The sequence below is a fragment of the Cupressus sempervirens genome, chromosome 9, assembly GCF_028749045.1.
Source record: "Cupressus sempervirens isolate cs-2001-9-10 chromosome 9, ASM2874904v1, whole genome shotgun sequence".
In the NCBI taxonomy this organism is placed as follows: domain Eukaryota; kingdom Viridiplantae; phylum Streptophyta; class Pinopsida; order Cupressales; family Cupressaceae; genus Cupressus; species Cupressus sempervirens.
The window spans coordinates 354,338,973-354,483,151 of NC_143126.1; the positions used below are offsets into that span (position 1 = coordinate 354,338,973).

The window sequence follows — 144,179 nt, forward strand, 5'->3', positions numbered from 1 at the left end:
ATGATGCTAAAGCTTCCACTTCTCAACAATAGGAACAAGATGAATCTAACCATGAAGAAATAAATAAAGGACAAATTAGACAAAACATTTCTCACTTAATTGCTAGAGATCAAAGTACAAACTCTCTTGAATATGAATGGGAAATCTTGTCAGACACATCTTGTGAATTAGGGGTGGATGTCATTCACACCTATGCAACCCAACTGAATGTATCAGAAGTGTCTATTATAGGGTCAGACGAGTTTGGCTTGCAAACTGCTTGAGTGGATCATGTTGGTCCCTTTAAGTCTATTCCTGATCTAGAATCCTTTGCAACATTCACTATAGGCTCAACTTTGTATGTCATCGAAGATGATTCTTTTTGTATTAACAAACTTGAAGCTTCCACATCTCTCTCCTTACTTCATCCTGATCTCATCGATTGGTTGATTCAACATCAAAGACCCAAAATACCATTTTTTTCAAAATGACTATGAGATCACTCACTATCTAAATGCCATTGAACTTATCACTTCTTCCACCAGTGAACCCATAGTTAACATGAGAAAATCATATATCAAGTACCTCAATCACAAAATCAAAAGAAAAAACAAGCGGTCAAATTGCAAAAACTTGAAAAAAAGAAAGAAAGTAAAAACAAAGATGTATCCAATGGTGAAAACCTCCATGAGGTACCTATGGATGAGGTATTTGGTAGTCTACCAAGTTATTTTCAAGACAGATCTATAATTCTCATCAAACTTACATATCTTATCAACTTGGGGACAAAGGAATCTCCTAAAAGTATCCATGTGGCTCAATCATTTTCAACTAAAGAAAAGGAGAGTTTTGCCAAATTCTTTCAAGAGAAGAAGATCAATTTTGCATGGATGTACTCAGATATGCCAAGACTTGGCACAGATCTTACCATGCATCATTTATCTGTCTCTCCTAGTGTAAAACCTATTAAACAAAAACTAAGAAATATGCATCCACATGTAGCCCTCTTGGTAAATGTAGAGTTGGAAAAAATCTTGAGTGCAAACTTTATTAGATCTATTGATTATGCGGAGTGGATTTCCAACATTGTGCCTATGTCTAAACATGATAAATCCATTCGAATCTATACTAATTTCAAAGATCTAAACAAAGCATGCCCTAAGGATGACTTTCCACTACCAAACATAGACATGATAGTGGATATGATGGCATGTTATGAAATTTACTCCCTAATGGATGGTTTTTCAACGTATAACCAAATTAAGATTGCTCCAGCTGATCAACAAAAGACAACCTTTACATGTGCTTGGGGCACCTTCTACTGGAATGTTTGGGCTCAAAAATGCTGGTGCTACCTATCAAAAAGAAATGACAACCATCTTCCATGATATGACGCATAAAAATATGGAAGACTATGTTGATGATATACTGGCTAAATCTAGAAAATAAGACACATCTTGAAGACCTTAGTCTAATATTAGTATGAAACAATTTCAACTTAGGTTGAACCCAAAAAATTATCTTTCGTGTCACATCTAGAAAATTTCTAGGCTACATTATATCAACAAAAGACATTGAGGTCAATCCTTAAAAAGTCCAAGCTATCATGGAAATGTCTCCTCCAAGAAATATCAGTCAACTTAGAAGTATGCAAGGATGTTTGCAATCCATTAGAAGATTCATTTCTTAGTTGGTTGATAAAGCTATCTTTTAACAAGAATTTTCATAAAGGCTCTACTCATATCTAGAATGAAGATTGTCAATAAAGTCTAGACCAAATCAAAGGGTACTTGGCTAAACCTCCAATTTTGATGCCACTCATTCCAAGAAAACTTTTGATTTTGTATATCTCAACTACAACTTCTTCTCTACAAGCATTATTAGCACAAAGTGATGAGATTGGTAAAGAATGTGCTATATATTACATTAGTCAAACTTTGGTGGCTTACAAAATGAACTACAATATTATTGAGAAAGCCTACCTTGTTGTGGTCTTTGCTTCTCAAGAACTCTAACATTACATGTTGGCACATACAGTTCACCTGATTGCTAAAATTGATCCTCTGAAATATTTGTTAAGAAAAGCTACACTTACTGGTCATCTAGCTAAATGGATGATGATTTTTTCAGAATTTGGCATTCAGTATGTCAAATGTAAAGCTATCAAGGGGTAGGCCATAGCTGATCAATTGGCTAATTTTCCACTATAGGATACAACACCTATGAAAATTGAGTTTCCATATGCCTCAATTATGTACATCAATAAGAGAACTTGGAAAATGTTCTTTGATGGTTCTCACACATAGAATGGGGTAGGAGCAGGCATCTTGTTTACTTCGCCTCATGGTTACACAATCCCTAAATCATACAAATTTTTATTCCCTTGCACTAACAATATTGCAGAATATGAGGCATTAACAAATGGGATCAAAATGGCTTTTGAATGAAGAATTACTAAACTATGCATCTATGGGGATTCCCAACTTTTCATTAATCAAGTGAATAATGAATACCAAACTAAAGATGACAAGTTGATACCTTACAAGAAGTTGATCAATGTTCTAAAGAACAATTTCACTTTTGTGACAGCAAATTCCTAGAGCAAAAAATAAGATTGTTGATGCTATGGCTACTCTAGCATCTATTCTCCAATTGCAAGAAAATGAATCGCAATTTGAGTTCCTAGTGGAATAACTACATCATCCCACCTATGATTCCTTAGATAACTAGGTGATTTGCACTATTGTAGGTCATGATTCCTCCCACTATGTCTTCCTAGTGGAATAACTACATCTTCTCTTACCTACATGATCAAGTTATTCCTAAAACCCTCATGCACAACCAAAAATTCCAACTCCTCCACAATGCTTCACATTACACTTTGGTTTCTAGTGACTTGTATAGGAAGGGTCTAGATAGAATGTTTCTTAGGTGTTTAGAGCTAGATGAGTTCAAAAAGGCACTAGTTGAAGTCCACGACAACATTTCTGAGGCACATTCCAATGGCCTTGCACTTGCTCAAAAATTTCTTAGGGCAAGTTATTACTAGCCAACCATGCAAGTTGACCCTGTTTGTTATGCTAAATCCTATAAGAAATGTCAAATTCATGGTAATTTGATTAATGCTCCTGGTCATGAGTTGATTCGCTCTGTGACATATTGGCCATTTTAACAATGGGCCTTTGACTTGGGAAGCAAAATTCATATAAGTTCATCTAGTGGCAATAAGTTCATCATCATAGCAATTGAATATTTCACCAAATGGGTTGAGGTTATGCCACTATATGTTGCTAGAGGAAAACATGTTGGCTTGTTTATACTAAATCACATCATTTGTCACTACGACATTCCTTCCTCAATTGTTACTAATAATAGAGGACAATTCAAGAATAAGGAACTCAAATAGTTGTGCAAGAAATTTAGAATTAAAAAACATTGGTCCTCCATCTACAACCCTCAAGGGAATGGCCAAGATGAGGCCTCCAACAAAACATTGTTGAAAATCTTACACTAAACAATTCACAAGTCAGGGAAAGATTGAAAAGTATAGATTAATCTGGCGTTATGGGCCTACAAAACTATGATATGTACTACTATAGGGGTCACACCCTTTTCTTTAGTCTATGGCTCTTAGGTTGTCCTCCTATTAGAAGTTGAGCTCCCCTCCTTGTGAGTCTCCTTAAATGGGTTGATAACTGATGAAGACCATAGAGCTATGTGAGTACAAGAACTTGAAACTCTTAAACACCACAAGGCTACTTTTGATTACATGAGGGCTTACTAGAAGTGCATGTCTACTACCTATAACAAGAAAGTTCATCCTCAAGAGTTCCAAGTAGGTGAACTTGTGCTTAAATAGAATCCAAAAAATTAGTAGCATAAAGAGCAAAAAGGAAAATTTGAACCTAATTGGTTAGGCATGTACATTATCACAACAATATTTGGGTCTAGTGCTTATCAATTATCTACTCTCAAAGGGGAATAACTTGCACAGCCTATCAATATCCTACATTTGAAGAAGTTCTATGCTTAGAGGCTAGCAGCTCAACTATCTTGTACATATCTATTGATTTTGAAAAAATCCTAAAAAATAGAAAATGTCCTAAAAAATGATCATCTTAATGAAAACCTAGCAATAAGCACTTTGGTGTATCACCAAAAAAATCAAAAACTTCAAAAATACAAAAATAAAAATTAAAAAAATTGAAAAATTGAAAAAAGTCCTCAAATTTTTTTGCCAAGTGGTGAAAACCTGGAAATAGGTGCTACTTGAGGCCCTTGCACCTATGTCTATCAATCTCAATCACCCACTCTACAACATATTTCCTAGCTTGGAATTATTTCTTGTCCTTGTCTTGGGGGCACAACTACTTAACCTATTGAGGTTTCCTTGTGCATTAGGGTTTCCTTGAAAACTCACAAAATAGTATTTCTCAACACTACCCCCCAACTTGACATCAAGTGTTTCTCAACACTTTTCAGATAGTTTACCTACAACAATGTTGTGATATTTCTCACTATCAAAATCAAGTCTTGAATAAGTGGCCAAGTGACTTACACACACACACACACACTTTTAAACATTTAAATTACTAAGCTATAATGACCTTTATCTTCTTTGTGTGTTGTCTGTGGTGATTTCTTTGCACTATGTTCCCTCCCTAATGGTCTTTCGAGGATGTCATAAACTAGAAGACTGGGGGCATGGGGCATGTTTTCTTTCTTTCTACTTGTGGGTATACTTTGTTCATCTACAATGTTTAAATCATTCATTCTTGTCCTATTTGACACTTTGACTCACAAAAGTATCATCCTTGACTATTTTTGCAAGACCACACTAGGGGGTTATCCTAGTGCTTATGCCTTGATACAGGTTTAATCTTACTATATCAAACCTAGGGAATCTAGTCATGTAGCCACCTTAACTTACATTTCTTTGATGCTTAGATTAGATTTCCACATTCCTATCTAATATTGATCATATTCATATCCTCATAGTTATACTAGTGATGGTTGTATGATCTCATGATGTCCCTAATAAATGCTCAATGATGAAATAAGAGTCTAAATGTTGTGTTTCTTGTTGGTAAACCACTTTCCGTATTAGCTTGCATTATAGGTTCATTCTCTAGCTTAGTCTTGCATTTCTGCATACGGGCATAGCTCTCTCTTCACCTTTCGGCAGACATATCAGCTAAGTGCTTTCATATCTTTCTTTGATTTCTTCTTGACCATGTCTTTTCATCTTCCTGATCTTTTGCCTCACCTCTTTGCTATCCTATCATCATAAGGGGTTAATCTAAAATTCACATTTGATCTATCCAAGTGTTACATGTTTCAAAAATGTAAGTCTATATCATGCACATGAGAGCTAAACATCATAAATTAGAGAGATCCATGAACACATTAACATGAGCATAAAAGAAACACATACATGGACAAGAAATTGAAACATCACATGAAAACTTAAAATGTTGAAACATCCATCAAAATGAGACAAATACACAAGGATATGGATCAAATCCAATATCTCATATATATCAAAATGTGTCACTATACATATACAATGTGAGATCCAAAATTTGGATATCCATCTCAAAATACATGGAGTACAATCAGAAAACTGTCAAAATTTTCAACCTAGGCCTAAGACTAACTCCCACCCTCTATAGTTGGTGGTGACCTTGGTGGAGGAGTTTGTCTCCTATCTGGCGTCTATACTACACCCTTTGATCTACCAACTCTCTCTAAGCACATAGGTTCCCATCGGTCCATGGAGACTACATCAATGTATACCCCATGATAGTAAGTTTTCCTAGTTTTTTGTTGCTCCATCTCTTGTTAGGACTCTCCTAAATCATCTTTGAGAGATTGCTCTTTTTTGTTAGCCTCTGCCTATGCATCCACTAGTTGTTGGTCTCGCACAACAATGGTCACTCGAGCCACCTACAACTCTACCTCTAGGGCCTGGATCTTGACATCACAATCACCATCCCCCTTGGCTAGTTTCTCTACCTATACCTCCACCCACTCTGCTCTCCTATGTCTCAATGGACACTCCTCCTTCTCCTCTACATCCTTTACCTCCCTTGCGGCCTGCACCTACATCTATCTCCTCTAGAATCTCCATTTGTCTCCCCCCTTCACCTCCACCTCCACCATCATCTCCTTCATCTCCTCCATGTCCTACTACTGAGGGTAGAGCATCTAGCTATGTGAACTGAGGGAATGGATGCCTATGCATCTTGTACAAGTATGTTAAGTATGCCCTTGCATCTGCTACATCTAGATGATAATCCCAAAGTGTTTGTACCAAAGATGCTATCTCCCAAATAATTGTTTGATAATCTAGCATGGGAAACCAACCGCATGCCTCATCTATATGGAACCGAGCATAAGTCATCATCTCTACTAAGACCACTTATCACTCTGCAAAGTGTTTCCATACTGCATATAGTCTAGCTCCCAGGAGTCGAGCCATCTATGACACTCTTAGTATGGTCTCCACATGAATGTTGTCATCTCATCTAGAATCCATCAATAATATGTGATATTTCCACTATGGGTTTGTATTGATATCTAAAGATGTAGGGTTGGCTACACTCTCATGGTTGAACCCATGGTCGAATGACAACAATGTGCTCCCATGCCCATATTTGTGCTAGCAAAAGACATGCCCAAGAGTGACCCCCATGATATACCACCTCATGTAGTTCGTGATACATATCTACGAGTATGGCTGGTCTTGATGCCATCTTATGAGGTCGTGCAATTAGGTTTGCCACCAATCTACCCCATCCTAGTGGGAATCCCTTCTTGCTCCTATCAATCACCAAAGCCTGAGCAACTAGCAGACATAGGAAACATGGAAGTGGGCAATCATCACCATACTCATCAATGAGTCACTCCCAACTCAAATGGTAGTCTAAAATGGAGACATCACGAAACATCTCCTGCATCACTTCTCTCCCATTTGTCAAGGTCTAATCATAATATACCCGTGACATATAACCAAACCTTACATCAATATACCTCGCATCAATATCAAAACCTAAAAACATAAAAGAGAAATCAAACATAGAACTCACTATGGCAGGGTACTTGAAGGATGCAATACACATCCTCTAAAGTGATAGCCAAGTCTCTAGTAGGTAGGTGAAAGGTGTTGTGTTCACTATGCCATTGCTCAAATAGTGCAGTCAATAACCCATGGTTTGCCTATATGTGGGGCATCTACATGACACACCTCAATCCCATGCTCGATATGGTGTCCTTCTCACCATCAGTAAGACACCCTAAAACCCACAAGCCCATAACTTTGGGGGCCCTGATAAGTAATGTGGGAAACACAATCTACAACACAGGATAGGAAAACATCAGTAAACATCAAAAACATGATAAAAAATGCAAAATCCAACTCAAACCACTCAAAAATATATATTGTGGGACATTTCTTGCTATATGCAGGTGACACAATATGCTAATCAAATCTTGTGCTACATTTTTTAATATACTTGGGCGATACATTTTTCTTGGGCAACATTTTGCACTAGCTCGCAAGATATTTGGGTATGGCTCATACGAGAAACTTTAAACAAGCAGTGTGATACAATTTTGAATGAGAAGTATTGTGTGATATTTTTTAAAGTGCCCATGTGATACTTTTTAAAATATTACGTGATATTTCGTATTTAACCCCTAAAACATGCAAAAAAAGGTCATAAATGCTCAAAAAAGTGGTAAAATTTTGAAAACATACCCGCACCTCATAGTGGGCTGGCCGGTTGTGCTCAAAATGGTCTTGGTGAATTAGAATGTTCACGAAAGCCATGATGCTCTCTCTAGACCACTCACAAGCTCTCAAAAATTACAAAAGACAAATGATTTGAAAATGACACTTGGACCCCTTTTATAGCCTTCCAACCTCATTTTGGCTTATTTTTTCAAACTCCTCAGAGTTTCACAAAAATCGCACCCCTAGCTAATTTTGACATCCTAGATCCATTTTTCGGATTGAAATTGAAATCTGAGTTCATCTTGATAGTCAAAATTGCATTTTAAAATTCTACCTTCTTCTATGTAGTTAGTTGACCTTTTGAGGTCTAATATCCAAATCTTCATTAGGGCATCATCATTTCTTCATGTCTTCATCATATCTACACTTTATATCTTCTTCAATTCATATTTTCATTTCTAAAATCACCTTTCTACTCTATTTGAGATGATTTTTATGCTTTATCCTTCATGGTCAACTCCGGTCAAGCTATTCTCTCATTTCCTTATGGTCACTCTTTGGTTCTAATCATGTATCTGTCATCATAGATTTTGTTATATCTCAATTTACTCATATCTATCTTGCTTATGCATCCCCCTTACCTCATTTTGATTTTGATCCTGAGGGGGCATAAATACTCTATCATCACTTGTTATAACTATCAATTTCTTAGGTGCATAGGTTTGATGTTTTCATTTTTTCTCAATCTATCTTCTTTTCTTGGTGTCAACATTCTTCTTGAGTGTTGACATCATCTCTTTCCTAAGTGTTCAACACTACCACTATCAGGTTGTGCATTCAAGATTTGTTATCTCTTTCTGCATTTTGTTCTTTAGAATCAGATATCTCTATCTATTGTTGCCTAGTTGGCTTCTATATTCTTTGGCATAATGTGTTTCTGGATCGATCACACATTAGTCAAAGAGGAGAAAATGCAATCACCTAAAAATGGTCACCTAGACTAATTGCCCCCTTCTTAGCATTTTAACTAAATTAATTCATCATTTGCTTAGACCAAATTGCTAAAATCAATTAATGCGATTATAACCTAGACTTTGACTATATTGTCCTAAGTCCACTATTTGATTAAAAGAACATGTCCCTTTTTAATTAAATAAAATACCCCTTTCTTCTAACCCACTCAATGTGCACACATAAAGTCTTATTTCTAATTTGCAAATTAAAGAAAAAGACTCTTTTGTCTCACATGCAAAGTCAACTCTTTGTTTATTGGTTGACTTGTGTGTGCACATGGATCAACCAAATTTTCAAACTCCACCCTTGATCTTCCATCATCTTGATCTTGATCTCCACCATCCATATGACTTTAAAAGAGAGAGAGCTTCCCCCCTCAAAGGATCCATAGTCTTGAGTATTGTTATGTTGTAGGTTTATCATTCAAATTCTTGAGAGAATTTGTGAAGAAATTTCATTTATTATCTACATTCTCTCATACCATAGCATTTTAGCTTAAAGAATCATGTTGCATATTAGTTTAGTTTCTATTTTGTAACGATCTATCTCACATAGCATAACTAGGTTGGTTTGTAACACTCTCATTCTTGTTAGCATAGCTGCATTTTGCATATTCATACTAGTTTTAGTCTACATTTGCATTGCATTCTTGAGGCATTCTTTGTGGACATTTGCATTCTTGCATCTTGTCTCTAAGAGAACCTCTCATTGCATGGTTTACAAGAAAGAAGAGTATCTATAAGGCTCAGCTAAGAGCCTTCTTATGCTTGAGATATACTCTCTTACACTCCATGGATAGGGAGCTCTAAGCTGGCATCCAAGCATTCTAAACTCATGGAATCACTTGGATAGAAAGTTTTAGAGTGTGACACAAATATAGTGTACAACACCAAGATTTAACATGGAAACTCAATTTGGAAAAACCACCAATTGCAACTAGTTACTAGTTTTCACTCTTATGAAGTGAGTCCTGTTAGAGAGCCAACCTTGTTAAAGATTACAAAACACATTGTTAGGTGTGACCTTGTTAAAGGATTTAGTTCACCTTGTTAGGAGTGGCCTTATTAGAGGTCTTTAGATGCTTCAATCTAGAAATTCCACCTTGTTAGAGGATTTACAAAAATATCTATTAAGCTATTTTTGTTAAGAGTTTTAATTCATTATTACAATTGTTAGAGATTAACAATGAGTTGACTTGATTGTTGATGCAACTATCTTTGTTGATTTAGATCTTAGTTTTGGCTTGTATACTTGATCCTCTTTGATTAAATTAATCTTTGCAGCTTGGTTAACTAGGATATTCTACTTATCCTTCTTATTCACTTCCTTTATTCATCTTCTTATCTTCTACACATTCTCACATTCAATCATCAACTTGACCCTATACTTATATCATTTACCTTGTCAAGTTGGCTTGAACACACTTTTAAATAATCAAATTTCATCCCTCAAGTTGGCTAGAACCAACAAATTAGTTCATCAGACTTAGTATGCTAAAACAAGAAAATCCTTTGTTAGCCAACCCAGCTCAGTCGATACCAACATTGAAATGATTTTCTTGTGGTAACTGAGTGAGCTTAGTAAAGACTGTATCTTCGCTAACTTCCTTTGGTAATAGAGTGAGCTCGATTAACATTGGTTCTAAGCCAACTTTCCTTTGTTAACCGAGTGAGCTCGATTAACACTGGATTTATGCTAACTTTCCTTTGATGCCTAAGTGAGCTTGATAGATACTAACTTTTCTCGTCATACACTAGAGATTGTCTTCAATGCTTGAGTGAGCTCGGTAGACATTGATTTCTTGGTAATACTTGACATTATGTGTAACATCAAAGTCAATATATAATTGAATAATTATTTTCAACAATCTCCCTCTTTGACATTGATGGCAACACAACATGTCATATTACAATGAAATTTTAGAGAAAAATAAAAGTAAGGATAATATCCTTAGTTTTGTTTTAACTCTCATCCATGAGAACTCCCTCTATTAGTGTGAGCTCTCTCTTACATCAATCTATCCCTCTAGAATGATTCTTTGAATGATTCTAACTATAGTTTCACTAATATATTAGCAAACTTTGACATCACAATCAGTCTCCCTCTTTCACATCTCAAATGCAAAATTTCAATAGTATGATAGCAATACACTCTCCCACTTTGACTATATATGAAATTTTAATGGTAATTTTGATCATTCCTTAAAATATGTGTATTTGGGAAATTGATGGTGAAAAATATATGGAATTATTTCCAAATTGATCAAGGTTATCATTCTTTAGGTTACATTTATTTATATTTTAGCATATCTATTGGAGTGTGATTCAACCATTTAAAAAAATCTATTTCATTTATTGTTGAGGATCATAAATCCAATGGTAAAGTGGTTTATTTTAGAAATTAAATATATTCATTATGTGTTTATGCAATGGGTATTATAGCCTTTCATACTTTTAGGTGAAAATGTATATAAATTTAGTACCCATTTAGATTCATTAGAGATTATTATGAGGGATCTATACCTTGTAGAATTTCAGAGGGAAATGTATCAAAGGTTACCTTGCTATTGATAGTAAGACTTGTTCTTCAGAAAAGGGCTATAGAGTCATACGTTTGTTTATGTTAAGAAGGATAACCTATTAGCCAATGCTCCTCAAATTATTTGCACTATCATTTAGCCTATGGATTGGTCACAGAGCTATAATATAATCTTTAAGATATATTCCACAATTTTTAATTGAGCATGTGTCTCTTACTCTTTATACATTCATCAATTGGCTTATGATAGGATATCCTCCCCATGATTCATCCCAAAACAATTTTTTATATCTCAACCTTTATATTCACATGATCTAGTATTATGTTGCTTGATTTGGATATAAAGTTCCATATCCTTGATCCTCTAGGGAATTTTGTAACTCTTAGAGCCTCATCTTCATTGAGGTTAGAAAAATGTTTCCCTCTTAAAATCATCACCCATTTGAAGTGTTTCTCATAATGAATTTTCTAAAATAATTTTCTTCCTAAAGCTTGATTTTGGTAAAATTGGTTTTTGATTCTCATCCCCTTGTATTAACCTAGATTGTATATTATTTTCCCATACCACTAAATAAAATTTATTTTTAGTGCTAGTTCCTTGCCAAAAGAATTTTCTTATATCATTGACTAGATCCATATAACCAACAACTGGTAATGATATGGAGAACACAAGATAAATTGGGATTTCTATAGGAATAGATTTTACTATAATGATTTTTCCTGCCTAGGAGAGAGACATTTGGACTTCAAGGACTCCATCCTTATGTCTAGTTTCTCTCCAATGGGTTTCTATGCTAGGGTAGATCTCAATGATTTGTCTACTGGGATTCTCAAGTACGTGCAGTGAAGCTTACCTTCTTTGAATCCCAAAGAGTTTAGTATTTGTTATTAGATCCTTTTTTTGACAAAGAAAAAGACAATTTGTGATTTTTCTGTATTTGTAGCTTGTCCCATGGCCTTGGCATAGTTTGAAAGAAACCTTTTCAACTATACATATTGATTTATGGTTCCTTTCCCAAAAACCATTGTGCCATCAAAAATTTGTTGATGTGTCACTAGTCTTAATGAGGAGGCAATTTCTACACCTTTTCATATTTCTTGGTTCTCAAGACTACTCAACTTCCTACAAAGAGCTTCCATCATGATGATTAAGAGAAAGGAGGATAATAAATCACCTTGCTTGATACATTTGGAGATATTAAAGAACCCATTAGGAGAGTCATTGATCAAAATTTAGAAAATAAGTATTGAAATTTAGTAGATAATTAGATTTATCCAAGATCTAGAAAAGTTGGATTGTTCCATGCAGTTAGCTAAAAATCTCTAGTCCACCTTGTCATAAGCCTTGTTGACATTAGTTTAATTATCATGATTGGTTGTTTCTTTTTCTAGATAGGGTCTATAGCTTCTTAAGCTATGATTACTCTATCAAATATGATCATCATGACGAAAAACCCATATTCTCTTCTCTTGTAATCTTAATTATGATCTCTTTCAATCTATTATACAACATTTTTGGGAGTATTTTATAGATGGTATTGCAGAGGGAAATTGGTTTGAATTCATCTAAGCAAGTTTTTCTCTCCTTCTTTGGAATAAGGGAAACACATGTGTTGTTTATTTCGCAAAGGAATCTACCTGAGCATATTGCTACTTCTAATGTATCTATCAACTCTACACCAAGAGTAGCCCAACAATTTTGGCAAATGTTTGGTAGAAAACCATCTGGACCTAGTACTTTGTTAGGGGGAATTTGATGAAGTGCATTGTGAATTTATTCCTCTGAAAATTTATCTATTACCATCTAATTATGCTCTATACTAACTAGTCTAGGAATTCCTCCAACATCACCCTCTAAGATGTGTGATGTGATCCTTTAAAGTTGTTAAGGAGATTTGCATTGAAGTTCACAATTTATACTTGGATACCTTTATGATCTTGTAATGTTTGTTCCCTACTATTTTGATTTTGTGTATTTTATTGGTACTTCTTTTCTTAGTGCTATTGTAACAAAAAAAAAAAATTATTGTCCCTTGTATCCAACCAAGTTTTCCTCAATTGTTTTAGATTAAGGTAAAAACAAGTTTTGAAGGGACCCAAAGCCCTTTATAAAAGTACAAGATCAACATTAAGCACCACCAGGTTTTACAAGGAGCTGAAACCTAAAGTTTATCAAAAAACACAAAAAATCAAGTTTTACATGGACCTGAAATTGCAAGTTTAAACCAAATACACTTAGGTTTTACAGGGACATGTAACCTAAAGTTTAAACAAAAGCTGAAAAAAATAAAAACAAAACTAACAAAACCACATGGACCAATAACCACGACCAACACCTACATTGGCTCTTTAATGATCTTCTCTACCTCCTTTCCTGCTTGTGTAGGTTTTTGGATAATATCAACTATGGAAAAACTAGGAACCTCAGGTGCTTTAGTAATCTTTTTCCTCATACTTTACCTCATTCTCTTACTTGGCCCTCTTGGACTTCTCACCCCAACTATATATGGAGACATGATCTCGTCATTTCTTTTCTTGCCTAGATTGGCCACTGCAACACACAAGCTAGAGGTAACCTACTCCATTCTTTGACCACTATCCTTTATTAATTGATGGAGTTCCAGCTCATACTCCTTAAGTTTGTCAGGGATGTTTCCAACTTGTCTTTCTAGATGGGCTCTCATAGCACGTTCATGGTCCAATTCTTTCTAAATAATCCCAACTTTTTTCTTGAGCACCATGATCTCATTGTAGAGCCATGCATCACCTTGAAGGGACACCTCCACTTTAAGCTTGACAGTATGAAGGAAAGATAACTTTGCTTGATGAGATTCATCCCTACACCCTTCATGAACTCTATTCATCGTGTCAATAGTAGTATCCTTATTTTCTATGTTGACATGGATCTCAGTGTTTGCATCATGTTTCTCATTGAGCTCCTCTTTATTCTCCTTACTTAGGTTGTGCTCCTTCATGACAAGGACTTTACCCTCATTATTCTTTCCAATATCCATGTCCATTTTCTCCTCACTATAATTCCTTTTAGAAGGAGAAAGGTGACCACTTTGTTTCCCCTCTTCATCCCCTAAAGCTTCAGACCTTGCATTAGACTCAGTTTTCCTATTTTTAGTACCCTCCACATGATCTTTTCCAATTGGCATTCCTTTTCTCCCAGAATAACTTTCCAGGTTCGAGCTAAGGTCCCCCATTTCCATTTTACTATCATCCTTAACATAATTCTCAAAATCCATAACTTTCTCCACATTTTTCTTTTTAATCTCCTGCTTATTACCCTTTTTGGTACTCTTGTTGTCACTAGTGCCTTCCTCACTTTTAACTTTTTTCTTTGAGTGAGGTTCATTACTAGTCACTTTTCACTTCTTCTACATGGTCAGAGAGGGTGTATCAACTTTTCTTTTACAATAATTTTCAATAAGTAAGCCCTCGTGGAACACAAGACGTGACTCCTTCTTCCGATGGGCTTGGAGGCTTTGAATCAAAGAGTATTTCAAATAAAATAGGAAACATATTATGTCCTTATACCTAAAATGATTTAGGAACACAAAATGAAACTTGTGGACTCTCTTAGCTCTACCATCAAGGATAAGATATTAATGAATGCACGATAAAACATCCCTCCAGATAACCTTTATCTAGCTTTGGTCGTAGAAATCACCATTCTTCTCAATCTTTTTCTCCTCTTCATTAGTTTTAGGGAATTTCTTGAAGGCCACATTCAAAATACTTGTCTCCTTGTTGAATTAAAGACCCTCTATTAGAAGACCCATAAACTCAGCGATAAATTCCTCCGATAGCTTCAGAGTGACCCCATGTAGCATAACCCTATATTCAATCCAATTTTTGAAGAAATACTCTATAATGTGGGACTTATACCCATGAAGTTTCTCAATAGCCATGACTTTCCCTTTTTTAAGGATATCCCATACATCTAAATTTTCCTTCCATTCTTTATAGTCATTCAGCTCTTTCTTTCTTGGTTTCCCCTCCCATTTTGTATTCGGCTCTCCACCTGCAACTAGTCTAATAAACAGTAACCAAAAAGAAAAGTAATGTGTAATTAATTTCCAAGAAATCTTTAACCTTACATGTGTGCTAAGTATAATCCATAATTATACAAAGGTACCACCTTGGGATAATCAAAAAAATTGCTATAAACTTATCACTTCCCTTAATAAATTCCTCAACCTTGCGTAATCTTTTCTTTGCTATCATGTGTCATATCATAATTAACAATTTTCATCAACTCCACTTCCTTGCTTAGGTCATCTTGCCAACTCAACTTTTTTTCCCTATAGATTGCTTGATTTGCAGTGCAATCAGTGGCTTTGTTTCCCTCCCAAAAAATATGAGAAATACAAGCATTATCAAATTTATTCATAAGGTATTTTATTTCCAATATACTTTCCTCAATACTCCAAGTTATTGGACTCTTATTATTCAGCATGTTAATAATATTAAGAGAGTCTCCTTCCAACCATAGATTTTGAAAACTAGATTCCACTGTCATCCTCGTAGTGAATAAAGCAACTATTGCCTCTACTTTATGACTAGCAGAATTGCCTATAGGTATAGAAATAACATCCACAACCCTGCTATAATGGTCTCTCAAAACACCTCCACATCCAACTTTTCCCAGATTCCCTTTTGCTGAAACATCAAAATTACCTTTAATCTATCCCATTAGTGGAGATCTCCACTTTACATTTTATTTCTAATCCTCCTATTTTATTTTAGTACCTTCAGCATTCATTGGATTACTTATTTGAGTCTCATCAAACATTTTTCTTTGAGATTTGAAGTTCTCTTTGATAGCTCTGATAATATTTTGACCCAAAACCCAATTAGGAGTCTCCTTATTTCTAAAAAAGTCTATTGTTCCTCTCCTTTCAAATACCCCACCAGAGATGAGGGAGAGAAATCTTCCAAGGAAAATCAATATCTTCATCCTTAGTTGGCCATGTCCAACTCTGAAAACATAGATCAATGTTATTATGTTGAACCCAAACTAAATTCCAATAGATAAGGAGATGATCCCATACATTCTAGCAAAAACAATAGTTAAAAAAAAGGTGATTTCTATCTTCAAGGTCCATCTTACAGAGACAAAATTTGTTGACCAAGTAAACCCCTCTCCTTTGCAAATTATCCAGAGTTAAAATTTGGTTTTGAAACATAGTCCAAAAAAAGATATCAATTTTAGGAATAAGCCCTTTAATCCATGCTTTAGCCCACATAGGGTAATTTCTTTGTCCTTTGATTTGAAAATAGAAGAGACCTTGAAACATCCTCTTGGTTCACTCCCACAAACTAAAATGTCCTCTCTTTGAGGATAAAGGCTAACAACATTCAAGACCAATTGGATGTTGAAAAAATCATGATTAATCTCAGCAATATTAACCCATTTACTGTAAATCTAGTAATTCTCCATGAAATCACCATAAACCTATTTACATCTATCAACAAAAGTCCTATCCTCAAAATCCTCAATCAACGGGTTCACCAAAAGCCATTCATCATCCCAAAACCTAATCTTGCTTCCATTACCTACTTTCCATTTACAACCTTTATCTAAAATGTGTTTAGCTCCCTAGACTGCATTTCAAATAGGATAAGAAGAAGGAACAATAGGGTAAGAAAGAAAATTAGAAAAAGAGGGCGCGTCATAAAGGTACTTATGTTTCTAGATAGTACTCCATTCCTTGTTATCATGATAGACTCTCCATCCTTGTTTAGCTAATAATGCTTTATTCATACTTCTAATGGATCTTATACCCAAACCACCTTTCAACTTAGGTTTACAAATATTTTCCCAAGCAATTAAAGCCATTCTCTTCTTTTCCTCAGTTCCAGACCAAAGGAAATTCTTTTGAATTTTATCAATTGCATCAACAAATTTAGCTAGAATCCTAAAGAGGCTCAAAGCATAAGTAGGAATACTTTGAAGACATGCTTTGTGTAGAGTAACTTTAGCAGCTTGACTCAACATATTACCTCTCCACCCTGCTAGCTTCTTATTGAATGTCTTAACACGATGCACCCAAAAACTTTCCAAAGGACTTGCCCCAAGGGTAAACCAAGATAAGTATAGAAAAAATATCCTAAAGAGCAACCAAGAATATTTGCAATCTTTCCTTGTCTAAAAGCTGGAGTGTTAATAAAAAATAAAGAGCTCTTGTTCCAAATTAGCTAACTAGCAGAGGAGTAAAGATTAAGAGCCTTTTAAAGATTTCTCACCTCCCTAACATCATCTTTTCCAAGGAAGATGGTATCATCCACAAATTGTTCATGAGAACATACAAGAGGATGAGACAAAGGTTTCAACCCTTGAATATCCCCTTTTAAAACCAACTTCCCAATATATATGCCCAAACAATCAGCCATAATAGTAAAGATAATTGGAGATCAGGGATCACCCTGCCTTAGGCCCCTAGAGGGTTAAAAAATTCAGTAGATCTTCCATTGACCAGCATAATAATCAATGTAGTAGAAACCATCTACATAATAAGCTTAATCACAATGATACTAAAGCCAAAAGACATTAAGATCTTGTGGAGGAAAGACCATTCAACTCTATCATAGGCTTTGGCTATATCAACTTTCATAATAAATTCCTAATTGTTAGAAAGAGATAAGGAATGAATATTTTCATACACAAAAATGATAGAGTTAAGGATTTATCTACCAAGAATAAAATCATTTTGTTTTTCTAAAATCAAGGAAGGAAGAATGTTCAAGAATCTCAAAGTAAGGACTTTTGAGATTATTTTATAAATCGAGCTGCATAGACTAATAGGTCTAAACTGGTCCAGAGAATCGACTCCAATCTTCTTTGGAATCAAACAAAGGAAGGTAGAGTTAACTTCCTTCAGCATTCTTTTTGTCCCAAAGAATTCTTTGACATTGTCATAAACATCTTTGCTAGCCAGTTTCCACTCTTTCTAAAAGAAAAACATAGGGAAACCATCTGACCTTGGGGATTTATCTCCTTCAAGCGAGCAAATAACTTTATAGATTTCCTCTCCCTTAGGAATAACACACAACAATTTATTCTGCTCCTTGGTGACTAAAGAGGGAATAACATATAACAAATCAACCTGTTTAGTTTGATCAATATTAGGGTCTGAAGATAACAAGGATGAAAAAAAGGAAACCAATTCATCAGAGATTTCCTTTTCATTAGTGATTTGATGTCTTCTTTTAATGGGACTAGAAATACAATTTTTTGGCTCTATGTTTCAGAGTTGACAAATGGAATTTTTTTGTATTCCTATCTCCTTCTTTGAGCCAAATGGATCTAGACCTCTGTCTCCAATAGATTTCTTCTTTAGAAATTATGTCCTGGTACTCCACTAATTTCTCATCTTCTTCCTTCACCAGATCCATCGAGTAACCATCCTGCTGGATTCTATCTTGGATAACTGTTAGATCATCTTTAATATCTACTTTCAAAGACATTCCCAAAGTATCTTTTATTCCATTCTTTGACTCTCTTTTTTAAAATTTTGAGTTTAGAAACCACATGGAATAAAGTCGTTCCTTCAATGTTAATGTTCTACCATTCCACAAGTCAATCCTCAATCTATGGATGTTGCATCCAAATTTTCTCAAATTTGAATAGGAAATTCTTCTTGGCTTGAATAGCCTCTGCCATAAATAAAACAGGAAAATGATTGGAAGTAATCTTTTGGATAGCCTTAAGGTTACACACAAAATCGTTAGTCTAGTCTAAAGATATTAAAACTCTATCCAAACAAGCTTGGATGCATTCATTTTCCACTCTTTTATTGCTCCATGTGAACTCAACTCCTTGAAGATCTAAGTCCATTAATCCCTCCTTGTTTATAAAGTCCAATAAATCCAGTCTTCCAGTTGACTAGCATTTCCACCTTTTTCTTCATGTTCATAAAGAGGAACATTAAAATCTCCCAAAAATAACTATCTGCCATATTAATCAACACTCTTTATCTTAGATAAAGAGTCCCAATTTTTTTTTCTAGCTTTCTTGTTATTTGGCACATACACATTAACTATATACCAATAGTTATTATGGACATAACTCTTTAGCTTGACAACCATTAAATGTTTATTAACATCCAACAAAGTACTAGAGAACAAAGACTATTTCCACAAAATCATTGTTCCTCTAGAAGCACCTTTAGAACTACTTTCCATGATATAATAATTATTAAAAGATTTAAGCTTTTTGGCTTTATCTTTTTCTATTTTAGTTTCCTGAAGCATTAAGATATCAGGTTTGTGCTCTCTAACAAAATTTCAAACAATATCAAGTTTATGAATAATATTCATCCCTCTAATATTCTAGGTGATCACTTTCATTATAAGTTTTTAGGAGTAAAATCCAAAATGGTTTCTTGTTTCCCATCAACAATATTTTGTAAGCTTTCACTTTCTCTTGTCTTCCTAGTTGTTTTTCTACCAGGTTTCTCTGGAGTTCCAACATTTGGTTTCAATTTGAGAGAACCAATTTCCATTTTACTTCTTCGGGTTTCAACTCTTATAGATATAGGGATAGGGTTAGATTTTTTCTCTATTTTCTTCCTTTGACCTTGTTTCTATTTAGATTCTTTCTTATTAGTGATTAGATCCATATAGTTTGGCTCTAGAACATTTTCAAGAATCATAAACTCTTGACACAAGGGTCTAAAAATTTTCATTCTGTGACTATTCTAACATTTCAAACTCATCAAGTTGACCACTTCTTTCCTCAAGGATTTCTCCTTCCTCAACCTCCTCTAAATCTTCAATACCTCCCAATTCAAGATCTTTATTTTGATAGATTACCATCTGGTTCATAGGATCTTCACACTCCTCTTTATCCTTGAGCCTAGAGTCTTCATTTTTCTGGGATTTCTCCTTTGCTTCCAACAACATCTCCTTGTTTTGATTATCTTGGACTATTTTAATTTCAACCACCTTTTCAGGGATAGCTTTAGGTTTTCACACCCTTTTTTGCTTGCTCTTTAGCGAATTTATCCTCATATTCTCTAAGAATCTCTTTTTCCCTTTCTAAAAAGTTCATCATTCATCCCTTCATGGCATTAACCTGCTAGAGGTTGCCATTATGGCAACAGGGTAACTGTGGGAGGGAAACTAGCCCAACCCCACACACAAAACAATTGGTCCCCTGGGATGACTAGATGAAGGCCTAGAGCAAGAGACAGAGTGAAGACAGGGAGTACATGCATTTTTGGATAGTGGGATGGCCGAGCGCCTCTCGGGACGAAGTCATATGATGTGGAAGTATCACGTACGGTTCTATGAGAAGGGAGTGGCTACCCACTAGAGCTTTTCTTGACTATAGTTTCTTGGGGTTAGGAAGGTGGCTTCGCCTGCCTTTAGGGCCTGACTAGCTATAGTTGAGTTTATCGACAGCTTTGGGGCTCTCCTATAATCTCATTATCGCTTCGCCGCCCACCAAGCTATGAGGTTTTCTTGACAGGCGAAGAAAGGGAAATAGAAGATCAGGAGGGATCAGACGATGATATTTAAGACAAATTATCCGATTTTGAATCTGGGTCCAATTCGTCCTTGTATTACAACCTTCTTGAGATCTTTAATGCTTTTTACTTTTTTTTTTTGAGAAATTATTTTTGAAATTATCCTAATTCCAGTCTAAGAGGTTGTATTTTATATTTTAAGTTTAAGCCACTAAACAAAAGAGTTTGGGATCCTTTTGTCATGCTCTCCTTCTACCATTAATCTATTAACTTAGAAAACTACTTATCTTTCATCCTCATGTTTTCAAATTTGAAATGACAAAGCATTGGTTTGTCTTCTGCAATGTCCCATTTCTAGGTCCATCATGATTGATGTTTTTAAATCAATCGTAATATTCATAATGGTCATTTTAGTTATTAAATGATGTTTTTAATTTGGATTTAGGACCCAAGGATATATATATATATATATATATATATATATATATATATATATATATATATATATATATATATATATATATATATATATATATAAGTTATTAAATTTTATTATTAGAGGGGATATTACATCTTCCCCCAATATATCTAACTAAATTGAAAAGTGGTTTGACCCTAACATAGGAGGGATTGAAGTTTTAAAGTCAAATGAGAACTTTTTCACCTCGCCTTTGTAATAGGATCTATCTAATTTCTCTAAAATGTTGCAAAAACCTTCTTCCCTATTGTTCTAGGTGAAGGTCCCATTCTCCATTTCAACTCAAAAAGATTATCTATGGAAATTCAATTCATAAAGTCAATTTTTGATTGTGATTCCCTCTAAATCCCCGCTCTCTTGTCTAAGAGGTGAACAATTGCATTAAAATCACCCCAAATACTGATGCCCTTATCTAACCAAGCTCTAAATTTGACACTAATTTCCTCCCATAAACTTACTTTTTCTTTCTTGAAGTTGGACCATAAATATATAAGATGGAAATTTCTAAAGTGGAATTAAGACTTTTTATTTCTTCTCCCATCCAATTAGGTCTTCTCTCCCATTTGATGAAAACCATTCATCATAGAATCTATTTGGTAAATGATCCCAAAGTAGATATTATTTATGGATATTAATTATGATTATGTATTAAGCTCGAGTAGACTTGAACCCAAGACCTCCCATATGACAAACTCACAATTTACCATTGTGTTGTAGATATGTAGATACAAATTTAAACTATAATATTAATTTATGATAATGTTCAAAATAAATTCTACTAAGATGTCATTTTTTTCTTAAAGCTATATGTTTTATAAAAGTTATATAAGAGAATATTATTAACTATATCTAAGAAATAATATATTTGTTGGAATCATCATTGTCGTTACACCAACAACTCAAGCTGTCAATGAACATCACAATAGCTAGAGACAAGGATCTATGGGAGGCGGTTAAGCACATGTTAGAAATCAATCGGTCTATGTTGAACAATACCTCCACATATAGGGGATAGAGGTACCAACCCCCCAACAATCCCCCCCTCAGCACGACCCAAAAGATTTGAACCCATAAACCAACGCTCTGATACCACTTCTTGGAATCACCATGTTTGTTACACCAAAAGCTTGAGCTGTTAATGAATGTCACAACAACTAGAGACAAGGATCTATGGTTAAGAAAATGTCACAAATCCATCATTCTATGTTGAACAATACCTTTACCTAGAGGGGATGGAGGCACCAACCTCCCAACAATATTAATGCGAATAAATAGGACTATGAAAATAGAAAAATAATTTAAAAAGTTTTATAATATATATTTCATAGATAAAAATAACAAATTATTATATATTATAAAAGGATAAGTAATAATTTAGGTGTAACATCAAAATATATTATGATCAAATAATAATAAAAAATAATTAAACTATAATAATGTCAATTGTTAAATTAATTAATGTCATTTAAATTTTTTTTTTAAAATATTATTTTCAATATAATCTTATCAATATTTAGATAATTTTTAGAATGCGATCACGAGAACAAAAACCAATCATATTTGAGATAAATAGTTTATATAATATATAAAATTCATAAATAAATCTAATAATTTTAAAAACATATCAATTAGAAAAAAAAATTGATTATAATAAGTAATTGTATACAAGTGAATTTTTTTTTATTGGTAACATTATTATTTATTGAAGCGTTGGGATCAATCTGGGGGACCCCATCCCCTTGGTAGAACATTGCAATTTTATAATCCAATGATTAGACATTAACACCTCATTACATTGTATATACCACACAACACATCACATCTTATCGAGAAATTTCTTGTAGTTAGTCAACAATCCCTTATCACTCTAATCCTTATCTCTCCATAGCTTCTCCTTATCACTCCAAGGCAATGAACTGCCACCACCTTATATCTCCCAACACTAATGACCAATACTCCATCTTAGCAAGGCACAAAAGTGTGCAAAACATCCCAATGAAGCAGTTCGGATGGCAGACAAAGGCAACACCTCCAAGAATCACACAGGTGGACAGGTAGGCAATGGGTCCACCACACAAGGACGAGGCCACCAATGCACAAACAATGGGTACACCTGTCAAAGCACACCAACTGACATCGTCAACGGAAGGAAACACAGAGATCAACACCCTCAGATAACGCATGAAACAGGCAAACCACCAGGAATCAAACCAAATACCTCTTACTATTGAGGCTCCTGACATAACTGTCATGCTGCAGGACCCGTATACAAGTAAATATTACTACTAATATAAATATCTTAAATAAATCTATCTAAAGAAATGTTGATAGATACTACAATATGATTAAAATTTAATTTACTACACTAAAAACTATTTATATTGTATCTCTATTTATCTTGTTTACTAATTTAAGCTTTTAATTTTAATTTTTAAAAACATTGATGATTTATAATTCTAATTATTATAATTTTAACAAATATTTGTTATAGATAAATTATTTCTATAAATATATTCTATTTATAATAAGATTAAATTTTTTGACATATAGATGGTTGTCAAAAATTAACACATCAACTAACAAACTCGCACCATCCTTATACACCATCCTTATACAGATACATACAATATACTATACTGCCTATTACAAGTAAATAAAGTAAATAAAGTTGGATGTCGGAAGAAATGAAAAATTGGAAACTTGGATGGAGAGGCAATTGAGACAGTTATGCTCCCGTTACTGTACGTTACCTGCTATTCCGATCCTGCACTTATAAAGAAAAAGGCTCTCCCAGCGTGTATAGAATTATTAAATTTCAGAGTTTTTGGCGATGGAGTGCGGTATTATGGTGATGTTTGTGCTTCGTCCCACATGTGCAGTGCTGTTGGTTATCTCCCTCATTATCTTAGGTTTCAATCTTTCCCCCTTTCCCTTCCCTCAGCAATGACAGAGTAGCCAATAAATTTTCCTGTGTATATTGTAGGATGGATTGGCGCGTGGAAGTTAGTCCTGGTACATGTTCCCCTTGTGCAGGAGCTCACAAAGACAAAGGGGAAGAGCACAAGAAAAGCTCCACAGCCACAGCCACGGCCACAGCCCCGCCTTCCTCGCTTTGTCCTTCCCCCTTCTAAACGAGGTGCGCCTACTATCCTTTTCTTTTTCTGCTTCTGTTTGTGATTAGAAATACAAGGTACACTCACTTTCTTTCTCTTTATCTGGAATTAATTTGATACAACGACGATCAGCGATCGGAGTCGCACTTCTTCTAATATTCTGGCTTCACCCGTCCGTCTAGCATTAATGAAAGTTCAGTAGACGAATAAACAAACTCTACATTAAGTATCACGCTAATAAATACAGTAAAGAGGTACCTTTCAATTTTACCTGAAAAATTGGCTGAGTATAAATTTGGATATACTACGCCTCTGTTATGTGATTCAAGAATTTACTATCAGGTCTGCTAGAATTAGACTTAAACAAACTCAATGACGAACTGTGCCTTGCCAGGGGTTGAATCTACAAAGGCAGCCTTAATCCGGGGATTCATGGCCCTATACTTTCGTGTTCCCCTGAAATTATAAGTGGCGTTGATCCAACAATGGCACTTACGAACTCTATGTCTCCGTCCTTGAGAAACTTTATCGAATTCCTGGGTGGTACATAAAAGTACGGACAAAACCTGTAATCAAGCGGAATAATATGTTTTGTTTTGGTTGCAGTTAGGACCCGTGTGATGAAATTAGAAAAACACGAAAGTTACACAACAGTACCACACAAATTGAATCTTTATTCATTCAATGAGATTACATAAACACGATCAAGGATCGGCTGATCAAAATGATCAGAGACAAGTTGACAACTCAACCGAGGCATTGAAAATTTGCAGGGTTTGTAGTTTAAGACAAGTTTTCTCTCATCCTTAAAAATAAACTAAGGAAAATTAAACCAAGAAACAATTTCTCTTTTGGCATGACTTTATCTTGCAACGAACAATTTGTTTGGTTATCTAAGGATGTATGCTTTTTGGGTTCTTCACAAGAGTATTTCTCTGACTCTGCTCATAGACCTTCTTTAATTCCACATACATTCTTTTGATTTCACATCTTATGATTTACTTTCTTTTGAATTTATATATATCCAAAAATACACTCGTATTTTCATAAATTTTCAATACACACACTTCTCAAATGGTTTTCCTATATCATTTATATCTTAAGCGTACCCTTTCATAAGAGTTGTGGACTCTTTTCAAAGAGTCATCCTATGAAAAACAGATTTATCATTTATTTATATAACCCTTAACAATATTTTCTTTTATTGCTTCCTTTAACCAACTGCTTGTTTATATAGCATCACACCCTTTCATTTCTAATTACTGTTGTAGTAGACATTGCTGTTCTGTATCTTAACTACTATTAGGTGCCATGATCAAGTTGACTCATATTATTATTTGTCATTTTAAACAAATCTCTGTTTAATGGTTGGTTTATGAGCTTTATTAACAATCGTTATCTTAATGAAAACCCTCCCTTGTGATCGCTATCCCCTGTTGGCTAAGTATTCAAACATGTTAACCGCTGCCCAAACATGTACCATTATCTTTATTTACCGATATTAACGAAGTTGCTTTATGCAATTCTTCATTGTTTCTTTCAAATTGCACATCTTTTATTAAAATGCACTTATTTAATAAAATAGCTTTTTGCCTCCTTTTCAAATCATGTCTTAACTTAATCATGAATGGTTGCTTTCTTCATCAGGCTTGCTTCTCAATTTGCTGACTTGGCTTTTGACCAACCAATCACTGTTCTTGTTTATCAAAACAATTCAAAATAGAATCAAAATTGCTGGTTTCCGTAACACAATAAATTCTATTCATGAAACATTTTCACACTCCATGTGCTATGTATTGATAAGGCCCACTTATAAATCAAAGCATCACCTTAATGTTTTAATACTTTATTGCTCCACTCTCATTGCTGCTCCTATGCTTATTAAAAGAAACCGTCGCTGTAATACTTATATAACAGTTGCTTATTAATTTCTTTTTCATGAGTGATATAGACTTGTGCATAAATTGAACAAGAAATCAAGGAGCCTCTCACAACCAAGATGTTAATGTTTTGCCTAGAAATAAAGATAAATAGCAATAAACAAAATAAAAAATACTACACAACAATTTATCTTTGTAAAACCCTCCAACTTGAGGGGGAAAATCCAGCCACACCTAAAATAAATCTCTTTTATTAAATAATCGAGGTCCGAGAACAAGGCTTTCAATTGAATAATAAACTCATTGTACAAAGCAATGATATATTTCTTGAAATGGTCTCTTCATATCATAACCGAAAGATTTTTCATTTTCCAAATGCATGACTCTTCATATATCCAAATGCACTTCTCTTCATATTTCCAAATTTGAGTATATGAAAGAGCACCATGCAGATAATCAAGAGATCTTCTGCAGCTACAAAAATCAACATTCCCTCTTAGCAAAGGAGATATTATTTGCAGATTTCATGTCATCATGACAAACACAATAGACCCATGTGTGTTAACAACAAAACTTTATCATAGATTTTCTCAACATGATATTGTCATCTTAGCATGATGTTCATCATGGCTAATCCTAGAGGGTGAAGGAAGACAAGAATTAAGTCATGGAATCCCTCACATGACATCCACCATGGCTACTCCCAGAGGATGGATCCACCATGGCTACTCCTAGAGGGTGGAACAAGAGATTTCACCTCAAACTTCTCGCAGAGAAGAATGCATTAACAAGGGATTGCACCTCGGACTTCTCACCCATGAAGAATAACTCATTAACAAGGGATTGCACCTCAAACTTTTCCCTCTTTGAGAAGAACTCATTAACAAGGGATTGCACATTATAAAACAACCATGGTTAAGACAAATTAGGACTCATTATGGAATAGCACATTGTTTCAAAACAACAACAGAACCATAATTGCAAACAAAGAAAACAGTCTGCAGATCTATATTATTTCCAAATTGACAAACATTAGCAAAAAATTGCATTTTGTGCTGATAGATAATACTGCCAGTATTGGACAGCACTGTGATCAATGCAACTGTGTCCTTCATAACAAATAATTTCCCATTCTAGTTTCTTGGCTATATGCTGTGCGAGGAGCTACCATTGATAGGTTCTGGGTGTCAGTTCAAGCATTGTAAGCAAGCTATACATTAATTAAGAATTTTGTAGAAAGACTGCCAAGGCTTGTGCAGATATTCCGATATTCTCCAGCATGAGTCGTATCAATATGACTTCACAAAATTAGCAACAATGAATATAGTTTCTTATATGCTGAACTTCACACTGTTTGGCAACCAGGACAACCACAATCACATCACCAAGAATGCGCAATATTATAGATACTGAGAAGACAACCAAGAAAACTTCCAAAAAGGAAAAATATCCATCATCTATGGTGGTCAATACACATATCTCTGCTGTGAGACTTTGAATTGGTTACCAGAAAATAGGAGAAGGCTTTTCATTATTTAGGATGCCGACACACAAGAATAAACTGCCCTGACTCTTCTGTATTCTTGAATCATTCATCTTCATACAGAAGGCTCTTCAGATTCTCAATTTGTTCAGCTTATGGAAGTGGACTCTTTAAAGTCTTGTGCAATTGCTTTTAATACAGCTGTGAAAAAAGTATGAACAAAACACTCAAACTTGTTGTACTTAGCTGGAAATACTATAAGAGTTTGCCAAAATGATACACAACAACCCAATTAGTCAGAATATCTAACATCCAGGTTCAAAGTCCCTCTATCTGCCAATTATATGTTTGCTAAACACATCCAGCAGATGAAAGGTAGGGCAAAGAGTAGGAATTCACGCCAACACCAGGAAACACATAGCTCAGAAGAAATTAGAAAATAGCTTCCTAAAAAAAGAGGCCAAGCAGCTCCTAAATGACTACACAAATTGAATCACCAATCTGGAATTTCAGAGCATTTATAGATGGCATTATTCTACCCAGACAATGATATCTAAACACAAAAGAATACTCATCATAATGAACTAACATATATAGGTTGCCTACAAAAATACTCATTACAATCTGCAATTGATACTCGAACTGATAAACGAGAGAAACTCCCTTATTGCTGTTATCCAACCAGCTCTGATGCCATGCTAATGTTTTGCCCATAAGTAAAGATAAATAGAAATAAATAAAATAAAGAACAGTAAGATACAGATAGACACACCAATTTATTGTGGGAAAACCCTCTGACTTGAGGGAAAAAACCAGCCATACTGAAAATATATCTCTTCTATTAAATAATCAAGTTTTGGGTACAAGGCTTCAACTGAATAATAAACTCATCATACAAAGCAGTGATATGTATCTTAAAATGAAAGGCTCTTCATATCATAACTAGAAGTTTTCTTTTTCCAAATGCACCACTCTTCATATTTTCCAAACACATGTCTCCTCATATTTCCAAACACGAGTATATGAAAGAGCACCATGCAGGTAATTAAGATATCTCCTGCAGCTACAAACATCAACACAAGATAGCTGATAGGTCTCCTTCCAATCCTCAACCTGGGCTTATGAACAAGGTCAGAAATGCATCATTACAAACTTCCTTAAGGAAACCTTTGATTTTGATCAAGTCACATAGTTTGTGCCATTATGAAGGGGAGGCAACCATTATTCTAGACTTGCATAAACTTGTCTGAAAAGATGATGTGATCTATCGTAAATTTTTGTGATGGCCTTCATACCTTTATGCATAGTTTGTAGACTTGGACTTAAAGAGTACTTGGGAAGTCCCAAATTTTCAACTTGGCAAAAACTCAATAATACTCAACAACTTAGAAAGTACTTTAACTTAAAATCTCTTTAAGAAACATACTACTTTTGCAAAATTCAAATAAAAAATATAATAAATTAAAAATTGACTCAAAAGAGAAAATACATGGTTTATAGTTAAATTTGTGAAAACTCACCCAACAATAAATATGTTGAGTATTAGGAAACTCAAAGAGTACTCTTAGAAGTAGCAAACTATGCCTTATGTAATGTTTGGCATCAATATTATGCCTTTCTAACCATCACACCTGCAATATGTATATTTATAATCAACTGTTGAATAATGTGAGGATATGATTACATTATAGTTTGCATATCCAACTTGATACTAACAAGCATTTCCTTCTATTGATTGACATTTTTGTCCAACCTTTCTTTCCCTCACAATTATTCATTGGTGGACCTAGTGATGCATGTTTTATGACCCACCAAATAGTAGAACAAAATACTGAGATATTTTATCCCCCCTTGAACAAAGTCTTTTGTATGCTAAGATTGCAAGATCATACAATGACTCCAAGGTTCCTTCTATGTTATGTCTTGACTGTGGATAAGCTTGGCAGTTGGTGTGATTTGTTGATGATTACAAGGGGGCTTATGTGTATTTGCTTAGGTTCATTTCAAGTCATGGTAGATGTGGGAGCTATCAAAATGGTTTGCAATGTACTTTTTTGGGATTTTTACAGAATATCAGAAATGAAAGGAGATAGGGTTCAGAGATTCTACTCTAATCCTAAGGGTAGTGACAACAACAAATGATACTCTAGTGGACAAAATTTTCAATTAACAAGCTTTGCTTTGTCAAGTTATACTGCAATTACACTTGAACTTGTGTAATCTTCAAGGGTTATGCCAAAGATTTTCATATCACCACATGCACCATCATGGAGACCAATGTATGAAGTTGAACATACACATGAAAGGGGTTCAAACTAACTTTGCACAACGATTTACAATCACTAAAATATCAAAAGTATGAACCAAAAGAATTCATCAAAACACCATCATGTTCTCCATTGCAATCACTTCACTAAAGTTAGTCTAAATGAGGGAATTAAGAGAACAAGCAAGCACTAAAACACATCAAGTATTCACCAAACTTCAATGAAAACTTTATTGTCTCAATAACTCATAACACCAATCTTAGAAATCCTCCCTTACAAATGAGAAGTGAGGCCTTTATATAGGTCCATGAATACAATGGGTGGCCTGGATGAAAATAACTGATGACCCAGATTGTGCCACATCAGCCTTGATTAGGGTTAGGGCAAAGAAAAGGAATTTACATTAATGCTAGATGGAATCCATTTTTTGAAATGCGAAATAAATGCCTACTATGCATTCTCGCTCAAGAGGAGAGTGAAATGCAATAAATGACCGCTACGTACACACACTCTATGCATTAAATGCATCTATCCTTGACTCCGATGCATAAAGGCATGGAATCGATCCAACACTGTTTGTAACTCTTCTGTGCTAATGCTTGGTGACGATTCCTGCTTGAACATTAGAATTGTAACTGCCCGTTCAGCCTTTCCTAAACTTTCCTCCCAATCCGGTAACAAGTTTCGAGTGGTGTGCATGGTATTTGAGAAGATGGAGAAGTTCTCAAAATCATCTCTCTTTAAAACATATAGTTGAAAGAACTCCAACTTGCCTTTCAAGTTGTCCACCGTTATTTCATTCTCTACCAATCTTTGTGACAACAAGGATGCAATTGTATTGGAGACCCCTTGCATGATGTTGTTACCTACCTTTCTCCATCGAGAAGATTCCTTGGTGAAGCTCTCAAATGTTTCCTTGGCCATGATCATTGCATTGACCACTAGAGGAATTCATAGACATCCCTTTCACTGATAACACAACCATCGATCAATGCCTGCTTGGGGGTCTCCATCATATTCTATATATTAGAGATCACTTCATCCTGGCAAATGTGCTCATCTTCCAATGATTCATCCATGCATTGGATGCCAAAGAGTGCAGCTAATGCCCTACCATGAACTTGCACCAATTCTTTTGCATCCTTGAGGGCTTCTTCTTGAATTCCTTCCACCCAAACCTTTGCACCTTGGGCAGTCTGCTTAATCCTATCAAACCTATAGGTGGTACAAAAGACGAATCTTCTCTCACTGGACGAGGCAAATTTTTTATGAATTGACTTAAGGTCATCTTCTAGCTTTTTCATCCTTTCTTTCAAAGCTCAAGTGGAATCATCAAAGTCCTCTTTTATTTGTTCATGGGAGGCATGACCAAGATTGATTTTTTGTGACATGGTACTCATCTGGACTGGTTTGATCCTTGGTCTTATCAACCGTAGGAGTTGCAATTTGCAAAATCCTAGATCGTGATTCGCCCCTTACAACCTTAGTCGACCTTTTAGCTTTTCCCTTTTCTTCAAATTGTTTGGCTCAGTGCAAAATTTCTTCCAATTCAATTGCTAGGTCAGCTTCTTTATCTTAACTTTTCTTAATTTACTGCTTTAACCATTTTGGAATAGGTATATTATGGTCTTCCTATATCATTAGTTGATCTTTCCCTTGAACCGTTTAAATGTTGATTTCGTCTTCGTCACTTGGACTATCCACTGTTGCTTTAGGAGCTTCAACCTTTATGGTTGGAATCTTTGTTGCTGCTGCAAGAACTTCTTCCTCTTTTGGATAAGCCTCAACCTCTGTCATTTCTCACTCCAAGATTGCAACAAGACTTTCTTTTGTAGCCATATCTTGATCTTTACTTTTTTTTTTGCAGATTTCTCATATGCATTTTGATGAGGAGGCAAGTTGCGTTGATGGTCATTCACCTTATAATAGGCCTCTAAGCCTATTTTCTACATAAGGGTCACTAACAAGCCTATGGAGTCTATCAACCCTTCGACTTCACTTGTTCAACATGTTACAATGTTCCTACAACCTTCACAAGTCATGGATCCAAATGATCCACCTCTAAAGCTCTTTGATCAATGGATTCAAGCCTTCAAAACAACAACATTTTAGGATTTTTCCCACTTCCACTCTTCACCATCACTTCGACCATATAGATTGGCTTGCTATGGTTTAAAAAACACAAACTTGACAGATTTCAAGGATTCAATCTCTCCCAAATACTCAATCTCACCTATTTGGGCTACTAGGTCAATGAGCACCAGTTAGGCCTCCTTATTTAGTTTCCGAGCTATAACACTTACACAACTAAGTTGCTGATTCGTGTTTTGGTTCAGGTACAGATATGGGGTTCGGGTATGTGGGTACGACAATTTTTCCCCCCCTTGCAGATTTAGGTTTGTCCATATATGTATGTATTTATGTTCAAACATTAAAATTACAAATACGAAAATAAGAGTTATACTCCTAAATCCATATTGGCCAATAAACTTATAAATAATTGTATTACTAATATAGTTTCAGATTACATGCATTACAAATTGACATCAATCAGAACATGATCAACAAACATAACTATTGGCTGGGCTATACAAATCTATCAACAATAATATACTCAGATCTTCAAATAAAAAAATCAATCCCTGACCTTCAAATGAATTGAAGTAGGTTGTTGTTCACTACTGTCATAAACTAAGGGCATTACATAGACCAATTTTAACTTGAATAATATTAGCAAGCTGTTGCAAGACACTATCTAAAGTTGATACAAGGAGCATGCTGATAAACAAATAACAAATACATACATAAACTGACCTACTGCCTTGGGGTACTTGCTGGGTGCCCATGTTCGTTGTGTGTTCTTCTATGAAGGACCCATAGAGAACCCATGAAGTGCCCTAGAAGAACTGGTACCAAAACTGTACTAGTACCAGTACTCGGTCCTAAACAGTAGTACCCGGTAACTATGTTACACAACAAAGGTTCTTCCCAAACAAACTTCAAATCTGAGCACCCATTTGGATTCTCCACCAAACCAGTAAGGGCCTGTTTGGCAGCGAGAATTAGATTGGAATAGGCATATGTTAATTCTTAAAATTTCTAATCCTCAGTTTGGGTGCACCAAATCAGAATTCAGCATAGGAATACGTATTCCCATTTTGGCCTAAAATGAGCTTTTGCAACTCCACCTAAATAGGTGGAATCAGAATACGTATTCCTATTCCAATTTTACTTTTTCATATTTGATGAAAATTTCAAGTCCATGGCCATGAGCACAACCACTGAGAGCCCCATAGTCATGGAAAATGGCCAATTTTGAAAAGTGGTGTTGCTCTTGCGCATATCATTACTGGATCAGAGGCATCATTTTGAATACTGAGATCGCATGCTAAAAGCTCAAGTCCGTGTAGGGATATGAAGCATTTTATGACCTCGCTAACGAGGGAAATCATGAGGAATTTGAACATCCCCTGCCTTTTCCCCTTCATGGATACTCTTGGACTCATACGCAATGAAATCGTGAAAAAATCTCAAAATGTGATTGTATGGTTTTAGATCACTCTATCGACATTATTTGTTTGCTATTCAAACTCTAATTTCAATTTTGTCTAACCAAATAGAGAATAGGAATTCATATTCCTATTTTCTATTCTAGAATAACTATTCCAGAATAATAATTCCTATTCCTGCAGCCAGACAGAACCTAAGTGTCATGATGAGGTCTTTGCATCTGATTAGGGTTGCCCTTATAAGATGATTATTAGGTCTATAAGGCTAATACATAGAGATGCTGATAGCCCCTTGGTTTAGAATGCTTCTCCATACAGTTTGATCTTGCCAACACTTCCAATAGTTGGAGTACATACCAATCAATCTTTTGTAAGTGTTCAAATCCCTCACTTCTTTCTTTCATTCAATATATTCTACTCTGTTCAAATTTGCCTATTATATTGAGATGCTAGGTGCTAGGGCTTGCTATCAAATATAGCCATTAAGAGTGGCAACAAAAAGGATTTCAAGTCATTATAGTACACGTTTGGACCTTGCAATCCCCTAGGCTTCAAAGTTTTTGAACCGTAGGTGTAGGTCCAAAATCCATGATTTGTTTGATAAAAAAATGCTTATTGCTCCTTTCCCTTATTACTCCTTTCCCTTATTACTTTATAGACTGAAAATTCATGCAATTGCAAGTTAATTCAATACTTTAACAGGATCTAGGATTAATAGTTGCCAACCAATACAAAAACATGAAAGTACAGACTGAGAATCACAAATTTCTGCAAAAATCCTTATTGTATTATTCTCCAACTTGCCAAAATCCTTCCCCACAATTGTAATGTCCCTTATCTGAACATTAGTTTATAAACCTAACTTTGCATGTATTTTTCTTTTTTTTTTTCCCCCAAGATAGTCCCTTTTTCAAGTTTTTACTCTCTCTCTCTCTCTCTCTCTCTCTCTCTCTCTCTCTGTGTGTGTGTATATATATATATATATATATATATATATATATATATTCAATAGTAAGAGTCGCATCTTTCCATAATATAAAAAATTATATTAATTATTAAATTAACAATAATATATATTATATCAATATATAGATTATATTATATAAGTTAATTATATATTACATATATTATATCTATATTAATGATTTTATCATTCTTAATAGTGATATAAATATTATTTATTTTATTAATTGAATACATAATAGTATTAAAATAGTTGATATTTATAGTTATTTATTATTTATATTTATTATAATATGTATTATGGGACTTATATAGAATAGTATATATTAATTATCTATAATTGATTATAATTATAATTATATTATTAATATTTATTAAGGTCTTGTTAAAATGGGGACATGACAAGTCCGCCCCTCTCGATTTTGCTTGTCCTCAAGCAATAAATATGACCCTAAATGATCTATAGCTCAAACTCCTTCCTTCCCTACATATGTATAAAACACTTGCAAAGTTTGCATATTAGTAATCAATGAAAGAACATATGAATGAAGACACAAAGTAGACACATTAATGTAGGAAGATGGAATGCAAACGCGAGGTAGACACATAAATGCAAGAAGACACAAAGAAGACACGAAGCAAACATATTAATGCATGAAGACATGATGTAGACACATAATATACGTGGTTAGAATCCTACTTACAATTTGAAATAAGAAAAGTTGAGGAAATGTTTTACCACTTCGATTGTGAATGTCGTGCTCCTTTCCCTTGTCTCGAAAATAAAAGTTCTTTAAGATGCATATTTTTAACAACTCGAAAATAAAAGTTCTTTAAGATGCATATTTTTAACAACCTTTCTATAGCTAGTACTATAATAGGGAGCATAATTCCATAGTGGATGGTAGATTTACTGCTACTCGAGTTTGGACATGCTTAGCTTAGGGCTCCCTCAGATTTTTATTCATATTGGGATTCTCTTGCCCCAATGCGACCGATCTACTCCTCCCCTTGTGCACACTCCCTACCCACTAGGAACATGTTTGATTTCATTATGGATGGAAGGTTTATTGCTGCTCGAGTTTGGACACGCTCAGCTTGGGGCTCCCTCAGATCTTAAAATCCATATTGGGATTCTTTTGCCCCAATGCGACTGATTTACTCCTCCCCCTGACATGGTTAATTTCATTATGGATAGAAGGTTTACTGCTGTTCGAGTTTTGACACACTCAACTTGGGGCTCCCTCAGATCTTAAAATCCATATTGGGATTCTTTTGCCCCAACGCGACTGATTTACTCCTCCCTCTGTGCACACTCCCTACCCACTATGGACATGTTTAGTTTCCTTATGGATGGAAGGTTTACTGCTGCTCGAGTTTGGACACACTCAACTTGGGGCTCCCTCAGATCTTAAATCCATATTGAGATTCCTATGCCCTAATGTGACCGATTTACTTCTCACTCTGTGCACACTCCCTATCCATTATATATTAATATAAGAGGTCTTATCAAGTTATTCACAACTTATTAATAACATTATATTAAACACCTCTCGTAAATACACAATAATGATAATATTTAAATTAACCAGTAAGATAATCCCTCTCCTCAAAAAATACAATTATCCTATTCTTGTTAAAATAACATTCTTATCATTCTATGTTATATTCCTAATATTAAGAACTCATTCCATATTAGTATTATCATAGACATTAATATATTGATACACCTTCAACTCAATAAATCATACTTACCTCAGAGGTGCATACACCTTCAACTCAATAAATCATACTTACCTCAGAGGCGCATACACCTTCAACTCAATAAATTATACTTACCTCAGAGGTGCATAGGTCTTATTCTTCTCTGTTGTTACTCTTCACTCTCTTTCTTTTCGTGAATTGTCCCTTGTTAAATTGATCACAATATAGTCTCTATCGCACTATTTAGAAGTGCCACTATATTTCTTTTATACTTCTTGTACATGTCAGAATTATAATGACATTATAGAATTTGTGAAGTGTGGGTCTCCACTTCTCCAATCTTCCCAACTCTTGTCTCAATTGACATATGTATGGCCCGAACTTTAACTTGTAACATAACAAAGTGTTTGTTTGGAAAATAATACCAATTCCCTTCATTTCCACATACCAATATTCCTTCAAAAGTAACGACTCCAGTCTTTCATGATATCAGAAATCCATGCATTTAATTCAATACAAGTTCACAATTCCTAATGTGATATAGTTCTTGCTATGATGCTTGCCTTCAGAACTTATAATTTATGAAATGATAGATTAAGTCATCATGTGAAGTCACACATGACATTTTCAAGACTCACCACTATTGATTTTGTTGACAAGACTTTTTATTGAGGCTTTCCTTCTCAGCTCTGCTTGCAACCATTTTCCCCAATCTTCCTTCTGATAAATGACATTGTTCTGAATTTGAGAAGACTGCACCCAATATTCTTTGTGTTTGATAATTGAAGATTGACTGATATGTTATGTATTGGTGTAAACCAAAGACGCAGAACCCATCTGATGGAAGAAGACATAGGGTCATGCTTGTGTCATTTTCTCATACTAGATTGTGTAAGGTGTGAGATAAATTTGGTTTGGGCGTCAGACTGTATTTTGTCTTCATGACAATGGTGCAGTAACAAGTGAAGTTGGAACTCAACCATAGGGATAATCAACATTACTATTAACTCTTTTAATTGTGTAGCATCCTAATGATAGTAAGTGTTGGTGAATCATGGTAGCGACTTCTTGCAGAAGTCACAAATAACTTTATCATGATCACCAATGATCATCTCTTCTCTCAAAGGTTTCCAATGTAGTCATTCAATGAGGTATCGTGCCAAAATATTGGGGTAGATAAAAAATTCAGCTTTGTCAAAAGATCATTATCTGACTTCTTAGAAACTACATTAGAAAGTTTCCTTGACCTCTTATTAAAATTTGATCAGATCTTTTTGTAAGCCTGCTCTAATATCATGTTGAGGAGTATCAGGTTGATATTGTGCAGCCTATTGTTGATGGAACGCTGGACATTATGAGAGATTGCAAGAAATCAAAAATTGTGAAGAGAGTAATCCACATGTCTGCCATCATCGCAGCTTATCCTGTTCATGAAGACGGTCAACTAAAGGAGGTGCTTGATGAATCTTGTTGGACTCCTCTTAATTACATCAAGGGAAAAGACGGCTTTGCTGGAGTAAGTATTGAAGTTTTTCCCTTTGCTCAACTGAAGCTGAATACAAAGGTTGTACCAATGCAGCTAAGGAAGCCTTATGGCTTAGAAGACTTCTTGAAGATTTGGGTCTACCTCAACAAGCACCTACCCCTCTACATTGTGACAATCAAAGTGCTATTGCCTTGGCAAAGAATCCAGTTTTTCATGCAAGGACCAAACATATTTCACTTCAACATCACTTCATTCGAGAACAAGTTGAAGACAAGCAAGTTACTCTTCTTTATTGTAAAGGTGAACATCAAGTGGCTGATATTTTGACAAAACCACTTTCTAAAGAGATTTCAATTTCATTGTAAAAATTTTGGTTTACAACTCTTTGATGTAAACTCCCCAAGTAAAGATTAAGGGGGGGTGTTAGAAAGGTTAATCTTCCCTTGGATGTATTTAATTGGGATATTCCAAGGATCCCTAAATGTAGTTTGTCCTATTGTACACATGTGGAGGACATGTCATTATTTGTCCTCTATTCCACATGTGAGGACAACTCATTTTTATAATTCCTTTATTAAGGAATTTAGTTTATCCTCCTTAAGAGGATTGTGACACTTTGCACACACCTATTATGAATGTGGCATTCATAGAAATGGGAGTTACACATGCGAACACATGCAACTCCTTTCTCATCTCTTTAAAAAAGATGCTCCTCTCTCTTTCTTTTTTACACATCACTTTGATGTTATTGTATTGAGCTATTTTGCTCCAACACTCTCTCTTCTCTAGGCATTTTCCTTCATTCATAATACTCACAAGGGGTTTTCTTTGCTTTCCCCTTATAAATCCTTGTCTCCATTGTTGAACTATCTTGGTGTATGCTCTTGGATTTTGCTTATCTCATGGTAACATTGTTTCACACTTAACTTACTTGGATTGTTTTCGTTCCTTGCTCTATCTTATCGTTTCTTACACTACTTGAAATTAGGATCCTCAATAGACATCCTTGAATCTTTAACACCTATTCTCTGGAACTGGATTTCTTGCACTATAAGAACCCTTTTGCTAAACACATCTGCCACTTTGTTGGCTTGCCCTTTCTAATGTTTGATGATGAATGTATAGGCTTCAAGGCTCTCTACCCACTTCATGTGCTTGCAATTGAGCCTTTCCTATCCATTCAGTAAACTCAAAGCGTGATTGTCAGTATAAACAATAAATTCCTTAGGAAGCAAATAATGCCTCCATTTCTTGAGGGCTTGAACCATAGTGTACAGTTCCAGGTCATTGGAAGAATATTTTCCCTTTGCTTCATTGAGTTTCTCATTGAAGAAAGCCACTGTTCCCCCCTCTTGTCTCAACATTGCACCAATCGCCAATCCACTAGCATTACACTCTATGGTGAAAACCTTGTTAAAATCAGGTAACACCAAAATAGGGCACTAATCAAACTTTTGCTTCAACTGCTCAAAACTTTTATCTGCTTCCTCTATCCATGCAAACTTCACCTTTCCACCACCCTTTATGATCTCAAGAATTGGAGTAGATTTGTGGCTAAAGTTCTTAATAAACTTGCAAAATGTGGCCATGCGATGAAAACTCCTGACCTCTCTTGCATTCTCAGGTGTTGGCAAATTCAAGATAGCCTCTACCTTTGATGGATCCATTTTCAAATTTCCTTTTGATATCACAAAGCCTAGGTAAAGTAACTTCTGCTTCATAAACACACTGTTATTCAAATTGATTTGTAATTTTTGCTCATGCAATCTCTTGATCACCATCTACAAATTCTTGAGATGTTCTTCCTTGCGTCTATTGTACATCAATATATCATCAAAATGGAATTACAAGCCATTCGTAAAGACCCTCATTGGTCTTGAATGTAGTTTTCTATTCATCCCCTCTCTTATCGTAATTTGATGACATCTACTCTAAGGTCTATTTTGGAGAAACAGGTGAGCTCACCCAAACAATCCATCAAATCCTCCATCCTAGGGATAGGAAACCTATATCTAATGGTTATCCTATTAATTGCCCTAGAATCAATACACAACTTCCAAGTTCCATCCTTCTTGGGTGCCAAAACAATAGGCATTGCACATGGGCTAAGACTCTTTCCAATTAGACCCTTATCCAATAGATCTTGCACTTATTTTGGTGAAAAATCTCTTTGACATGAGGTAAAGAATTAGGAACATCCCTAACAATAGCATCTTCATACTTCTCTAATAATTCTCCGACATCCTTAGGGCCACATTACACACTTTCATCTTCTTCTCTTCTTTGGGCTTCATGACCAAAGTGAAGCCTATTCCTTCTTCTTTTATAGTCTTTGCAAATTCTTTTTCTCCTACCACCATTACACTTCCTGCTAACTATTTACTGGTCTCTTCCTCAATCAAGGATTGGATTTTATAAACTTTCTCATCTTTTTGAAAAGAATAAGTGTTCTTCTTCGCATTTATTTGTGCCTTCCTATCAAATTGCCATGGTCTGCCAAGGAGAAGATGACAAGTATCCATAGGCAAGATGTCACATATTATTTTGTCTTTATAACCCCCAATATAGAACTCTACCCAAGCTTGCTCGTTTACCACTACATGTTGCTCCTTATTCAACCAAGAGACTATAGGGGCTATTATGAGGTATAGCCTCTAGTTTTAACTTATTAGCAACTTCCTTAGATACTATGTTATCAGTAGAACTAGAATCAATGATTACTTTATAGACTTTACCTTGTATTTTGTAGTTGATCCTGATTAATGCTCTCCTCTAAGGTGGATCAGTCTTCTCTACCTTGACTAGTTCTTTGATCAGTGTCCTTATCATCAGGGTCTCTCCTTCTTCTGAAGCCAAGTTCATCTCAGGAGAAGTCACACTTCTTGCATTTTCTTGGACTAGTGTAGTCCTCCTCTCACCACCATGGGAATTGAGGCTTTCTTTGGACATCTAGATGAAGGTTGCCCTAATTGGTTACAATTGAAGCATTTCATGTTAGCAAACCTGGATCCTTTACCTAATCTATTTGCTTGACCTCTACCATTAGATCTCCCTCCATAGCCTCCTCTGCTATTGGAGTCTCGTGCTTGCCCTCCTTGATTGGATTCCCCAAAAGATCTTTGGTTGATCTCCCACCAAAACTACCTTTGTTATTCTTCCCTCTTCCTTTACTACTTTGTTATTGTCTTCTCTTTGTTTCTCCTCTACCTTTAGAGCCAATTGATAACATTTATGTACTGTGTTTGGGCACGAAAGGTTTAACTCCTCCTAGATGTTCATTCTAAGGCCATTATATGCCTGGCCACCTTTACACATTCCTCCTCTGCAGTCTTAGATCTTGTACACAACTTCTAAAACTCTTCAGTATATGCATTCATATCCATTTCCTTTGCCTTAGGTTTTGTCTTTTTCTATGTAGTTGTATCTCCGGAGTTGTACCTCATATTCCTGAGGTACATAAGTCTCATTAATCTTGGAGACTATCCCCTTCTAAGAATAAATTACATTCTTCCCTAACTTTTTCTTGTCTGTTTGGACAAAGTTCCAACATGTGAGGGTTGCTCCCCTCAATTTTGATTTGGCAATCTTTACCTATTGTCCTTTAGGTGTGCCTTCACATTCAAAGAAGTTCTCTAGGACTTCCTACCAATCCATCACAACATATGCATCCATTATCCCACTAAATGTGGCTACCATTGCTTTTCCTTCAATGGCCCTAACTCCCATGGACATAAGGACATTAAGGATTGTCCTCTATTCTAGAAGAACCTATTCTTCATCATCTTACCTAGGGGTTTTCTGTTCATCTCCATCTCCTTCTCTAACAAAGTTCTTCTCCATTGCCTTTATCTGGTCCTTCAATTTTTCCAACTCCTCTTCAAACCAATTGTTGTTTGGTTCTTGCTCTTGCAATTTCTTTGCAAATTCCGCATTGGTCACCATGATGGATATCTCTCCTAATTCTTGAAATGACATAAAACCCTACTTTCTCCTACTCCCAAAGATTAACTTGCTCTGATACCAATTTGATGAGGCAAGTTGCGTTGATGGTCTTTCACCTTACAATAGGCCTCTCAACCTATTTTCTACAAAATAGTCATTAACAAGCTCGTGGAGTCTATCAACCATTCTACTTCACTTGTTCAACATGATACAATGTTCCTACAACCTTTACAAGTCATGGATCCAAATGATCCACCTCTCAAGCTCTTTGACCAATAGATTCAAGTATTCAAAGCAACAACATTTCAGGGGTTTGCCCCCTTCTATTCTTCACCATCACTTCAACCATGAGGAATGGCTTCCTATGGCCAAAAGAACACAAACTTGACAGGTTTAAATGATTGAACCTCACCCAAATACTTGATCTCACCTATTTGGGCTACTAGGTCAATGAAGCCCCAATTAGGCCTCCTTACTCAGTTTCTAGGCTATAACACTTGCACAACAAAGGTTCTTCCCAATTAAACTTCAGATTTGAGTACCCATTTGGATTCTCCACCAAACCATTAAGTTTTATGACAAGGTCTCTATATCTAATTAGGTTTTCCCTTATAATAAGTTGACTATTAGGCCTATAAGGCTAATGCACAAAGATGTTGATAGCGCCTTGTTTTAGAATGCTTCTCCATACAGTTTGATTTTGCCAACACTTCCAATAGTTGGAGTACATACAAATCAACCTTTTGTAAGTCATCAAACCCCTTCTTTCATTCAACCTATTCTACTCTGTTTATTCAATATTGGCTGTCACATGGAGATGCCAGGCGCTAGGGCTTGCTATGAAAAATAGCCCTTAGGAGTGGCCATAGAAAGGACTTTAGGGCATTATAGTACATTTTTGGACCTTGCAATCCTACAGGTGTCAAAAATTTTGAACTGTGGATGTAGGTCTAAAATCCATGATTTGTTGCCAAATTCTAGCTAGTAAGGGTTTTAGACAAGCAATAGAAAAGCAATTAGCGCTCCTTTCCCTTATTACTTCAAAGACTTGTAATTCATGCAATTGCAAGTTAATTCCATGCTTTAACAGGATCTAAGACTAATCATTGCCTACCAATCCAAAAGCATGAAAAGTATAGATTGAGAATCACAAATTTTTGAAAAAATCCTTATTGTATTATTCTCCAACTTGCCAAAATCCTTCCCCACCATTGTTTGACCCATTATAAGTGTTTTTGAACCTTTCCCGAATGGTTCACAACTAATTTTGAATTAGTTGCTCGTTAACAACAAAATTGCACAATATGACAACATTTCAAAAATGTTGCCAATGTTGTCATTGACAACTTTTCAACAATTTGACAATTTTTTAATTTTGCAACACCTTAAAATGACTATAATGAACATAAATTAACATTAGATGCAATGATCAAGGGGTAATATCCTCATTTTGACCCTAATTGATCACATATGAGTAACTGTCCCTAAGTGGTCGTAAAGTACAATTTGATGCCAACTATGGCTTGTAAGAACTCAAACCGTCTACATAATTGGTCTACATGATCCATGTTTCCTTATTACATTTGACCTACCCTACTTGGAAACCCATAGGTTTGGGTCTTCAATATATGCTTAAGGTGCTCCTGCATCACATTTATACTCAACTTATCCTAGACTAGTCTTGCCAATTTTTCTTCTAGCTCAAATCTCCACTTCTTGTCTTTTAAAAGTTTCTATCTCTTTACTCTAGGAGTGCGACTCGGTGAAGAGGGAACATTTCTAGACTTTCACTTCTTCTGTTGAGTTTCTTGGATGTTTGGCCTACTCTTTGGATGCCTTTCTTGAGCTAGTTCTTTCCCTTCCCTGTGTTTTTCTCTTTTTGATGGAGTTTCTCTTTCTTCAATATTTCCTTCGAATATTTTCCTTGGTTGTTCATCCTTAAGTGGTTGATGATCCATTAATTGATATGTGAATCCATTCTCACGCACAACAAGTTTGCTGAGTTGACGATCAATCCACCACTTTGTGAAATCCAACACTGGCTTAGACAATATTTTAAGATTTGTAATCTCCTTCCTTTTCCATTCATATGGATGAACTACCCTTTTTGGACTGAATCCCTTTTGCACTATATTTAGGTCTTCCTCCATTTGATAAAGTACTTGGAATATGTTGCATGCCCTAATTATCTTTAGAGGCAATCTCGGTTACATTCTCTTTCTAATTTTATTCTCATCTGCAACATTTGCCAAAAGTACTCAAGGTACACTTTTCCTTAGTACTTTGATCTTGCCACTAATTTGATCTTGTTGTAAAGATCAAAATCACATCTGTTTGGATAAAGTAGCAGATGAAAGAAGTGGAGTTCATCATGATCTCTGTTGCCTTTAGACATGGGCATATCTCAATTTTTCCATTTATGAAAATTGGGCAACACAATCCCAATTTCTTCTTCCCCTTCTGAATAAGTTGTCAAGTAAGCACTAGCAAGACTAGCTTATTTGTTGAGTACCTTAGAAGTTTGTATGACTCCAAAGAAAATTATTGAACTCAAATGTATGAAAAGGTGGGCAATTGAATGAACTAGGCTCCATAATCTTCTACTAACTTCATCACTCCAATCGATAACCTCACATACAACCTCTTTTGTAGATTCTTGACAATACGCATGGCAAAGACATCATTAACTCTGACTTAGTCATCTTTGGAATGCAGATGCAACTAAGGGTAGCATTCATGAACTTTCAAATGTTGGGTCCCACTCCCGATTGGTCCGTTGCATCTCAGTCCATCATACATCATCATTCAAGTTAGCATATAGATGATGTAGGAGCTCATATAAATTTCCTTGCATGCTTCAAATTTATCAGTTGTTCATTGAGGTTGTCGCTGATAAGCCCAGCCCAATCTATTCTACTAACTTCTCCAGTCGCTTGATGAAGTATCACATCCATGCTTCACATCGATAGAACTAAGGTATCCCAAAAATCCGGCTAAGCATTATGACTATGTTGCTATACTCTCATTGTAAGTCAAGCCATACCAACTCCTTGGGAATCTTGGAATGGTGAGGTCTGTTCTTCAACCATTAGTAAATGCTGTCATATTAGTCAAGATTGACTGATATACCATTGCAAATATTGAATGTGACATCTCGTCTAGAATTGAAATTGTAATTGTTCATAATCTGCGGATCCAGCATATGTAACTTTACAAAGCACGAGTCGTAGTAGGAGAAGTCTTTGGTGGGCAGATCTATATATTTAAACTTGCACTTGTAGGCCACTAGTTAATGTCCTTCCAGCCATTTTAGTAGAGCGCCATTCTTGCAGCAATATGGCAGCAGATTAATCCAAACATACACATCAATGTTGATACTAAAGATCCAATGTAACCAATGTTCCATTCCCATTTGAACCATCCTTAGAAGGGAGATGTCAGAGAAGGGACAAAATGTAATGTCTCTTTTTTTGGAGGAGTTAATTATTTATAAAGTTATCAATAAAAAAAAATATATTACAAGATAACTTAATATTTAATTAACTTAATAAAGTGATATATTTTATAAAGTCTTTAAATAAAACAATCTTCTAAAGGTTGCTGGAAGAAGCGGAATTTTTTTTAAAAAGGAGGCCGACCTATCGAGAAAAAAAGAATAAATAGGCATTGAGGGCTCATTGCCTATCATCGAGATTTATTATTGATATTTGCTGATGTGCATTGTGGAGCCTAGGGTTTCTGCAAGTAGTCACAATTGGCCATTGAGAACGAAAACTCTCAATTGGTACACAATTTTGAGGGTGTGAAAGATCACCTGAATTATTGCAGCTGCGGGAAGAATATTTCAGTCCTTTCACTTGTGCTTAATTGCTGGTTTGGAGTTTCAACTGGAGTTGCACTTTCATCATATCATCTTCAGCATTCAGCCTCCAGCATTCGATCAATCCAAGTTCTTCATTTCAGTCTGTAGTTGTAACAAGTTCTTAGTTGGATTCAGACAGTTAGGGTTTTTCTGAAATGTGCCATGTTGTAATGTTTCAGTGCTGAAAATTGCATATCATATGTAAAAACATTTTGGTGATCATTGAATGAATACATTGGTAGTATTTTACATTAGTTATTTAAGCAGAACAATTTCTTAATTCAGCAATATAATTTCAGCAGTGTATTAAATTTAGGGGTTTTTTAGTGGTCTGTTGGTAAGGGTCACTACAGTGGTATTAGAGCAGTTTCTTGCCAGCCTGATAGGGTTTATGCAACCAATTTAGTTTACAAAAGAACCAACATAACTGAGAATATGGCTGAGAGACATTCTCAAAGCCCACCCAGAACTATGCATGATGATAAGACTTTACAGCATCAGGAGAGGCTTCTACAGTCAATAGAGGCAAGTACACAGGCAATGATGGTTATGATGCAACATTTGATTGGGGAAAATTGGAGAAATAATCATAATAATGACCAGGATGACAGGAGCATAGCAGGATCACAACATAGGACACAGTTTGGAAGAGCTAACAGACCCACACGTCCTACATTTAGGGAAGAAACTCCAGCACACACACCTAATGCTATGGTAACAGATATTGTAGATGAACTCCGACAAGTGAGGAATGAGTGGGATTCATTACCAAGATATGTACAGGATGGATGGACATTTGACAGGTACCTGAACTATAGAGCTGCCAGGCAGAAGCAAGCAGATAAACACAGTGAGTTGCAACAGGTCACCAACAAGTTGGTATTACCCACATTTGATGGCAGTGGAAAAATGATTGCTCGTGCTTGGATTCATAAGGTGGACACTTTCCTATCTCTGAAGACTATGATAGAATTTGAAGCACTCAAGTATGCCACTTTACACTTAGATGGGGCGGCACATGATTGGTGGACACATGGCATGATTACATTGCAACACAATCAGGTAACCACTTATCAGAAGTTTGTGGATAGATTGATAGAAAGGTTTGATAAAAAAAACCTTGAAGTTTATTTCCAAGAGTTAGCCCAGTTGAGACAGTCAGAAGGCTTAGAACAATTTATCAATGACTTCCAGAAGCTTACAGTGATGGTGCCTGACATTTCAGAAAGGAGGCTAGTCATTTTATTCACAGAGGGATTAACTGAACCATTCAAGGGGTGGGTAAAGGCCTTTGATCCTCCTACATTATAGGAAGCCATGAAGAAAGCCCGCAGTATGGAACTTATAGCTCTAGCAAACCGGTTTAGTTCAAAGGGTTCTTCATCATTTAGAGATAACAAAGGGGAATTCAGCAAGGGTAAAGAGAAGGTTAGTGACTCAAAAGGCAAGCCAGCTGCACCTTGGGATAAGGAAACGCTTAATGACTTGCGTAGGAAGAAGTTATGCTTCTTTTACAAAGGTCCCTATGAGTTTGGTCATGATTGTCCTATGAGGCCTAAGGGGAAGGCTAACTGGGTGATGTGGGCTTATTACGAAGGTTCAGATTTAGACATCTTAGAGCACCATGATGAGGATCCTGATGAGGTAGAGGGTGAACAAGAGGTAGATAGTGCTGAGAAAAAAGAGGCTCCAAAGCTACATTTCCAGGAGGCACGTCTGTCTAGTATTCAAAGAGAGGGATCTTTCAAATTTCGGGGAGTCTTGGTAGGACAGAAGGTTATTACTCTATTGGATACAGGTGCCACGCATAATTTCATTGATGCACGATTTGTGGAGAGGCATGGACTCATTATTGAGGAGTTTGAGGGATTGAGAGTCAAGGTAGCCGATGGATATACTCTTCGTTGTGACAGGATGGTGCGAGATCTACCTTTGCACCTGAACAACTATGAGTTTAAGGTAGACTATCATGTGGTCAACATGGGTGACATGGACATAATACTTGGGATGCAGTAGCTACATTCTTTGAAGGAGGTTACCTTGAGATTGGAGGATATGGAGATACGATTTGTGGTGGATGGCAGGACTCATGTGCTGAAGGCTATTTGTAATGGTGATGTCAAGACTATCTCATTTAGGCGGTTGGAGAGATTAGCCAGGCATAATAATTTAGAGTGGGTGGCAATATGCACCTTGATGCCTACCCAGGAGGAGCAACATAAGACTGAATATCATCCAGATATTCAAAAATTGAGAATCAAGTATGAGAAGGTATTCAGTGAGATTCCACCAGGCAGGCCACCAGATAGAGGTATTGAGCACATTATTGAGCTGGAGGAAGGTGCTAAGCTTGTCATGATCACACCATATCGACACCCAAAACGACTCAAGGATGAGATCGAGAGGACCATCAAGGAGTTGCTAGCTATGGGACACATGCGACCAAGTAAGTCACCTTTTGCATCTTTTGTTGTTTTGGTAAAAAAGAAGGATGGTACTCTACGGATGTGTATTGATTACAGGGTGTTAATAAGAGAACTATAAAGAACAGGTATCCCATCCCACGCATCGATGAGCTGATAGACGAATTGCATGGGGCTTGTTTTTTCACAAAAATTGATTTGAGATCAGGCTATTACCAAATCAGAGTTCGAGAGCAGGATATTGAAAAAAATGCTTTCAGATGTCATTGTGGGCATTTCGAGTTTGTAGTCATGCCTTTTGGTTTGACTAATGCACCTGCCACTTTTCAGTCCACTATGAACAAGGTCTTCCACCATCAGTTGAGGAAATTTGTACTGGTATTCTTCGATGATATTTTGATCTATAGCAGGACATGGCAGGAACATTTAGAGCACTTGGAGACAGTATTGAGCATTTTACAGAGGGAGTCCTTGTATGCAAAAGAGTCCAAATGTGATTTGGGGATGACAGAACTGTTGTATCTTGGACACATCATTAGTGCAAAAGGAGTGCGAATGGATCTTGAAGAGATTCGCGCTATTGTTGATTGGCCACCACCAGAGAACCTTACACAGTTAAGGGGGTTCCTTGGTCTATGTGGATTCTATCCCAGGTTTGTCAATGGCTACTCACGACATGCAACACCCATGACAGATTTGCCGAAGAAAGGGGGATTTGTGTGGACTCAGGAGGCACAAGACTGTTTTATGCGGTTCAAGGAAATAATGACTACATGCCCAGTATTAGCATTGCCTGATTTCACGAAGCCATTCGAGCTTCAATGTGATGCTTCTGGAGAGGGAGTTGGTACTGTACTCATGCAAGACAAGCATCCTATAGCTTATGAGAGCAGGAAACTTAGAGGGCCTGAGAGATCATTCAACATATATGATGAGGAGATGTTGGCCATCATGTATGCCTTGGCCAAATTCAGACAGTATCTTGTGGGCAGCAAATTTTGTATTAAAAGTGATCATAACAGTTTGAGACACTTTTTGGGACAGCGGGACTTGAATGATCGTCAGCAGAAGTGGGTAAGTTACAGGCCTATGATTTTGATATCACCTATGTTAAGGGGACACAAAATATTGTTGCAGATGCTTTATCCCGTAGGCCACACCTCACTTCTATGATTCAGATATCAGAGGACTAGCGACACTTGATTGTAGCAGAATATGCCAGAGACACATGGGCCTCTGATATAGTGGAGGGAAAAGCGATCGACACTAGGTACACTCTTGTAGATAATTTGATCATTTACAAGAACATGATTTACTTAGTCCTAGGATCAAAAGTGAAGCAGTTGATTTCGAGAGCATTCCATAATTCACCTATAGCAGGCCATCCTGGGTATTTCAAGACTTACAGGTTAGTACGAGAGCGGTTCACTTGGAAGGGACTTAAGGCTGATGTTTTGCAGTATGTGCGTGAATGTCAAGTTTGCCAACAGAACAAACAAGAGCACACTTATCCAGCAGGACTCCTACAACCACTTCCTATTTCTGACAGGAAGTGGGAGTGCATCTCTATGGATTTTATCACGGGCTTGCCCAGGGCCTAGGGGCGCGATTGTATTTATGTGGTGGTGGATAGGCTAACAAAATATGCCCACTTCTTCCCTATCGCTACTACATACACAACAACTCAGGTGCCAGAGGTCTTCTTTAGGGAGGTTTTTAGATTACATGTTTTGCCTCGAAGCATTGTGAGTGATAGGGACAGCCGCTTCATGAGTCACTTTTGGCATGAGATATTTCGGTTGTGTGGCACTGAGCTTACACCTAGCACCAGTTATCACCCACAGACCGATGGTCAAACTGAGATTGTAAACAAATGGGTGGAAGGGTAGTTGAGGAATTATGTGGCAGATCAACAGCGAGCTTGGGTCAGATGGATATATCTTTATGAGTATTGTTACAATACTACATATCATATGACTATACAAATGACACCCTTCATGGCACTTTACGGTTATGAGGCACCTAGTTTCTTAGATTTGTTGTTGGGAGACAGTCGAGTACCCCATGCAGGTGAACTATTACAGGAAAGTAAGGATATAGTTGCTACTCTCAGAGACAACATTGCTAGAGCTCAGAACTAGCAAAAGCAGTATGCAGACAAGAAGAGAACTGAGCGTAGTTTTGAGGTAAATGATATGGTTTACCTCATGTTGCAGCCATATAAGCAGTCCACTCTCAAGAAGAGTGGTGCAGAGAAACTCAAGCCACGCTATTATGGACCATTCAGGATCATCAGGTGAGTTGGTGAGGTGGCTTATGAGTTGGAGCTTCCCACAGATAGTAGAGTGCACAATGTGTTTCATGTATCACACCTCAAAAAGGCATTGGGTCAGAATGTGATGCCTTCTGCAGTATTACCTCCCTTGGATGATGAGGGGAAACTGATCTTAGTGCCAGAATCCATTCTGGATAGTAGAGAGAAGCAGCTTCACAGGAGAGTAATCAGAGAGTATCTGGTTAAGTGGAAAGATTTACCTGTTGAAGATGCTACTTGGGAGGGAGAAGTGATTTTGCAGCATCCAGCATTAAGATTGTTTGAGGCCAAGCAATTTTAGGAGGGGCGGACCTGTAATGTCCCTATTTTTGGAGGAGTTAATTATTTATAAAGTTATCAATAAAAAAAAATATATTACAAGATAACTTTATATTTAATTAACTTAATAAAGTGATATATTTTATAAAGTCATTAAATAAAACAATCTTCTAAAGGTTGCTGGAAGAAGCGAAAAAAAATTTAAAAAGCAGGCTAACCTATCGGGAAAAAAAGAATAAATAGGCATTGAGGGCTCATTGCCTATCATCGAGATTTATTATTGATATTTGCTGATGTGCGTTGTGGAGCCTAGGGTTTCTGCAAGTAGTCACAATTTGCCATTGAGAACGAAAACTCTCAATTGGTACACAATTTTGAGGGTGTGAAAGATCACCTAAATTATTGCAGTTGCAGGAAGGATATTCCAGTCCTTTCACTTGTGCTTAATTGCTGGTTTGGAGTTTCAACTGGAGTTGCACTTTCATCATATCATCTTCAGCATTCAACCTCTAGCATTTGATCAATCCAGGTTCTACATTTCAGTCTGTAGTTGTAACAAGTTCTTAGTTGGATTCAGACAATTTCTTAATTCAGCAATATACTTTCAGCAATGTATTAAATTTAGGGTTTTTTTAGTGGCCTGTTGGTAAGGGTCACTACACAAAATTTGAATCATCCCTTGATTTGATGCATATTGACTTTTATTGGAGCATCCTATATCAGGAAGGATATTGATGAGTATTTGCTCCTAAATAATAAGATAAGTATTTTTATTATCTTTTGAAAATTACATTTATTTACTTCTTATAGACGATCTCTTATATGTATTCATATATGTACTATAAGATCTATTTGCCTTGATCTTTTCCTTTTTCTCTAGGAATTTTCATACAGGAAAAGAAAAATGGTTATTGGATCTTAGCCATAGGTTCATCAAGCTAGAAGATGCGAGTCTATTATATTCTATTGGAATTATGTAAGGATATCTCTCTATAATAAGGAGCAGCTAGAGGATCTAATTCAATTGATCCTCAAAGATAGATGGATACTTAAATGCTTACAATCATGGGACTTAGTTAAAGCCTCAAACATTTCAAAGAGGAAAATAACATTTAGGACTCTGATTAGAAACTGATGGGAGCACAATCCAAGACAAAAAGGAACACAACAAGAAAGGGGGAATATTATTATCAGAAATGATAAGCTATTACATTCAGTACAACAAAAATAGACTCCACGACATGCCCTATGGGCTTACAATGTTATCAGATTCTGGAGAAAACCCTTCTCACAGTACCTTCTCCCAAACTCCACCAAAAATTGCCTTTATAATGCCAGAAGTGACCTTAAGTAACCCGAATTAGGTTTAGGGTTAGGAATACATTTTAGAGTATGCCATTTGGCATCCACCGCCAAAATAGAAGGTTCTAGAAAATATGTCAGAAGTCGGTGTAGAATTAGAAAAATCCAGAAATGGTAGTCCAACTTTTGGGAGGCATAACTTTTGATCCGGGACTCCAATTGATGAATCGTTTATATTTTCAAAAATCTCTCTAAGCACTCTATAGCTCTATGAACTAGCTTTGCTCATCCTCCATTTTTTGGGCTCATATGAGGCCGTTTAGTGCCACAAATCTGACTTTGAAGTGCTCTTAGGGGGTCTCCAGGGAACTTAAAACTGCAATAACTTTCAAACCATAAAGCTTTTGACCTGATTCTTTTTTTGGAGTGTTTTAAATTTCACGTATAATCATCTTTCCAACTTACACCCTCCAACTCATCATAATTATGGCTCAATTACAAAATAACTTATTTTTTGCATTGGCACGTATCCCAAGGTGCTCAAAAACTCTAATTTAGAAAACCAATAGTGGAACTGTGAGAGTTGGAATCTTTATTTGACCCAAATGGGTATCTAGAAATGAAAACACTTTAAATAGAAACTAACACTAAGCATATTTTTAGGTGATACAGTATTGCCCTTACACCACTGGATGCTCCTACATCAGATACCTAGGGTAGATTAAAAAGTGACCCTATCACTTTATAGCTAGTAGAGGAAAACCCAAATGGGCAACCTCTGTTGTGGATATCCTAGTTGAGTCTTCTATTGGTTGTCCTTTCCACTTCACTAGGTATTCTTCATATTGCTTGTTTCTGGTACTCTGGCCCACACGACCATCTAGAACTTCTTCAATCTCTTCCTTCGCAGAAGTAGGAATTGTACATGGCTCCAGCATCAACTCCTCATCTGCACCATCATCATGATATTCTGTTAAGTCTGCAATATTGAAAATAGGAGAAATGTGAATCCCATCTGGGAACTCCACCTCATATGCATTTCTTGATTCATGTTTCTTCAGAATTTTGTAAGGGCCAAATTTCTTCATCTTCAACTTGTTGTAGGTATCCACTAGAAATTGTTCCTTCCTCAAATATACCATAACCTGATCTCCAACTTGGAACTCCTTATGTCTCATCTTTTGATCTGCTCTAGCCTTATACTGTAGGTTTATCTTGATAATATGTGCTTGCACCTCCTCATGTAGGTTCTTGACATGTTCAGCAAAGTCTTTTGCCTCAACACTTGTCCTCTCCCCTTGCTCCATCTTCCTCAACTTTGGTGTAGTCCTTGGACTACTCCCATACACAATTTGGAATGGTGATCTACCAATACTCTTATTTACAGGATTATTGTAAGCAAATTTTACTTGTGGTAGAATCAAATCCCATCCCTTGAGCTTATCTCCTACTAAACACCTTAGCAAATTGCCTAGACTTCTATTCACTACTTCTGTTTGTCCATCAGTCTATGGATGATGTGCAGAACTAAACTTCAATTTTTTCTTCAACTTTTTCCACAAAGTCCTCTAGAAATACCCAACAAATTTAATATCTCTGTCAGAAACAATACTTTTTTGGAGACCATGTAGCCTCACCACCTCTTTGAAAAACAAATTTGCAATATGCACTGCATCATGAGTCTTGTGGCATGGAATGAAATGTGCCATCTTGGAGAACCTATCAACCACCACAAATACTGAGTCATTACCCCTTTGTGTCCTTGGCAATCCAAGAACAAAATCCATACTTATGTCCTCCTAAGGCTTTGATGGAATAGGCAATGGCTAATAGAGTCCATTATTTTGACTAAATCCTTTGGCTCTTTGACATACTTGACAACTTTGCACAAACTTCTTCACATCATGTGACAATTGAGACCAAAAATAATGTTCTCTAATAATGGCAATGGTCTTATGTCGACAAAGTGTTCTGCCATCCCTCCATTGTGCTTCTCCTTGATCAAGTTCTCCCTCATAGAACTCCTTGGAATACACAATTGACTTCCCTTGAACAACATACCATCCTGAATCATGTAATCTAGCCACTTGGTCCTATCTAGAGTAACAGGTTCTTTACAAGCCTTCCAAGCCTTTGCAAATTTAGGATCTTTAGGGTACAGATTCTTGAGTTCATCACACCCAACGACTTCAACCTGCATTACTGTCAGCAACAACTATCTCTTAATGCATCTGCAACCCTATTAGACCTTCCGCTTTTATGTTTCAATACAAATGTATAGCTTTGCATGAACTCTACCCATTTCAAAATGTCTCTGATTCAATTTACCTTGGCTATTTAGGTACTGCAATGCCTGGTGATCAGTATACAAAAAAAATTCTTTTGGCAACAAATAATGCCTCCATTTCTTTAAGGCCTAAACTATTGCATAGAACTCCTGATCATAAACATAATACTTCTTTGCATTATTTAATTTTTCACTGAAATAGGCAATAGACTTACCTTCTTAGCTCAACATAGCCCTAATAGCACTGCCACTAGCATCACAATCCACCTAGAACATTTTGTTGAAATCAGGAAGTGCCAACACAGGTTGCTCTATCACCTTCTTCTTCAACAATTCAAAAATCTTGGCAGCTCCTGTAATCCACTTGAACTTTTTTTTATCTCCCCTCATTGTTTTAGTTAGGGGTGCACATATACTACTGAAATTCCTAATGATTTTCTTGTAAAAAATAGCCAGACCATGGGATGACCTCACCTCAGTGGCAGACCTTGGAGTAGGCCATTCCAAGATGACCTTCACCTTCTTTGGGTTCATTTTGAGACCCTCAGCTGATACAACAAACCCCAAATAGACTACCTCCCTTTTGACAAAGCTACACATCTTCAAATTAATCAACAATTTGTCTTCCCTCAACCTTTCAAGGACACTACGAATGTGCAATAAATGTTCATCCAAAGACTTATTGAAAATCAAAATATCATTCAGATAGACAATAACAAATTTTCCCAAAAATTTCTTTGATAACTCATTCATAAGCCGCATGAAGGTGCTTAGCGCATTGGTCAATCCAAAGGGCATGACTAACCACTCATATAGACCCTCCTTGGTCTTGAATGCATTCTTGCACTCATCTCCCTCCGGTATCCATATCTAGTGATAGCTACTCTTGAGATCTATCTTTGTGAAGTATTGAGCTCCACTCAAGCAGTCTATAAGATCATCCATTCCTTGCAAAGGAAATCGGTACTTGATGGTTATTTTTTTATAACCCGAGAGTCTATACACATTCTCCATTCTCCATTCTTCTTTGGTGCCAGCACTGTAGGTATTGTACATGGACTTAGGCTCTCTCGAATTAAACCTTTCCTCAACAACTCCTCAACTTGTCTGTTCAGTTCCTTAGTCTCAGTAGGAGTCATCCTATGAGCAGCCTTGTCAGGCAAACTAGCTCTAGGGACTAAGTCTATTTGATGACTGATTTGCCTTATTGGCGGCAACCCTTCTGGAACATTATCAGACATGACATCTCCATACTCACTTAATACACCTAAAACTTCAAGTGGAATCTCACTACTACCTTCCTTATCCTTTCTAGGAATTAAAGCATAACACATATGTTGATGTTTCATGCCATCCAGAATTTTTTTTCCATCAACAAGACATACCCTAGCATTATTGCATACCTTTTCACCCTCCTTTATCAAGGGCTTCAATTTGTGGCAAACTCCATCCTTTGTCAGAGTATGTATTTGCATGACCATCATGTATAGCATGTCTATCAAACTGGCACGACCTTCCCAACAATAAATGACAGACATCCATTGGGATGATGTCACAAAGAGCTTCGTCATGGTAACTCCCAATCTTGAACTTTATCAATCATTGCTCACTAACTAGGACCTTATGTTCATCCCGCACCCAAGCAATCCGATAGGGATGGGGATGTTTCTCCCTCTTGAGCTTTAGCTTTGAGACCATTTCTTCTGACACCAAGTTGTCTGTGCTCCCACCATCAACAATCAGATCATCACAACATTTACCCTCTCACTTGCACCTAATATGAAACAAACTCCTCCTTTGTCCAGGTTCAGTCTCACTACTCAGCAACACCCTTTCATTAACCAAAACCTTTCCTTTTTTTGCATCCTCTGAGTGCGATGACTATGCATCATCTTCCACATGAGCAACCCTTGCTTGACCATCAACTCTCCTATCTATCCTTCCTTGGCATTGAGGGCATTCGTAGGCACGATGGCCTTCTTCATTGCAATGAAAAAAGGTACCCTAGAATCCTTTCTTGAACCTTGTCCACGTCCTCTACCTCTTCCTCTCTGATCTCCAAAGTTTTGATCATGGGAGCGGTTGAAATCTTCATTCCTTTGGTTTTGGCTAGTACAAACATCTTCATTTTTCTTGTGGTTCTCATTTCGGCCTCCAAATGATGTGCCACCACCCCTTCCTCCTTGACTACGCCCTCTTTGCCTTCCATCAAACTTTTTGTTTAGCTTCTCTTCAACTCGCAAGGCAAACTAGTATGCCTCTTCAATGCTAGTCATTCTAACTAGACTTAACTCTTGAATGCTACGTCTTAATCCACTAAGGTAACGGGCAACCTTCTCCTTGTTTGCTTTTGCATGCCCCGCCCTAATAAGGACTCAATAAAATTCCTCTGTGTATTCCTGGACGGATTTTCTCACTTGGTTTAACCCTTGCATCTTTTTGAACAAATCAAGCTCATAATCAATAGGAATGAACTGCTTCTTTAGTTTGTCCACCATGTGATCCCATCTTGTGATTTTCTCCTTTCCTGTTCTATTTCTTTCCAACTGAATCTTTTGCCACCAGATTTTGGCATAGCCTTTCATTTTTGCCTTCGCAACTTAACCCTATCAGGGTCCCCGATATCCTCATACTCAAAATATTCCTCTAGCTCATTAATCCAGTCGATCAACTCATCCGGGTTTAGATTTCTCGAAAACATGCCGATGTCAATTTTAGGTCTTTTTCCAAGTTTGGATATGACCCTAAAAAGCGTCTCCTTCGCCTGGTTTAGGACTTCTCCATCTCCTTCCTCTTCCTCCCCAATGTTTCCTTCTTCATTTTCTTCCTCACTTTCGTCACCTACAACAACATTCATCCCTCTGCGAATCTCCTCCTGCAATGCTTGGACTTGTCTTTGGAGGGCTCTAACCTTAGGAGTAACAACTCCGGCCCTTCCACCACACTCCCTTCGTGGAGGCATCTTCTTGTATTAAAACCCACAACCACACAATCCTGGTGCAAATTGTCTCACAGTCAGCACTCTGTTTACACTCTCAAGAAAACCAACTCTGATACCACTTGATGGGGGCACAATCCAACACAAAAATGAACACAACAGGAAAGGGGGAATATTATTATCAGAAATGATATGCTATTACATTCAGTACAACAAAAATAGACTCCACGGCATGCCCTATGGGCTTACAATGTTATTAGATTCTAGAGAAAACCCTTCTCACAGTACCTTCTCCCAAACTCCACCAAAAATTGCCTTTACAATGCTAGAAGTGACCTTAAGTAACCTGAATTAGGTTTAGGATTAGGAATACATTTTAGAATATGCCATTTGGCATCCACCGCCAAAACAGAAGGTTCTAGAAAACACGTCAGAAGTTGGTGTAAATTTAGAAGAATCTAGATATGGTAGTCCAACTTCTGGAGGCATAACTTTTGATCCTGGACTCCGATTGACGAACCGTTTATATTTCCAGAAAGCTCTCCAAGCATTCTATAGCCCTATGAACCAGCTTTGCTCCTCCCCCATTTTTCGAGCCTGTACGAGGCTGTATAGTGCCTTATATCTGACTTTGAAGTGCTCTTAGGAGGTCTTCAGGCAATTTGAAACTGCAATAACTTTCAAACCATAAAACCTTTTGACCTGATTTTTTTTCTAGAGTTTTAAATTTCAAGTATAATCATCCCTCCAACTTACGCCCTCCAACTTGTAATTATGACTCAATTACAAAATAACCTATTTTCTACATTGGCACATCCCAAGGTGCTTAAAAACTCTATCCCAGAAAACCAATAGTGGAACTATGAGAGTTGGAATCTCTATTTGACCCAAATGGGTATCCAAAAATGACAACATTTTAAACAAAAACTAACACTAAGCATATTTTTGGGTGATACAGGATTTCCCTTACACCACTAGATGCTCTTGCATTAGAAACAACTTTGGACAAAGACGTCAGGAGGTCGATGAATTTACTTAGAGCTTTAGAAGGAAGCCAAATTAGCATGGGAGCTGGTGTAGCCAAATCTGGGGATAAATCCAGAGCTTATTACATTCACTCATGTTACTATGAATGTGACAAGTATATTTGTGTATGGGAAATTGCTCTTGTGAACAATGTTGTGATTATTAAATCATGTGAATGATGATGAGTCCCTTAGAACAAGATTTTTTTAATGATTGGAGTATATTAATAGGACATGCCTCTATGACAAAGGGAACACCTTAAAGATCTTCATCTATTGACATCCAATGATATTGATTCAAAGGGAGTAGACCATGTCAAGATGGTTTCCTTACCATTAATTGAGGTACATTATCACTAAAGAATATAGCCAAGCCTCATGCTAGAGAGAAGTTTTGTATACTTTTAGGACAATCTTGATACATTTTAGAATGAAGCCTTAGCTGAAAATGAATTTCAGCATCACTAATCTATTATTTGTATCCTTGTATATTCTTTCCTTTGAGAGAGAAGGTGAAAGCCATTGTTGTTTTTACCCTATGGGTTGAACCATAGTGGATACACCCCCTGATATGGCTCATGGTGGATGTCATATGTGTGACACTGTCATGTGAGAGAATTTGTGGTGACTCCATGTAAAATCTTTTATTGTCATGTGTGTGACTCAATGAATTTATGGCCCCCTTGGGCACATTATCGAAAGGTGACAATCTTACAGATAATGAACACTTGTATTTATCATTGTAAGGTGATGACTTTACAATGATAAGTTCTCTATCATGATGAGTATCACATGACTTGATATTTGTGGACATGTCATGATAGGCAATATCTCTTGGACATTTTGATAAGATATCAGGAGATGCCTCCAGAAATGAAAAACAACTCTGCTCTTTGCTCATTTGATTTTTACTCTTTTTGGGAGACTTTGTAACTTGTATCTTTGATAAAATTATTTCTTTTCAGCCCATTGTTTTCTAAACTCCTTCATTTTTTGTTCACAGTGTTTGAGCACTTCGTTGACCAGCTTATAAGCAACTTTAGAAGCATCATGTTCTTGTCTTGAAAATGCTAACTTTATGCACACGAGGCTGAAAGTGAACATCACTCTCATTAATTGCCATAACCATAATGGTCTTCATGGCTGCTATAACATATTGACCAAAAAATGTTGAAACATGGTGTGCATTAAATCATTCAGTCCCATGTCAAGAATAAGATTACACAATTTGATCTCTGCAAATGTTTTTAGTATGACAACCCTTTTTGAGAAATGACAACTTCTAACATCCCCAAGATTCTGAAAACTATCATCGATTAGCTGAAGTACCTCCTTCATTATGTCTTCTTCGTAAGGTTCTTGAGGTGCTAAAATTCTTGCAACTTCCATCAAACAAGAAGTAACCAACATCCCTATCTCACTATTTGAATGCTTCAGCCACTTGTGTGGATTTAATGGAGTCACTATAGAAACAAGACCAACCTGTAATGAATCAGGAGGTGATTTCTTGACCATGATTAAACATCCTTCCAATTAACCAAAGTGATGAGATTATGTTCTCTTGTTTGTGATTACAACTCCAACTTGTTATCTATTTCATAAAGTGTTATGTTTGTAAAAACCCTGTCTGATCTCCTGTTGCGATACTGAAGTGTAAACTCAATTACCTTTTTTTCATTCTATATTGTTTTCTAATTTCAATGATTTTGGAATTTGGATACGAAATTACTTTGGATAAAAAATTACATTGAATAGAATTCTCATCAAATTATGCAATGATTTATATTATTGTTTTCACAAGCCAAGAAAGTACAATATTAGATGAACCTGGTTTTAGAAAAAAAGCAGCAGATGTTTGAGGATTGGATCACGTCCAAAGCCAAATGTGCAACCGGAATTCAATACTATGTTGTAGGTAGTTAGCAATGCTTAACAATGTCAACACGTGTGCTAATGACCCTTCAATGGTGATGCAGATTTGTTGTAGTTCCGACTTCCCTACAATAATTCCGCACCCCAATTGATCTTTGAAATAACTATATGCAGCCTCTGAAACCCTCACGCGGCCAGTAACAATGATTGCCGGTTTATGGTAATTGCTGTCCAACTCCTCCAAACAGTAAGATCAGAGACTATGTTGAAAGCAATTATTGTTGCTGGATACCGCCTTTAGATGAAACTCGACCCTTCTCTATTTCCAAAAACTCGTCTCCCAGCTTGCAGACTTCAGAATGGAGGTAATTCAATTTCACTTCTCAATTTCAGTCAAGTGCCATTTAAACAATCTCCAAGGCACAACATGAACAGTAGGAGATATGTAATGCTATACCACAACACAATTTGCTAACCATCCTTCTAATGCAATTCTCAGAATTCTTAGAACTTCTTAAAACCCTCAGCTAGATGCACAATGATTTCAGTATAATTAACAAGATTATTCTTCTCCCTAAATACAATAGATACAGTAGGAGAAAGTTGGCCAATTGTATACTTCAGCACAATTGCCAAGAACTTCAAAAACAAGTCCCTTATACTTCAGCAAGGGCTCACAAGGCAGAAATCAGGTAAAGCCACAAAGGCACGAAAAAACAAATATATATTTAAGCGTGCCTTTCCCAATGAAATGAGCTCTCATTTATAAGCTTTCATTGGCCAAAGTTTCCTTAAAACTCTGCTTCAGAAATTGTGGAAGTTTCCCAAAAGAACTCAACACTAGAAACATTCCAATACGCTTTTTGGAAATATCTCTTAGAGTCATTATTATAATAATATAAACATTATTATAATAATGCAACTTAATGATTAATAAATAAATAAGAGCTCATGCAATTACTAACTTGATTAACCGTAGGTGACGACCAACTACCAAGCCACCCACTGCATTGTCAAAAATAGAAACTACTAAAAATAGTAAATCCATAATTGAGACCCCCCAAAACGCCCTGACAGCTCACAAGGGTCACTATGGTGAACTGACTTGGCCAACTGCAGGAACTTGCTAAAAATGGGGATATTAGAGTCCTCCCTCCCTAAAATTGCTTGTCCCCAAGCAATCCCGGAGCAAAATGAACACATAATCCACCTGGATCCCAAAGGTAGAACTGTGTACCATCCTCGTTGTGTACAAGCAACTCTTGTAGCACCAACACCCAAATAACGAACATCAATATTAGAATCATTTGAAAACTGACCCGAGGTGCCGATGAAGGCAACAACCCATAAAAACTCAATGCAATTGAATTACCAACTCTATCAACACTTGAGTCCCCACCAAATTGATACTCAAACCCAACTGCACTGTGGGGATGGTGACAACCATAGGTACACGAAACACTACCACTAACTCCAACTTCTACCAAACTACCCTAGGTGTGAAGAGACTGCAAGGGTTCAACTTTGCAGCTATCAATCCTATTTGTAAAGGATGGTGCTAACCCATCCCATAATGGATGGTATGAAATAAGAGCCAACCCACCCCAACGTCAAACCAAAATCCTCTACTTGTGGGCCAAAATGAAAGTGATAAGCACTCCTTAGTGTATAATGTTGATAAAAACTCCCAATCTCTGTCAAGGGCTCATCAATATCACTCTGGGAGTCAGAAGATGACTCCAATATTTGACGTTGAACTGCTGGTCGGCCAGGATCATGGGCAATCCTCTTAGCAAATCCAACCTCGAAAACCCTATTGGGAAGCATTGTAGCCAGGGTCTCTACAATCTTCCCCACCAAACGTCGTATAGCATCAGAGCCTTGAATGAGAGTACTCTTAGAAACTCTATATAAATCCTCTCGCAAATCCAAGATCTCAAGCAAATACTCCATGAATGACTTAGTACAGTAGAATTTATATGTGGAAGCATCAACTTGCTCCCCTGCGGCCCACAGATGATCATTCTGAAAATGTGGCACTGCTAACTGTCCAATGCTATTAGCTGTATGAGATGAAGAAATAGATTCACTTGCAGTAAAAGGAAGCAAATCAGCATGAGAGCCCAACTCCCTTGATACTCTCACTTCATCTGTACCTACTACACCCATATCCTAGACGGATGTCTCGGCCACATCATCACGTCCATCATCCCCAACCTAGAAGAAAACTCACCACCAACCACAATATGCAACTGAACTAGATCTGGGGTTGGTGTGGTCCGAACAGGCTCCAACTCCACGGTCACCTCATCCAATCGTGATTGTGACTCTTGAAGAGCCCACTGAGTACACTGAAGAGAGTCCACAGTCATCTCACGCTCTTGGGTGAGCTCAACCACCTCCTCTTTCTCTAACAATGTCTCATGACAAGTGCTACCCCACTCTAGAAGGTAATCCTAGTCAGCAACTAGTTGTGAGTAATTATGCTTCAAGATCCTGACAGCCTCTCAAAGCGCATGAACCTTTGCTAGAGAAAGAGTTATCACTGCGCTCATCATACATAGGAGCACCCCAACCAGATGTAGCTAGCATCTGACAAACAACATCATAATGCCCAAGAAATGTCACTAATACTCACCTTAGCTGATTGGTCACATGATGCCTCTGTAACCCTTGACTCCTATGCAATCTCTTTGTCCCACCAACTACACTGAGATAGGAAATTGAATCATAATTGCCCACCACAAGATCACTCATACGTGTGCCATCATCCTTGCATAGCTCCACATCCGAGATACAACTACTAGGTACCTCAACCAACTCCTCATTTGAAAAAATGGAAGCCCTCGCAATATCAATCTCCTCTCATGTCTCAACTTCCACCTCAATTGTAAGATCATGTAAACTTCAATCCTGAGACTCATCAAAAACTTCCTCGGAGTCATCATCCAATATCTGATAAGGGATATCATACTCGATCGAGTTTTAAGGAAATTGTGGAAGTTTTCGAAAAGAACTCAACACTAGAAACTTTCCAATACGCTTTTTAGAAATATCTCTTAAAGTCATTATTATAATAATGTAACTTAATGATTAATAAATAAATAAGAGCTCATGCAACTGCCAAGCCACCCATTGCACTCCCAAAAATAGCAACTACTAAAAATAGGCTTACTAAAAATAATAAATCCATAACTGAGACCCCCAAAATGCCCTGTCAGCTCACAAGGGTCGCTATGGTGAATTGACTTGGCCAATTGCAGGAACCTGCTAAAAATGGGAACATTACAATAGCTAATTCTTACATGTTCTTTGGCACCATTTAAAATTGAGAATTTTGAATTTTGAACTGCCTAACAAATTCTAATAAGCTATCCAGTTTGCCACTAAGTTTCTTTTGCACTCGCTTTAATATTTACCATTTGAAATATCCCAAACCGGATATTTATTAGGTTTCTCTATCAATAATATATTTAGATCTAAAATATGTAGATATATTACCAAACTCAAATGAAATCAATAGAAACTCCATCAGATATTTACCCAGCTACTTCTTGAATATAGTATTCAAAACTCGAACATATGTAGATGTAATACGATATAATAAAAAAACCAGAAGATTCTCGACAAGATAATAATCCGTTCTTGTCCAAATAATATTCAAGAATTCAAGCATATAAAATGCGTTACAAGCCAACGGCATAAAACCAATAAACTCACATACAACTCCTTAAAACCACGTTATTGCATTGTACAACAACAATACAATAACCAACATTAACAAATCCAATCTTAAATTTAGTTTAACAATCAGATTGGAATACTATATAAGAACCTCTAAGTGCATATGAAACACTTGAATTGATGTCTCCTTGGATAATGGGTTTGTGTCCATTGTCTGCCGGCATGAGAGGCTACGTTCTCATACTAGCTGAAAGCTGAAGCTTTCCAAACACTCTCGCAAGAGAGAACTGAAATTGCCGGCATGAGAGGCTACGTTCTCATACTAGCTGAAAGCTGAAGCTTTCCAAACACTCTCGCAAGAGAGAACTGAAATTGGAATAATAATCAAGCATCCCCAAATGAAAGTCTCTCTTTTCCTTTTATCCTCACGACTATGACTCTTCAATTTCCCTCTCGGCTTTTCGTCTTATCTCTCCTTGTCCTTTTTGCCCACTTTATAATGTTAAATTGACCTTTATATTTTGAGCCCACATTCTCCAAGTCAATTTTGATATTGTAAATAATACGTCTTTAACATTTTTGGGGACATTACAAATCTCCCCTCCTTAAAATTGCTTGTCCTCAAGCAACCAGTACCAGGATCCCATACGAATTTGCAAGTAGCTTTGTAACCCAAACTGAAAACAAATCCAGCCATACTGCGAAGCTAGGTGCCACTCTGCAAACCATTTGTCAACCAGATCCCTAGATCCCATATAACTATGAAAAAACGTTGCACCTGTAAGTTGTACAATTTTTTTCTTCACTGCATCCAACCTCAAACTAAATAGGATTACAACCAAGTCATCAACAAGCCATAGGTACATACTATCAACACTTGGATCCCAAACCCTGTTGTCATAACTAGCCGATATGATAAGATAGAGATGTATTAATGAACTATGCCTAACCTAGTAGATGCTGACAACCCAGCCTAAATGGATGATGTGAGGAACAAGCTACTCAAAAACTGAAAGTAACACGTTGGGTGCATCAAATACCATACCGTCATCATCAATTTGGAGAACCTCTGGGTACATAGGTACTATGAATAAGAATGAAGCTGAAAAAGCATATCCTATGATCAACACATAACTCTCCTCAATCCTCCACCAGGTTTTGTTTAACTACTGAAATAAGAAATCCATCCAACCCATATATAAGCTAGAATTCAGAACCATGTAAAGGCTGTACGAAAGAGGGGTAGCAGTAGTCACTTCACCACACTAGGTTTGCTGTTAAAAACTGTAGGTTGATTCGAATCTTTGAAGTAAAGGACATCCTCTTTCTGGAAATCAAGAGGAACTCTCCCCTCTACCTCAAAAAGTGGGTTATCGAAAATCCAAATGGCATCTACCTCAAACAACGGGTTGTCCATAAGGTGAATGTGATCTGAATTTTGAGAACTTGGTTGCCTGGGCAACTATCCAAATCATACGTCTGCTGAATGCTATCAAGTTCATTAGTTTCATGGAAGAACTCTTGCCTCTCTTTATCCTTATGTTCTTGAGAGTGATTCATGATCCTAATTTGATTTTCTACTTTTTGAAGGGAAATCAGAGCATCATCTAATGCATCCTGAGCATCCTTAAGCTCTCTATTGAGCTCCATAATTTCATTCCTTTTTTTATCTAGCTGATCAATATGTATTTCAGCAACTTTAAGAATGTTATCCCTGTCGGAAAGCAAATATAAACAATCTGACTTTATATTTTCAAAAGCTGTTTTGATCACTTGCAAATAAAAAACAAGCCAATCTCCTTCCACTCCCTTTTGAGCCTTCATGTAAAGATCCTCAACCATCTTGTGAGTGTTTTCATAGTGTACTAAACATGCCACAACCATGTCTTCACTAACCTCCAGCTGGTTCTTTAAGGTATGCATTTCATTATTATCATGTTGAAGTGGTTCATCATCTTGCAGTGTCATCTTCGATTGTTCTCCTAAATTCATGTCAAGGGCATCAGAAAAATATATGGTTCATCGTACAAAGGTTCCAACCTGCTATTACCTCATGTGCAACTGAGCTCATCAACCTGCTTATCAACGTTAACCTCCAAGTCACCAATGTAGAAACTTGCACCTTGTGTAACCTTTGCTGCATGATCACAAGAGGGCTGCAAATCAAGGGTGTTTGACTGCTCTTCCTTTTCAAGACCCTCTATTAGATGATTTTGGTCAGCTAGAAATTCTTCATACACATTTTTGCACTAGTCCTTTGTAAGGAGATCCTGAGCCAAGTCAAAATACTTCTTTTTTGCCATATCGGTCTTATTTTGAAGTTTTGAATGGAAATCCATGTAATCAATGAAGGCTAATTCTTTTCGAATCTTTGGAGGGAGTTTTTTGTACTCATCATACATATCAAGTACCTCTGTTTTGTAATACCATTTCTAGTTATTGATTTGTTAAACCCTTGGCACGATTGGTGAAGCCTCTCCATTCTTTTCCCAGATATCCTCCAATTTTAAGGAAGCTGCTTTCTTTTCTAGTTTTGTTTTTGGTGTTGCATTTTCTCAATACCTTGTTTCTGTTCATGGTCCTCGATAAAAGTTTCACTTGAAAGTCTTTTAGCTGTATTGCTTGCATCATGAAGGCTTTTTCTTGACACAATTTTAGAATAAGGTAGAAGATGTTTAGTAGGTCGGTATAAGCTGTTTGCATTCCCGCCACAATTCTCATTTGAAGATATTTGGATATGTTGAAAAGTGGCCACTTTCTCGTTAACTTGATTAGGAATCTCTCCTCGCTCTACATAATTCTTTGATCCCTCAACTACAAAATGTGTATCCTTTGCTTCAGTAAAAGAATAATGATTGATGCACTCTTCATTAGTTTTAATCCCCATCTGAAAACTATTAGGATGTAAGCCGGTTGTACCGTCTTCAGCAATCTCGTCCATATATTTTTCCTTCACTTGCTACAATTTTATTATCTTATCTTCTATTGTTTCCTTTTCCATTTCGGCATACTGAATCTTCCGTCCAAGTCCATTGATTTTTGCCGATGCTTTTGACTCTTCGATCTGCATTTCTGATCCAAAATGGTCCGTATTTTTCTTAAGAGCCTCAATTGCTTGATCATCCCATTTCTATAATCTTGCTTCCATACCTCCAGTAATCCCACCCGTCATGGTACCAGATTTTTAAAGGATCCCATCAACAGTAATCAATCTATAGTGCTCATTGCCCCAACTAAGAGGTTTAGCTTCATCACGACTATCACAGACTAGTGTATTGCCTACTGCATAGAGAATTACTCTCTCCAAGGCAAAATCAAATTGAATATTAACAAAGACGAATTTCACATTGCCTCCCAATGCGCATAGTTTTTCATGTATTGGTTTCACACGCACTGCCTGAATTGGTATAAATGTCTGAGGTGGGAGCCTTTGCTCCTTCAAGTGATCATACCTTTTTATTTCTGGTACTCTCCATAATTTTGTGACATTGTTACTTTGATTGCTTAACACCTAAGGACTCTTCGAAGGCAGATTATTCAATATTTCAATTTCAACAACTGGCAGATTATTCATCTTTCTGGGTAACTCAGAAAGATGAAGTCTTATGAGGAGTTTCTAGATCTTCAATACTTGCATGAGCATCTTGGTTGGTTTCAATACATCTTTAACAAGAAATAAAAACAAATGAAAATAACTTCTTCTGTGATCAAATCCTAAAGTCAGCAAAAATGAAGAAAGTAGAAAAGACACAATGAAGGATGTATGAAGGCAATAAGGAGTTAGGCAAAAAGGTGTCTCTTGCAGGAGAAAAGTTGTGATACTTATCTCTATCAAAAGATGATCTTCAGAGCTCATTGGAGGAAGTGGCAGAGGGTTTGAAGTAGTCCCTCACAGCTGATCCAAATAGCCATAGCTCTAAAATGATCTCTTTAGGAGAGCATAGATTGCTGAGACACTTGGATAAGGAGGTAAGACTAGTTGTTTCCAATTGCCTGATTGCCTAAAATAAATAGGTTTTTCAAGTAATCATTGAAAGTTTTGAAGGGTTAGGAAAAACCAATAAATCTTCTTCCAGTAATAGGGCTTTGAATTTAGAATTGATGGCAAAGGTGAGATTATGTGTCATTGGGATTGACTATAGTTGTGATAATCTTATTTTTCAGATGTTTCATCATTTGCTTTTTGCTATTAGTAAAGATCATGTCCAATCCATTCTTGATTTCATGAGAATCATTATGGCTACAATTATTTATGAATGTGATGTCATTTCCCAGCCTCTCATAACTTTTCTATTGGCTGTATATAAACAAGAATTAGCTCTATATCCTGCTGCTTACAATCTAGTCAACGGTGTATTCAGTTAATGTGATAAATTTAAACCTCTCATGGATAAAGAGAAAGCAAAGGAAATTGAAAAAGATTTCTTTAGTGACAAAATTCTGAAAGTGAGCAAGAATCTTACAAAAAGGATTGGAAGCCTAATCGCCAATGCATGGGTGTAGATGTATTGAAAGACATTCCATTTACTGTCTTGTGGCTTTTGTTGTATTTTTTATAACTGTCCCCTTAAAGACATTCCATCTACTGTTTTGAAAGACATTCCATCTTCGTGGCTCCTTTTCTTTGTGTCTTGTGGCTTTTGTCGTATTTTTTATAACTGTCCCCTTAATTTTTCAATGCATCTATGTATTTTTTGTGTTTCTGTTTTCTTTTCTTTTAGTATTTATTTGTTTATTTATTTTGTCATTATTATTTATCAATTTGCAATAATTATTACTTTTAGTATTTTGTGTTTTTTCACTTTTATTGTTATTAGATTTATGTATTTTATTGCTATTGTCATTATTAGTTATTTATTTATTAATTTTTCATGTTCATTTTTATTTTTTTATATTTATTATTATTTTTTATTTTTTTCATTTATTATTATTATTTCTTTATTATATTATATAGATATAATTTTTGTTTGTTTCTTTTTTATGATTATCATTTATATTTATTCATGTTTGGTCTTTTTTTTTATTTTTTTATTTTTATTGTTCTTTTTATTTATTATTATTATTTGGTTTCTGATTTATGTTCCCAAATTTCTACGCATTTCTTCATTTATTTTCACTTATAGATTTGCCCTAGGTGGATATATATTCATATGTACATATATACATATAGGTATATATGTATATATGTATATAGATATATATGTTGTCCTTTTTTGTGTTTATGTCGTTGATTTATTTGTTTTATTGTTATTTTTTAGTATTTTTATTTTTATTATTACTATTATTTTTATTTTTTCATTATTATATTATTTAGATCTATCTTTTGTTTGTTTCATTTATGTGATTATTTTTAATATTTTTCTTGTTTGGTTTATTTCTTATGTTCTATTGTTCTTTTTATTTCTTTTATTACTATTATTATGGTTTCTTTTTAGTTTTTATTACTTTTATTGGTCTTTATCTCTTCGGGTTTGATGTGATATATATATATATATACACATACAAACAACACATATAGATTTGCACACACACACATATTTATATATTCTCATATATGGGGTTAGATAGCATTTGCTTCCTTCTGTTTTACATATACATATATATGTGGGTGTTTTTGTGTTGTCCTTTTTTCTCTCATTTTGGTTGTCTTTTGTAATTTGATGTTTATTTTATTTCTCTTATTTTATGTTCCTCTTTTAAATTCTTGGGCTTCTCTTTGTCCCTTTATTCTCCTCTTTCCTCTCTTTGAGTCATCTTGATGTCTTTTTGTCCTTTTGGGTAGGTGTGCTCGCTTATTGTGCTACCTTTCCTTACCCTCCTTTTATTGGATTCTTGGTCTGCAATCTCCCATTTTTATCTTCTCTTCGTTTGCATGAATATCCTAATGATGGATCACATAGTGTGATCTGAAACGTTGATGATAAAAAATTCACACAATCAAATCCAGAAACTAAATATAATACTTATGGATTGTGGAAATCTGATAGCTCTAATCGACACCCTTTATGGGAGGGAATTATCTCACAAATCAAAGCAATTGGAGATACTCAGGATCAAGCTTTCAAAGAAGATTGCAGACCTTGCGTTCCTTAAAAGATGTCGTGATTGTCAGCTCATCCCAACCTTTGTTAAGATCACCCATCACCTGTGGAATGTCCATTCTCAACACATCTTTATTCGGGCTGGCTTTTCTCTCCTCAAAGCGGTTATTCAGTCCACGAGGAGGTCAATAGACTTTTTAAACTTGAGGCTCTTACCATTACATTTAGAGTTGGCTGCCTCCTTACGTCCAGATTTGTGGATCTGTTTAGATCTTTCCTCCTTTGCTCGAGCTGTGGGCAAGAAAGGGAAGTTACCAGGAGGCAAAAGAAAAAATTCTTTTTGCTGCAGTAGAGGCAATGCATCCCATGCCGTACCAGGACCCGTCCTGCCCTCGCTCTCAGCCCTTGTGCTCGTTCTCCCCTTCCTTTTTTCCTCCCTTCTCCTTCTTGCTTGCTTTCCCGTCCCTTTGCATCTTTGCTACGTGGTTCTTCCTTCTGGCCTTCTGCCACCTCTCTCCAGCCCTTTGATTTCTCTATCACCATGGCTATTTCACGCCCCCTCCCCTCTGTCAACATCAGTTTGAATGTGGCAGTAATCCCTCACCACCCAACTCTGGCAACCGCGGGGTCTTCTGTTGCTTCTGGTGGCTATATCACGCCCCTACCGCAGACTTCTTGCCCCTCTCCTGCACATCAACTTTTCTTCTCCCATGGAGTCCCCTGCTCTACACTCAGAGATTGGTTGACGTGCTAATGCTCGGTTCGGTGACAACAACACTTCACCCTCACAACCGCTCCATCGATCTTCCTCCAACGGCTCTCTGTCCTTCACAGGTGCGTAGTCTCATCTCCCAATTAATGTTTTAGATTGCTTGATGTGTCCGAGCTCTTTTCTTTCCAGTTTAGCTGATGATTCTACTCGCATTAATGTTGTTGGGTCACCGCAGCCTTCTTCCAATGCCACCGCTGATGTGCACCTGGAGACCTCTAGGTCCTCGTCCCAATCTACCCCCTGTTTGCCTCGAGCCCCTCCCTCACCCGAGGATTGTGTCAATCTTCCTTGTTTTAGGGGCTCTAACGGGTCACCTCCTCTTTTTGGCTTGTCGCCCAAAGTTGAGCCTACCTCTCCCATGCATAATCTCGCCTATAGCCCTCTCGTCTTGGGTAGACCATGGAATTTTACGTGGTCTCCCCATGTGGCTCCCTCTTCTTCTCTCCAACCCTCTTGCTCGAGTGTCTCATCCCCGCTTGTGCTCTCCCCCTGTTCCTCCCCCCTCCCCCCTCCTGTGTCTAAGGTGCAAGATTGGGACTCCAAATTGGTGGTCAATTTATCGCGTGCTGCTCTTGACCCCCTTGCTTTCAACTTTCTTAAACAGGGTCTCAATTTTTCCCTATCTTCTCATTCTGTCCCTCACATCAACTTCCTCATCAACATTGAAACGACGATACAAGCTCTTCCTTCTGATGTTGCTGAGGAAGTTAGACAAGATTGTGCTTTTGCTCTTAGACTTTGAAAACCTCCTAGGCACAACATTCCTAAAGGTGAACTTTCTGCCTTTAAAATGCTTGTGCATAACAATGACCTTGTCATTTTCAAAGCAGATAAGGGTAATGCCACTGTCATTCTTGACAAGTCTGATTATGTGTCTAAGATGCTTGACCTCCTTTCTGTTTCTAGTAGCTACAAGGTTGTTTCTCGCAACCCTTGTGCCAATATCATCAAAAAGGTTAAAGCAACCATTGCAGGGTCCTCACTTGACATTGCCATTAAGAAGTAGCTGATACCTACCAAAGAGGTTACTCTCCGGATTTATGGGGTCCCTAAAATCCACAAAGTCAACTTTCTGTTGAGACCTATTGTGGACACCATTGGTTCCCCTACTTACTTTTTGGCCTCCTACCTTGCCAAGCTCTTCGCCCCCAAGTTGGTAAGTCTAGATCGTTCATCAAAGATTCTTACCATTTTGTCGACTTCGTTAAGGATATGAGATATGATGATGGCGACATTTTGGTTAGCTTTGATGTTGTTTCTCTCTTCACCAAGGTTCCTATCCTGGATTCTATTGAGATTGTCAAGCACAAGTTTGATGCTGAGATTGCCTCCTTAGTTGAACTATGCTTGCACTCCACCTTCTTTTCCTTCCAAGACGTGATCTACGAGCAGGTGGAAAGGGTTGCCATGGGCTCCCCCCTCTCTCCGGTGATTGCCAACCTCTTCATGGAGCATTTTGAGGATCTCGCCCTTCGCACCAGCTCGCTTAAACTTAAGTGGTGGAAGCGATATGTGGATGACACCAACGTTTGCTGGCCCCATGGTCTAGACAAGTTGGAAGAATTTCTAAATCACCTCAACAAGTTATTTCCGTGTATATCTTTCACCAATAATTGCCTTTCTTTTCTTGATATCTTGATCATTAAGAAACCGAAGGGCTCCTTTGGTCGTTGTGTCTTCTGTAAAGCCACCCATACTGATTGCTACCTTCATGCCTCCTCCCACCACCATCCTTACTAGAAAGAGGGCATTCTCAAAACCCTTGCTTTGAGAGCCCTTCGGATCTGTGACGATGATCACTTACCTCTGGAGATGGCTTATCTTCGTCATGTTTTTTTGAAAAAACGGTTATTCTAACAAGCAAATCTCTAGAGCCTTCCATCGTGCTAGGTCTATTTTTCTCTCCATCTCTACCCCCCCTCTCCCCTTCGCCCCCCAACCCACCCCCTTTTATTATTACTATTATTTTTATTTTTTCATTATTATATTATTTAGATCTATCTTTTGTTTGTTTCATTTATGTGATTATTTTTAATAGTTTTCTTGTTTGGTTTATTTCTTATGTTCTATTGTTCTTTTTATTTCTTTTATTACTATTATTATGGTTTCTTTTTAGTTTTCATTACTTTTATTGGTCTTTATCTCTTCGGGTTTGATTTGATATATATATACAAACAACACATATAGATTTGCACATATATTTATTTATTTATATTTATATTTTTTATATATTTATTGATTGGGACACAACTCGAGAATAGAATGGACACAACAGAAAAGGGAAATTGTATTAACTGAAAAAATAAATTAGTACATTCAGTACAGAGAAAATAAACTTCAAAACATGCCCTAAGGGCTTACAATAGCATAAATTTGGAGATAATTTCTCCTTTCAGTACCTCCTCTCAAACTCCACCCTGAACTGCCTTTTACAATGCCAGAAATCTACTTAAATAGACCCCAGAGGGTTAAGGACTAGGAGTACATTCTAGAAAGTGCTAGTAGGCATCCACCGACCAAATAGAAGGTTCCAAAAGCTGCGTTAGAAATCGGTGCAAATCTAGAAGAATCCAGAAACGATCACAGATCTTCCGGGAGGCATAACTTTTGAACCGTAGCTCCGATTGACGAACCATTTACATTTCCGGAAAGCTCTCGAAGTGCTCTATAGCCCTATGGACCAACTTCGCTCGTCCCCCATTTTTCGGCCCTTTTCGAGGTCATTTAATGCCCCTAACTTGACTTTGAAACATTCTTAGGAGGTCTCCAAAAGTCGAAAAACTGCAATAACTTTTAAACCGTGGGGCCTTTTGACCTGATTCTTTTTCTGGAATGCTCTAACTCACAATTACATTCATGTGGCCAATTCACAACTTCTAGTTTATCAAAATGATGGCCCAATTACATGCTCCTATTTTTTCGGGATTTTCTAGCACACTGATAGTGGAACTGTGAGAGTTGGAACCTTTATTTGACCCAAATGGGTATCCAAAAATGAAAACACATGAAATAGAAACTAAGTCTAAGTACATTTTTTGGGTGACACAGGATTGCCCTTATACCTCTAGATGCTCCTGCATCAGACACCCAGGGTAGATTGAAAAGTGACCCTGTCACTTTATGAATGGTAGAGGAAATTCCAAATGGGAAACCTCAGCTGCTGAAATCCAAGTTGAGTCCTTGATCGGTCGTCCTTTCCATTTGACCAAATACTCTTCATACTACCTGTTTCTGGTACTCCTACCCACACGATGATCTAGAATGTCTTCTATCTCCTCCTCCTTAGAAGCAGGAATTGGACATGGCTCTAACACTAGCTCCTCATCTGCACCATCATCGTGATACTCTGTTAAATCTGCAATGTTGAAAATGGGAGAAATGTGAATACCATCTGGCAGCTCCACCTCATATGTATTTCTTGAGTCATGTTTTTTCAAAACTTTGCAGGGGCCAAATTTCTTCATTTTCAACTTGTTGTAAGTACCGGCTAGAAATCTTTCTTTTCGTAAGTGCACCATGACTAGATCCCCTACTTGGAATTCCTTATGTCTTCTCCTTTGATCAGCCCTAGCTTTATACTCTTGATTCATCTTGGTAATGTGTGCCTGAACCTCCTCATGTAGACGCTTGATATGTTCAGCAAATTCTTCCGCTTCAGCACTTGTCCTCTCCCCTTGCTCTATCTTCCTTAATTCTGGTGCAGTCCTTGGGCTATTCCCATATGCAATTTGGAATGGTGATTTTCCAGTACTCCTATTTATAGAGTTATTGTAAGCAAACTCTGCTTGTGGTAGAATCAAATCCCATCCCTTGGGCTTATCCCCAACTAAACATCTCAGTAAATTGCCCAGACTCCTGTTTACCACTTCTGTTTGGCCATCAATTTGCGGATGATGCGTGGAACTAAATTTCAAGTCTATTCTCAACTTTTTCCACAATGTCCTCCAGAAATACCCCACAAATTTAGTATCTCTGTCAGAAACTATGCTCCTTGGAAGACCATGTAGTCTTACCACCTTTTTGAAAAACAAGTCTGCAATATGGACAGCATCATGAGTTTTGTGGCATGGAATGAAATGTGCCATTTTGGAGAACCTATCAACCACCACAAATATTGAGTCATTACCCCTTTGTGTCCTTGGCAATCCAAGAAGAAAATCCATGCTTATGTCCTCCTATGGCCTTGATGGAACAGGCAATGGCTGATATAGGCCAGTATTGTGACTAAACCCCTTGGCAACTTGACAAACCTGGCAACTCTGTACAAACTTCTTCACATCCTGTGAAATTTGAGGCCAAAAATAATGTTCTCTAAGAATGGCTATGGTCTTATCTTGACCAAAATGTCCTACCATCCCTCCACTGTGTTTCTCCTTAATCAGATTTTCCCTCATGGAACTCCTTGGAATGCACAATTGACTACATTTGAACAACATGCCATCCTGAATCAAATAGTCCAACCACTTGGTTCTATCTACAGCAACAGGTTCTTTACAAGCTTTCCATGCTTCAGCAAAATCAGGATCCTTGGGGTACAAATTCTTGAGTTCATCAAACCCAACCACTTCAACCTGCATTACTGTAAGCAACAACTGTCTCTTACTTAGTGCATCTACAACCCTGTTAGATTTTCCACTTCTATGCTTCAACACAAATGTATAACTCTGCAAGAACTCTACCCACTTCATATGCCTCTGATTCAATTTACCTTGGCTATTTAGATACTGTAATGCCTGATGATCAGTATACAAAACAAATTCCTTTGGCAATAAATAATGCCTCCATTTCTTCAATGATAGGTGCACAAGGAGAATCAACTTTATCCTTAGGATCAGCTTCCTTGTTCAATCATTCAAAAGTAAACTTATATTGGCAACCTATATTTCCTTTTCAAATTATGCCAGGAGAGACTTGGAAGTAGATGGAATTACAGCTATCAGAATTCCACAATCCATAAGTATTATATTTAGTTTCAGACAGTTGCCAATATGTCGAGTCAATTTTTGCTTCAGGTAATGTTTACATGTAGTTGTGGGTGATTTATTAATCATGATTGACAATTCTGGAAAGGTAATGGCTTCTTTTGGTGATTCTGTAACTCATGTACCCCACTTTCTGCACATGAAACGATTGGTCCAAATGTTGATGATGACGATTCTATGCTTGATTCTAATGCTGTCTTTGTTCTATATCAGCAAGAGTGCAAAGAAGATATCATACAATTTTTTTGTGAGAGCCAAGTCCTTCGAAGTAATTCAGTTACTTCATCATGAGTCTATTGTTGTTCATGAGCTTATTAACATAAATTGGAGAGCCAGGTGAAGGTAAATGAAGATAAGATAAATGCAACATTAACACATTCTGATGACATGCACAAGTTAGTTGAAGGTCAACTTTGGAAGGGACATCTTGAGAGAAGACAAAGGGGGTGACAAAGAATCTTCCTATGCTCATTTATAGGTGATCAAAGTAGCTATTGAAACTATGAAATCAAATTACTTGTACTTACTTTCAAATTGGGACCACCTCAATCACCTACGAGCTTGTGAATACTAAGGATACCTTGGAAGTTACTCAAGAGGCTCCATAAATAACTGAAAACCAGATTGACAAACTTAACTTAGAGCTGAGTTTGGTACAATCTCAATCAAAAAAACAATCTTCTATGCCAGCCACATTGGAAATGATAACCACCTTTGATGAAAAACTAATGTTTGAAGAAGAATCGATTGAACATTATAAAGAATCTATTGAAGAATTTGTATCAAATGCCGATTTGTTGATGGTGAACAACAGTCCTTATGCACTTGTTTGTCATAAGATGTCATATATGAACTTTCAGGTTGACATGGATTTGGAAAATCACTTTGTATCCTCAAGATTGCAAGCGTAAGCATTGTTTCAAGTTTCTCACAGGCTATGAACTTCCATTATTATTTGAAGATTAACATTAAGGAGCATGAGCTATAAAAAGTTGTTGTTTGCATGGATATACCAGTAATTTTGAATAAACATGTGAGTCATAGCATTGAGGATTTGAGGGTTAAATGGTTAGAAATTGATCACACTCTCTCTCTAATCCATAAGAAACTTTAATATTTGTTGCATGAGCCATATTCTAGCAGCCTATAACCAATTGGGAATTAATTTTCAGATTTTGTTCCTTGGCTGCTGTCTCATGTTTCAATGTAGAAATGTTCTATGATGCAAATTATTGAATTTTTAGATCATGCAGCGGTGATAAGAACTGGTTGTATAGATTTTATTGCAGATAATGATCTCTACAATACTGGGGAATGGGATGTTGATGAGAATTTACCAATCCATGAGACAAAAGACATTCAGGAAGTGAGTATAGATCAGTTTATTCAGACTTCTTGCTGCTGAAAATTGTGAAGAGATGTGTGCGATTACATTTGGAGATACACTGAAAACTATTCCTCATTTCATGTTGAGTATGTTTAATGACATAAGAAATTCAGGTACATACATGGGTGGCAAGCTTGCATATAATATCAGAGTTTCAGTTTATGATTATATCAGACCGGTACAGCGTCAACATGGTGGTTTCTTTTTGATGTTGATTAGGAACCTTGGGATCACTTGTGTTTGCAGTTCATTAGTTAAGGATGAGGAAGCCAATGTTAGCTTATTGGAGTTTACTCTCCATGGTGTTCTAGTTTAGTTTTCTTTTAGAACGGTTACTTGAGGAGTTGGCATAGGTGGTGCAGTATCTTGAATTCTCTGGAAATACTTTGAGAATGACTTGGCAAAATGAAAAAACCCTTGAAATTATATACTATTATAATTACATATTATGAATATCATATTCCATGAACCAGACCCAATTAGGTAAACTTGGCTAGGTCTGCTTGTCTCAACAACCTGGACTGCCTGCATGACTTGTAGCAATTCATGGAACTTTGATTTAAATAAAGATGGTGCCAAAGATGATGCTAGCAATCCATTGATAAGGGTTAATTTGCAAAAATATGCAATAAAATAAAATGCGGAATTCAAATATTTGAAATCAAATGGTTAAGTGCATTTTAGGAGGGAAACTAGTTTTAGGACCTTAAAACATGTTGTAATAAGTTCCATTTTAGTAGGGAAACTAGTTTTAGGACCTTAAAACATGTTGTAATATAAATTTATAATTAAATTTAATCATTTCAAGATAGTGATTAAAGATGAAGGGTTGTACTGTTTCAAAGGATAGTAATTGTGAAAGGTCGTGATTCCCTAAATAATAAAATAAAGAGGGACACATTCAAACATCAAATCAAGTGATCTATCAATCAACAAAGATAAATAAAGGAATCTATCAATCCATTAGTCAATTAGTCTTGAATTTGAGTAAGTGACATGCGAATGAGGAGGACAAAAACCATACCATTTTTACAAAGAGGCTTACCCTTGTTTCTCCATATCAATTTTGGATGAAAACCCTAATCTTGGTAAGCCTTGGAGGATGAAAACTCTTCAAGGGTGGACTAAACCTCATTAAGGGTTCTAAGGACATAAACATAAATCCCTTATTTCTCTTATCAAGTATGGATGAAAACCCAAATCTTGAACTTGGAGGACTGAACTAAAGAGTTTAAAGACAAAAACTCTTAAATACTCTCGGAAAGTTGAGGAATGAAACCTTTTCTTGTCACTACTGTGTTCACTAAAACACCCAATTCAGCAGATTTGAAAGCATTTCCAAAGCATTCAAGATATGACTGATTTCCAGACTTATGTCATGATTTATTGATTTGAATAGTATAATAAATTGATAATTTTTGAAAAAGGTGCTGCCATCTTGAGTAGGCATTATGTATTAAGGATAATTTCAGGAATTTCCTGAAAAGGGACATTAAAATTGGTATCAAAGCACCAGTCCTGCTAGCTTGCAGATCTTAAAATTACTATGCAATTGAGCCAAAAAAATCAACGAGCCTTGGAAAGAGAAAGGAAAAAGTTAGAGGCAACTAGCAACCAAACTAAATATGGAGGAAAGAATAACATGGGTGATAATGAGGTAGATCAAGAGAATTGCTTCAAAATATTAATAATACAATCGGTTTTCTCGAACCTACACAAAGTGGATCTCCTTTGAGATGATCATCAGAGTAACAAGGCCTACATTATTACGTAGAGAAGAGTAGTCATGAGAAGAACTGAGCATGGTAGATATTGATTTTGATGAATGTGTAAATGCATATTAATTATTTGATCTATACCTCAAGAGAAATTCTATTTACAGAACATCATAATGCAAGATCGAGAACTATCTCAAGAGGAGAACAAAGACAGCTTAACAAAGAAAGATTTACATAAAATGAATTTCCAAACTTTTGATAGTTCAAGGAAAGTGATTGCGCAGACATGGGTCCAAAAACTAGATGTCTATCTTTATTTTAACACTATGATGGAAGATGAAGCCATTAAATTTGCTATTTTTCACTTAGAGGGAACGAGACATGAATGGTGACATCATGGGATAGTTATACAATGGTGTCATTGTCATCTAATGCAACACACCCAAGGCAACAAGATACAATAGAAGTATCTGAAATAGAATTCCAAAGAATCTGAACATGGTGCTAGATATTACCAAAAACAACTCAAATTTTTATTTAGCAAAGTACTTTCAAAATCATTTAGGGAACTAGTCAAAGCTTTTGAACCATAATCTCTACAAGATGCTATTTGATGGACTTTAAATTTGGAAGACACCACCCCTAAAAACAAGATTGATTTCCAATAATATACCATCAGGGTTGATGGAGCCCTAGTTTTGGCAAAAATCAGGGCCTCCATTTGTGATATTGGAGACTTGAAAAAGGATAATCATTAATGTCAAAGATCAATAGAAAATCTAGTAAGAATATACAAGACAATATGAATCAACAGTTGCAGCTGTTTGTCATGCAACTGCGGATCGACCTTTGCCAAAGAATTTGGCTTAGGAACCCACTGTCACGAAGGATTCAAGTTTGGCTATATTTTCTGTAGATGAACCATCACAAGATTCATGGTCTGCAGAAGTAGTCTTGCTCAATAGTCATCAGTTCTACAAATGGTTTACAAATTTGGAGATTTGGAGTCTGCAATGAAATCAGAGACAAAGGAGAAGGATATAATTAAATAGAGTAAATGTCAATGTATCATTGATATACGGTAACTATGAAACACCAAAGAGCAGCAACTATGGAACTATTAATGTCAATATACGGCAGTTATTGATAGAGATAATATCTGAACAAATATATAAGAAAAACCAAAATGAACATCTCAAACTTCAATAGAAAAAATAAAACTCGTATACGCCCAAGAAGGATATTCGTATATATCAATGGAGAATCATTATCTCTTGAGCATGCAAGGAGGGGAAGGTAAGCAGTCAAAAGAAGTCAATAAAATAAGCCCGAATATTATCAAGAGGTGCTTATAGGAGTTGGAGTACGTAAGGAGTCTTTAAACATCTGGGAGTTGAAATCTTCATGGGGGGAAAGTAGCATTCACACCGTTAACAAAAGAAATTAGTAAGCAGATTAAAGTCAAAATATCAAGTGTGACATACCAATTAAAGTTATTGAAGTTCAATGTTTAAAATTGCGCTTGCAATAAAAGAAGATTATCTAACTGGAAGGGTACGATTATTGTTAAGAAATGTTATTTATTTTTTATAACTTTTCATTTTAAAAAAGCGCAATGATTGAGGCATGCCTCATCATTTGCATATAGATGTAAGATGTAAGAATTAGGAAGCAATAAAAACAAAAATATAAAAGTCTTGTGTGGAGGAATAAGGAGTATAAAGGATGACTTGTAGTTTAAACTTAAATTATATTTTAATAATGAATAAAAGGCCCCTTTTTTGTTTATATTCATTTAAGGCATAGAGATCTAAATTATAGTTTGGATTCATCCTTTATGATTCAATAAGAAGATTATTGAATTATTCTAACAAAGCTTATACATTGGACTTTTCATAGTATTCTTTATTTGATTATTAGGGATAGGCGTGAAATATATAGGTGTTTTCTCATCTTTGTCTAATTGGGCTTTCTGCTAGAGAAGTTAAATTCCTTCTAGACTAATGTTGAATTGTATACAAGAATTATCTTCTCCATTTGAAGTATAGGGATAATTGATGATGTTTTAAATAATTATTGTCTCACAAAGTTGTAGGTAATAATGCTCATTGTAGTTGACTAGGTTGCCCAGATAAGAAAAGCCACTAGTCTTTTGAAATCATTGAAGTACAATTATTTGGATTTATAATTGAAGTCAGTCTATATATTTCCTCCTTACAAGGATCAACTCAATTCTTATAAAATACATTCAATCATATCAAAGCATTCATATGACTTTATTTTAACTTTTTAAAAGATTTTGCCAACCTACGAACAACAAGTCTAAATTTGCTATAGAAAAACTTTGAACCAGGTGGTTAGGTTTGAGATGAAGGTTTACCCGCGTAGGCGTAGTGAAGCCTAAAGTGCAAGGGAATTTGGATTATTCTCGTTCGTTGGCCAAAACTGGTCACAAGGTTCGAATTTGAGTTAGACAAAAATAAAATTAAGATGAAATTCCACTAGGACAAAAAGTTCGGGAAAAAATTTGTTATTAAATTCATCTTATATTAATTATACTACTAAAAAAAATTTATTAATAAATCAAACATAAATATAAATAAATTAAATTTTAATATATTTAATAAAACACAAATCAAATGTAACTTAAGCTTAGTATTCAACTTCTTCTGAAGTGCTCTCCAAAAATAACCAGTAAACTTAGTATCTTTATTAGAAACAATAGTCCTAGGCAATCCATGAAGTCTCACAATTTCTTTGAAAAATAAATTTGGTATGTGTATTGCATCTGATGTTTTCTTACAAGGTATGAAATGTGCCATTTTAGAAAACTTATCAACCACTACAAAGATAGATCGTTACCTCTCTGAGCTCTAAGTAATCCAAAAACAAAATCCATACTAATATCTTCCCAAGGCTTGTTAGGGACAGGCAAAGGTGTATACAATCCAACATTTTGACTACTTCCCTTAGCTACTTGACAAATTCTGCAACTCCTTACCCTCCGAACATTCTTATCAATTCCAAAATGTCCTATAAGTCTGCCGTTATGTTTCTCAACACAAAAGATTTTTTTTTTCATTTTTTTTTAACCCATTTCATGTCTCAATTTCAACTTATTTTTACTTCCCAAATACTGCAAAGCTTTATTATTAGTGTATAATGTCTCAATTTCTTCGAAGTTTGAATTATTGCATAAAACTCTTGATCATAGACTAAATATTCCTCTTAGCATCATTCAATTTCTCACTATAGAAAGCTATAGGCTTACCTTCTAGACTCAAAACAGCTACAATTGCATTCCCACTAGCATCACAACCAACTTGAAAAACTTTGTTAAAATTAGTCAAAACAAGCACAAGTAATTCTATGACTTTTCTTTCCATGTTTGAAAGCTTCTATTTGCTAAATGTGTCCATCTAAATTCCTTTTTTATCACTTCTTATTGTCTCTATCATCGCATTACATTATGAACTGAAATTTTTGATAAATTCCCTATAGAAACTTGCCAATTTATGAAATGGCCTAACTTCTCAAACACTCTCAGGTGTAGGCCAATCAAGAACAACTTTTACCTTTTCAGGTCCATCTTCTTTCCATCAATAGAAATCACAAAATCAAGGTACACAATCTCTTTATAAAAGAACATTTCTCCAAATTTATCAACAACTTCTCTTCTTTCAGTCTTTGTAACACTTGTCTAATATGCATCAGGTGTTTTGATTACATAAAAATAGGTTTTAAAGGACCCGAAACCTTTAACAATGTATCAAAGAGAAATTAACTAGAAGAGTTCAAAAAATAAAATATGCATTAGGTGTTCCTCTTTAGTCTTACTATAGATTATTATGTAATTAAGATACATAATCACAAACTTTCCTGTGAATTTCTTCAAAATCTCATAAAGTTACTAGGTGCATTAGTTAAACCAAAAGGCGTAACCAACCACTCGTACAAGCCCTCATCAGTCTTAAAAGCAATCTTCCATTCATCGCCTTCTCTGACCCTAATTTTGATGATAGCCACTTTTTAAATCAATTTTTGTAAAATACCTTATTCCACTCAAATGATCCATAATGTCATCCATCCTAGGCAAAGGAAACCTATACTTCACTATTATTTTGTTTATAGCTCTACAATCAGTGCACATTCTCCATTCTCCATTCTTCTTAGGTGCTAATACAACAAGTACTACATAAGGACTCATACTCTTTCTGATCAAACTCTTCTTAAGCAATTCTTATACTTGTCTATTCAATTCTTCATTCTATGCAGGTGTCAATATATGTGGCACTTTATTAGGCAAACTAGCTCCAGGTTTTTAACCTTAGGTGCATGCTCTAGTTCATCTTGTTTTTCTGTCTTCTTAGGAATCAAAGCAAAACAAACATTTTGTTTCTTCATGTCTTCCACAAACTGATTTCCTCCAACCAAGAAAACTCTCACAGTAGTATAGTGTTTTTCCTCAGGGTTCTCAACCAAAAGAAACAATACTTGTTTCTTTCCATTATAGCCCAAATGGTATACTGATTCAATCTACCATCATGCAAAGCTTTCCTATCATACTGCCAAGGTCTTCCCAAAAGAACATGACAACAATCCATAGGCATAATATCACACTGATGCAGGAGCATCTTGCATGGAAAAATTATTATTTCAAAAAAAAAAAAAAATTGAAAAAGAAAAATTGCAAAAAAAAAAAATAAAAAAATAAATAAATAAAATATTATAAAAAAAAAATTTTGGAGGAGAGAGAAAGTGACGAAAATTAGAGGAGAAATAATAAAAAAAATTAAAAAGGGAAAAAAGGAGAAAAGAAAGGAAAAGGGGATTTCTATTTTCGAGGTGCATAGGTGGCATAATAGAAAAAATAAAAAAATAAATGGTTGTCATTCCATTTATCGAGGTGTGTGGGTAGAATTCTAAAAAGTTATGAATATTGTAGAAAGTTGTGGATATTGTAGAAAGTTATGAAAGTTGTAGAAGGTTGTGGAGAAATTCTAGAAGGTTGTGGATAAGTCATGTATTGGGTGGTAAGTGCCTATTTAAGCAAGGCATATGAGCATTTCTAATCAAGCTCGAGGAGTAGAAGCTTGAGAAGTAGAAGCTAGAAGGTGTGAAGACTTCAAGGTGTGAAAGCTCTAAAGGTGTAGCTCTTCAAGTAGAATTTCTTGGTGAAGCTCTTGGTGTGAAGACTCTTATTTGGGATTTCTCTTATGTTGAAGAATTTGTAAACTTCTTTTTGAAGAAGTCATATCTATGATATCATCTTGTGGGTGTTGTAAGGATTTTCAAGTATAATAAAATTGCTTGTGAAGCATTTTTTTTTTTTTCTCTTGGTCTCCATATTGTTGCATTCTTGATTGTGAGTGGGTAAGGGTGGTGTGGCCCTCCATCACACACAAAACTTCATCAAAATGATTTCCAATGTTGAATTTCACAAGGCAATTTGATAAGGGTTAGGGTGTCTCAACCTTTCCAATTTCAACTTACATACCAACACATCAGTTGCCAAATTATCAAAACTACCATTGTCAATCACTTTGCAACATTTTCCTCCAATCTTTACATTTGGTCTTGAAAAGACTTTTTGATGCAAAGGATAAGTGTGGTGGGTTCAAATCAAATTGTTTTCACTTAAACACCTAAGGAAAATACAAGGTTCCCCAAGCCCTCCAAACAACAACTAGTACACACACAACTCCAACACCTTCCCAATGACCATCGTGGATGTCTTAGATCAATACAAGGTGGATTCAAAGGGTTTCAACCAAATTTGGGCTTCCAACCAATACCCAACACCCAAAACCCTCAAATTGCCTAGTAGGCCTAATTGTTTACTAATAGGTCTCTGGCGAGACAAAATTGAAGTTTATTCCCAAACTATCGAAAACACTTCCCAAGCAAATAGGAGATTTAGATACCCATTCATCATACTTTAACATATCCCAACCCTAACATAGGTTGTTTTGGCTCAATATATAGATCTTCAGACTGTGCACTCATTTTAGCCACAAAATAGGGTCATTTTACAAAGCAAGTATAAGCCCTATTGACTTCCAAACTCCAAGAATTTCAAAAGTCCCTTAAAATGATCCCAATCCAAGGAAAATCAAATCAATTTGGTCCTCAGACCCCTGCAAGTATGAAATCCCCAGATTGGTTTCTTACAAACCCTCAAAGGTAGGGTTTTCTCAATGTACCCCTTATCAATCAAATCTCAAACTTCTGAGAGTTGATACACCTTCTCCATGCCATAACAAGACATTTCTAGTATTAATGCACCAACCTTCAATGGTTAGAACTCTTGCTGCTGCTCCATAGCCATCTATTTGGAGTCCTTTACACCCACAAATTTCATTAGTGATCCCCAATCCTTACAACTTCCAGTAGATCTATAGTTAGGGTGTCTTTGTACATATGATTACATGATCATTCCATGAGAATCAAGTTCCATCATTCATGGAATGATCAACATTTCAAGTAGACACTCAAAACTTCAAAGAAAATAGAGAAACCCTTGAGGTAGAAATCAGCAATTTTAACAAGCAAGTAGAACCTATACCACTCTCAGTACATGAGAAATTGATCACACAATGTACAACTATTCCTATGAAATCATAAAGGTTTAGAGGAATCAAAACCAATTAAGAAATCATGCACAAATTGCTTTCAAAATGAAGTTTTATTGCATTTTCGTCTCCAATCCGTACTGCTCTATTGCCCCTATGCCTTGACTAGGCAATATAGGGTGTATGACAACCTCCTCAACCAATTTCATTCGGTTGGAACTTATTACAACATGTTTTAAGGTCCTAAAACTAGTTTCCTTCCTAAAATGCACTTAACCGTTTGATTTCAAATATTTGAATTCCACCTCTTATTTTATTGCATATTTTTGCAAATTAACCCTTTCTAACTATATGGATTCAATTCATAACTACCCCTAGGACCTAATAGAGCTTCCTAATCAACTTAGATCTCTTATTGGCACTATTGGGCACCCTTACATCTTTTTTGGTCCTAAACCCCTAACCAGGGCTTCTAGGACTTTTCATATTTGCATCAAATTGGTCATTACAAAGTGTCATTATTGGCTTCAAGATCTCCCAATTCACATTCAAGGATGCCTTTGATCCTATGACTCCATTTGATTCCAAGGTGGATTTAGGTGTTTGGCTAGGTGCCCCTGCACCACTTTTCCTCAAAACAGGTTCTCCATCTAATTTGTTCATTCCACAAGGTTTTTCTAACCATCAGATTTTCTCCCTTCTTAGGTTCATCAGGTGGACCAATAGCTTCTTGCATCAAAACATTTTTGCTACTACTTTCTGTCTTCTTACCAGAGAAGTTACATTTGAAAGCTCTATGTCCTTCTTCACACTTGAAACAAGTATCTTTAAACCAGTGTTACACTAGTACAGGGGTGCTTCAAGATGGTCGGATGACGGGGCGAGTTTTCAGGACGTGGGGAAAATAGGCCTCATTTTCGAGACGACAGCAAGGGGAGGACGGGCCAGAGAGGGGTGTTGTATAATATACATATAGAACTTGAAATGCTAGTTATGAAATGATGTTTCAGTAGTTTGCTAGAACATGCCAAATTAAAATACTTGAACATAGCAAAATTGCAACATGAATTGGAATTATTGACATTCAACATAGTAACGCATTACATACCCAATAGTAACATTCAAAAATCATCATTCAAATAGAAATTCAAGTATGAATCCTAGCAGCGACATGGTTACGGAATGGCGGAGGTGGGGGTGCTTGGGTACTCAAGTACCCATGCGGGGACGTCTTGGAGACGGGTACTTCAAGGTTTGTAGGGGGGTGTGAGTCTCCGAGTTACATTGCTTTAAACCAAGATCTATCTTCTCTTTTATCAATATTGTTATTCCTAGGGTAACCAATATACCTTTAGTGTAGTTACCTCTTCCTCTGCTTCCATTATCCTCTTTCCATTTTGACCTTCTTTTGTCATTAGGTGCATTTTCAGATTTGCTACTTTCTCTATTAGATCTACCTCTGATTCGTTGAAATCTTCCACCTCTTGTCCTTTGTCTATGTTCTTGTTTCTTCAACTTTTCTTCAGCCTTCAAGGCTTACAAGTTTGCTTCCTCAACACTTTCCATTTTCACAAAATTGGTTTCATCTTGTATAGAAGTTTTCAAACCATTTGAGTCTCTAGAAACCTTTTCAACCTCATCATCAACATGTCCATATCTAACGTCTCACTTATTAAATTCCTCAGTATTTTCCTTTACTGTCATGTCCTTTTGTCTCAAATTTTGCATTCTTCTCAACAAATTAACTTGAAAGTCAATAGGATGGAAAAAAATTTCAACGTACCTATCATCTTGATCTATTCTTTTCCTCTTGTTTGTCTATCTGTTTGCAAGTGTTCCCACCAAAGAGAAGTATGTCATTTCAACTTTGTAGCTTCTATCCTCACCTTTCTATCTTCAAGGATACATTCATAATCAAAATATTTTTTCTCAATCTCATAGATCCAATCCAACAAAGCATCAATATCAAGCTTTTCATTGTAGGTAGAAATTTCTAAAACAATTCTTGAATTTTCTCTAGCCAAAGCCTGAAAACTTCTTCATCACTAACATCTTCAAGATGTATTCCTCTTCTCTGGGTTGTTTCAATAGCTTTAAGTCTACCTATAATCTTTCTCAACATGTCCATTATAACGTTATCTGCATTTCTCTTACCGTGAACCATTTTGACAATAGTTTCTACAAGAATTGTAACCCTTTGCAAGTTATAGGTCAAAAATAAGATTCGTCACCCTAAAACCAATCCAATCAGGGTTCTCCACAATCGCAAAACTTTGCAAAGAAAGAAACCTTTGCTCTGATACCACTTGACACAAGGCTTGTGGGTCTTTAAACCACTCCCAAGCTACCCTTGCTAGAGTTACACATGAAAGGCAACACAATATTTTGGAGAAACCACAAGAAATTATTTATATATATATATATATATAGAGAGAGAGAGAGAGAGAGAGTTCAATGCAGATATGGTGAGACAATCTTCCTTCAATATGCTAGGCATATAGCCTACTTGGTTGCAACCATATACATTCAATTTACAACTTGTAGAAAGACCACAAGTCGACTTGTTAGGCAGATATATTACAGAATTATAGGTCTTGCCCCAAAGGAGAAATCAACGACTTTACAATTAAGCAAAACAACATCCACGGGGACAAAGATAGGTCCACATGTGATCCAAGAAGCAAACCCCAAGGCTGCGGAAAGCCATGATACCATATAGAACCTCGCCGAAGCCAAACTCGCACATTCATCGAGCTGCTAGGAAACAAGCACGCCTCAAACAAAGAGAAAGATAACTCCCACATATGATGGAATTATTTTTCGTGCACATTCGACAAGTATCCATGGTAGGTCCAGACTAAGAAGCCAACTGCGTAAAAAGCGAAAACAAGAACAACAAGGCCATTCCACAAACAATAGACAGGAACGTATCTTCCAAGTGCTGATTGTATCTTCCACTTGTCAATTCCTTCCCTCAGTCCTCCTTATCATGTCTGTGAAGATGTCTTGACTGTTTCCCTTTTCTTTGTTGTAACTTCCTGCATTAATCAACATATTTATATCTTATTTGCCCAAGGGTTGTGTCTTTAGGGAGTTTTAAAAGATACGTTTCTCCCTTAAGAAATTGTATTTATTAGTTATTAATATAGGTTAAAATGATTAACTATTACAATTTCGAAATATTAATATTATAATAATTAGATTATTAATATTTAAGTATTAAAATGTTATATAAGAAAATTGTTATTATTATTTATTATATATTTAACTACTTTCTAATCATATTATATATATATATATGATTAGAAAGTAGTTAATATATATATATATATAATATAATTACAATATTATATATATATATATATTGTAATTATATTAATTACATTGTATTGAAATATTCTATTGTTTTATTTAAAATATTGTTACTTTATTAAATCTTCTTTCATTGTTATAATTTATTTAATAAAATTATGTTTTTTAATTATTATTTCTTATTAAATACTGTTTCAAAATGGGGACATCACAAAAGCTGTGAAAATCAATACTATTTACAACAATGAGTAATTGAATATGAAGGAAGATGTCTAGTACCTAATTGAGAACTTATTATTAATAGATGTGATCTCCAAGAAGTATGGAGAACATACCAAGAGTTCAAAAATGTTTTAGAAAGTGTTACAACAGACCAAATCGCCAGTAGAACTCAAATTTACCATCAGATGCCAAGATAAATCAAATTGGAGCTCTCCAAGAAGTCTGGAGTTTCTCCTTAGCACAGGATAGGCAAGCACCGTGGATGTGTTGCAAGAAAATAGCATAGGATAGGCTAGCACTATGGATGTTTTGCAACACATCCATAATTTAATATAGGTTGAGATGAACTTGCACAAAGGACCATGGCCTTGAGCATAAATCATGCCCATCTCAACCTACATGCCATTAAATCTCACGTCAGATGCCAATAGTGCCATTTGGGAAAATAATTCAGGATAGGCTAGCACTATGATATTATGAGGTTATGAACCAGTCAATGGTCCAATAAATAAGAGAGTAAGGGATATCCATGAATGGGAAGTAGGTCACTAAAGGTCATCCCATGCTAATATAGCAACTTAGCATCATGACTTCTTAAATTTCTCATGTCTCTACTTGACTCCATACATGTTGACTTCATCAACCCCAATGTCATCATTCAACAGGATGTACAAGAAGCAACCATGTAAGCATGACCCCACCATACTTGTAGCTATGCACACAATCCGAGAATGGATACCAACAATTAGAAGCTCACAAATACACATATAGGGTTTTCACAAGTTACATCTACATATACACTCCTAATAGGGTATTCACATCCACAAAGGAACACAAAATGCTCCTTTTTCCTGCTCATTACATAGTGTTCAAAACAATATTCTTCTATGTCATTATTCACTATAAATGTCATAGTAATTTATAAGAAGTTCATCTAAACATGTACTAGAATTATCTTTCTTGGATAGAAATTTTAAATGGAAGCCAACCATATTCTTACATTCAAGAGCATCACAGTGCATCTAACAAGCTTACTTGCACACTAGTTTTTATTCCAATTCATAAAGTGGTATACCACAACACAACACACAACATGGAATGTTCGATTGTCCAACATCATACCAAGTATATATCATAGCGTGGTAAATATATTCATTCATAACATTGGGGACTGGAGTTTTTGCCAAGATATTCTCTCATATATGTCAAGCACTTATTCCACATGATGATATACATAGTTTGCACAAAATTACATGGCTGATCCAAAATACAAATGCCAAATTCACATCATGGAAGAGCATACTTTAAATGGTCAACACTATAAGAACAACCACTCAACTATTACATATAAGGAGAAATATGATCAATAACTCTCATCCTAATTAGCTCCAATTCAATACTCTCTTCTACACTCCAACATGTGCACTACATGAAATGATAAGAAACTGGTTAAGGTCACAAGGCATATGAATTACTTTTACTTATATTTCAAAAACAACCTAACTTCTTTGTGAATTCCATGCATATGATCTGGTCATAACCCCTTCTTTTTTAAGACTTCCATATGCATAACCAAGAAGTATACAATGCTTAACTCAAAATGCATAACTAACATTAACATGTCTACCTTTCTAAGAAATGATCAGTGATGACACTCAAAGCACCAAGGAGGTCCATCACACGGTACACCCATGAGAAAAAGACCTTCCAAAATAAATTAACAGCCTTGCCATCCATCAGAAAATCTCCATCATGAATCCAGGATGGAGAAGATACTGAGGGAGAAACACCAGCTGCACACAAAAGCACACAGCCAAAACAAGACCAACACACACAAACCTAAAGCTCCCCAATATTGCAACATGGTCTTTAAGACGAGGGTCAAAGCAGTTACAAGTCAAATGGTGGGTTCCTTACATATATATACGGGACGCCCATAAGAAGTAATTATGATCATATTCTGTGGCCTCTGCCCACTGCAGATGCAATCCCCATCTCACAAATGCCCTTTCCACTGAAGACCCAAATTTCTCATTTCATGGTAATTGCTAATAATGCTATCTTCTGCTAGTTACAACTAATAATGTTCATGGTTCTTTCTATTTTGCAGACCCTGTTCATCTTCCAAAAGAAACTGAAGGTTAAACCGGCTCCTACAGAATTTTCTGACCAATTTGTGGATGTCATTCTGGTTGGTTGTTTGAGACTTTGGTGTGATGTAACCCAGAATTCATGGGTTTGATAGTCTCGAGTTCAAACTATTTTGCATGGAAGTTGAAGTTAATTCTGCAACTTCAAACAAAGGTCTCAAGGTTTGTGCTATTGTTGTTTTAAGTACATCCAACTTAGTACTTGATGGTATGAACGACTCTGGCATACAATTAATGCTGCTTTTTAGAACATTGTTGAACAACAATTATTAAGAACTTTGGTGCTTATGAATATCTAGCGTATTGATATTTATTGTGAAAATTGAGATAGTGGTAATGACTTCCTAGAATGTCATGTACGATTTAGACCAGTGCAATTAAGAATAGCTCATCTTTGAGTATCTGATCTTGGTATAGATATGCAATTTATGGTATATTGTTTTTCAATAAAATATTTAGAGCAGTTGAAAAAACAGCCCTCAAGTAAAAATGTTGATGTGATGGATCTTCTTCTAATTGTAAACCTTGTAATTATAATCCCAAATTCGTGGAATAGACGGTGTCTTGACTTTCAAACAAGCTTGCACGGAAGGTGGAGTTAATTCTGCAACTTCAAAGTTGTTGAGGCTTGTGCCGTTGTTGTTTCAAGTACATTTGATGTATTAGTCATTTTTTTGAATCACTCTTGCATGTAAATAGAGTTGCCTTGTAGAACAGTATTGTAAAACCAAAATGATTGAGAACTCTAGTGCTTATGAATCCAGTGTATTAATTTTTATTGTAAAAAAAACAAGATAGTGGAAATGTCATGTACCTGTTGAAAACTGTAATTATGATTATCTTTACAAGTAGACAAGATTTTAACATTATAGAATCAAATTGATTTGATCAAAATAGATTTCATATAAACAAATATATTCAAATTAAATTGTACAAGTAACAATCATATAGAACATAATGAAAGATATCAGAGCAACTAATAAACAACTCACATAAAGAGACAAACAAGAATTCACACCAAGTAGGAAACCCTCAAAACCAAATAGGTTTTGTCATAGAGAGAAAAACAACTTTTAATCTGTAATCTTTATTGAACACCAGCTCATTTACAATTTTTTGCAGCTTCAACTGCTTCCTTTTGTTTTCAACTGAACTGATATATACATGTGTACAAAAACAATTCAGACTGTTGTACTTATGCCAATTATTACAAAAATAAACTAGAAAAACTACCAAAACTTTTTAAATCCTATATACAAAATTAGGTCTACTTGGAGAAAATGTGACTTCATGCCCCTAGCTCAGAATTGTGAATTGTTTTACTTTGCTAAAAAAATCTCCAAGAGTTCTAGATCTAGTCCCAGAAAGATGCAACCAAAGGCTAGTCCTACCTAAGTTTTCTACACCTCAAAATGTCCGAAAGACCTTCAAAGATGTAAATTACTAAAATATAGAAAATACTAAAAAAATCTAAAATTGACAAAAAGCCAGACAATAAGCTCACCGATTTTTGGGGTTCCAGAACTTTGTAGTCGGAAAGAATCCATGGATTGCAAAAGTTTGAAAACCTGAGGTTAGTGTTCTCAGGTTTTTTTCTGTGTTGCGTAGCGTGAAAAATTGAAGAGCGCAAAGACTATGCAAGTTGTGGAGTTAGCCAAATTCTAGGCATCAGAGTTGGTAACTTAGCCAAATTCTAGGTGTCAGATGGTCAGATTTGGTAACTTTTTGGCTTGTTGGACTTTGAAAGTCCGAAAAATCAAAGCTGACACCTTGTTGTCGGTGTAATGGGTGATTGATGCTTTCACAATTTTGGAGGTTCGAAGGTCCAAGGGACCCCGAAGTTGCGAAAGTTTGAAAAACTGTAGAAAATAAACCCAATCGATGAGACTGTAGAGAAAAGTCACTAACAAGGTAAACCTACAACCCAAAAATCCAGAGATAACCCCAGAGATCTAGAAATACTCTCTCTCTCTCTGAGATAAACCCAAGAATGGTAGCTAACCACTAGGAGCATCCTAGGGGCCGTGTAATCTGACACTGGACCCAAAAGGTGCAGAAGTGTGAAAAAGGGCAGAAAAGAAATTAAGTCGACAAGACTTTAGACAAAACTCACAAGGTATACAACCAAAAAGATAAAAAGGGAGGAAGAGAGATCTAGAGATAAACCCAAGAATGGTAGCTAACTATTGGGAGCATTCCTGTGGGGCCCGTAATCTGACACTGGATATCGACTCAAGGTCTACATTGGATATCTATTCTTATTTAGATTGTTAAATACTTTTATGGATATCTGTGTATATAATGTATACACATACACATAAAAGTATGGATATATATTGTTGCCTTGGTATTTACTAGGTCAAAATTTCAAAATTTTATGTTAAATAGGAAAAGAAAATTAAAGCCACGATTATTCCCTTTCTCCCCCTAAACGTATCTGCAGTCTCTCTCCCTGAACCACAACTAGTTGGAAAAGTTAAGGTTAGAAAGTTAGAAAATTAGAGTTAATGGTCAACCTTCTCTTTCCAAATCTTTTAACTTTTTCATTTTTTTGGGTAGATCTTAACCTGGAGAGTTCAAGAATCCAAACTCCAACTTTCGAATAACTAACATTTGAGACATAAAGTTGAAAGATATGATTTGAAGCTAATCTCTGACAGAGGTTTGGAAACCGGGAATAGTGAAGATATTCTTGAATACATGCAGAAGTTTAGCAGAGTATGAGAAAGCTTCAATAAAATTTTCGAGCTAATAAATTTCTGCAACTGGTGTATAATGTGGCAGTAATTTTTGCAACAGAGGTACGAACACAAAATATATCTAATGACATCAACACGACTCATGATTTGTAGCAATTGCAACGTGAAGAGTCTCAGGTCACTTAAGATGATTTTTTTAACGAAGATCCCTGGTATGTGCATTGTGAGGCACAATTTTGAATGGTGTTCAAGTCATTCTAGTATGCACGTGCCTATCTTTGTTCCAGGCTCATGGTGATCAGAGACTGGTCGTCTGAACAGAATGTGAATGGTGAATTGATGCTTGTTTAATAAGCATTCAGAAACATAACTTGCTACCCAGATACCCTCATCGGGAGCGCACAACATGAAGAAATGGTATAAAATAACCATCATTTGAGAATGGTCATAATACAGACTGCGGAATACATTTGTTGTGAAGAGGGATTTCACTCACATGATCTCGGCCTGTGCTCAGACAATATAGATTTGGATCGAATGTCTATGCAAACGCGTACTATTAATGTGAATCATAATGCTATGACAATGTAAATGAAATGTTTGACCAAATATCTCCATCTACCACGACGGGGTGCCAAAGATGCTCTAACTCGCGTGCAACCAATGCAATCTCAACGAAGCATCTCAGGGTGCAAATGGCGATTTGAATCAAGGTGATATATGCATAGCATATAAGCATTAGTGGCACATCGTGGAGGAATAGAATATGAGCTCTTATATTACATGTTTGACAGAATGCCCATGTTAAATCTAGATGCACCGAAAATGACCATGACATGTTTGACACAACGGCTCCGTGATGTGTAATGTGTGCAGTTAATCACAACCAAACACTTCCCATGTTGACCTACAACAACGAATAAATGACAGGCAATATGCCAGCGTAAGCACATACACCATATTGAAGCAAAGACAATGTATCATTTGAGGAACAACTTCCCAAAGATTTGCAACGTGCACACTAGATTGAGAGGAATAGAGCTGCGATATGTTCGTCCAAATTCCTGAAAAGGATATAGTACCTCATGGAAATGCCACGACACACACGTATGCATGTGGAATCATATCTATGGCAAATTATTTAATAAGATGTGCATATAGATGTCATCTTATCAAGTAGAATGATTGCATATACACACTGTAGCAGTGTGTGGTGTGCATACTACACCGCTAGTTGTGAGTGGACTCAAGCCCATGCAAAGTGTGAAATCATTAAGAGTATCGATCTCTTCCCAAAGGTGGTGTCCCATGACATTTTGTGAGTTCAAGAATAATGTTGCTATGATCGATATGCATGCGGTGTTATTTGATGGAATTATAGAAGGAGATGTTTCCTCGAGCGATGAAACATAGTGATTGCAGATATGTAATCAAATAAATTAGTTATATAGTCCTTGAAAAATCTCATGTAATGAAGCAGTGGATACAAAATAAATTAGTTATATAGTCTTTGAAACCTCTCATGTAATGAAGCAGTGGATACAAAATAAATTAGTTATATAGTCCTTGAAAACTCTCATGTAATGAAGCAGTGGATACAATTAGTGAACGTGACGAAGTCCATGGTGAATAATTATGGAGATTAACAGCGTGAATTTTGTAAAGTCAAAATATCCAGCAATAGGTGTGGTTCATGAAAAATAGAAGCTGGTCAAAAAAAAAGGTTTATGTCCATTCATTTTACAAGATTATAAGCTTTGTGAGTTGTAGGTATAGAAGAAGAAGATGAATTCAGATAAACCATCTCGATTCAGCTCATAACTAGAAAATCACTAGTTGCTATTTGTCTTTTGCAAAAGTGAGTTGTCACTTATTGTAATTGAAACTTGTTTCTTGAGTTTTATTATGAAAAAGTTAAGATTTGAAATTCTAATTTGTAAAAAGTTAGAGTTGATTATGAAATGTATTCCAATTTTAAAAAATCCAAATTTTTAGGTAATTAATAATTCAAGTAGTTAGTTATGTGAAGATGCCTATAAATATGAGGCTTATGTAATGAAAAAGGAGACACTTTTTAGTAGAGGGTAGAGAAACCTTGAAAATAAATTTCAGTTTCACATTATGTGTAATCATTTTTGAGTTTGTATACTTTCAAGAGGATAGAGTTTGTATACTCTCAAGAGGATAATGAAGGATGCATTCATTCGTATGTTCGGAATGTTCTTTTGAGTTATGATCATTGATTTATTTTAGGTTGAATTAGTGATTATTTTATACATTTATGTGGATCATTTAATTTCGAGTAAAGAAATACATTCATTTCATGGTATCTTGATTTGGATGTATTCTATAGCTTATCACTTCGTATGTTGCGATATTTTGTATTTCTTTCGCCATCATTTCAGTTGGATTCCCAAATCCCTTTGTAAATCAATTGTAGTCTCTTCAACTATTGGCACAATCGTCATTGTTCACATCGCGAACAAGATCAGTTTGGAATATTATTTCAGTGACAAATCTATTTACTAGCATATATACATAAATATATGTATACATTCATACATAACATGCACATGTTTGTATGTATTTGTGGATACCTAAAATTGACACAAGGACTTCACTATTTTCCTCTCTTAATTGATTAAATAATTTTTATTAACTAATTAAGTTACTTTCTACTAAATTTTGAATTCTAAATTAATTTTTTTTCCAATTTCATAATTAAGTAATTTTAAATGATTGCTTAATTATTAAACACCTAACTAATTCTTATCACCTGTTTTTCTATAGAATAATTAACCAATGATTAGTTTTATTAATTAATTATTCTCTATGCCATTATGATTAGTTAAATAATAATGTTATTTAATTAATTATTATTACATCTATGAAAATATTACAATTGGTTAATCACTTTCTTTTAAATATTAAATAAATGTTAGTTTATTTAACTTACTAATTGTTCTTTTAAATAAATAGATTCCACATGTGAACTCAAATTTATTTGAAGAGTGAACTCAATTGATTGATTTGTCAAGTGAATATATTAATTTGTTAGGTGAATTAGTTGGAGAGTGAAGTGGATTGATTAGAGATAGTTGACTAGATTGATAGGTTCGTCAATAGAATATATTGATCAAATAGCATAATAGATTGAATTGAAGATTGAAAAGATGGATTAGAAGACTGAGCATTTTGAATAGTTAAAAAATTGTGATTAAGGAGTTAGAAAGGGTGATTGAAGAGTAGACTAGGATTGAGTGTTGTATCATGAGCTCCCTTGTTGTGCCTGGTTTTTTGGAGGCAAATCTTTCCGTTCGAATCTTTGCTTCCTAGTTGGTTATTTTGTTTTGGCTGGTGATAGGCTTTTCTATCACCACGGTTACCCCTTTTTGGGGGGTGACCAACTCCTTTTTGATCTTCTAGTAATTTTGTCTCTGTGCTTATTGAATATCTAAAGCTATGTACAGGGTTTCAGGCACCCTTCAAAACTTGTTTTCCTTAATCAAAAACATCGACACACATTTTTTTTAGTGCTTTAAAATGGACATGGGTTAAGAATTGAGCAAGTGATATACATTTGAGTTTGGTGCTATAGAGCACACACATTTATGAACGATCTTTAGAAGGGTGAACATTTGGATTTGGAGTTCAATTTGATAGACTGCATGTCTTGACTTTTTGATGTTTTTTACATGATTTGATAAATTAAAACCCCTTTTAGAGATATCTGGGGAAGTGTTGACAACTAGAGGACAACCTCAAATCGACAAATCCTTCTAGTTAGTGTATAAATGAGACGTGGGCTAAATTGTAGATTTTTCTAAATCTAACCAAGTTTAGGTAGAAGAGTGGATTATAGTTTGGAATGTGGTCGATTAGAGATTTTTGTGTCTTTAATTATGTACAAACTAATTCGACAAACATTATGAATGTAGTTAACAACCTATCAAAACATAGGCCACTTGGTTCACCTCTAAACATTGTCTTAATTTAGTTTGAGGGATGGGAAGAATCTCTCCCCAAGATCCTTATTATGTGTGTCTTAGGGTATTGTTTCATATTGTGAGAAATCCTCTTTGAGACGGAAAATAAACATGGGCACCTACAAGAGGGTTGTCATATTCTAGTAGTGTTGCACAATTGTGTGAGTTGACAAACTACCTTCTAATGAGCTCGAAACATTTGTGACCTTAGGTATTGCTTGTATCAAGTTTTGTTGTTATCAACCCATTTGGAAATTTTTGGCTGAAAAATTCTTGAACATACACAATTTTTCTAAGAGTTAGTTTTTCAAACAACAATACTTTGCATGTGTGAAAACCTCGGCAATGAAGTTTCCTTCACCTTTCACTCTGCTCTGCTTATCTTCACATTGAGCTCTTCGCACTACTTACAATCATTTGTACATCTCATACATGATAAAGGAAAATGTCCTTTATATTGAATCCATACAACAATTCCCTGAGTCGGCTATTATAGTTTCTCAATTAATTATTATAGGATCTCATAAAGAACACATTACACTTAGCGATAATATTAATTTTTTTCCTTGTAACTTGAATAAATTTCCATACATGTAAAATTATGATGAGCGAGCTTAGCTACGTTATTTCCACAATGTCTACTTTACATTTTTAACTTCGACTTCTCAAATAACAACTCTACTAAGAGATATAACAAGTTTACCAAAACATGCCTTTGTAAACTATATCTTAGAACAATCTTCACCAAAACTTGCATAACTTCTTCCAGACTTAAAATCTTATGCTTCCGAGGTTAGCTGCATATACTAGACACTTAGCAGTATCTCCTTTTAACCTCTCTTAGTGAAAATGCTCAACTTTCTATCCATACCAACTTGATCTTTCCTTTGTTCTTTTTGTTAGATACCACATACAATTGCTATATTAATATCAATGACAAACATAGTCATCATGAATGTAACATATCATCATGATAATTATCTAATCATGTTTCTACAATACTCCCCCATAGAAGTATCATTAGCACTCATGCTTCCAACAAATCCTATTTATAGCTCTAGAACTAGTACAACACACACTACTCTCCATTCACAATTGGTACTACACATGTACTCAAACTTTCTCTAATCAAACCTTTTTGCAATAATTCTTGGACTTGCCTATACAATTCTTCTTTTTTTGCCAATGTAAACCGGGTTGGTGCTTTTTTAGGAAAATTAGCTCCTAGTATCAAATCCATAAAATGATTGATACATCTAACCTAAGGTAATACATGAGGTACATTATCATAAATGATATTTTGAAATTCTTGCAGCGATTCCTTAATTTTTGGTGGTTGTCCATCCCATGTTCTTTCATTATCCTTCCTGGGAATCACTAGAAAACACATACTATTCGTCTCCAAGTCTTTGATGAACCGATTTTCTTGAACCAAGAAAACTCTAATAGTAGCACAATGTTCACTCCTAGATTCTTTTATCAAAGGAAACATATCTTGTCTTTTCCATTAGTCACAATAGTATACCTCTTAAGTCTACTATTATGCAAATCTTGTCTATCATATTCCTATGGTCTATCCTGAAGGATGTGGCAACAACCCATTGGAATTAATAATATCACAAAGGACTTCATCATAATAGGATCCAATCATAAATGTCACAAGATATTGCTCACTTACCAATAACTTATGCTCATCCTTGATCCAGGCAATTTAATAAGTCTTAAGGTGCTTCATTCTTGATAACTATAATTTAGTAACCAACTCCTCTGATGCCAAATTGTTCGAGCTTCCATTGTCAATATTTACCTTGCAGATTTTACCAACAACTTTAGATCTAGTCTTGAATAAACTTTTTTTTACCGCAAGGTCTTCATCAATCTCTTCATTCCATAGAGTTCTAATGATAAGGTTTTCTCCATCTTTTGGTTTGTTTTATATAAACAAGCGAATCTTCCTACATCGATGAATTTTGGGTTTTTCTACCTACTTTCTTTCATATATTTGTGTACTCAAGTCTGTATGACCACCTCCACATTTATAAAAAATGTCATTAAACCAAGTTCTATCTTCCTTGTTGTGATTATTTTCTCTTGAATAACATCTACAATTCCCTCTTGAATATCCTCCTCTCATATCTTGTCCCCTTAATCTTAAAAGGCTTTAGATGCTTCATCCTTGATAATTACAACTTAGTAACCAATTCTTTTGATGCTAGGTTATTTGAACTCCTAGTATCAATAATGACTTTGCAACATTTTCCTATAATTTTAGATCTCATCTTGAAAAACCTTTTCCTTGGTACTGTAATCACCTAAAAATGGTCATCTCTACTATTAGCCCCCTTTTCAACATTTTGGCTAAATTAATTCAATCATTTACCTAGACCAAATTGCTAATAATCAATTTATTTGATTATAACCTATAGTTTGACTATGCTATCCTAAGTTCATTATTTGATTAAAAGAACATGTCACCCTTTTAATTAAATAAAAGACCCCATTCTTCTAACCTACTTAAAGTGCACACATAAAGTCCTTTTTCTATTTTGCAATTAAAAGAAAAGGCTTTGTGACTTTTGTCTTATATGACAAGTCAACTTATATTCTATTGGTTGACTTGTGTGTGCACATGGATCACTCCTCTTTTTGAATTCCACCGTTGATCATCCACCATCTTCATCTTGATCTCTACCGTCCATACATCTTTAAAAGGGACAGTGCTTTTCCCCTCAATCCATCCTCATTTTGAATATTGTTATGCTGCAGGTTTTCTAACAGGTTTCTTTGGAGCTTTGTGGATAACTTCTATTTCTTGTCTACATTCTTTCATACCATAGCATTTTAGCTTAGATTCATGTTACATGTTAGTTTAGCTTCTATTTTGCAATAATCTCTCACATAGCTTAATATTTGGATTGTAACACTCTCATCCATGTTTAGAATAGCTGCACTTTTCATATTCATTCTAGCTTAATCTTTATTTGCATTGCATCCTTGAGGAACTCCTTGGGACATTTGCATTCTTGCATCTTGTCTTTGGAACCTCCCATTGCCTGGTTTACTAGCAAGAAGAGTATCTCTAAGGCTCATCTGAGAGCTTTTTTATTTTTGAAATATACTCTCTTGCACTCCATGAATAGGGAGCTCTAAGCCGGAATCCGAACATTTCGAACTCATGGAATTGTTTGGATAGAAGGGTTTAGAGTGGGACACTTTCGAGTGTACAGGTACTAGCTCTTGATCATGTTCCAACTACCACGAGTCTTTCCACTTCAATTAAGTTGTGTGTAATACCCCGCCCAGAGATCCTTGGAAACAAGGATGAAATACAAGCCAAGATATTTTTTTTTTTTTACAAGTATGAATGCACATGACAACATCATACAGGGATCACAACGATCGCAACGGAAGACCTCACCACAATCTCAGCAACCAACAGATCTCCGAACGCCACTACCGACTAACACACACGAACAAAAGCCAACAACCACCACAACAAGATGGAGGCTCAAGAAAAGACCACTCAACAATAAAACACCAAGCTGGGGTAAAATGCAGAAGCCTGAAATTTGGCTAAGCCTGAAATCCTAAAGCCCTGAAAATTGGCTAAGTCTGGATTTCTGAAGCTCTGAAATTTTCTAGAATCCATAACTTATCTTCGAGAGGTTTGAAACCTATCTCAAAAGATTCGTCGCATATATTAAAATATATCTTAAGTCTAAGAAATTAAATATACGTCAACTTATACTTGAACGATATATTTTAAACCCCAAGAGACAAAAATAAAAACATAAAAATTGGATTTCAAGAGAAACCAATTGAATTCAAAATGCAACAACATAAGGTCGAAGAACACCCAAAAGGGTATCTAGATCAACCCTCAAAAAGTTTCGAACATGACAAAAAGTGCCCGCTATCCGCCCACGCAGGTTTTTACAAAAAGCTATGCGACACTTTTTACTAAGGGAGGGCGACACTTCTCCTTAAGGCATGCGACACTCTTCCAGTGTCGTACGACATTTCTCAAGAAGGCGTGCGATACTTTACAGGATCGTACGACACAATTTGTATGGGCGTGCAATACATTTTTATGTCGCACAATGCTGACAAAATGTCGCCCATAGAAACACGAAAATATTCCCAAAAGCATAAAGGACCAAAAAATAGATTAAAGAACCTCCACACCAAGGAGTACCAAATCCAAAAAGGCTCGAGGAATGAACACTCGAGTGCAAGAACAACAAAGAAAGAAGAACATCTATCTATCTAAACTACAGCAGCAAAGAACACACTGAAATAAACATCGTAGTGAACTGAACAACCAAACTAAGTGTGCAGTTCCTTCCAACTGTCAATAATATCATAAGACCATCGTGGGTCCTAGCCATCCCCCGTACGTAACATCCCAAGCCACCGACCAAATCCTCGGTACTGTCGTAATAAGGACGTCACTACTAAAAACATGCAACAATATAAGCATAAAGAAATCTAACATACTAGTAGTAAAGCATAAGATAATCTTACAGTAGATAACATCATCTATCACATGCTAAATAGCAGTAAGCAACAGATATACTACTAAAGCAAATCACATCATCTAATCATATGCTAAACATCATGATAAAGGAATGCATCAAATAAACTATCATTTAAACATGATATCCAAGCATTCCAATGAAAGCATATATCACAAGGAAGCATACTCTGAAACTCGAAGTACCAAGTGAAAGCATCCAGCAACGGTCGCATTAGAACAAAGATCGTCTCTGTACACCGATCCCTAGCAGTGGTGAAGGTACCTATGCCTCCCAACCACGTGGAACCCGTAGGTCCACACCCGTCGTACTGATGGAGATAAAGATCCAACCACAAACACACATAAAGCACAACATCCATGGCTAATACTCACGCCAAACAGTATGATGGTTGCAACCAAGAACCTATGACAATGCAAGGAGTACAGGTCCTGGTCAGACACTCAATAGGCTACTAAGTAGGGACTAACATCATGGAGAGTCGCTTGGCATCGAAAAGCCCAAGCTCGAATCTGTGTAGCTCAACTCCCTCAACAGAAAGCCAATACACTGTGTAGCTCAACTCCCTCAATAGAAGGCCAATACACAAAAGTACCATTTTATTATTTTAAGTTTTATTACCAGTCACACATTTTATTTAGTTATCACTTATTTAAAACTTTCTATCCTCCACCAACCCTATGGGACTAAGGTCACCAAGTTGCGAGATAGAAGCCCCCTCCATATGCTACCCTACCCTACCCATGCTCATCCTACGACAAGTACCCGTGAGCATGCATACTCCCATCCCAACCCCAATGATCATAACTTCTGAAAGTACCACGGAAGATCGAGCCTCGCAAGTCACTCGACAAATGTACACAGACGTACTCGTGTGTGGCGCACCACCATGACGAAGATCATAACACAAGGACAGGAATGAGAACACAATGCAAAGAAAACACCCAACTGAAAGCAACATGGGAAGGATGGATTCAACACAAATCCCAAAGCCAATAAAATCATACATCATGAAATCACTCAACCGGCCTCAATCCGAGAGTATGGATTCTACATGAATCCCAATGAAGTAACAAGACCAAACATCATGAACTTACTCAACTGGCCCCAATCCGAGAGTATGGATTCCACATGAATCCTAGCATTCACGAAACAAAAGCAAAGGTCTAAAAGAAATCATAACAGGTATAAAATCACTCAACCGAACGCAACGTCGGGAGTACGAATGTAACACGCATCCCAATGCAACATAAAAGTGCAGAAGTGGTCTGACTGATATCCAAACGGATCATCCAAGTCCACGACCCACATTGTGCCAAGAAAACTCAAGAAAACAGGGCGGCACGCAAAATGGGGTAAAAATTCCAAATTTTGAAAAAACTTCAAAATTAAAACCCATTTGGCCTTTGGGTTCAAAAATTCCAAAAATCTAAAAATAAATGAAAACGGACACCGTATGCAAAAACGGCCAACATAACTGTGCAAAATCCCAAACCCTCATCCCGAAAAATAGGGAAATGTTCATACCCGCCCAACCGGGTAAAACTAACATACAGAAACGGAAGGGAACACTAGTTCTCAGCCTCCAAACAAACGGCTACCAAAAATAGAAGTAGAAACAGAGCAGAAACAATAAAACAGGAAAGCCCTACCTTACAACCAAAAGGGCAAAACGGGAATTTGAACCATAAAATAAATATCTCGCAGAAGTAGCTAAAAATCGCGACTTTCCAAGGTTTTCCTGAGCCAGATCCAATGAGCCCAACCTCGCAATGATCCCATGCCCATAACTCCCACAACGAACAATATAATAAATCTTTATGAAGAGGATTTTGGGTTTTACTCTCCAACTTTCCAATTTGAAAGTGAGAAGTGAGGAATTAAATTCCTCTTTGGATACTTATTCACTTTTCGAGTGAATAATCAATTAGGGCAAATAACCAGCCAACCTAGTTAAACCTCGAATCGACCCAAACGAAAACAGGCTATTCCTATAAATAGGAATTCATCTATGGCAAAGCTGCCAGAAATTAAAATAAATCAATTAAAAAGCCCGAAAACTCAAAAACACATAAATCTCCTTAATAAATTTTGCGACAATGTGAACCTCTAAATGAACAGACACACTTACTGGTCTAATCACATAATGCAAATGAGTTCGGATTTAATAATCATCAAAAAGTTTAAATTAAACATTTAATTAAGGATACGTCGACCATACAAGGACGACATTGGTAACATATGAACGGCTGAATCACTAACTCCATGTGCCACTGCCAAGGATATAAATCATGCACACTAAACAACATGATCAAATGCAATTGCATATAATAACATAGCCGAAGCAATAAATGCATTAAACCACCTAATTTAACCATTTATTTAATTATATTAAAATAATCTATTTACATCAATCACATTTGCATAAAGCATAACAACGCACAAATGAAGTAAATAACCATAGCATTAAATCCATCACCTAACATAATCAGAGGTATGTCCAAATACCAGATAACCAAATATCATCATAAAACACACTGTCATCTCAAAATGGCACCATCATGCAATATGATTAACTGAACAACATAGTAGTCTAAAATCCATGATACGGGAATCAAAGTGTAACATCTGACCTTCAGGTCCACTCAAATGTAAACATAACATGAGTAACAAATATTTCTCTGATCAAAATATAACAAGGTAAATGTCTGCAGCACATAACCAAATAATCCCACATGAACAATCCATTTCTAATCATTAATGCATTTAATCAAGATTGATTACTCTGCATTAAAAAGGCATTTAAAACACATAAGCAAACACAGTCATAAACATGACTAACGACTACTATAGGAACCTAGTCCAGTGTAGCATGGTAATAGAACATAGTGCAATCTTTGCACATATATCAAGGTAATCATGAAACAACCTCATCATACCCCATCGATCCTGGTAACCGCTGGCACAAACCTCAGTGAACCAAAAATCACATCATAATCTCAAAGATCAGTCAAGAGCATAATTAAACCAACTGATACATAAACATAAATCTAAACACCTCGATGGTGCAGACCACTCAGGGTCACAATCATGATCCCATCACAACAAAAGATCAGCAAGGTTGCATCCATCAAGATGACTTACAAAAGTCAAACGGGAGAGGCACTACATCGTGTGCACTCAAATTCTCTATGTCCATCTTCTCCACATTTGAAACAAGTGCCTTTGAACATCTTGTTATCTTCTCGTCTATAATTATAACCTCTAGGGTAACTTCTTCCTCTTGAATGGTATGAACTCCTTTCTTCCATTTTGATTTTCCTTTGTTTGGATTTGAATAAGATCTTCCTCCTCTGGTAAATGTCCTACCTCATTGAAATCTACCACCTCTTCTTCTTTGCCTATGTCTCTTGTTCAATTTCTCATCAACCTTTAGGGAAAATCGATAAGCTTCCTTCATACTTTCCATCTAAACCAAATTAATCTCATTTTTGAATAGATGTTCACAAACCCTTAAGGTATCTTGCAATTCTCTCAACCTTATCATCTATATATCTTAAGGTATTAAATTTGAGTTCCTAGAATGTTCCCAAGCAGTATAAAATTACCTATTTAACAAATGCCTAAACATTATCTAGGATAGCTTTGGGTGATAGTTCGTAGCTTAGTTTGTAGATAACTATAATAAAGGCACCCATGTGGGTTAGCATATTATAATTCTAAATTCTGTAATTCTACATTTGTTGTGATAATAAGAAGTCCATATTTTTCTCTTGCAAATTGTTGTTACTTCTTTGTTCCTATTATATGTTTAAGGTATTAAGGGGAGCACCCTTAATCAAGTGGTATCAGAGCTAGAGTTCTTGAGTGTATGGAAAGATCACCGACTATGAGGTAGTTTGCACCAGGACAGTAGCTTGGGTTGAGTATGTGGATAGATCACCAATTGTGAGGTAGTTTGCAATAGGCTTTTAGTGGAAGCATGAAGATTTCTCCATGAAGAGAGCATGGTGGGAGATTCATAGGTGTTACACCTAAGGGTTTTGGAGCACTCCATAGGAAATTACAAGCATTACAATAACAAATGTGCAAGGGAATGAATCTAATCGTAGGAGGTGATGAAAGTCAGGATGAAAGGGAAGAAGAAGGAAATGTTGATCAAGCAGTAGAAGATGAAATTTTGAACCAAGAGGATGAAAAAAATTTCAAGGCAATTTCTAAAATTGGAAAAAGACCTAAGTTTGATTTTCCTACATTTTCAAGAAATCTTATCCCAAAGGAATTGATCAATTGGATCAATGAATTGGAAGAGTACTTTAATATGAAGATATTGAATATGCAAATAGGGTCAAGTTTGCAAAGGAACTGAAGGGTCATGCAAAAATTTGGTGGCAAGAGATCCATTTGGAGCAAAATAGAAGAGGGAAAGACAAAATCACTAGATGGGATCAATTGATAGCTAAAATGAAGTGACATTTCATTCATATGGATTATGAGCTTGATTTGTTGAAGAAGATGCAAGGGTTGAAGCAAGCGGGAAGATATGTTCAAGAGTATACCGAGGAGTTCTATTGAGTTCTTAGAAGACCAACCATGCCAAAGCTAATAAGGAGAAAGTTTGTCATTATCTTAATGGGTTTAGGCCAAGCATTCAGGAGGAGTTGAGCTTGGTACAAGTGATAGGCGAACTAGTTTTCCTTGAGAGTAGAGGAGTTGAGAACAAAAATTGATAAAAAAAATAGTGGTAGAGGTCATGGTGGATGATCTTATGGAGGCAAAAATGATGATCAAAAGAAAAAGAACGAGGTTAGAATTAGAGTTAGAACTAGAGGGAAACAATTCCAATTGTTTCCAAAATCATAACAATAGAGATCAAAGAGGAAGAGAAAGAGGGAAAGGATCTAGAAGAGGGGGTTTCTTCGGAAATTTTTATCACTATGGTGAAGAAAGGAATAGAGCATTTGAATTTTCCTAGTGCCAAGGAAGGACAAATCAAAGAACTAAAGGCCAGACCAGAGTTGTGTATGTTGATGAAGATGCCAAAGCATCCCATTCTGAAGATGTTCAAAGAGGAGAAGTCCTAGTTAATCAAAGCGTCTTGTTGAGTGCTGAGAATGAACCTGATCAAAGGAGGAGTTTGTTTCACATTAGGTACAAAAGCGAGGAAATTTTTTGTGATGTGATAATTGATGGTGGAAGTACCTACAATCTGGTATCATAAAAGATGGTCACAAAGTTGAAGTTGAAGAGGCAGAAACACTCACGTCCAAACCGTATTACCTGGGTGCAAGATGAGCATATGGTCATGTTAGCATGAATGATGATGATAATACATTGGGGCAGTATCCTAAGCATTAGAGACTATTGATATGTTGCATTCATGACTATGTTTGTCATTGATGTTAGCATAACATGATTTCTATGAAGACTGGGAGAATAGTAGTCAGAGAACTTACTAGTACAAACAATGGTTTGATTGTTTAGTGATGCATAGTTAAGGACATGTTTTAGAATATGTCATGGTGACATGGTTAAGTGCCTAGTAACTAAGTCAAAGGTGTACAAAACTTGTACTTGATTTAGTGAGAGTAGTAGATAAATAGAGTATATGTTAAGCATTTTTTGATAATTGTATTATATCTTTTACGTAAGATATAATAAGGTGATGTGTAGTGAACAAATGATAGAGGAAAACCATGTGATGATGTGAGTGGGTGCGCAAGCCCTAAAGTTGCACGTGTAAAGTTTTGTATAGACCGTGAGCCGACAATGACATTGTAATTGTGAATTAATTAATTATCTTATTATGATTAATTGGGAAAGTTTGAAGGCTGACTCAAGGAATTATTATGAAGATATGGTATAAAGGAATGATGTTTTCCTTACCTGTAAGTGTACAGGTATCAAATCAGATGCAAAGCTAAGTGTGCAATGCTAGAGGGAGCAGGATGCTTGGAGAATGTGTGTAAGAGATCCAAAGGATTATTCGATGTGCAATATGAGATTTGGTTACAAGATTTGACGGAGAAAAAGTTCGGTTGATAGGACAAAGACAAAGATAGAGGAAGGAAGTACATTTCAGTTCTCTTATTGTCCAAGGAATAATATAGAGATTATTTGGATAGTGGCTTCATTGGTCTTAACCTCAAAGTTGTTTGGGCAGTGGCTCTAGTTGTCTTCCATAACTCCTAATAGGATTAGCACGACTCCTAATAGGGTTGGAATCTCCTAACAGGGATTCAAAGTCTCTTAACAGGGACTCATATGTATTGAATGTTGGAACAGACTCCTAACGAGGTCTATCCTCTAACAAGGAATATTTATATTAGTACATCATCTTGTGGGTACCACCCCCAATTGGAGTTTTCCCTCTAATCAAGGCTTTCCCTAGTTAACATATCTAGTATTAATTCTGTAAGAGTATTTTTCTATGGTTTTAGTTTATATTACTCATATGGTTAAGTTTGTTTAAGGTCAATGTTTATGACAATAGTTGGATAATTGATTCCCCTCCTCCCCTCTCATTATATCAATGAACTATATATTCTAAGAATTGGTATCAGAGCTTCAGGTCCTTGAAGAGAAAGTTTAACAGCTTTGAGAGATCCATGGTGAACATGTTTAGGAAGGATAGTCCAAGATTCAATGGGGCCAACTATGATAATTGGAAGCAAAAGATGAAGACTCATCTATTGTGCATGGGTTCTTGATATTAGATTTTGACAAAACCTAAGAAGATAATTGTTGTTAAAGATAAGTTTGAGGAATGTAGTAAGGGAGAAAGAGATCTATTCATGTGTAACATGAGAGCCAGAGAAGCCCTACTATCAACTCTTTTAGAAAATGAATACAATCAGGTAAAAGCATTTCAAATTTCTCACGAAATTTGGAAATAATTAGAAGTTACTTTTGAAGGTGATGATGATGCAAAAAGAATGAGATTACAAAATTGCATTTGGGCATTTCAAGACACTAAGATGTTGGAAGATGAATCTATGAGAAACTATGCTGGTAGAATATCATAAATTGTTGCAGGAATTTGGTCTCTTGGTAGAACTAAAGAAGATGATGAGGTTATATGGAAGATCTTAAAAATTTTGACACTACCAGTCAAACCTATAGCTCAGATGATTCAACTAGTAATGCCCTGCACCAAAGAAATTCACAAAGGAGAGATTGCTTGGAAGATTAGAGTCTACAGAAGTGGAACCAAGACAATCTGGAGAACTAGCCAGAGTTGAGACAACTTTCAGTGTTCTGAACATTCGACCTAACCTGTCTAGAAGTGCAAGCACAAGAGGATATTTTAGTAGCAGATCTTAAGAAGATAAAAAGATTGAAGAAGGAATAACCTTTCTGGTAATAAGAGAAAGATGGTAAGAAAATATTTAAATGTTGGACTTGTAATGAATTTGGTCATTATGCATCTAAATGTCCTAAAAGATAGAAAAAATATAAAGGGAAGTTTAACTCTAGGAGAGATAGAGATAGAAATTGTTTGCATGCAAATGAAGATGAAGAATTTGATGAAAAAGGTCAAAGTGAAAGTCATGATAAATTAGGATTTGTAGCTATCAAGAAAGATGATCTTGATAGAGAAGTTAGAGAAGAAAGAGCTTTGGTTACCCAAGTAGAAAAGAAGTCTGATTGGATAATTGACAGTAGTTATTCACATCACATGATTGGTGATATGAATAAGTTTTTTAAGCTCAAGAATCATGATGGAGGTATTGTTGGAGTTGGTAACAATGCAACCTTCCATATAAAAGGAATTGGATCCATTACTCTTGATGGTAAAACTATCATTGATGATGGATTGAAGCATAACTTGTTGAGTGATGGAAAACTGGTACACTTTGTTGCAATTCACTAAGAAGACCTACAACATCAAAAACAAAGATGGTAAGATGATTGGAACTAACACTAGATCTAGGTAATGTATTTCAGTTGAATCCTACTAAGATGACATATTTGGTAGCCAAAGTGGATAATAGTTGGCTATGACATAGTATATTCTTTCATATAAATTTTGATAACATTGTGAAGGTGAGTAGCACTTTTGTAGTCAGAAACTTGCCTCAGATTATTAAGCCTACTAATGTTGTGTGTAAGGAATGTATTTTGGCTAAGCAAAAGAAAGTATCATTTCCTAGCAAGAAGTTCACTACCATAGAGAAGTTGGAGATCATTTGCATAGATCTGATTGGTCCTTCTAGAACAAGAGGTTTCTAAGGTGAAAGTTGTTTTATGATTTTTGTTGATGACTTTACTAGAATGATGTGGGTAGAATTTCTTAAAGAGAAATCTAAAGCTTTTGAGAAGTTTAATATATTTAGAAATACTAATGAGAATGAGTCTGGTGTTAAGATAAAATGCTTGAGATTAGATAGAAGAGGAGAATTTTCCTCTAGAGAGTTTAACATCTTTTTGTGAAGAAAATGGGATCAAAAGATAATTATTTGCACCTAGAACACATGAGAAAAATGAGATTGCTAAGAGAAGAAATAAGTCTATTATAGAGGCAGCTAGAGTGATGTTATTTGAGAATAATGTTTCTAAGATATTTTGGAGAGAAGTAGTTAATACCACAATATATACTCTGAATAGAGTGCAAATCAGAAAACATATGGATAAAATACCTTATAAACTATGGTTTGAACATTCACCATCAGTCAAATATTTCATGATATTTGAGAGAAAATGTTAGATTAAGAGAGACAATGACATTGGTCAATTTGATCCAAGAAGTGATGAAGGTATCTTTCTTGGCTATTCTTTGAAAAGTAAGGCATACAAATGTTTCAACAGTAGAACTAAGACAATAGTTGAGTGCGCAAATGTAAGAATTGTTGAAAAATTTGGTATTAAGGAAAAGATGATAGATTATAATTCTAATGAAGAAGAAGATAATTCTAGAATTGTTAGATAGAATGCTAAAATTTTCTTTCAGACTAACAATGACTTGTAGAATAATGTGCTATCTATTGAGCATAGAGAAGAATAGAGGTATGGTGATGCAAGAGCATCCAGAGGTATAAGCGCAATCCTGTGTCACGCAAAAAAATATACTTAGACTTAGTTTCTATTTCATGTGTTTTTATTTTTTGGATACCCATTTGGGTCAAATAAAGGTTCCAACTCTCACAGTTCCACTATCAGTGTTCGTGTAAATCTCGAAAAAATAAGAGTATGTAATTGAGCCATCATTTTGGTGAACTAGGAGGTGTAAATTGGCTAGATGAATGTAATTATAATTTAGAGCATTTCAGAAAAAAAAATCAGGTCAAAAGGCCCCACGGTTTGAAAGTTATTGCAGTTTTTCGGGTTTTGGAGACCTCCTAAGAATGCTTCAAAGTCAGGTTAGGGGCATTAAATGGCCTCAAAAAGGGCCGAAAAATGGTGCACAAGCAAAGCTGGTCCATAGGGCTATAGAGCGCTTCGAGAGCTTTTCGAAAATGTAAACGGTTCGTCAATCGGAGCTACGGTTCAAAAGTTTTGCCTCCCGAAAGTTCGGTTACCATTTCTAGATTCTTCTAAATTTGCACCGACTTCTAATGCAGCTTCTAGAGCCTTCTATTTGGTCGGTGGATGCCAACTAGCACTTTCTAGAATGTATTCCTAGTCCTTAACCCTCTGGGGTCTATTTAAGGAGATTCTTGGCATTGTAAAAGGCAACTCAGAGTGGAGTTTGAGAGGAGGTACTGAAAGGAGAAATTATCTCCAGATTTATGCTATTGTAAGCCCTTAGGGCATATTTTGAAGTTTATTTTCTCTATTCTAAATGTACTAGCTTATTTTTCAGTTAATACAATTTCCCTTTTCTATTGAGTCCATTCTGTTCTTGGGTTACATCCCCATCAAGTGGTATCAGAGCTGGTTTTCCTGAGTGTGTAGACAGAGCGCCGACTGTGAAGCAGTTTGCACCAAGACTGTGTGGTTGTGGGTTTGAGTTAAGAAGATGCCTCCATGAAGAGAGCATGGCAAAAGGGCCAGAGCTATTAATCCTAAAGAGGTTAGAGCCCTCCAAAGGCAGGCACAAGCATTGCAAGAGGAGTTCCGTAGAGGAACAATTGTGGCCGCAGGTGATGAAAGTGAAGATGACAACGAAGAAGACGAAATTGGACCAGAAGGGCAATTTGACGGGGAAGTTCTGAATCATGCAGAGGAAAGGCTTTTTAGGATCATTACAAAGTTTGGGAAAAGACCTACAATTGAAGTGGGTGTATTTCTAGGAAATCTGAAACCAGATGAGTTGATAGAAGAATACTTTGAGTATGAGGATATCAGGGACCCAGATAGGGTTAAGTTTGCAAGGCCAAACTGAAAGGCCATGCCCAAATTTGGTGGAAGGAGGTCCAATTGGAAAGAAACAGAAGAGGAAAGGAGAAGATCACAAGATGGGATCACATAGTGGAAAAATTGAAGAAGCAGTTCATTTCTAAGGACTACGAGCTTGATTTGTTTAAGAAGATGCATGCATTAAAGCAAGCAGGAAGATCAGTCCAAGAATATACAGAGGAGTTTTACCGACTCTTGATTAGAGCTGGGCATGCAGAAGCAAATAAGGAGAAGGTTTCTCATTATATCAGTGCGTTGTGACCTAGCATGTAGGAGGAATTAAGTCTGGTAAGAATGACTAGCGTTGAAGAAGCATACCAATTTTCCCTACGAGTTGAAGAGAAGTTGAATAAAAGGTTTGAAGGAAGACAAAGAGGGTGCAGTCAAGGAGGAAGGGGAAGCAGTAGGTCATCTGAAGGCTGCAATGAAACCCAATAGAAAAATGAAGATGAGGGTACTAGCAGGAACCAGAGGAATGAGGTTTTCAACCACTCCCGTGACCAAGACTTTGGAAATCAGAGAGGAAGAGGTAGAGGATGTGGACAAGGAAGAGGAGGCTTCTGTGGTACCTGTTTCCATTGCAATGAAGACTATCATCGTGCCTTTGAATGCCCTCAATGACAAGGAAGGACAGATAGGAGAGCTGAGGGCCAAACTAGGGTTTCTCATGTGGATGAGGATGCACAATCATCACATTCAGAGGATGCAAAAAGAGGAGAGACCTTGGTAAATGAAAGAGTCCTACTAAGTGGTGAGATTGAATTAGGACAACGGAGGAGTTTGTTCCGTACCAGATGCAAGTGTGAGGATAAATGTTGTGACGTGATCATTGATGGTGGTAGCACTGATAACTTGGTATCAGAAGAGATGGTCTCTAAGCTGAAGCTCAAGAGGGAGAAACATGCCCAGCCCTATCGGATTGCTTGGGTAAAAGATGATCATAAGGTCTTGGTAAGTGAACAATGTTTAGTGAAATTCAAAATTGGGAGTTACCATGATGAAGTTCTCTGTGATGTTATTTCGATGGATGTTTGCCATCTATTGTTGGGTAGACCATGGCAGTTTGATAGACATGCAGTACATGATGGGCATGCAAGCAAATACTCTCTAACAAAGGATGGAGTTCGCCACAAATTGAAGCCCATGAAAAAGGAAGGTGAAAAGGTATGTAGCAGTGCTAGGATTTGTCTTGTTGATGAAAGGAAGTTTTTAGATGGCATGAAACATCAGCATATGTGCTAGCTGCTTTGATTCCTAGGAAAGATAAAGAAGGTAGTAGTGAAATACCACTTGAAGTTTCAGATTTACTAGGGGAGTTTGGAGATATTATCTCTGATAATGTGCCAGATTGATTGCCACCAGTAAGGCAAATCAGTCATCAGATAGATCTGATTCAGGGAGCTAGTTTGCCTAACAAGGCTACTCACAGGATGACTCCTACTGAAACAGAGGAGCTAAATAGACAGGTTCAGGAGCTATTGAGGAAGGGCTTGATTCGAGAGAGCTTGAGTCCATGTACAGTACCTGCAGTACTCGCACCAAAGAAGGATGGAGAGTGGAGGATGTGTACAGATTCTCGAGCTATAAATAGGATAACCATGAAGTACCGGTTTCCTTTGCCAAGGATGGATGATCTTATGGACTGCTTGAGTGGAGCTCAGTACTTCACAAAGATAGATCTCAAGAGTGGTTATCACCAGATACGGATTCGAGAAGGAGATGAGTGGAAAACAACCTTCAAGACCAAGGAGGGTCTTTATGAGTGGTTAGTCATGCCCTTTGGATTGACGAACGCCCCAAACACCTTCATGCGGCTCATGAATGAGGTACTTAAGAAGTTTTTGAGAAAATTTGTTATTGTTTATTTGGATGATATTTTAATTTTCAGCAAAACTTTGGAAGAACATTTATTACATATTCGTAGTGTCCTTGAAAGGCTAAGGGAAGAGAAACTGTTAATTAATCTGAAGAAGTGTATCTCTGCAAAAATGGAGTTAGTCTATTTGGAGTTTGTTATATCACCTGAAGGTCTCAAAATGGATCTAGAGAAGGTAAAAGCCATCTTGGAATGGCCTACTCCAAGGTCTGCTACTGAGGTAATATCATTCCATGGTTTGGTCAGTTTTTACATGAAGTTTATTAAGAATTTCAGTGGCATATGTGCACCCCTAACTGATACAATAAGAGGGGATAGAAAAGAGTTCAAATGGACTGCAACAGCTGTGAGAAGTTTTGAATTGCTGAAGAAGAAGATGACAAAACAGCCTGTGTTGGCACTTCCAAATTTTAGAACGATTTTCCAGGTGGATTGTGATGCCAGTGGCAGCGCTATTGGGGCTGTATTAAGCCAAGAAGGTAAGCCTATTGCATATTTTAGTGAAAAATTGAATGATGCAAAGAAGAAGTATTCTGTTTATTATCAAGAGTTCTATGCAATAGTTCAGGCCTTAAAGAAATGGAGGCATTATTTATTGCCAAAAGAATTTGTTTTGTATACTGATCATCAGGCATTACAGTATCTAAATAGCCAAGGTAAATTGAATCAGAGGCATATGAAGTGGGTAGAGTTCTTGCAGAGTTATACATTTGTGTTGAAGCATAGTAGTGGAAAATCTAACAGGGTTGCAGATGCACTAAGTAGGAGACAGTTGTTGCTTACAATAATGCAGGTTGAAGTAGTTGGGTTTGATGAACTCAAGAATTTGTACCCCGAGGATCCTGATTTTGCTGAAGCATGGAAAGCTTGTAAAGAACCTGTTGATGTAGATAGAACCAAGTGGTTAGACTATTTGATTCAGGATGGCATGTTGTTCAAAGGTAGTCAATTGTGCATTCCAAGGAGTTCCATGAGGAAAAATTTGATTAAGGAGAAACATAGTGGAGGGATGGCAGGACATTTTGGTCGAGATAAGACCATTGCCATTCTTAGAGAACATTATTTTTTGCCTCAAATTTCACAGGATGTGAAGAAGTTTGTACAGAGTTGTCAGGTTTGTCAAGTTGCTAAGGGGTTTAGTCACAATACTGGCCTATATCAGTTGACCATTGTCTATTCCATCAAGGCCATGGGAGGACATAAGTATGGATTTTGTCCTTGGACTGCAAAGGACACAAAGGGGTAATGACTCAGTATTCGTGGTGGTTGATAGGTTCTCCAAAATGGCACATTTCATTCCATGCCACAAAACTCATGATGCTGTCCATATTGCAGACTTGTTTTTCAAAGAGGTGGTAAGACTACATGGTTTTCCAAGGAGTATAGTTTCTGACAAAGATACTAAATTTATGGGGTATTTCTGGAGGACATTGTGGAAGAAGTTGGGAACAGACCTAAAATTTAGTTCCACTCATCACCCGCAGACTAACAGCCAAATAGAAGTGGTAAATAGAAGTCTGGGCAATTTGCTGAGATGTTTAGTTGGGGATAAGCCCAAGGGATGGGATTTGATTCTACCACAAGCAGAGTTTGCTTACAATAACTCTATAAATAGGAGTACTAGAAAATCACCATTCCAAATTGTATATGGGAATAGCCCAAGGACTGCACCAGAATTGAGGAAGATAGAGCAAGGAGAGAGGACAAGTGCTGAAGCGAAAGAATTTGCTGAACATATCAAGCATCTACATGAGGAGGTTCAGGCACACATTACCAAGATGAATCAAGAGTATAAAGCTAGGGCTGATCAAAGGAGAAGACATAAGGAATTTCAAGTAGGGGATCTAGTCATGGTGCACTTACGAAAAGAAAGATTTCCAGACGGCTCTTACAACAAGCTGAAAATGAAGAAATTTGGCCCCTGCAAAATTTTGTAGAAACATGACCCAGGAAATGCATATGAAGTGGAGCTGCCAGATGGTATTCACATTTCTCCCATTTTCAACATTGCAGATTTAATAGAATATCATGATGATGGTGCAGATGAGGAACTGGTGTTAGAGCCATGTCCGATTCCTGCTTCTAAGAAGGAGCAGATAGAAGACATTCTAGATCATCGTGTGGGTAGGAGTACCAAAAACAGACACTATGAAGTGTATTTGGTCAAATGGAAAGGACGACCGATCGAGGACTCAACTTGGATTTCAGCAGCTGAGGTTTTCCATTTGAGATTTCCTCTACCATTCATAAAGTGATAGGGTCACTTTTCAATCTACCTTGGGTGTCTGATGCAGGAGCATCTAGAGGTATAAGGGCAATCCTGTGTCACCCAAAAAAATATACTTAGACTTAGTTTCTGTTTCATGTGTTTTCATTTTTTGGATACCCATTTGGGTCAAATAAAGGTTCCAACTCTCATAGTTCCACTATCAGTGTTCGTGTAAATCCCAAAAAAATAGGAGTATGTAATTGAGCCATCATTTTGGTGAATTAGGAGGTGTAAATTGGCTAGATGAATCTAATTGTAATTTAGGGCATTTCAAAAAAAGAATCAGGTCAAAAGGCCCCACAGTTTGAAAGTTATTGCAGTTTTTCGAATTTTGGAGACCTCCTAAGAATGCTTCAAAGTCAGGTTAGGGGCATTAAATGGCCTCAAAAAAGGCCAAAAAATGGTGGATGAGTGAAGCTGGTCCATAGGGCTATAGAGTGCTTTGAGAGCTTTTCGAAAATGTAAATGGTACGTCAATCGAAGCTACGGTTCAAAAGTTATGTCTCCCGGAGGTTCGATTACCGTTTCTGGATTCTTCTAGATTTGCACCGACTTCTGATGCAGCTTCTGGAGCCTTCTATTTGGTCAGTGGATGCCTACTAGCACTTTCTAGAATGTATTCCTAGTCCTTAACCCTCCGGGGTCTATTTAAGGAGATTTTTGGCATTGTAAAAGGCAGTTCAGAGTGGAGTTTGAGAGGAGGTACTCAAAGGAGAAATTATCTCCAGATTTATGCTATTGTAAGCCCTTAGGGCATGTTTTGAAGTTTATTTTCTCTGTACTGAATGTACTAGCTTATTTTTCAGTTAATACAATTTCCTTTTTCTATTGTGTCCATTTTGTTCTTGGGTTGTGTCCCCATCATATGGACCTAGAGAAGAGACAAGAGTTGGAATGTCAACTCCTACTTCCAACAGGAATATGATAAAGAATCACCCTAAAGAAGAGATAATTAAAAGAAAAGATTAAGGCATGATGACAAGGAATAGAGTAAATGAGGAATTGTGTCTAATTTCTCAAGTGGAGCCTAAGCACGCAGATGAAGCATGTAAAGATGTTCATTGGATTCAAGCAATGAAGGAAGAATTGGATTGGATTGAGAAGAATGAGACATGGGAATTAGTTCTTAGACCTAAAGACAAGAATGTGATAGGAACCAAGTGGGTAGTTAGGAATAAGATGAATGAATAAGGAGAAGTTGTGAGGAATAAGGCTATACTTTTTTGCAAAGGTTACTTACAACAAGAAGTGATAGACTATGAGGAAACATATGCACCTATACCAATGAGCAATAAGAATGTTCCTAGCATATGTGAAAAATATGAATTTTAAGGTATATTAGATGGATATCAAGTCAACTTTTTTGAAAGGAGAACTTGAAGAAGTCTACATTAAATAGCTTGATGGATTCCCTCTGACAGAAGACAAAGACATTGTATGCAGATTGAAGAAAGCACTCTGTAGTTTGAAACAAGAACCTAGAACCTAGTATGCAAGTTTGGATAAGTATTTGACAAAAAATTGATTTACGAAAGGTACATCAAATGGTAATTTGTATTTAAGAGAAGAAGTTGATGATGGTTTATTTATTATTGTAATATTTGTTGATTATGTAGTATTTGGAGGTAATGATGAAGAAAGTGATAAGTTTGCTAAAGAAATGAAGAATGAATTTGAAATGGGCATGATAGGAGAAATGAAGCTTTTCTTAGGATTGTAGATTGCGTAGAGTAGAGCTAGGATACTCATCTCATAACTAAGTATTTGAAAGACTTCTTGAAAAGTTTTGGATTAGAGAATTGCAAACCTATTGGTACATGTATGATAACTAGTCATAAGTTATCTAGTAAAGATGAGACACCTACAGTTGAATAGAAGAAGTACAAATCTATGATTTAAGGATTGTAATATCTGACTCACACCAAACCAGTATAGAAAATGTAGTTGGGATTGTAGTTATATTTCAAGATGATCCTAAAGGGTTTCATTATGTAATAGTGAAGAGAATATTCAAATATTTGAAGGGAACATCTACTTATGGGATTTAGTATGACAGATCTAGTGATTTCACTTTGTGTGCATATATTGATGTAGATTGGATAGGCATATGAATGGTAGAAAGAGCATCAATGGTGGAGCATTCTTTCTTGGAGGAAGATTGGTTTCTTAGCTAAGAAAGAAGTAAGATTGTATTTCATTGAGTATAGCTAAGACAAAGTATGTTGTAGTAGAAAATAATTGTAATCAAGTCATGTAGATGAAGCAAATGTTGAAAGATATTAGGATTACGTTTACAAAACTTGTTATCATTTAGGATGACACGTGTACAATATGTCTAAAAATTATGTATTACATTTGAAGACAAGCATATATCTATCAAGTATTATGTTCTGAGAGATAAGGCATCAAAAAATGAGATCATACTAGAGTATGTGAGTACTAAAGATCATATTGCAAATATCTTTACGAAGCCTTTTCCTAAAGATACTTTTGAGTACCTGAGAGGTATGCTTAGGGTTATGCTCCTTCCTACTTTAGAGTAGATGATGCAAGGAGTGCATCAATCTAGTGGTATAGAGCACTATTATTCAACTAGACTGAATGTTGATGCTTCTTGTATGGGGGATTACCTAGTGTGTACTGATTCATTCAAGACTCTTGCTATTTGTTATTTGGTATTGAACAATGTCTTTGGACACTTGAGTTGATTGAAGAACTAAAGAAGAAGTTAATAAAAATTAGAATATAATAGTTGGTATTTTTGTATTCATTTGTGCCCTTTGACATTGATGTCCATGGGGGAGAAGTTGTACACCTATTGTGATGACAATGGGGAAGAGTTGTGTTGAAAAATTGATTCAAGTCCTAGAACTTAGAGGACTAATGCAAGAGAAGAGTACGGTTTGGTATTCTTGGAACTTATGCATGAAAAGCATCTCCTAAGAAATGGGGGAGAAGTTGTACACCTATTGTGATGACCATGAGGGAGAGTTGTGTTGAACAACTAATGCCAGTGCTAGAACTCAGAGGACTACTTTAGGAGCAAAGTACAATTTGGTATTCTTGGAACTTAGATGGTTTTCATCTATATTTCCATCAATGCCAAAGGGCGAGATTGTTAACATGAATGATGATATTGGGAGATTATCCTAAGCATTGGAGAGTATTGATAAGTTTCATTCATGACAATGTTAGTTATTGATGTCAATATAGCATAATTTCTGTAAAGACTGTGAGAATAGAAGTCAGAGAAGTTACTAGTATGGACAATAGTATGGATAATAGCCTATGAATGATAATATAAGTGAATCTCTCTTTCTTTGTGTCATTCATCTTGGTCTTCTGATTTGCATGTGATTATTAGATTAAAGCAAGTCTGAATGTGTATATCCTTAGTTTCATTCTGGTTCAATAGTGCATATATGGGCAAAGTTTGGTCCGAACACTCTATTTTGGTGCATCACCTCTTTAGATTAGATTAGGTAGATTTTCTTTCATGCTCTCCTTCTCCCTTTTCCTCTCCAAGAATAGTTAGGTGCGTCCTGATAGTAAGAGGAAGTCGGCTTTCTCCAGAGACTCAACCTCATAGTTCAAGTCCCACAGCTTGGAGGTTGTTTCCATGTTTCACTAGGTTGTCGTCATGCATAGGCTTTGGACAAAGGTGCAAACTTTAGTGACAACAATTTTTGGCATGACCAGTGGGACAACTTTTCAAAAAATTTCAAGCCTACTAGTGTCAAAAGGGAAGATTTCCAGATCAATAGCGAGGAGATAGTACTAGCTTCGGTGTTTAAGCCTTCAAGAGGCTCATTCTTCAAAGTACTTGGCAACTCTAAGCTTCAAATACATATCTGGTTCCAGACCGAAGTTGCAGTGATTCATGCCTAGAGCTGAAACAAGGGCATCTTCTAGAGGTAAGTTTCAACATCAAGAGCTTTCATTTTCAAACCCTAGAAGAAGGAAGACTAGAATATCTTTATCACCGGTTAGGAGTGCAATAATAAAAAATATACCTACAAGATCTATCTCTACTCCTCTTGCTGTTAGATCTTAGCCTAGATTGCCATCAATACATATCAATAGATCACTTCTCTATATGGTGTTGCCTAGAGCTCATACTTTTGCCACCTTTAATGGTGGGAGCCCTCTCTTATTAGCCCAAAGACATGACATACCAGTAGTTGCCCTCAAAAGTATACCAAAGTTTACTGGTGAAACTTCTATCTCTCCCTCAGAACACATTCAAGAGGTTGCAAATGTCTGCAATATCCATAGTATTACAGAGGATGATGTTGCGGTTAGGCTCCTAGCCTTATCCTTCAAAAGAAAAGCACTACAATGGTATAGAGGTTTAGCTAATGGTTCTATAACAGATTGCGATGGATTAGGGGCAGGATTGTGCAAACATTTTGAGGATAAAAGTGACTATTTGTCACTTTTAGAGCAGTTGACTACTATAAAAAGAGCCCCCCATGAATGTATGACTGATTTTAATTATAGATTTCAAAAGACATGGGATAGAATACCTACTTCAGTGAAGCCTACCCTTGATAATGCTTTCTTGCATTACCTTAGAGCTTTTAACAATATATTGCCACTACAATCCAAACTATGGAAGAAGATACCTTGCCTAATGCTTATGACATAGCAATAAAATCAGAGAGCATCTTAATACAAGGAGGTAAGCTAGCTCCAAGGCCTCCTATACCTTTCTTCCCTGATGTTCCAAATCATCAACCAGCAATGGCTCCTCTTCCCACAACTTCTACATCACAATCCCTTGTCTTAGTCCCTCAAGCTCCCACATCTTCAAACGGGATAGATTAAATCAAAGAGATGATGCAATCTCTGATGCAGAACATGGATAAAAGATAAAAGAACCTAGAAAAAAGATTGCAAGATTATGGAAAAAAGTTGGAGGATAACTCCTCTATGATGCAGAAAGTAAACAACAAGGTGGTGACTTTAGAAAGACAACAAGCTCAAGATAGTAAGCCTCATCAATTGCAATATCAAACTCCAAGCAATGGTAGGCCTCCAAATCCTAATCATTGGAACAATATGTAAACCTTAAATGTAAACCAAAGTAAGGCCATAGTCCCTCAAAACAATATGGCTCAAGATCAAGATTTTTGTCCCTCCTGTAACTACTCCTATGTCTATTGTATTTGTCAGAAGGCTGAATCTTTTATGGATTTGACAATCCAAGAGCTTGCAATACAACCATCATACAAGGAGGACCAATTTAAAGATGCCTCAAATACGCAAAGACAGGGTGATTGCTCTTTTATGAATCATCAGATGGAGGAGCATTGTAATGTAAACCAGGATTCCATTGCTCATAACACTAGAAGCAAAAGGAGAGCTATGGAAGATGTTATCCCTCCTCCCAAGTAGGCCTCAACTTCAAATGCAATATCTCATGAGAAAGAAGCAAATAATCAATCAACTGTCTTTTAGCAGCAAAGGCAAAATCATGGCAGAAAAGATTCAAGTGATCCTCAGGTTATTCCATCTCAACCTCATACAATTGCAACTCCCAAAGCTTCTACCAAAGCACCTGCTATGCCATTCAATGTGGTAGAGCAAATGAAGAAGACAAATGTGAATATCACTATGTGGGATGCTATTGCTACTATACCCGTGCAAAAGAGGTTACTGCAACAAGAATTGGAAAGAATTGAACCAAAGGATCAGCCACCTAGTATGGAAAGTGCCACAAGCCTAGTACAACCATCAAGGGAGGTGGAAACAAGTAAAAAGGTTAGACCTCCTCCATTCTATGTTTATCTAATTATAGGGGATAAACTAGTCCACAATTGCATGATTGATTCAAGAGCAGCTAGTTCAGTGATGCCTAGGTGTGTTGTTGATGCTTTGGAGATGAAATATGAGACCATTATCAGGGATGTGTTACAGTTGGATGGTAGTACTGTCAAGAGTGTAGGGATCCTTAAGAATGTAGAGATGGCCCTACATGCATGCCCCAGTTGCACTGTAACTCAAGATATATCAGTGGTTCAAGTTAAGCTACATTTTTCCATTTGTTTGTCAAGGGACTTCACAGCCCAAATAGGTGGTTACATATCTTCTGATTGGTCATATATGTTTTTTAGAACAAGATATGGAGCCAAAGCTTCAATTAGAGTAGAACCTCTAGCTCTCCATCATACCGAGCCCCACACCCCTAACCTCGTCAACATGAATTGCACTATCCTAGAAGTGGATGAGAATGACATAGTGAAGAGCCCACCACTCCCCTAATAGAGATACCTAATTTTTTCTTGGATGAGTGGGCTAATGCATATCAATTTGATATTATGCCAAAAACCTTTGAGACAGGCCTCAATACATATTGTATTTTGGAGAAACATGCTCTAGTTCCCAATCTTGTGGAGACTAAATAAGATATGAGTGGGATATGGAGTATGTACTTTGATGGATCAAGGAATAAAAATGGATCAGGGGCTGGTGTGATGTTGATTTCTTTTGCACAAGTAAGGTACTACTTGACTTTAGGCTCCAATTCAGTTGCACTAATAATGTAGCTGAGTATGAATCCTTCATTCAAGGTCTCCTACTTGCTCAAAAAAGAGGAATCCAAGCCTTAAGGGTGTATGGAGACAGTGAGTTGGTGGTTAATCAAGTGAGAAATCAGAATACCACCAAGAATGGTTTGCTCAAGTCTTATAAAAATAGGGTATAGGATTTTGCTTGAAGGTTTCAATGCATTTAATATTCAAAGCATCCCTAGAAAGGAAAATAGATATACTGATAGACTTGCAGCAATAGGTACATCTTATGATGTGCCAAGGAATCTTGAGGAGGAGAAGAAGCAACAAATCAGAGTGGTAGTAAGGCCTACTATCCCTGATAACAACATCCATTGGCAAGTGTCTAACTCTAATGAGAAAATTGTGAGCTTCTTGCAGAATGAGGCAAAATTTTCAGAGAGAAATCAGTCAAGACTGCAGGATCAGTATGGTGACCAAATCATTAACCTCGGCTCCAATAAGCTGCCTAAAGGTCTCATTACTCTAGAGAGTGTTTTTAATCCTAAAGATCAAACAAGAGGCAAGGCCATGAACCTAGCTGCTGATGAAGATGACTACACTCTAGTCATGATTGCCGATGGAAAGTTGATGTATTTGCTTGGACATATGATGACTTAAAGGACTTTGACCCAAGGTTTTGTTTCAGCATACCATAAATTTAATTAATGATGTAAAACTAGTAAGAAATAAACAGAGACCAGTGAATCTTAAAATTGAACCCTTAATGAGAAAGGAGCTATCCAAATTGATTGAGGCCCACATAATTTTCCCTATCAAGCACTCATCATGGGTAGCAAACCTTGTCCTTGTTAGGAAGAAGAATGGAGAAATTAGATTGTGTGTGGACTTTAGGGACCTTAACCAAGCTTCCCTTAAAGATCACCATCCTCTCCCTTATATGGAGCAGATTTTGTCCAAGGTCAATGGTTCAAAGAGATTTTCATTTCTTGATGGATTTTCTGGCTACAATCAAGTGCTAGTTAAAGAGTCTGATAGGTACAAGACTGCATTCACCACTAAATGGGGTACCTATGCTTATTGTAAGATGCCATTTGGGTTAACCAATGCAGGTGCTACATTTCAAAAGGCAATGGAGATGGCCTTCAAAGGATTGATTGACAAGTTTGTTTTAGTTTACCTTGATGATATCACTGTGTATTCAAAGGATGTAGAAGATCATTTTGATCATCTAAGACAGGTATTCTTAAGATGCAGAGAGTTTGGGATTTCCCTTAACCCAAGCAAGTGTGTCTTTGCTACTAACCAAGGAAAATTATTAGTACATATTGTATCTAAGGATGGCTTAACCATTGATCCAGAGAGAACAAAAGCAATACTTGCCCTTCCTCTTCCTAAACACAAGAAAGGGCTGCAAAGTTTCTTAGGTAGGATAAATTTTGTGAGAAGATTTATCCCTAATCTTGCTACCATGGTGAAACCTCTTACAGCTATGCTTAAGAAAGGTATGGTCTTTGCATGGACCAAGGAAGGGAAGGAAAGTTTTGAAGAGATCAAGACAACCATAGCCTTAGCCCCTACTCTCATGAATCCAAATTTTGAGAAAGATTTCATCCTTTATACCCTAGATGGTGAGTCAAGCATTTATGTTGTCCTGACTCAAATAAATGATAAAGGTGACGAGTAGCCCATAGCTTTCTTTAGTGAAGGGCTTAAAGAATATGAAAATAAATACGGCTATGTAGAGAAGCAAGCCCTTGCAGTCATCAAAGCTTTGAAAAAATTTAGACACCTCCTGTCTCATAATAAGATTCATTTGTTAGTACCCCATGCCAATGTGAAGGATTTCCTTTTGAGCAAAGATATTAGTGAGAAAAGAGCTAGCTGGATTACTAAAGTGATGGAATATGATATTGAGATTCAGATTACCAAGCTGGTAAAAGGGAGGGGGTTGTGTAAATAGATGTTATCATCTCAAGAACTTGATGAGGAAGCTGCTATGATACTGACAAAGCAACAAGAGGTAAGAGATAGCAACCCAAGGAGTTGGATGGATGATATGATGAATTTCTTATTAGGCAATGGATATCGTCAAGGATTAGATAGAACTAAAAGGAGATAGTATAGATTACAATCAATTCCTTATGTCATAGTTGACGATGTCCTTTTTAGAAAAGATTTTAATGGAGCCCTATTAAGATGCCTCGATACAGACTAGGCTGAAAGAATGATCAAAGAACGTCATGATGGTCTTGATGGTGGTCATTTCTCAGGAAGGACAACTGCAATGAAGATCATGAGGGTTGGTTATTACTGGCCATCTCTGTTTCATGATTGTCATAACTATGTGAGGAAGTGTGAAAAATGTGCCTTCTTCTCTGGCAAACAGAAGCTTGCAGCTCTTCCCCTTCATCCCATTCAGGTGGACTAGCCTTTTGCCCAATGGGGATTGGATTTCATAGGCCCTATCAATCCTCCTTCTAATTCAGGTCACAAATGGATTTTAGCTTCTACAGATTACTTCACCAGATAGACAAAGGCAGTTGCATTGAAGAATTCCACTGAATCTTCAATTGTTGAGTTCCTTGATGGAATTGTGACCAAGTTTGGTGCCCCTTCAACCATTATTTCAGATAATGCAAAGTCTTTTGTTGGACCTCAGATTTGTGCATGGGTAGTGGATCATAATATCTATTTGAGCACATCCTCAAATTACTATCCTCAAGGTAATGATTTGGCTGAGTCCTCCAACAAGAACCTAATCAGGATCATGAAAAGGACAATAGAAGATAACCAGAGGTGTTGGCATAAAAAATCGAAGACTGCACTGTGGGCTGACAGAATAATGCCTAAAAGGTCAATAGGGAATTCACCATTAGTGTTAGTTTATGGCAGAGAAGCAAGGCTTCCAATTTCATTGGAATTCCCATCCCTAGAGCTAGCTTATCAGCTGGAGTTGATTGAAGATGATGCCATGACAGTAAGAATAGCAGAGTTGATGGAGCTGGAAGAGAAGAGAAATAAAGCTATGTAGACCCTAGAGACACACTAGGAGCAAGTAAAAAAGAGTTTTGACAGGAAGGCTAGGGTCAGAATCTTCAGGGAGGGAGATTTGGTTCTGAAATGGGATGCAGATAGGGCAAAACCAGGAAGACACTAAAAGTTTGATGCATTATGAATTGGTCCCTATCTGATTGTCAGTTGCAAGTAGGCCAATGCTTTCCATTTAAGTAAGCCTGGTGGTGAAATTTTGCCCATCCTAGTCAATGGGATCTATCTCAAGCCGTGTTTCTGACAGGGTTTGAGATTCAATGTACATAGTTATAGTAATTTTTTTTCTTGTTAGTTCTCTATTTTCCAAGAAGTGCACGAGCACAGGATTGTCTCCATGACACAGCAAGTTTTGAAATTTTGAAGGTTGTAGAAGGAGGTTTTGGTCTCTGGTTCCAGTTGCAGAGACAAGGGTTTTCAGGGTTTTTTTTCCTCTCAAAGGTAGGGTTAGGGTTTCACAGTATACATAGGATCCACATTTTTTTGACTCTGTAGGCCAATGGATGCATGAGGTCACTGGTCTCTACACATAGCTAGCTTGCATCCCCTCTGAGTTGCTAGATTTGTTGGTCATTTTTGCCTTCCCGCCAGAATCACCGCATTTGAATTTGACGTATTAACATTGACAATTTTTAAATATTCAAATATTCAAAAGTACACAAAATACTTTATGCTAACCTTATTATATTTCTTTCCCTACGCATTTTAATATTTCTGCGGGCCCGTAAGTCCCCATTTTCAGATCTCGAAAGATCAACGATTGGCGCTATCTCGCTATGGGAAGTTGCACGTTGTTTTCCCATAGCGACATAGCACCTTTTGGCCGTGTGTCAGGTGGGTCCTCCCTTTCCTTGTTGTTTCTCCGACGTCGACTTTTGATAGATCCTCGGAGGGCGCTATGGCACTATCAAAAAATCTGTGTTCCTTGTCGTTAGTGACATAGCGCCCAGACATAAAGTGTTACTTCGGTGACATCAGAAGGAAGGTGGGTCCCAAGTATGCCCCATCAGATATCGGTGATGAAATTTGAAAAAAACGGTGGGACCTTAGGCAACGTGGAAGGATGATTGTGCTTAAAGTGAGGCTTTGATTCGTCACCAGCTGGGCAGTTCATTGATGTCAGTAGTTACCTAGACCTACGCCCCTTTCGAACGCATGAAGATTTCCTCACCCTCGAATCATTCTGGATTAACAGTAGGCCTATCTCCCTATGGAAAGCTACGAGGATATTACCCATAGCAACATAGCGCCATTTTGCCACGTGGATCAGTGGGGCCAGGTCTCGCCAGGATGAGGATGCCAGGTTGTGCTAGGTGGTTGCCAAGTGTTTCATGGGCCCAGAAGTTTTAAGGAGATAGCGCAATAATACAGTGAGTCTTCATGATCGTCAGATCACTCTGGATCAACGGTGGGCGCTATCTCGCTATGGAAAGATGCGAGGATATTACGCATAGCAACATAGCACCTCGACAACACGTGGCAAGGTGGGTCCGGTGGAGGCAGTAACGGTTAGCAGCCGACGGTTAATGTGACTGTCACGGTCAGGGTTGCAAGGTGGCGCAGTTAGTAAAGAAAGATTGGTCAACCTCGGGAAAACCTTGTCGGTGGCAAAGAGAAATGAAGTGATTGGTCCACGTGGCCTATTTTTATTACAGTGTTCGGCTGACTCGCTGACTCTACTGATTCATGCACCAAAAATGATAAGAAATTGAGGTTTTACACTAATCCGATCTTATGATTGATTCCAACCACCCTAGAGTAAATATGAAACAAAGAGGAATACTCTACCCCCCGATCCAATCTATCTACTTGGTCAAAGCACAATTATAGCACCACCTCTGTCTTGTCAAGGCCCTGTTTTAGTTAACAGTCAGATTTCGTGGTACCTAAAGCTATACTTAGATTAGATTTCTTCAGATCCCCATGATTGTTCTTGGCAGAGCCTTGATGGCGATGTTTGCAGGATAGTTTTGGAGGGAAAATCTCAGTTATGCCTTAACTATAAAGGCAATTTTTGTGAATTTTGTAAGGGTCAACCTTTCTCTATTTTTTCTGTTACTGCTCTGCAGATTCTCAGTGTAAATTTCCATGTGCCTTTGAACTACATGATTTTTTGTCTTATCTATTTCAACCATTGGTATTAAAGTGCAAGAACTCTTTGCCTCTTACTGGTATTTTGTAGAGATCTATGATCTGCATTACTGTATCTCCTTGGCCTATGAATGATAATATAAGTGAATCTCTCTTTCTTTGTGTCATTCATCTTGATCTTCTGATCTGCATGTGATTATTAGATTAAAGCAAGTCTGAATGTGTATATCCTTAGTTTCATTCTGGTTCAATAGTGCATATATGGGCAGAGTTTGGTCCGAACACTTTATTTTGGTGCATCACCTCTCTAGATTAGATTAGGTAGATTTGCTTTCATGCTCTCCTTCTCCCTTTTCCTCTCCAAAAATATTTAGGTGCGCCCTCATAGTAAGAGGAAGCTGGCCTTCTCTAGAGACTCAACCTCACAGTTCAAGTCCCACAGCTTGGAGGTTGTTTCCATGTTTCACTAGGTTTTCCTCATGCATAGGCTTTGGACAAGGGTGCAAACCTCAGTGACAACAGAAACCCATTGTTTTGCGTGAAGACTTGCATTATCGCATCAGAAAGTGAAATCTCACGCGAGATCTTAAATCAACACGCAAACATGAAACACAATAGAAAGCTAAGGAAACTGCAAAACAAAGTTCCTCCACACCGGGGAGTACTAGATCCACATTTCAAAGCAATAACACTCAACATAAACAGAAAGACGAAAAGCTAGAACCTAGCCATCTAATCAACATTGAAGGAAATAACAGAAAGAAACATCACAGTATACTGAAAGCAACATTGCATTTAAAACATAAATAACATTGCAATGAGCAAAATAACCAAACTAAGTACGTAGTTCCTTCCAACCACAATAGCATCATCAGACCATCATGGGCCCTAGCCACCCCCCACATGTAACATTCTCAACCTACCGATTTGATCATCGGTACTATCAAAATGGAAACATCACTACTAGACATGCTACAAAAGCAAAGGAAATCTAACATGCTAGAAAAAAAACATAAGATAATCCTACTGGTAGATACATCATCTATCATATGCTAAAAATCATAATAAGGAATGTGTCAAAACTAAGATCATCTAACATGATAAACAAACATCCCAATGAAAGCATAAATCACAAGAAAGCGTACTCCAAAACTCAAAGTACCAAGTGAACACATCCAACAACGGTCGCGCTAGGATACAAGGCTGACTCTATACACTGGTCCCTAGCAATAGTAAAGGTAGCTATGCCTCCCAACCACGTGGCACCTATAGGTCCACACCCACCATGCTGATGGAGATAAAGATCCAACCACAAACACACAAAACAACATCCATGGTTAACACACACACCAAGCATTATGATGACTGAAACCAAGACAAAGACAATGCATAAACTATAGGTCCTGGTCAGACATCTCAATGGGCTACTATGTAGGGATTGACATCATGGAGAGTCTCTTAGCATCGATAAGCCCAAGCTTGGATCATGCATTTCAACTCCTCAACAAAGGGCCCCCCGCACACACGTTTTACTATATTAAGTTTTATTACCACCCAATGTTTTGTTTAATTATCACTTACTTAAAACTTCTTCATGCCAACCCTATGGGACAAGGTCACCAGGCTGCGAGATAGAAGCCCCCTCCATATGCTACCTACCATACCCATGCTCATCCAGTGATGAGTGCTCGTAGGCATACAAATTCCCAATCCAAGCCCATTGATCACAACTTTTGGAAGTACCACAGAAGATCAGGCCTTGTAGGTCACCCAAAAAAGGTACTCATGTGTGGCACACCACCATCATGAATATCAACACAATGATTGGATGAGAACCCAAAAAAAAAAATTCAATCAATCAAAAAACAAAATTAGGATGACAGATGCTACACGCATCCAAATGCAACAAAAGATGCAAAAGTGGTCTGACAGATATCCAAATGGATCATCTAGGTCCACGAACCACATTGTGTCAAGAAAATTTGAAAAAACAGGGCGACACGCAAAATGAGGTAAAAACCCCAAATTTTGAAAATTTCCAAAATTAAAATCCATTTGGCCTTTGGGTACAAAAACCTCGAATATTCAAAAATAATTGAAATTGGACACCGCATGCAAAAATGGCAAACATAATGGGTCAAAAACCCAAACCTCCATTTCAAAAATAGGGAAAATGTTCATACCTGACCAACCGGGCAGAACCAACATACAGAAATGAAGGGGAACACTAGTTCTCAACCTCCTAACATACTGCTAAAAGAAATAGAAGCTGAAACAGAGTAAAAGCAATAAAATGGGAAAGCCCTACCTATCAACAAAGGGGCATATACTGAAAGCAGCCAGATAAAACAAATACCCCATCGAATTTGCCAAAAGTGATGGCAAAGCAAAGTCTTCCTGAGCCAAATCCAACGAGACTGATCTCACAAAATTTCCACGCTCACAGCTCCAAGAACAAACAAAAAACCAATCCTTTAGAAGAGATTTTCTCAAATTTGCTCTCAAATTCTATTTCTAAAATGTGGGAAGTCAATAATAAAATCACTTTTCTAATACTTATTCACTTTTCAAGTGAATAGTATATATTATGGCAAACAACCAGCTGGAGTAGCTAAACTTCGATTTGACTTAAATGAAAATAGGTTATTATCGATAACAAAAATTCACCTAAGGCAAAGCTACCAAAAATTAAATCCAAAAAGATCTAAAACTCGAAAACCCAAAATCATAGAAAATCACTTAACACTTTCACGATAGAGCGAACCTCTAAATGCATAGACACACTCACTAGTCTAATCACATAATGCAAATGAGTTCGGATTTACTAATCATCAGAAGGTTTTAATTTAAACAACTAAAATAAAGGTACATCGACCATATAGGGACGACATTGGTAAAATATGAACAACTGAATCACTAACTCCATAGGCCACTGCTAGAGATATAATTCCTACACACTAAAACACATGATCAAGTGCAATTGCATATAATATAGTAGTCAAAGCAATTAAAACATTAATTAACTAATTAATCCATTTAAAACACTCACATTTGTAGAAAGCGTAAAGAACAAGAATGAAGTAAATAACCATAACATATAATCCATCTCATGACATCCTCAACAAATATGTCCAATAAACCATAAAGCTAGATAACATCATAGATCTACTGTCATCTCAAAATAGCATCAACATGCAAAAATGATAAACTGAACAATATAGCAGTATAGCATCGATGGTATTGAGTCAAAGTATAACATCCGACCCTTGGGTCATCATAAGATACAAAATAAGAGTATCAAGTACCTCTCGAATAAAAAATAGACAAGTACAGATTGCGAACATGAGAGGCACTACATATGATATAAAGGAAAGATGGTTTCCTTATTTGTAAGTGTATGAGTATTGAATTAGATAAGAGGTTAAGTGTGCAGTGTGAGAAGTAGCAGTATGCTTGGAGAATGCATGTAAGCAATCCAAAGGATTATTAGATGTGCAGTACGAGATCTAGTGACAAGATCTAAAGGAACAAAAGTTTGGTTGATAGGACAAATATAAAGATAGAGGAAGGAAGTACATTTTAGTTCTATTATTTTGCAAGGAATAATATAAAGAACATTTATATAGTGGGTTCATTGGTCTTAACCTCGAAGCTCTTTAGGAAGTGGGTCTAGCTATCTTCCATAACTCCTAATAGGGTTAGAATCTCCTAACAAGGATTCAAAGTCTCCTAACAAGAACTCATATGTATTGAATGTTGTAACAAACTCCTAACAAGGTCTATTCTCTAGCAAAGAATATTTATATTAGTATATCTTCTTGTGGGTACCATCCCCATTGGAGTTTTCCCTCCAATCAAGGGTCTCCCCAATTAACATATCTGGTGTTAATTATGTATGAGTATCTTGTTGTGGTTTTAGTTTATATTACTCATATTAAGATTTATACCACGAACAAAAATAAGAATTACATGCAAATATAAACAATGTCAAAAAATAATAGATCACTCAAAAGAGAATACAAGACACCAAGATTTAATGTGTTTTACCCAAACCCTAAGCTACGTCCACCAAACAACAAGTTCAATATTATTACGATCCAATGTTACAATTTGATTACAATCTATAATCCCTTACAACTCAATACCACCACAAGAATAAATTTTGCATCACACCTTATCAAACAATCTCTAATCCTAAGCCCTTTTATTCAAGTACTTTTGCTACTTTAGAGTTAAAATTAGTTACAACATGCCGGCCATAAATTGACAAATAAATAATAACCAGTTGGCAAATAAATAATAACCAATTGGTGAATATTAGCTAATTAGAAAATAGTAGCCAAAATTTTTTGAAGCATGTACAATACTTTCCTAATCAATCGCAACAAACTAACAATCTCCCACTTGGAGACTGATCCTATAGCAATACTACTACCACATGTCACTCTCACTAGATCAAACCATGCTAGACTCTATTGTTCTTTTATTCTGTTTGGTCTAGAAGACTAACAAAAGTTGAAGACAAATTGAGCTTTTCCATTGTCACTACCTTTGTAAACATGTCTACTAGATTTTCATGAGTATGTATCTTGTCCAACTTTAACTATCCATCATCCAAAACTGACCAAATGAAATAGTACCATAACTGAATGTGTTTTGTCTTTGGATCCAAAGCAGAATTCTTTGCAAGATAAATGACACTCTGGCTATCTATAAACAAATAATTATCCCTTTGAGAGTGTCTCAATTTTTCCAAGAAGAAATGAGACCATATCATCTCCTTGGTTGCCTCTATAGCAGCAACATACTCTTCCTCTGTAGTGGTTAAAGCATTAACCTTCTATAACCTAGAAACCCAGCTCACTATTGCCCCACCAATAGTAAATACATAACTTGTAGTACTTTTCCTGATATTAATATCTCTTATAAAATCCGAGTCAACATAACCCTATAAAGAATTAGTAGAGCCCCCAAAGTGTAAACACTTACTGGATGTTTCTCTCAAATATCTAAGAATATATTTAACTACATTCTAATGCTTAATTCTTGGATGACTCATATACCTGCTAATGACTCCCATTGCATGTGCAAAATCTGACCTTATACATACCATAGCATACATCAAGCTTCCTACAGCTAAAGCATAAGGTACCTTAGACATCTTACCCTCCTCTGCTTTTGTCTTGGGACACATCTCCTTAGTCAACTTCAAATGACTAAGTAAAGGTGTGCTAATAGCTTTAGCATTCTCCATATAGAAACGTTGCAACACCTTCATAATATAATCATCCTAAGATAATATCAATTTCATATTGTTCCCATCTCTGTGAATCTTCATAACAAGGATTTGTCTTGTTGCTACCAAATCCTTTATAGCAAATGCATGTGCTAACTAGCCTTTCAACCCCTTAATGTGATCCATGTAAGACCCAGCTACAAGCATATCATCAACATATAAACATAAAATAATGTAGCTCTCATTATCCAACCTCTTAAAGTAAACACAATGATCTAAATGACACCTATATCCATGCTTATGCATAAAACTATCAACTTTTAGATACCATTTCCGAGATGCTTGCTTCAAGCCATATAAACTTTTCTTCAATCTGCACACTGAATTTTTTCAAATGCCATATATATCTCTTCATCCAAATCACCATGAAGGAAGGTTGTTTTAACATCAAGCTCTTCCAAATGAAAATCTTCAGTAGCTACAATACTTTAAAAAGTGTGAATAGAAGTAATTTTAATAACATGAGAGAACATCTCATCAAAATCAATGCCTTTTTTTTCTATGCAAATCCTTTTACAACTAACTTGGCTTTAAATATTTTCTTGTCTCCATCCTCTTCTTTCAACCTATAAACCCACTTATTCTGTAAAGCCCTTTTACCTGCAGGAAACTTGCATAAATCCCATGTCTTGTTTTTCAGCGCAGAGTCCATTTCATCTTTCATTGTATACTCCCACCAAATTTGAGTATCCACCTGCACAACTTCATCATAACATTCAAGTTCACTGGCATCTCTTAGTAAAATAGAGTACAAAGAAGGAAAAAATCTTTCTAGAGGTCTACTTAGCCTTGTTGATTGTCTAATATTCACTTGGGTGTGTGGTATTTGTTGTTGTGCTTGTTGCACATCATGAGAAATTGTTAAAACATCATCTTTTGGAATATCATCTAACGCTACATAATTATCTTTTTTCTTATCATGTTGTTGCAATAGATATTTGTACAACACATTCTCATTGAATATGATATCCCTACTTCTTACAATTTTATGATTTTTCAAAATCTCAAATCTTATAACCAAATTCATCAATGTCATATCGTACAAATACACATTTCTTTGAAGTTTCAGTTTGGTTCTAATTTTAGAATCTATATGAAAAAATGCTTCACAATTGAAGGTTTTGAAAAAAGGATAGCTCACCTTCTTACCAATCCATGCTTCCTCTCAAATACAATGACCAAAAGAGTAAAGGGATCTCTAATAATCAAATATACAATAGTATTAACAACCTCTACCCACATGTTTAAGGGAAACCCAACATGCAACCTCATGCTCCTTGCACGCTCTATTAGTCTTGTTCATGCATTCAACCACTCCATTTTCTTGTGGAGTCCTTGGAATAGTTTTCTATCTATGAATACCATTAGTGGAGCAATAAGTTTCAAATTCATGACTACAATAATCACCACCATTATTAGATCTGAGACATTTTAATTTCTTACTGGTCTCATTTTCAACCAAGCATTTCAATTTCTTAAAAGTTTGAAATATGTCAGATATCTATCTAGGGAAATGAATCCATACTTTTCTAGTTCCATTGTCAATAAATGTAACATAATAATGAGAGCCACCAAGGGAAGATATCCGAGCTAGTCCCCATACATCTGTATGCACAACCTCTAATTTCTTACTTTTATTTTCCTTTCCAGTCTTCACAAAACTCACTTTCTTTTGTTTTCCATAAACACAACTTTCACATAAATTTTTATTAACACATTTTAGACCCGGTAAAAATTTCTTTGAATGAAGTACTTTCATACCTTTCTCACTCATGTGCCCAAGTCTGTTATGCCACAACATTGTATCAGAATTTGTTAATGTTATAATTCTGTCGGATAAATTATATTATATATATATGAGATATATAATATATGATAAATATTATATATGGAATAATTAACTTATATTAAGAGTGATATATATATCTCATTATAATATATTGTGGGTATATTAACTGTGTTATAACTATAACTAATGTAAGTTAATATATTAAAGAGACATGTCTCTTCAAGAGGTGTGCCTCTTTATATCATATATATTCATTCGAATAGTAACTTGAAAAATACATAAAATATCTACAAGTGCTATTACAAGTTACAGTTTATAGTCAATCCTATTTCATCAACATGGTATCGAAGCAGGTTCCTTACCAGGCGTGTTATTTGAAAAATATTTAACATGAGAACAGGTCTCGTGATTCACATTCAACCAACTCTACAAGGACTTATGAATAATAGAAATGTAGATTTTACAATAAGAGAATGCAGATGCATAAATCATATACAAGTAGGGAAAAAGTGAATGCAAGCGAAGGGTTATTGGGCAGAGACATATACGAGTTGTTCTACGCTTAAATCTTGTTTAATATATTAGAGGAAGCATTCAATGGACTAAAAGTTGATCAAGAAATATTCTATCCTTGTGAAAGGCCCAAACTAGTTATAAAGATTTGAATCAACAGTCATCTGACAATGAAGAATACAGTGATATGAGGGGGAGAATATAGCCACCTAACTTGCTAGTAGGCAATGACTCATTCCCAATCATCTTCTACTACTGGTAGTGATTCACTGCCAGCTCTGTAAATAATCATGAAGAATGTAGGTAGCAACTATAATCAAGACTGGGGAATAAGGAATAGCAATGACAATTATCCTACTTCAAATAATTCATAGTAGACTTCAGAGATACACTCTTAAAGCAGTTGGCACCATACAAAGAAGGGAGATTGAACCATGCCAAAAACCATATCAAACCTAGGTCATATTAAATTGTTGGAGATTCATAAATTGATAAATCATAGTTGTACCTCTAGATGGTGGTCTCCATAATTAGTTGGCACCATACAATCATCAAAGACATATGACGAGTGGCAAAGACTATGTATTATATCCTCTTATCTCCCTTGGCAGTCCAAATTGATGGTTAACCAAACTCTTTATTAATTGAGTTTGTATCATACATATGTTTGGAAAAATTGATGACTAATCATCCTAGTCATCACCCGCAACTAAATATAGTAGTCTGAAGATATCTATACCATTGCATCTAAGAAAAATGGGAATGATGCATTTCAGAGAATCAGACCGAGAGATTATTCAAAATAAATGTACAGTTTGCAGCAATATGTTATGCTGGAGATAATGAAGGAGGGTAAAGGAAATCAGAAATAAGGAGAAACTAGAAGGAGAGAAAATAGCAATCAATTTTGACCCTTAGTAATCCGTAGACCATGATGAGAAATGAGACAAAGGAAATACATTGAGAGATGTATATATGACAGCTACGCAGGTATGAAGGTTGACTCTTTGTTAATCGTGTTATACCTTCATACATTGGCCAATCTTGATCACAATCATCCATAATTTGTGAGACTGTACATTCGAGAATCTAGATGAATGGAAGCTCTTCTTCATGTTTGGTGTATTAAGATACATTCACCGCCATGTACTTCAGCAGCTTACAAGTCTGTATTAGTGTTACTATCTCCACAATGGATGATCATGTGACATCTTATCTAGATTTCTGCACTACAGAGTCAGAAGTGATATTGAATTCCCTTCCTATCGAATAGGAAGTAAGGTGCTAATTTGTTTGGGTTTCTAGCCATGCTTCAAGCTTTCCCTGATATCCTCGAACATAAATCACTTCATTGTAGCAAGATTACACATTTCCCTTCCAAACAACTCCTTTTTGGGATAGCTAGTGAATAACATCAATGAAATGTAGGCTTCTTGAAATGATATCTATGCAATTACTAATAATTTCTATTCACTCTCAGTAGTGGGTCTATCCTCCATCTACTCACACATTATATTGGCACAACCTATGGAAGCATTGTCAGATCAAGACAAATGATGCACAAGTTATATTGTTTGACACTGCAAGGACTTTAGATTATGTGGCATTTTAATTCTCCACACCGACTTGGAACAAAAATTATCAGCCCCCATTAGTCAAGCAACATAGCTTTGGAATTCACAAAACCAAAAAAAATTCAAACCATGGTCATAATTAATGGCAATATTGGTCTTGTTGGACATTCTACTAACTTACATTTCTAAAAGATGCATTGTAACTATTTGTAGAAATGATGATAAACAAGCACATGGGCATGGGACACATTGCGAAAGCCATACCAATGTGGCTTGAGATACAAGAAGATAGGTTGTGTCCAAATATATGTAACTTTGTTGGTGTACCTTTATGATCAATAATATAAGAGTGGGAATCTAACATTGTAAGGGGGAATGATAACCAATGTTCTATTCCCATTTGAACTGTCCTTATATGGGAGCAAAAAAGATGTACTCAAATTGTTTGACAAATCCTTACATGGAGGCATTTCCTGATTTGATGCATATCAACCTTCATTGGAGCAACTTATATTATTATTGGAGATATGTATTTATTATCCTTGAGTATTGCATGTATCTACTCATTGTAGTCTCTCTCTTATTTTGTATTTCTATAATTACTATAAAGAGCTATTTGCCTTGATCTTTTCCTTTGTCTTTGAGGATGCTCTTGTAGGAAAAGAAGATTGGTACATTAGGCATGCTACCAAATATTGTGTAGACTCAATCTTATGATAGTAGCTTCTTGAAGCAAATATCCTTGATGATTGAAATTATGAGAGGGAGTCTGACATTTCATTAGAGGCAACCTTGGATAAAGAGAGGGAGCATAAAATAATAATGCTTAAATCAAACTTTTTATATTGGTTCAAAGGAGTAGACCTTGTTGGTGGATTCAACACTAGTAAGAAACTATAATAGCTAAAGCACTATGATTCATGGGATAAAGTCTCGTGAATGTAGGCTGGAAAGCTTTATGCTATCAGGATACCCATTAAACTAGGGAAGCATGACATGACTTGCTTCCAAAAGCTTAGAAGGATGATAACAGATTCAAAGAAAGTCTTACACTACAAGGTTAGAAAATTTGATATCAAACTAATACGGAGAAACCTTATTCTCTAATATGTTTTATGATGAATGTTGTGACAACACCACATGATAATATTTGTGGAGACTTCATATGAACTTTTGATGTCATACATGTATGAGCTTGTCCCCTATGTACATCATGATGAAGTGACAACTTCTAAATGATTATCACTTGTATCAGGAGAAGTTGTTGTAAAGTGACGTCCTTACAATAACTTGTAGCATGATTCATTTTTGTGAAATTGTTTCATGTAAAAGTTTTATCTTATAAATCAACAACTAGGCATTTGATATCATTAATTTGATTATCTACAAGTTTCTTGTATAGATATATTTTCAGTACTTGGTGAATATCTTGCCTTGATATTCTGATAGGCCATTACTTAGAGTACTTGGTGAATATCATTTGATTGATGTTCTGATATGCCAATGCTTATGTTACCTAATATGATATCAAATAGTAATTGGTGAATATCATGTGTTGATATTTTGATAGGTCAATACTTATATGATACCATATTCTACAAATCTTATGATCAAAGATTTCCTATATGTATTATTTTTGAAATATTACCTATGGTGTAATATCTATGTGTTTTATCCTTCTTCATTAAGAGAGTGTGAATGTTATAATTGTATCGAATAAATTATATATATATATATATATATATATATAGTGTGTATATTAATTGTGTTATAACTATAACTAATGTAAGTTAATAGATTAAAGAGACATGTCTCTTTAAGAGGCATGTCTTTATATCACATTTATATTCATTCAAATAGTAACTTGAAAAACACATAAAAAATCTACAAGTGCTATTACAAGTTACAGTATATAGTAATCAATCCTATTTCATCAATAGAATCTATAACAACAATTTGTTTTCCCTGCTCAATTGCAATAGCTATTAAGGAACATTCATTTTTCTCTGAAACAATCAAAGTCAAAGAAAAAATATGACTTGTACAAAGATATAAGATGCCTACTTTCACACCTTTATCTACTACAAGGGAACCCTTTGAAACCTTCCATTTTTTATCATTAAAAGTAACTACACAACCCTCATCACTGAGTTGCCTTGTTGAAATTAAATTCATACTTAGCCTTGGAACATGTCTTACCTCATGTAGTAGCCAATGATTCCCATTTTGCAACTTAATCTTAACTTTTCATTTTCTAACAATCTGACAGGGTTCATTATCCCCCAAGTAAATAAGTCCAAAATCCCCTTGGACATAATCAATGCAATAACCTCTATGAGGTGTAGCATGAAATGAAGCACCAGAATCTAAAACCCATGAATCATCAACACTTTTGAAAGACATAAGCAAAGCATCCTCTTTGTATTTGTTACTTACCAAAATTTCCTCCTTGTTTCCTTCTAGTTTATCTCTTTCATTTTTCTTTAAAGTCTAGCAATCTTTCTTCTTATGCCTTGATTTCCCATAGTACTAGTAGTCATTTGGTCCTCTTGACTGGGACCTCTTTCTCTTTGACTTTCCTCTTGATTTTCCCTAATTTCCATAATTATTTCCTCTCTCAATCATTTTGCCTCTGCTTTTTGTGTTCAAAGCATTTCTTGATGTAGATCCACGTGAGGTTTTCCTATGAGTTTTCTCACTTAAAATAACACTGATCACATCATCATATTTTAGGGTATTAGATCTAAAAATAGAATTTCTCACATCCATTACCAAGCCATTCCAGCTTTTAGGTTAAGAACACAAAATTAAGAAAGCCCTAATTTCTTCATCAAAATTAATAAATACCCATAGGAGACAAATGACTAGTAAAAGTATTAAACTCATTTAAATGATTTATAATAGATCCACCTTCAAACTCATTTAAATGATTTTCTTCATGATCACAGATCATGAAGCATTTAAAAATGCTTCACCTACCTTGTTTGAAGTGGAAGGCTTTTCATACAATTTTTCTAGGGTTTTCATCAACTCTTCTTTCATCTTCACTTTTGTAATATTAAATGTCACCGATGGTGCCAGACATAATCAAATGCTTCCAAGTTCCTTTCTGTCTAAAAGATCATAGTCATCATTTGTCATAGATCCTTGATTCTTAGTTTTTCCTTTCAACAACTTCCATATATCCTTCTGATAATGATACCCTTCCATTTTCATCTTCTATAACTGAAATTTTTGCACATTAAACTTGTCAACCCTCAGCTTACCCTTGTCTATCATAGCTCCCACTCAATTGTGAGACTCCCACTTAACCATGAGACTTTCCTATAGAGGATAACTGAAAAACAACCTCACTCTAATACCACTTGTTAGGATTTATACCATAAACAAAAATAACAATTAGATGAAAATATAAACAATATCAAAAAATAATAGATTACACAAGACACCAAGATTTAACATGGTTCACCCAGACCTTGGGCTACATCCACCAAATAGCAAGTCCAATATTATTATGATCTAGTGTTACAACCTGATTATTACTTATAATCCCCTTACAGTTCAATACCGTCATAAGAAAAAATTTTGCATCACACCTAATCAAACAATTGCTAACCCTAAGCCCTTTTATACAAGTATTTTTGCTACTATAGGTTTAAAATTAGTTAACTTATTGGCTATAAATTGGTGAATAAATAATAGCCAATTGGTGAATACTAGCCAATTTTTTTTCAAAATATGTATAGTACTTCCTGATTAGTCACCACAAACTAACAATCTCCCACTTATGGACTGATCAGACTCCACACTAGAAAAAAACTCATATGGTTAAGTTTGTTTAAGTTTATCAGTGAACTATATTCTAATATGTCATGGTCACTGAGAAATGCTCAGTGAAGTTCAAGATTTGGAAGCTACAAAGATGAGGTGTTGTGTGATATCATACCTATGGACATATGTCATATGTTTATAGGTATGTCATGGAATTTTGGCAGACATGTTGTACATGATGGGCAAGAAAATTGGTAGAAATAGATAATACTGAGAGGGGGGTGAATTAGTATTCTACAAAATTTTGCCTACAATTATATATTATTAATTACTTTATAACTCACATATCAAAGTAAACCAACAATTTTGAATAGTAAATATAACCATGCACATAGATAACTCATAACACATTATTTATTAACTAGGGAAACCCTAGCCAAGGGAAAACCCCAATGGGGATGATACCCACTAGATGATTTATTAAATAATAAAATTCCATTAAGGATATTGACCCTATTAGGAGTCTATGAAATACGTATATTGTCTCAAGTCCCTATTAGGAGACTAGGCCTTGTTAGAAGCCTTAACCCTATTAGGAGTTGGTAGAACAAATTCAATGCATGCAAGAAGAGCCCACTACCCTAACATGCAATAATATAATTTAGTTGTTCATAAGATATGTATACATACAATACTTGCTTTCATGATGTAACTTGTACTTTCTCTGATCAAACATCAGATCTTGCATCACATAAGGCTTGCATAATAGTTCACATCATAATTACAACATCTTATGACTTCTCATTACTTCAAATTTTTCACATGTCATCACATAGATCTTTACTTATACCTTACACATTCATAAAACTCTTCTTAGTCAGCCTTCATGTGTTCACACACTTGACATAATATAAAATAACTTATGGATTAATATCCACATAGTTGGCTCATCATAACTTAGTAATTATTTTGCAACCAAAATAATTTTTCAAGTCATACAACTCTATTTATTGATATGCTTTGTTCAACTCTGTTAAATATCTGCACTAGTATTTTAATCATATCTCCACCATACTATGCGTACATATCTATGCACTTAACCACATCATCATGTCAATGTCACGGATCTTGTCTTAATTTCACATAAGCTAAATCTCAATGAGTTGTCCATACTCTTAAAATTTGTTCTATGAGGTGTTGTGTGATATCATACCTATGGACATATGTCATATGTTTCTAGGTATGTCATAGAATTTTGATAGGCATGTTGTACATGATGGGCAAAGAAAATTGTTAAAAATAGATAATATTGAGAGGGGGGTGAATCGGTATTCTACAAAATTTTGCCCACAATTGTATATTGTTAATTACTTTATAATTCACATATGAAAGTAAACTAACAATCTTGAATAGTAAATATAACCATGCACATAGATAACTTATAACACTATTATTTGTTAACTAAGAAAACCCTGGCCAATAGAAAACCCTGATGGGGATGATACTCACTAGATGATTTACTAAACAATAGGATTCTATTAAGGATATTGGCCTTGTTAGGAGTCTATGAAATACATATATTGTCTCAAGTCCTTGTTAGGAAACTATGCCTTGTTAGAAGCCTCAATGACCCTATTAGGATTTGGTAGAAAAAATTCAATGTATGCAAGAAGAACCCACTACCCTAACATGCAATAATATAATTTAGTTGTTCACAAGATAGGTACACATACAATACTTTCTTTCATGATGTAACTCATACTTTCTCTAATTAAACATCGGATCTTGCATCACATAAGGCTTGCATAATAGTTCACATCACAATTACAACATCTTACGACTTCTCATTACTTTACATTTTTCACATGTCATCACATTAACTACGCAATATAAGATCTTTAGTTATACCTTGCACATTCACAAAACTCTTCTTAGTCGGCCTTCATGTGTTCACACGCTTGACATAATATAAAATAACTTATGGAATTAATATCCACATAGTTGGCTCATCTAACTTAGTAATTATTTTGCAACCAAAATAATTCCTCAAGCTGTACAACTCTATCTACTGATATGCTTTGTTATACTCTATTAAATATCTATACTAGTATTTTAATCATATCTCACGCCATACTATTTGTACATATCTGTGCACTTAACCACATCATCATGTCAATGTAATAACTCTTATCTTAATTTCACATGAGCTAACTCTCAATGAGTCATCCATACTCTTAAGATTTGTTCTATGTATTGTTGCAAAACTATCTAATACTTAGACAATTTTCTATCTATAAATGCAAAAATAAAATATTGAATTAACATGTTGCCATAAATGACAACCATGAAGACATCTATTAGACCATATTTCCAATAACCTACCCTTTTGGCATTGATGGGAATATTTGGTAAAATTGGCTATCCCAAAATGATATACATAAAAAGAAAAAATAAAAACTACAAAAAATGCATTCAAAACATAACAATTTTATTCATGTTTTGATGGATTATCACTCCTTTACATTGATACATACATAATCTCCTCCTTACATATACATTTCCATCTATACAAATTTCTCTCCCCCTTTGACATCAATGATAAATGTGTCAAAATTGTATCATAAAACTTGCTAATTGTTGATGATCAACTTGCCATTTTGGATATACAATCTGCAAAATCAAGCTTTAGCCTATCTAAGTCCTTCGAGTTGCCTTGGACTATACCTAATATATTGATGAGTGTGCAAAGTGCATAAGATGCCACTTCAACTTCGCTCAAGTCAGTATAAGCAAATTTGTCATAAGATGTCTTCACTATAAGACATTCCTTTGTCTGCCTCTACAAAATGACAACGTTGCATGTCAAATATTCTTTAAGAATAGAGAATCTCCTTATTACCTTGTCCTTTTTAGACTCAATGCCTCTGATAGCATTGGAAATCTTTTCAATTTCAATTTTAGAATCTTCAATTTTGACCACTAGTTGTTGCAATCTAGTAGTGAGTGTCTAAAGCTCACTCATATGGCCTTTGATCTTTGCATAAAAATCTAATAAGTAATTGTAAGACAATGCACACTATCCATACAACTTATTACCATCAACTAAGCTCTTCCTTAGCTCCTTTATACATACATCTAAGGTTTTCATGTCATTCCTAACATTTGTG

General features: G+C 36.1%; 1 protein-coding gene and 1 long non-coding RNA gene across 2 annotated transcripts; one reads left to right on the forward strand and one right to left on the reverse strand.

The window, feature by feature from the left end:
* The first annotated feature begins 23,907 nt into the window (after positions 1-23,907).
* On the forward strand, positions 23,908-91,113 carry LOC149538762 (uncharacterized). The gene is made up of 3 exons (XM_089800085.1): positions 23,908-24,132; positions 24,207-24,359; positions 90,673-91,113. Exons 1-3 carry the CDS (start codon positions 24,054-24,056, stop codon positions 90,705-90,707), a joined length of 267 nt encoding a protein of 88 aa, XP_089656211.1. The 5' UTR covers positions 23,908-24,053; the 3' UTR covers positions 90,708-91,113.
* On the reverse strand, positions 28,521-92,726 carry LOC149538763 (uncharacterized). The gene is made up of 2 exons (XR_016356102.1): positions 92,217-92,726; positions 28,521-28,812 (listed from the first exon to the last, which is right to left on the reverse strand). It is a non-coding gene; the product is annotated as an uncharacterized LOC149538763 (long non-coding RNA).
* Between the last annotated feature and the right edge of the window lie 51,453 nt (positions 92,727-144,179).

Excerpts from the sequence above, each read along its gene's own strand:
- LOC149538762 (XM_089800085.1), top strand. The coding sequence starts at position 24,054 with ATGGAGTGCGGTATTATGGTGATGTTTGTGCTTCGTCCCACATGTGCA. Across the intron at positions 24,133-24,206 it reads TATCTCCCTCATTATCTTAG|GATGGATTGGCGCGTGGAAG; the intron begins GTTTCAATCTTT and ends TGTATATTGTAG. Across the intron at positions 24,360-90,672 it reads CCTTCCCCCTTCTAAACGAG|ACCCTGTTCATCTTCCAAAA; the intron begins GTGCGCCTACTA and ends TCTATTTTGCAG.